This window comes from Sycon ciliatum, chromosome 4 (assembly GCF_964019385.1).
Source record: "Sycon ciliatum chromosome 4, ocSycCili1.1, whole genome shotgun sequence".
NCBI lineage: Eukaryota > Metazoa > Porifera > Calcarea > Leucosolenida > Sycettidae > Sycon > Sycon ciliatum.
The window spans coordinates 34,699,865-34,802,452 of NC_088646.1; the positions used below are offsets into that span (position 1 = coordinate 34,699,865).

The 102,588-nt window shown below is 47.3% G+C and overlaps 2 protein-coding genes, 1 long non-coding RNA gene and 4 other non-coding genes across 10 annotated transcripts; 5 read left to right on the plus strand and 2 right to left on the minus strand.

Annotated features, from left to right (window-relative positions):
* Positions 1-17,968: 17,968 nt before the first annotated feature.
* Positions 17,969-64,182, plus strand: LOC135815854 (protein still life, isoform SIF type 1-like). 2 transcript variants are annotated; one of them, XM_065329198.1, is made up of 48 exons: positions 17,969-18,103; positions 24,462-24,579; positions 24,973-25,054; positions 25,482-25,538; positions 25,683-25,747; positions 26,260-26,346; positions 26,645-27,548; positions 27,999-28,141; positions 28,443-28,565; positions 28,815-28,891; positions 29,350-29,391; positions 29,521-29,603; positions 29,914-30,003; positions 35,097-35,194; positions 35,757-35,805; positions 36,289-36,347; positions 36,703-36,738; positions 37,073-37,150; positions 37,751-37,800; positions 38,042-38,093; positions 38,303-38,389; positions 38,981-39,043; positions 41,262-41,351; positions 42,179-42,231; positions 42,785-42,812; positions 44,287-44,487; positions 44,933-44,995; positions 45,551-45,617; positions 45,832-45,872; positions 46,180-46,276; positions 47,004-47,096; positions 47,531-47,617; positions 47,959-48,055; positions 48,449-48,504; positions 48,881-48,969; positions 49,888-50,040; positions 50,964-51,032; positions 51,319-51,387; positions 51,816-51,872; positions 52,261-52,369; positions 52,925-53,028; positions 53,465-53,546; positions 53,972-54,084; positions 55,698-55,824; positions 58,868-58,929; positions 59,575-59,689; positions 62,077-62,146; positions 63,469-64,182. In XM_065329198.1, coding segments are annotated over exons 1-48 (5,031 nt in total). In that variant the 5' UTR covers positions 17,969-18,101; the 3' UTR covers positions 63,863-64,182. The 2 variants fall into 2 exon arrangements, with proteins under 2 accessions (XP_065185270.1, XP_065185271.1); XM_065329199.1 differs by lacking the exon at positions 17,969-18,103 and adding an exon at positions 22,274-23,162.
* Positions 30,315-30,386, plus strand: Trnap-cgg (transfer RNA proline (anticodon CGG)). The gene has a single exon. It is a non-coding gene; the product is annotated as a tRNA-Pro (tRNA).
* Trnap-cgg (transfer RNA proline (anticodon CGG)) lies at positions 34,926-34,997 on the minus strand. Its single transcript has one exon. It is a non-coding gene; the product is annotated as a tRNA-Pro (tRNA).
* On the plus strand, positions 37,306-37,377 carry Trnad-guc (transfer RNA aspartic acid (anticodon GUC)). The gene has a single exon. It is a non-coding gene; the product is annotated as a tRNA-Asp (tRNA).
* Positions 56,138-56,210, minus strand: Trnaf-gaa (transfer RNA phenylalanine (anticodon GAA)). The gene has a single exon. It is a non-coding gene; the product is annotated as a tRNA-Phe (tRNA).
* Positions 64,183-66,488: 2,306 nt separating the features above from the next.
* On the plus strand, positions 66,489-70,043 carry LOC135815856 (uncharacterized). Its single transcript, XR_010553329.1, has 3 exons — positions 66,489-66,746; positions 67,390-67,564; positions 69,943-70,043. It is a non-coding gene; the product is annotated as an uncharacterized LOC135815856 (long non-coding RNA).
* A 4,384-nt stretch (positions 70,044-74,427) lies between these two features.
* Positions 74,428-99,508, plus strand: LOC135815855 (receptor-type tyrosine-protein phosphatase S-like). Of its 3 annotated transcripts, none has more exons than XM_065329200.1 (36): positions 74,435-74,901; positions 76,174-76,272; positions 76,791-77,009; positions 77,679-77,975; positions 78,220-78,513; positions 79,002-79,286; positions 79,937-80,236; positions 80,601-80,770; positions 81,279-81,393; positions 81,898-82,083; positions 82,540-82,629; positions 83,880-84,209; positions 84,367-84,666; positions 85,317-85,429; positions 86,044-86,251; positions 86,554-86,662; positions 87,074-87,311; positions 88,011-88,053; positions 88,358-88,475; positions 88,991-89,109; positions 89,409-89,497; positions 89,817-89,907; positions 90,314-90,390; positions 90,912-90,948; positions 91,682-91,779; positions 92,168-92,287; positions 92,599-92,756; positions 93,111-93,246; positions 93,603-93,755; positions 94,130-94,229; positions 94,641-94,777; positions 95,434-95,568; positions 96,172-96,315; positions 96,689-96,876; positions 97,293-97,428; positions 98,021-99,508. In XM_065329200.1, exons 1-36 carry the CDS (start codon positions 74,838-74,840, stop codon positions 98,147-98,149), a joined length of 5,625 nt encoding a protein of 1,874 aa, XP_065185272.1. In that variant the 5' UTR covers positions 74,435-74,837; the 3' UTR covers positions 98,150-99,508. The 3 variants fall into 3 exon arrangements, 2 of the variants coding, with proteins under 2 accessions (XP_065185272.1, XP_065185273.1); XM_065329201.1 differs by having other exon boundaries at positions 74,437-74,901; positions 94,641-94,723; XR_010553328.1 differs by lacking the exons at positions 96,689-96,876; positions 97,293-97,428; positions 98,021-99,508 and having other exon boundaries at positions 74,428-74,901; positions 94,641-94,723; positions 95,391-95,568; positions 96,172-96,226.
* The last annotated feature ends 3,080 nt before the right edge of the window (positions 99,509-102,588 follow it).

Here is a 102,588-nt window from a genome sequence, read left to right on the forward strand (position 1 = left end):
AACGTTTGACCCATTTATGGCCAAAAGCTAGAAGTTCATTTTTTTCTGAATGGACTGTAGTTCTGCTCAAGAAGACTGAAACTACAATACAGTACTCGAAAGTCATTATCTTTGATCTTGCGAAAATGTTGCAGAACCAAAAAAAGAAGAGGAACACACAAAAACGAGCCTTTCGAAGACAATGATGTCACTGCTTGGCCTAGGCCTTGATCAGAAGTTGATGCACGTGATCACTGATACCAAGCTGCGTTTTCTGTTCAAAATCAAATCAAAGGGAAATGAAATAAATGGGAACTATTACTTTATGGGAAGGGTGATAGCGGACTGGATAGAATGAGAGAAAGATCAAAGTAATTTGTTACGGTAGTTATTGAAGATTACCGTCGTGGATTTTGCTCTTGGTGAGATTTCTTGTGCCGAATAGAATTGAGCGTTGCTGTCATCGGAGAAAGATTCACCATGTCTAGCTCCTCGTCATTTCAATTGGAAATTCAAAACACTCTGTAGGTATTGTCCTGCGAAGCAGACTGTGCATTTTACTGATCTTGGCCTACATGTAGTTCGTTAATATTTATTATAGCAATCAGCAGAATCAGCGAAGCGGACATTGGACGTAGTAATCAACAAGAATAAAATATGGATAATAAAAAAATTCCTAACAAGTTTTCTAGAGACACTCATCAGGGAAATACGTCTCAATAATGAAATCTAGCAATAAACAACAATGCATACGTGGAAGAGTACGAAATGCACTATGTAAAAGAAAAATAGGAGAAAAGAAAGTGAAGTACGGAAGACTAGAGAAGTGTGAAGGGGTGTAAGTTATTGTCTGCGCGCCGCTAATATTTACCGGTACAGTATATCCGATAATTCTACTTTTCAGTAGCACATGCATTGCTAGTACATGTAGTTGAGAACGGATAAGCACTGCGAGTCACACTCGAAATCTGATTCTGTGCTAGCTGACGTGACGGGAGGAAATGAGCTGAGTTTCTGGATCCCATAAGGATATGTATTATCAGAGCGTCAGCGGGGCATTCATTTCGCAACGGGTCTTTGTAGTGGTTGATCCGACGGTGCGCTTTCACAAATTTGAAGAACCCAAGAGTTTAGCTACACGCTTTCTTTAACGACATTGTGCGATGAGCAGAAAGACGGCATTCGACCGTAGCGCCTGAAACGATGTGTATTCGAACCCTCGGATTTGGAAGGTTTATGCAGTATATGGTCTATGCAGCACGCATTCGAGGCTACAACCTGTTGACAGTGGACCCCAAGCGCAGTCCAGACCAGCAATGTCATACACAGACATGCATTAATTTAATAGTCCTGCCCGAAGAAGAGCGACTTGAGCAGGCAGCCTGGGAGCGAAACTGGCATCGTTTCACGTTCCGCCCTCCCGTCTCATCTTCCTCACCATGACTCCCGACGATGGATAATGGAGGCTTCAGAATTTGAAGTTCAGATGCAACTTGCGTGCCATTTGCAATGTTGATCTTTTTTTGTGGATTTGATGTATACATGTACTGGCAATTAAACCCTTAAAAAAATTCACGGTTCGCATCAGACTCGGCTAGAGGCCTTTATGGACCAATTAAATTAATGTGGAAATGCGGCATTCGATTGACTGCTGTAACTCAAGAACGGTTATGATTTGTTATATACAAATTGTATGCAACTCGATTAAGATGGACACAGCTTTCACATAAAAGAGACCAGACCAAATTCGGATCAATAAAAGTTGCCCAAGTGAAGTGTTGAAAACCGTTTGAGTTCCATTGAGAGCGAATGCACTATTAGGGAGGTTTCGCTCTACGTAATTACGTATGAAAATCCGTATGTCGTACGCGCCGGGGAGCGAGGGCAACTTTCATACGTAAATCTCTCTACGGATTTCCGTAGGAAAGCTGTTTCCTACGTTGGGTCCTCCGTAGGACTTTTTGAAATATTTTTCGCATTTTCCGGATTTGTCCATGGCAACGTTCAAGCCACGTGAAACACAAGGTACACACACCGTACACCACGTGCAAAATAAAATGGAAAACGTGGTTTCTGTTCGTGGTGCATGCGGTGGGTACATGCAGCCAACGCGTCTCCAAAGCAACAACGCATGTTTAGCAGTCGTGGAGAAATCACGTAGAGCAAAACCCAACAGCTCTGATTTTCTCGTATGAAAATTCCGTGCAGTTCCTACGTTATTTTCATACGTAATTCCGTAGAGCGAAACCTCCCTATTGAGTGTGCAATGTTCTGTGTGATTTTTCGCGAACTTTTTTTACTTGTGACGTACGTAGATTTTATGCTCATTCGATCCGCATGCATCCCAGCTGTGGATTTATCGAAAATATCGAAAAACGATGAAGATCGCCCGTTGGAATCCCTGCTTGAAGTTTCGATCATATATGATTGAAAGTCGTGCAATTGTCCATAAAGGGTTAAGTTAACTGGTTTGAGGGAAAGAGACAAACGGGAAAGTCTGAAGAAAAAATTGACTATCACCACCAGGACTCGAACCAGGGGCCTTCACTTGTAGCTTGTAGCCAGCGATGCTCTAACCACTGAGCTATGGTGTAGTCGTCATCCCAGCAGAGGCCGTTCAACATTTTCTTCAGACTTCGTAACTCACACTTCCTGTGAATCCACGCAGGCGGGTGGGACGCAGCCCTCACTGTAACCCACACACTTCACGTACAAACTAGCACGCGGGGAGCCCCAAATCATAAAATGTTAACTGGTTTGAGGGAAAGAGACAAACGGGAAAAGTCTGAAGAAAAATTGAAAGGGTTAAAAATAAGAAGTCTCATAAAACCCTTGCATAGAAAATGTGTGGGATTCCATCTAATCTGAAGTCAGCAAGGTATAATTCGAAGTTCACTGTACACCATACAAGTCAGTTCAGTGTGTGGAAGCAGACTGTACTGGTCATTTCAGAGTGCGTAGAATATGTGTCTATGTTTGGCTTAGTCCTAGTTTGGATTCTTATAATTAAAATGTCTCGTTAACTAGAACAAATTCCCTGGTAGTTTTGGGTTCGAATTATCAGGATTCAACCTGTGTCGCCAAGCAATGCAGTGTCAAATGCATGCACTTGCTCCTCTAGATTCACGAATCCATGCTTTATTACTCGTATTTCCCTTTTTTCTGGTGTTGCTACGTTCTCTTCAGTGTTGCTATGACAGGAAACCCGACTCCGACACCGGACGTTGCACGACTGTTGGAGGAGATCATGCGGAAAGAAGCGGCGGACCTGGTCTGTTGTTTGGGCATGTACATGCATGATGATGTACATTGTATTCTCTTCTCAAAATTCCACTCACGAACAACAGACTACAGTAGTGTAGAAGCAGGCATGCATGTGACATTGGCAGGAGAGTAATTGTACAAGGTCCGTCGTGTTTATCAGAAAGGAATTCTTGTTTTGCTTTGTGCATTGCGATCGTGTGCCAAGCCTGGAAGTAGGCTTTCTTCAGGTTGACAGCGCCGGTGACGTTTTGTGTTTGTGAGCAGCTGCTGCTCATGGCAGTTTGGCTCAGCACAACCAACCAGATTGAGTATATATATATACTATGTAAATCAGCACACGAAGCACAGAAGCCATATAATTTTTTCGACTAGGCCTTTCATTCCATTACTCTTTAGGTCGAATACAATTGTGATTAGCAAGGTAGTAAGCAAGTCCTTATAACCGGCACTTTTGGCGGGCAGAGCATCGACAAAAATAGCACTTGAAAAATAGCGCTAGTGACGCCAACAGCATATTTGGCGGTCAGAGCATAGACCAAATAGCACTTTAAAAGATAGCATTAGTGGCGCCAAGTACACAGTGAGACAATGAATATTACCAGTATCAGACAACAGTGGGGACCACGGTACTAAAATGTCAAAACAGTGACAACTTTCGCACATACTTCTTTTGCACATATGCTCTGACCGCCAAATATGCTGTTGGTGCCACTAGCGCTATTTTTCAAGTGCTATTTTTGTCAATGCTCTGCCCGCCGAAAGTGCCGGTTATAACTTATAAGGACTTGCTTACTACCTTGCTAATCACCATTGTATTCGACCTGAAGAGTAATGGAATGAAAGGCCTAGTCGAAAAAATTATATGGCTTCTGTGCTTCGTGTGCTGATTTGCTTTCCTCCAACCAAAAATCTATATATTATGTATTATACCATCTACTCTTTGCTCGAGCCAAGTCGGTATGAGACAGCCCAAGCATGTGTGCTGCAAAAGTGCAACGAAATGGCGCCCATGCATTAATCATGGCTGCAGCCTGTTTGCGGGGCAACTTGTCCCAGATATGGAGGGTATAGCCAGTTAAAGTACGCTTGTGAGTGTGAATACACACAGTTCATGACCTTTTCCGCAGGGCGCGCCTGGTATCCTAATGTCATTGTGTACGGCTGAAGTGGACTAGCCCCGCGAAACCAAATGGCGGAAAGATTACCGGTATACACAGCTCCCATTCACCCAGTTCACTGTTGTCGTCTACAGTCAACTTCGCGTATAACGACACTCGGCGGGGCATCAGAAGAGTGTCCTGATTCGCGAAGTGTCGTTATACCCGAAGTCTCATCATATGTACTACAGTTGGGTGGGACTTTGTTCTGGGCATGGAAATTCTGTCGTTATTCGCGAATTGTCGTTATATCCGCAGTCGTTATTAGCGAAGTTGAGTGTATGTGTATTTGCCTGTTTGCTGGCATGTCCCTGTGCAACAGGTTTGCCAAATAGCCCACGTGACTACGATGCGCGGGGCACGCGCTGCTCTTGTTGATGACATCCTATTCGCTCTGCGCGGCAATAAGGTGAGTTTGACTCCTCCTGTCTGCATGCCGTCGATTACTGTACTGCCACGAACTCATACGAGTCGCACATGTGTGTAAGGGTGGGTTCACGTACCGCCGGAACACCCTGGGGCCGGTGCTGCGAGCGCCTCTTACACTCTCTCCCGGCGGATTGCCGTTTTGTGAAGCAGTACATTGTGTGCCAATATCATTATACAGTAAAACCTGTCAAGGCAGCGAGCACTCGGATAATGCGACCACCTGTACTAGAAGACCACTGCAACCAGTACCAAGGGATGCTATTTCCAGTCAAATGACCCTGGATAAGGAGACCACCTGGTAGCAGAGACCACGTTTTGAAGGTCCCTTGGGCGGTCGTCTTAGACAGGTTTCACTGTTTTATGGTAGATCACCGGCAAACATCAACATACTAGTAATAGCAAGAGTACATAACCCCCCAGAGTGTGCAACTCCACTATGGGTGCTGTCCCGACAGAATTTCAAGTTGACGTCATTTTGATGATGCAATGCGCACTGTACACGGATTATCAGACGAATCCGGAACCTGTGGTTGACCGAAGCCGATCGATCCTGTACAAATTATTGCAAAGAAAAACGTGTGTTGCGTTGACACCCGTACACATGTTGTAAATCACTGCTGCAAGGAGCATTGCGTCATAAATAATGACGTCAACTTGAAATTCTGTCGGGACAACAGGGTATGTGGGAGTTGCACACTCTGGGGGGTTATGTACTCTTGGTAATAGTGTCATTGGTATTTGGTAGTGGCCAGGTATCAGCAAGTGGTACTTGTAGTTCCATTGTATGTGGAAAAAGGAATTTGCCTCCCGAGCAACTTTCCGCTTTGAACGCGCGAACATATCGTTTTGTGTTTTGCTCAGGGACGCATTGCCCGCCTGGCACTCTTCCTGGGCACCAAGATGAAATACCGACCGAGTGAGTGCTGCGTAGGTGAACTGCGTTACTCTAATTATTGATAGTTCCTGTTCAGTGTTGTCATGCTGTCTTGCTGCAGTCATGACCTATCTTCTTGATTCCTTGGTTGTTTGGTGGTCTGTCCAGCCAAAACCTACTATTCCTTTGACGCACGCCTTGATAATCCTTTACATACATGTACACTGTATCAGTAGTAGCCTACTAGGTTTGTCGAGACCAGACAACGCTTACAGACACTAGCACAAACAGTTGACCAGCAACATTCCACTACAGCAAGTAGTTACTTCTGACAAAAGCTTGTTTTCGTTCCGTAAGAAGATCACGGGAACTCATCAGGCGAGATTCAGTTGTTGAATGATGGAGGTTGAGCTAAAAAATGCTATTATTTTATACCCGAATAGTACTTACGCAAGTTATATATACTCATACTGAAGTAGAACTCATACATGTGAAAACCTAACACAAACGGAGGAGTGTGGACTGGAGGTGTTATGAAACAGGACCGGCGGAAGCAGTTTTGGATTGGTCCGGTCATATCCTGGCCTTTCATGCTGCGTATGATATGGAGGGTATACACACTATGCACATAGCCCCCTCAGCATTAACACACGTTGCTGGGCAACAAGTTGGTCCGGCCATGGCCTGACCAACCGGACCGGTTCCGCCGGGCCTGCTGACCCCTACCAGACACAACTAACAGAAGTGCTAAGTCAATCACAAGGAGAAATTGAGGTACCCGAATGGGTTGCGCTATAAACTACACGTCACAAAGAGTACTGGAGTGGTTATGAAGACGGGTGCACAGGTGTGTGTCCTTTACACACACACACACACACACACACACACACACACACACACACACACACACACACACACACACACACACACACACACACACACACACACACACACACACACACACACACACACACACACACACACACACACACACACACACACACACACACTACTACTACTACTACTACTATTGACAGCTGCCAGAAATGGCCACGCCGCTCCCCAAAGGGAGGTACTGTCAGAGAGGTTAGGGGGGAGGAAGGCAATGCTCCAAGTGGCGTTCCAGATCTTGCCGCCTCCGGAACCGTCGGTTGTGGCAAACTTGGCAGTGAAACTTGAATTGTTGGCGTTCAGCCACAGTAGGGCGCTTTGGACAGGTTCCACAACGGTGACGCTTGAGACCCGCAGCCGATTTAAATGAACGCTGACAGTTGGTGCAAGTTACACCAGGAACAACAAGAGGAGCAGGGGCAGGGGCCGGCGCTGGTCGACATCGCCTAGCCGACACTTATGCACCGCAAAGCCTCCTCTGCTACGTAGCCATACACACACACACACACACACACACACACACACACACACACACACACACACACACACACACACACACACACACACACACACACACACATACACACACACACACACACACACACACACACACACACACACACCCGGAGCGGCGGTAGGCCCAGCTCTTGGTGGTTAGATCCCTCATGTAGTAGACACTCCCAGACAAATATCAAATATCTCATGATGGTGTCTTTCTTTCACTGTGCTCTGCAGGTACGGATGAAGGCGCCATGGTGAATGGCCAGCCATCGCCAAAGCGCAAGTTACTCTGTGCCGACTTTCTCTCATCCGTCGACAACCTGTCAGGAAATGTTGATGAGTGGCTCTCTGTGAACAACCCTACACTGGGTTTCTCCGCGGTAAGTGCATCCCGTGAGCGGAACTGGGTGACACGTACCTGCTGGTATTGTGTGAAAATATTAATTGGGCCCTGTACGATCCTAGATAAGAAGGGAGCCAAAACGTTCGGATAATTTATGACAGGCGCCTTATTTGACTGGATGTATGTGTTTGCGTGGATACTTGCGAGCTAATATTTACCATCGTTTGGGTGATACAAATCATTATTGAAATTAATAGCTCTGAGTTGGCTACTGTATAAAGACCAGAATGTTAAAACATTTGAAGTCGTTATGTGCAAAACGATATGTACATGTACAGTCATTTGCCGTTTTTGAGACAGAATTCGTTAAAATTTCACCTCGCGAACCAACAAAAATCCGGAGATCGTTAACTTTAATTGACGTTAAAATATCTGATCTTACAGTATTGGTTGAGTGTACACCACCGATAAGGAACCTGCAACATGTGAGGTCTGTTCAATTCTCACTGACGCTGTGGAAACATAATGTGCCTGTTACGTCGTAGGTCCTTTTTTTGTCACTTATTTTCCAATGTTGTCCTGGGCCCTGTTTAGTATTCCTCCAGGGTTCCTGTGTGTACTGTTTAAGGTTAGCCCGATTTTGCTAGCAATTCTGCTGGCAAAATATCGAGGAATTCAGAAAAAGAAATTGCTAGCAAAAATTGAGCAAAATATTGAGATTTTTACGGTAAACGGCAATGACTGCATAAATCTCGTTTTATTGACTTTTTGTACATGTGTTCTGCAATGCAATGCTGGACAAGAGAGTGTCACTGAGACTGCACACTTTGGGGGTATACATTGGGCGTAGTATACATGTACATCCAGTTTACATGGAGCAGTCGCTAGTTTTACAACCTTTCTTGTGGAAACTGAACAGCTGGCAATAAAAGACCATTAAATATAGAAAATTGCCATGAGGACAGATTGGTGGAGTTGGCAAGAAAACAAAAGTCCCACCGTCTGTCCCTGATGAACAAAACGTGCCAAGGAAATCAAACTTCAAAATAGAGTGTATAAAACTAAATTCTCAAGAATAAGAATTATAACGACACAGTCATCGACATGGTAACACGTGCTACCACACAAACGAAGCACCGGAAAGCACTGAATAAAATAGCACTTCATGACAACAAAGTTGACGCACTTGAAATTAAAGTTTATACTGTTAGAATGTAAACACAAGCACACGTATAGCATAACCCAATCACGGCTATGGAGCCTGAGAAAAAAAGATTCACATATCGGGAGAAAAGAGAGACTCAGTAGAGTATGACATGTGCCGGAATTAAGTTACAGTGTAGGCAAGTCCTCAGTGACAAACTTGTCTGCATTGATCCTGGCCATCAGTGTCGCCGCAATGCTTTCTTCTAGTGAGCGGTCTTGTCTGCTGCTGATGAGGGCGTTGAGAAGTGAGAACACGCGCTCACGGGCAGCACTTGATGGCTGAACCAGGAGAATTGGGCCATTTCGATGGTTGTCTGCACAACTTTGATGACTTGATATGCTACAAGTGCCAATGGGCCATCGCCTTCAAGGTTGTACATTGATCGTACAAAGATGTCTCCAGCATCAACTACCGCAGCCATCTCGATTTGGATGCTAGACCTGTGCTGGGTGTTCTCCAACAAAGCAAGGAGCTTTTGCACTGTGGCAGGTGCAAGCTCCTTCTGTGAAGCAACACATCCGTGGACATCAGGAAACATCTGAGTTATCTGCTGTATTACCTCCCAGCGAGACCACCAGCGGGTTTTTGATAGTCCTCTCACATTCATACCACTCTGTTCCTTTGAAGGCAAGCCTGGCCTTGAAAGAATGGGAAAACAGGGACATCCAGTGGTTAGCAAATTCTATTGAGCGGGGAATCTTGAAATTCTCGCCGACACGATCTAGTGTATGGCTGAAGCAGGTCACATCGAGCAGTGCTGAGAATAGCGGCTCCATGTTTTTAATGGCCATTGTATTGACGGAAGCACCACCCGCATTGCCGCAACAAGATTCCGCCTGGAGATGTGCAATTCCTCCAACAGGATATGTACCAGGGCGCCAGAAACATCTGCAGCATTCATAGACTTCGATACACATTTCAGTCTCATCAATCGCTGGCCAATGTGGAAATCATTGCTAGTGAAGCGGATCACAACAGCGAAAGCTTCACCCAGTCTGGGGGAGCCATCGAATATACATGAAACGTGTCGTCCCTCCAGTTCCTCAATGAGTTTCTTCTGTAAAAACATCGTGTGGATGACTGGCATGCACTCTCGTAAATGGCTGGGAGTTGTCTGGCAATGTCCACCTTCCTCCAAGATCTCCCTAAAAGTACCCTCCACCTTTTCCAGCGGAGTACCAGCTTCCAGCAAGGCACGTGTCACCCGTAACCTGAACAAACGCTGTGATTCCGGTCAGCTCTCTCCGGATGGGTGGAATTCCTGGCACATAGTTCTTCAGAACCGATGGAATTGTCTGGATGTCACTCGTCTTTTTACCCCTCTCTCTCCTCCTTGCTCTTCTGGTGCTTGGCAAATTTCACATGCGCTTTAATCGAGCTCTTTTTCGTGCACAGCTCCTCACGACACGTAGAGCAGAACATCACACCCGCCTCAACTGTTAAGTTCTCGTCCGGAAATTCCGCTTCTCTTTGCTCTGCTCCCACGCTGGGGACAAAGCTTGCGCACTTGTTATTAGCCTGACTCCATCTACCAAGGTAGGACCTTTTCGAAGAATTGCCCTTCGAAATGTTGGATGAAACGGATCGTTTCCTAGCAATGCCAGCGCCTTTCGGTGGCTGGAAGCGAGCGCGAAACTCGGCTAACTTCTCATCCTGACTATAACGATCTGCCTGGCTATCCTCTCCATTATCAGAGTCCTCAGACACGTCGCACACCGCAGATTTTTCACTTGACGCCATGGCCAATCAAACTGGAATGGGCTCCAATTTTCGGAACCACGTTACTTTGAGATATATTTCATAATCCACGTCCCATTGTGGGGTCGTGGACGTGGAATAGAAAGAGTGTCAGGGAATCGGAAAAGGAAGCCATCGGCTCACTTTCCAAGTTCTCACGGCACGAGAGGTGCAGAACAAGGCGCACCAGGGAGTCTTACAAGGAGCAGGTTCGTACACTCAGACTCTTGGTGCGCAACACTGACACAGTGATTGCACTGTGCAGTGTGCACACTGCAAGCAAGAGTACATAATCCCCAGAGTGTGCAACGCCTGATTCAGCTCTGCATAGGGCCTTGGTCGAGCGTAATCGGATCTTCTGATGTCATGCGTACACTCAACACCAGCGCAAGGCCGGTCTCGAGGCAGGGCATCGTTGTTTTTGATCCGAGAGCCACCGCGACTCCCCGGGTTCACCTCAGATGTGTACGGTATTGTGACGCAAAGATCCGATTACGCTCGACCAAGACCCTATGCAGAGCTGGATCAGGCGTTGCACGCTCTGGGGGGGGGGGGGGGGGGGGGGTTATGTACTCTTGCTGCAAGGATATGGCGATATGCCGTACATATGCCATACATATGACGTAAATGAACAAAAAATCGGAAAAATCATGATATTTACGGGGAAATCAGTGTGCATGACGAGCAAAATCGGAGCAAAATATTGACAGGGCTGGCAAAATGAAAGCAACATATTGAGTGAGGGTGAGCAACATTTTGCGACAAAATATCGAAGATTCGCTGGCAAAATCGGGCTTTGCCTAGTACTGTTAACGTTTTTACATGGATGTCTGTATAAATTGGTTGTGCCTTCAAGCATTTCATGTGCGTGTGTGCGTGTTCATTCCCGCATTAACCAGGACAAGGTACCCACTGAGTTCTGCCAGTATCAAGAGGTGTTGGAGCTGTTGCTGGTTCCTTATTGTGAGTTGCTCTTTAGCTGGACTGTCGTTTACTTGTTGTAGGAGGTTTTGAGTTTAGACCTATTTTTGCATGGACTGCACACGGGTGCATGGGTGTGTGTACGTAAGTATATCGGTGTTACTATTTCTTTGTGTGGATGTTGTTGTTGCTGTTTATTTTACTTCGCAGATTCTAACGGGCAGGTTGCCCAATAACAAGAAAGCGAAGGACAAGAAAATAATAATAAACGAAATAAAGGGGGAAATAAATAGCTTAAAAAAACTGTAACATAGAAATTGTGGGCACAAGTTACCGTAGAATCCCGCGGATAAGCCCATGGGCTTATCTGTTTCACAAGGACATTTCGGTGGGCTTATACGAGAACATGGGCTTATACGCGGGTATGGGCTTATACGCCGACACCAAGTTGTGCCATTGAAAAGTATCAAGGAAGTGAGAAGTACATTGCTGAAAACCACTGTGCAAACAAAAACAACCGATGATTTTGCTGAAATGGACGAAAAAAACCCTAATGTGCATGTCCTACGTACATGGTATGGCCAAGAGTCCATAATCTATGGACTCTCAGTATGAGCTAGGCCCATGGGCTTATACGATGAAGCTTTGTGATGTTCGAACAAACCCTGGGCTTATGCGCGGGCATGGGCTTATATGCGGGTGGGCTTATCCGCGGGATTCTACGGTATGCGATCGAGTCCACCGACTAAACCAGATTTTGAACAGTCAGACGTGCACAATCTAGCACAAAACTGACAAGGAGTACTGAGACACTGATACAATTTTTTTCCTTGGCTCACCATCTGAGTTCTTAATAAATAGCTTAATAATATATTTTAAATAACAATGCAATGAATATAACTAAATGCGCACTCATATCACAACCATGGGGACGAATAATGTGTTCCAGTACGTTTTCTTGTCACAATTATCAATGGAATTCGTGACTAAAGAGAATGATGAAACTACAATAGGATTTATACACTTGGAGTGAAACAGCGAGGATACAAGCATAGTAAGAAAAATAGCACAAACCTAGGAACAATTTGCACAGGTAATAAACTATAGGTGAGGTGAGAAATGATAGGAAATTCAGCAAGTGCAGTGTGACAAAAAGACAATGTCAATGTAAACAAAAAGAAAATGTCACCGCACTTACGCTATTCCAGTAAATTCGCACTCACACACACTTGCACATGCATGTCCATTGTCACACTGCACTTGCTGAATTTCCTATCATTTCTCACCTCACCTATAGTTTATTACCTGTGCAAATTGTTCCTAGGTTTATGCTATTTTTCTTACTATGCTTGTATCCTCGCTGTTTCACTCCAAGTGTATAAATCCTATTGTAGTTTCATCATTCTCTTTAGTCACGAATTCCATTGATAATTGTGACAAGAAAACGTTCTGGAATACATTATTCGTCCCCATGGTTGTGATATGAGTGCGCATTTAGTTATATTCATTGCATTATTAAGATTATTGTCTCCACGTCGCCTTTTTAAATAACAGCTTTATAATAATAGCTGTAAAAGAGAAAAAAAAGAGCGGGTGGTACAGCCGTCTTCCTATTCTGAATTCCCTGAACGGAGCAGAGACATTAGCTGGATACATGTAACTATTACACAGCAGCACAGTAGCAAGAGATCTACCTCGGTCGACATCAGTGAACGTGGATTAACTAGACTACGAGTGGATGCGACAGCAAACATGACTGTGTATAGTAGGCGTGGTCGTGCGGGTGTGCCAATGATGACAACAAATTGAATAATGGCTGGTACGTTTCATGGAGCGAGTGTATGGGGATAACTGACGTCTTGAACACGCTGCATTGGGGGATGGTGCGGATATCGCTGGGTAGTGCGTTCCACAGCTTGGGAGCGGGAAAAGAGAACCTAGCCTGACCAGCGCGGCTTGTGGCGGGTGGTACGTCCTCTCCGATGTCCTTCTGCAAGCGGGTACGCCGATCCGGTGACCTTGAAATCAGTGCACAGAGCAGGTTCCCCGCAATGCCGTGGATGCACCGCCAGGTGAGCAATAGCGCCTTTTGTTTGTGCAGCTCTGCGATTCGGTAGAGTTCCACCCGTTGGAGCAGAGGCTGAGCAGAGTCATAAGGCCGAGCGCCAAAAACTGCGCGAACCGCTTTGTTCTCCAGCGTCTGGAGATCCGTTGCTTGCTGGGCAGTTAGACAGAACACGAAACAACTTGATGCGTATGTCGGATCCGGCATCACCATAGACTTCAAGTAGTGGACTCGGGCCGCCAGGCTCAAACATCTCTGAGTCCGCCAGAGGGCACTTACTTTGCGGGACACCTTTGCTGTAATGGCTTTCAGGTGTTGCTGAAAGTTCAGCCCCTCGTCAATGATGACGCCGAGGTATTTCGCGCTGGGGACTGTCGGCAGAGCTTGGCTGCGACAGAGGACTGTGACCCGGCATCCCGCGCCTCTACCAGGGAAGACTGTGAGAACTTGGCTTTTCTTCTCATTCAGAATCAGTCCTCGCTCTTCCAGCCATACAGCCAGGGAGGAGACCGCGGTTGAGAGTGCGCTTGCAACAGCCTGAGTCGTGTCAGCGCTACAATATACTGCGACGTCATCGGCGAACTGGATTGTGGCTGCGGACTGGGCTACTTGAGAAACATCTCTTGTGTACACACTATGGAGCAACGGGCCGAGCACCGATCCCTGAGGCACACCGCAGCTGCAAGAGGTGATTGTGCTTTTGCTGGCCCCGGAACAAACTCGCTGTGTCCGCTCGCTGAGGTAGCTGATGAGCCAGCGAAGGGGTCTACCTGTGACTCCCCCTAACGCAACCAGGTCCTGGCTGAGATGCTCATGACAGACTTTATCAAATGCCTTGAAGAGATTGAGAAAGCACACTCCCGATACTTGGCGTCGATCGCGGGCCTCCAGGAGCGTGTCTGTCAGGACAACCAATGCATCTTCGGTTGAGTAGCCATGCCGGTATGCAAACTGCGTGTCAGGCAGCGCATGAACACGGGAAAGATGACCTTGTAACTGGTTTTGTACAATCCGCTCAATGATTTTCGAAATAATAGGTAGTAGAGATACTGGTCTATAATTCACAGGTGAAGCAGGATCTCCCGATTTGAAGATGGGGGGAGGGGGCAAACCTCTGCTAGCTTGAAAGCCCGAGGAACTACACCCGATTGCAGGGACATGTTGAAAGGATAGGTGATGTGTGTGTGCGTGTGTGGGCATGCGGTTTTTGTTGATGTATTTCAAATCACTGCGCCTTGATCCCTGAGGGTGGCGGTGTTCCTATGGATGCGGAAAACTCAGGGCGCGTTCGAATTGTCTTCATCAACTGTTCAAACAAATTTTATAAAGAGATTAGTTGAAGTGTCCCATTAGAACGGTTTCTATCATTTTAGAGTTTTTCAGTGGAATTGTCATGGCGATGATGACGTCCGATCAGATCGACCATCTCCACGTACTACGTGACGTAGCTATTCCAAACTCTTCGAAACTAATCCACCTTCCCATCGGATGAGTTTCGAGGAGCTTTGTTTTTCTGAAGAGGCCAATAAGGCCACCTCTTCAGAAAAACGAAGCTCCTCGAAAAGTCAAAGAGTGACAATTCGAACGCGCCCTCAGTCTAACTCAGTCTCACGCAAATCTTGAATTTTTCATTTTTATTTGATGCACACTAGTGATGTAACTAATAATGGAGTATTTGAATTTCCTCCATCTCTTGCACCTCATCGAATAGTCGATGGGATAAAATCTAGGTCGAAGGTTCGAAAATTCGAATATTCGCGGGTGAGCGAAGTCCGTGCGCTGCATACCTCTAGATGTCTCGACTTGAATGCATAAACGTTGTACTGTGTTGCAGATAACGACAGGACTACGAGCGGTAGACCATGGTAGACTCTACTCTGACTCTACTCAGACTCTACTCAGACTCTACTCAGACTCTACTCTGACTCGAGTCTGAGCGCTTGTGTTGCGTGTGGAATAGTAGAATACGAGTTTAGAGTAACTCTCCATCACTGTAACTGGATACTAAATACAGTCAGAAAGTGCAATAACTAGGCACAAAACTGACCGAGTACTGAGACATTCGACGTCCTGACACCTAGCTTCAACACATCTCCGTAGCGCTACTCTGTCAGTTTTGTGCCTAGTTATTGCACTTTCTGACTGTAAATAGTAGAATAATTATTCGTTCCCTGGAGTGGTATTCGCTAGATTATTCGTTCGTAAAATTCATAGTTCGTTACATCACTATTGCACACACGATGACCTACCCCATTTTGGAAGGGTGTGGTATGGACGATCCTACAGTACTGTCGGTCGCCGAAGAACTGGGGTGTCAGCCTCCTGGCCTAGACCGTTCTTATGTATTGCAGTCTATGCACGGTTGAGTCATTGGTATGTTGTGCTTGGTGAAATTCTAATCTGGTCGTTCTTCGACGCTCCGTTCTTCGGCACCCGACAGTGCTGTAGCCAGCCATGTGTGCATACTGTGCTGTGCATGATTTCGAATACACACCAGGGTTCTAGCCAAAGGGGGGGGGGCACATCCCCTGTGAAAAAGTGCCGCCCCCTACTCATTTTCCGATTTTTTGTGTTTTTTTCATGCCATTCAATGAGAATGCAGTCGATAATCAGTTCTAGAGGGTTCATAAAGGCACGTTTGTCTGGGGTGAAGTCAGGTGTTCGCCCCGTACGTTGCATTTTGCGTTCCAAGACAGTTATTTTGAAAATGGAAAAATGGGTTACGGGGTGACTGTTTTCCCTGCCCCCCCCCCCCCCCCCCCCTTCTACTATTTTGACCCGGCTAGAACCCGGCACACCGTGTAATGTGCTCCACTCAGCACGGGTTGTGACGACTATTTCCATTGAATTATCCTCTCGAGTATTCCTTGGACTTCTTCGTTGTGTTTTTACAGATCGTAAGTCAGTGAAGTTCCGTGACTGGTTGGAGACTTGTGTGGAAGTAGAAGTCAAGTTTCATGGCCTGCTGTATGACGTACTGTCTATCATCATGTCGGAAGTAATTGCAGAGGTGAGCTTATTTGCCTCTCTATCCCTCTATTGTCTCTTATTAATCTGGTTGTGAAAAGTGTTTTAAATAATCTGGCCCGGGCATTTCATAATGAAATTGTTTGAGAAAAGTGTGTGTGCGTGGGGTGTGCTTCTGTGCTTCACTACTCATGTGCATTTATCATGGTGTATGTGGAGTCCAGTCTTCAGTCTTTCATAAGCACTGTGTCACTGTAGTACATGAAGTTGGGTTGTCCACGTTGCATTGGCATTGCTTGCTTGTGCTGGACAGTGCTTGGCTTGTGCGTTTTTTCCACCACAGTACATTCACATGGCCTCTGCCGTTCGTTTGGAGCGACACGTCGCCACATACCGCGCTGACAGCCAGGTCTTTGTCGATCCCAGCACGTCCATCTGGTCTGGCGTTCGATTCGTATCACCATCAGCAGTGACATCGAACGGTCTAACGTCTTCATCTAATGACAAGCCAGCCAGCGGAAAAGCTGGCAGAACGTCCTCGTCGGATTCAACAAGCAGTTCTGTTTTGACAGAGCCTAGCAGTACACCGAGAAAACTTCCCAAAGCTAAGGTAGTTTAGATAGTCACGTTTGCTAGTGCTGCTTGTGAACTTGCACGAAAAGTCTTTGGGGCTGAAGCAATAACGGCTGGTACTCCACTTTTCTACGTGCCTGCATATGGCGTGATCTTCCCAGGGGCTGTGGGTTTTTCTATCCATGCTGGTGGTGGTGATGATAATGTTGGTGGCCATTCCCCGATCACCACCACCACCACCACCATCACTACCACCACTGTTGTCTTTGTTTATTGTCTCTGCATCTTTTTTTAGACTTGGACAGTCTGTTCAGGAAAAGATGATAATCTTGCTTTTGACCATCAAGAAGAGGTCACGGATTGACCTTTTTCAGAATTGTTTTTGCCGTGCAATACAGAATGCTCTTCGAATTGCGTTTTTGACGCTCAGAGGCGATTTACACGACGGCAGTGCATCCCGCCGGGAAGTGAAGCATGTGATCCCGAGAGCTTGCTGTGCGCAGGGCGTGACTGCCAGACGCTATAGCCTCAGCAACATCCACATGTTTCACCTTCTTCTTGCAATGGAAGTGAGCTGCAGGCCTCTCCATTGAACAGCTCACAACATGCAACTGCACTCAACTTCAACTTTTTTCATTGAGTGGACTGTAGTTTTGGTTATTTCTGTCATTACTTTTAAATTCATGTCCTGGGTCCTCAGTGACTTGTGTTGTTTACTTAGTCTTTTGTTTCACGTGTCTGCCTGGTTGTGTGTGTGTGTGTGTGTGTGTGTGTGTGTGTGTGTGTGCGTGTGTGTGTGTGCGTGTGTGTGTGTGTGTGTGTGTCTGTGTGTGTGTGTGTGTGTGTGTCTGTGTGTGTCTGTGTGTGTGTGTGTGTGTGTGTGTGTGTGTGTGTGTGTCTGTGTGTGTGTGTGTGTGTGTGTGTGTGTCACTGTGTGTATATGTGTGCTTCAGGTCACGCTTTTGCACCAGCAGGTACTTGGTTTGTCACGACTCCATGCCCTGGTCAAGGAGGTCACCGTCGATGACGTGCGTGAGGCCATGCGCAGGCGGCAACTGGCCAAAATGACCGCGGCAGCACCAGTTCACCGGCGGTCCTGACATGCTCTGGCCGCTGCTGCCGATAATGATGGGCATGGTGCTGGTGGACAGTATCGTCGTTCTCGCCACGGTCATATTGTATCACGCTCGTGCATGTAAGTACATGTACTTAGTAAAGGTGTGATGTACAATCAACTTTGCGTACAACGACACTCGGCGGGGCATCAGAAAAGCGTCCTTATTCGCAAAGTGTCCTTATACCCGAAGTCTTATTATGTGTAGGACTCAGTATAGAGTCCATGCACTATCCAGCACCCTATATAGAGTCCATTGGTCCAAAATCCACTATACAGAGTTCAGGAGTCCACTCAGTTTTGATCAGCTTCATCCTGCCGCGCAATCCCCTATAAGGAGTACACTTTTTCTACAAGTCCCCTATTCACGGTCCAGGAGTCCAGGTTATCCAGTCACGCCGTCCTGTGTCTTGTGCCCGAAAGAGAACAAACAACTTTTCAGTTTTGCGTGCCTCGTGGCAGCGCATTCCTTTCTTCACTTCAGCCATGGCTGCCAGTTCTGCTGTGCAGTTGCTGACAGTAATCTGTCTCGAGGTAACCAAGGAGGATAAGGAGACGTTCAAAATCAAATCTGGAAAGCGTCTTGTGGTTCTCTGAAGACGTTTCATCAGTGCGCGGGATGAAATCAGAAATTGCAGAACGAGAAAAGTTCAGCACAGTTCAAATCTGACGAATCAGGTACACTGACACTCTCTTTCGTTCGACGCCACAAGGATCCCCCGTTTGGCTGGCCATTGCTGCCAGTAAGGCGTTTGAACGGTTTCATCAGAGCGAGGGATGAAAGCAGAAAGCGGAGAACGAGAAAAGTTCAGCACAGTTCCAATCTGACGAGTCCAACATATGTATCACAGTTAGATGGGACTTTGCTCTGGGCATGGACATACTGTCGTATTCGCGAATTGTCGTTTTATCCGCAGTCGTGATAAGCGAGGCAGACTGTAGTGGTGACTAATGTGTACGGGGCGGTGGATTGCTGAACGCTGGTAGTCTAATTTACCTTGTTCGCATGGGCAGAGAGTGTGAAGCGTCTTGCTTAGCCAGCTTACTGCCTTGCTTGCGTTTCCCCCGGCTAAACCACTGAACTTGTAGGAGATCCTACAAATGAGATTGGTGGCATTTGATCCCTTTCCTTACCGGTTACTAGTAGCCGGAAGTCTTACTGTATGGCCTCTTGTCCCAACTGGCATGTTTAGAGGAGCCAGTGGAATCTGTATGACAAACCGTTGTGTTTGACTTTCACCTCCTCGTGGTTCATGCGTGGGGGGGGGGGGGGTATTCATTTTTCAGGTTCATCAACGTCCACCAGAATGATGGCTATGGGCACTACTACTTACTGTATTTTGCAGCAGTCTTTTTAGAGTGATATTAGAGAGGTTCCGCACTACGTAAAGTTGAGCAACTTTACGTTAGTGGGCGGGAAAAACCCGTGAATTCGCGAGTTTGCACTCCACTTACGGAAAGTTGTCTACGGAGAGTACGTTGATAGGGCTCTGATAACGTAGCTGGTCCGTAAGTGGATTGGGGTACAAATTTATGACACTCTCCCCATGTCGATCTGGTCGTACACTGCCGCGTTTGGAGTTGCCAAGGGCAGCTACGTGATTTGAAAACTCCGTATGGCGGAACCCAGATGCGCATGCAGTTTACGTAAGACTTTCCGTAGATCGACTACGTTTTTTACTAACGTAATTATGTTATGCGGAACCTCTCTACTGTCGAAATCTGCTGTTGGTGGGAATCACGCAAGTACTGTCGTGGACATGGAAATCCGATCGGAGGTCAAGCGGCCCAGGGCGGTGGACATTCAGCCGTGAGTATGCATACTTCAAGTACAATCAACACGTGCACTGCATGTAATGTTCTGTACGCGTTGAGGGAGCCAGCCCCGCGTCATTCGACCGGATCCCCGTGACAGTACTTGTTCAGATATGGTTGCAGGTCTGGCTGGGCTCTAGAAAGAGAGAAAAAACAAGTGTGTTAAAGTGATGACGGAGTGTTTTACGGAAGAGATTGTAACAGGCCATGTTCAGCACAGGTAAGGTATGATGTGCAGCGCATTAGTAGCTGTGCACCAATTGTGCTTGGCCAGTTATTTTCTAGCATTGTCTACCACTAGTGAATGTATTATGCGCTGCTACTGTCCTGCCTGGCCTCACACCGAAGGCTGTGTACGCACATTGAGCATGTTGAGTGTGATCGGCTTGCTGCACACTCTGATTGCTACTGCTACTAGTACAGTGTATATTTTTCATCATTTACGTTGATCCTTATCCTACGATCGTGTTACTTCATAGTTCCGGGCATCTCCAAAACTAGCGATTTAAGGTACCAGTCACAGTGTCACTGTGCTGTGGAATCCAGACTGAGACTGCTGCAGACTTCCAGCCCTTGGCGTAGCACATCCCTTGGTTTGCGGCCATAGCAAGCGGCTGTAGCACCGGGATTTCAGGTGATCCGGCCAAATGAGATTCTTGAACGGAAAGTGAACTTTATTTCAATCAGAGACCGCCTGGTTTCAACCTTGGATCTGCATGTACCGGTGTGCACAAATTGGGTGGGTCAGCCCTTTTTGAAATAAAACGGCCGAGCATACCAGTGCATGCACGGCGCCAGCAGAAACCTTGTTCTACGCTGGCAATGCACCTTTCAATTGAGCACGACTGGGTCTATAGCTCAGTTGTGATGGTGACTGGATGTATGTTCGGGCGGTCTGATTATGTGTTGTAACCAAAGGCATAGAATTTAAAAATTTCACGGTTCGCGTGAGACTCGGCTGGAAACCCAGTTTTCCGCATCCGTCTTGGGAACGCCACCACGCTCTAGGATCAAAGGCGCAGATGCAGCGCCTAAACGGTGGGAGGTGAGTAGATCAGACCCACCACCAAGTGGTCAAAGACCGAAATCCCATTAGCTGCATCCATACATAGTATGAAATCCTGGTCCACACTCTCAAGTCTGCACTGATCTGTCATGCGGTGTTATTATCAAGAGGTGTTACCTTGGTTACTGCGTATGCACTGGACTCTGGACTCTTGATTATAATAATTATGCATGTACATGTACTGCTTTTTTTGTAGCTGTCGGGTTGAACGTTCTTCTTTCCATCATGATCCGTAGATCTGACAGTACCATTGCTACATGATTGTACTACTAGTACTTACTGTAGATCATGCCGGAATGACGAAATGCAGTAACTGTTGTTGGACTTGGAGTGTTGGCCAGTACAGTCTGCGTGAATGCTACAGCTGACTTTGCTACTCTGCGGATGACTAGGAGCAAGAGTACTCTTGCTAGGAGTGTACAACATGATTGTAATGTAGATACATGATGTGTATCACTCAGTCAGTGCACTATAGTCGTGTTCCGATAGTTTGACAGGTACTGTTTACAAGTAACGTTAGTTACCAGGTTACGTGTGGCTACTTGCTGCTGCCTACTGCTATGCTGTGTTGGGAAGGTTCCTCTTGATCTTATCGTCGTGAACTCAGCGTCGTTCAAATGGCTATCCAGGCACTCCTTGACTATCGTAGTGTAGCGGGTATGTCATCTCTGGTAGGCATACAACCAAGAGAACTCGTAACCCCGGGGTTTTGTATTTTTGCTACAACTTAGATCACTGCGACGTTGCTTTCATTTGCGGCCTGTGGTTGAGACGAAAGCTACTGCGGCCTGTGTTGAGTGTACATAATTGCTGTGGATGTGGCAAACCGCGGTGTTGCAAAACTACACAGAACGGTACATACAGCCACCGGTAACACACACACACACACACACACACACACGCACACACGCACACACGCACACACACACACGCACACACACATACGCACACACACATACGCACACACACACACACACACACACACATAGACACGCACATGGACACACTCACACCACACACACACACACACACACACACACACACACACACACACACACACACACACACACGCACACGCACACACGCCATCACGCTTTTTCAACCGTGACATTCGTCGGTGCCGGGTGATCTTCTTCCACCAGAGTGACATAGTCAGAAGTCGTCATGCTGTCACTGCTGAGTTTAGTGGTAGGTCTACACTACAATACAGCCTACACAGGCTACATACAGGCTGGTTACATCCCAGGCCAGGCCCAGAGTTGCCGAACCCAATGACTATCTACTATCTGTAGCGAAGCCCCACATGGGCGGTGACTGACAGACGCAATCGTTGATGTGAGAAAGTGTCAGGTTCGTCATGAAGTGCTAGCTATCATGTGCCAAGTCTGCTGCAGGGGCTCGTAGTGTGTGCGGTTTAGCGCTGACTCGACTCGACTGTCGAATGTCCTACACTTCCCACATGCTCTTCCACTCCCAGTACTCCCAGTAGTGGGATTGTATTCGTTCGAATTTTCGTTCTTCTTTGTCGTGAGATCATGAGATCGCCGGCCTGCAAAATAATTTGATGGCCAATGTCACTTCATGTATTTTGAAAGAAACAATACTTGCTTCGCTTGATAATTATAGCTATTAGTGCAGTGCTCCTGGGCTGTTGAGGACCCTGGCTTAGGATGCTCTCAATGATCGAATAATGCACGCCAGTGCGCGATCTTCAGCAACAACTGGCGAGAGAGACTGGCAAGCGCTAACCAATTGCAAATGCCTAACCCGTAACTCTGCTGATTGCGGATTCTGTCCAGTGACCATCGTCTTCCCTTCTTCTTCTTCTTTGGTTCACTGCACGAAGTCCGTTGCAGTCGACAAGAGTCAACATCGGTATCTCTCGAGTGTTTATCCGCTACATTGATGAATGAATAGTTGAAGAGGAGGAAGAAGAAGGCGGGCTCGACCGCGGAGAATAGTGGTATTCTCAACAAATGCTTTATCATTGTGACGTTGTCCAGCCCTGGCCTCGCGCTATCGTCTTGGTGGGCAGAACAAGTGTTAGTGATCGACAGTCCGAGAGTGCGAGTTTCGTTTGAGTAGCGCCTCGTCTGGCGAGGACCTCCCCCTGGTTCCATTCTTTGGAGTATAACTGGTCCAGGAACACCCTGCCACCATTGGTAACAGTTGCTGTGCGTGCTGCTCTGCGGAGCAGGACGACAATGGCGGCGGTGTGGTTCAGAGCAAGCACTTCATACTCCGGCGAGAAGTACTGCGGTAAGTCTATTGTAGTCAGTCAGCCGGTCAGTCAAGTCTGCCTGGAAGCAGTTGCGTGTGTAGATAGATCCGTGTACACACAGACAGCTGTGCACTGCATAGGACATGCAGTGCACAGCAATACAGCAGTGGGTACAGTATCAGTAATTCTAACATGATCCAGTGACGGTTAGCGTGTCCCAAGCTAGCTGCCTCTGAGCCCCTCTCTCGTCTGCGTCATCAGAGTAACAATGACACTGGAGGGGATTCACACTGTGACAGTGTGGTTTAGTCGGGGACCTGCGTTAAAATTAAAATTACAAAACCTGTGTGCAGAGTCTAGTGGTCTTGGGGAGGGGGCTAAGGTCCATCACCCATTAGATATTCCCAATCAAACAATCAAATCCGTTACCATATCCCGATGATGGCGCAGAAGTGGGGCTATCAGGAAGCACCCGATACGTTTTCATTGGGAAAGTGACCAGATTCTGTAGCATGCTCGATCGGGGAACGCTGCATTACAGATTCTTCAGACCGAAAGCATTTAGTTCAGTGCCCAGCAGACTACATGTTCTGAAACGTTCGTCCGTACAACACATCCCATTTCACTTTGCTGTTGAAAGCTATTTCCACGCCATCTTTCAGAGTCCCCGCAGTGACATCACAGGCTCAAACTCCAAATAAGGAGTGCACACAATTGTGAATATCTCGCAAACACGGGCCCAGCCTCCGCAAACCATGACGATTCGATTCAGCGGCCCCACGAGAACTGGTTTTTGAAAAGTCCTCTGTAGCGCCTGCACAAGGGTTTGCCACAGCAGGGCTGGTTCACACCGAGGACATGGTTTTCGTGTAGTGGCTTGAATACCACCAACAAAAGCTGCTTGCTACTGGAAGTCAGATGGACCTAATGCCGAATACCCAGCAAACTCTCAACTCGGCTTATGACTAGACGTTTCCACTTGCTAGCCTTCGCATACAAACAAACCAGTGCCTGTATGTTGCAATGGTGGACTAGGCTTGCGATCTGCACTGCAGAGACCAGACCAAGGCAGGCCTGTCGGAACCGGTCCCGTTGGTAACTTTTTGGCAACCAACACAACACGTCTTTACTGCTGAGGAGGTCATGTGTACCTGCGCTGGCAGAGACAAACTGTATGAAAGACCGTGGTATGGTCGGACCAAACAAAAACTTCTTTTCCGCCGGTCCTGCAAGGTGGCACCATGCAGGTACCGTATACTTCATCATGTGTCCAATGTGCATCAATTACTGTTGTGCTTGTGTCTCAAATTGTGGTGGATGTTGTGTGATGGCTGCAGGCTGGAAGCTGAAATCCTTCAGCTGACACTGGCTCACGATGGCTCTGTCACCTGGACATTGTTCTTTCCTGAACGGGTGCCAATCGTTCTGTATGAGGACGAGGACAACCACCGACGGGTAAGGGATTCATGTCCTGCTGTGTGTTCCGTTCGACTTTTTCCATGTGCAGACTGTTAGGTGTATTTTGGTTGCACTCTAGACATTCCTATGCTAAAAGGTTTTCGGTAGTTTGATTGTGCGTATCCAGCGGGTACTTTTTAGTTAAGACGGTCGTGACAGGGATATGCATTATGGTGACGAATGAAGGCCCTTCATATCAATGGAGTAGCGCTTGAATATTCCACTGTGATGCAGCATTCTCATTTCCTTTCCTGCTAGCCAATGGCACAGTGTGGATCACGTTAATGTTTTGCCTGTCCTTGAAGATGTGGCCTTACCATGCAACCTTGCTTTGATTCAGAACTGAGTGGCGATGTATGCTGTTTGAATTTGTCTTGGTTTCCACTACAGTTTGCTGAGAGAAGTGTCTTTCATGTCCGTGCTGATGTTGAAAATTCCAGCAAGACCTTTGACGAGTTTCTGGCATTTCCTGGTATGGTGCAAGTTTAGGCGTTATCTTGCCAATACTTGTAGTTTTTTTAGCCCTTTTAGGAGTACTCTTTCTGTCTCTCCCTCTCCCTCTCCCTCTCCCTCTCCCTCTCCCTCTCCCTCTCCTCTCTCTCTCTCTCTCTATCTATCTATCTATCTCTATCTCTCTATGTCTATCTCTCTTCTCCTCTGTTTCATTCCTGTTTTCACGTGATTCTGACCTGTCACTGCCTGCCTGCAGCAGGTTAGCATGTTTATGAGGATGCTAGTCCTGACTGAACATGTTTGGGTATAGTAGGGAGATACGTTTCAGTGTCTAAAGAACTTGCTGGTATTCTGGGTGTGTGATTGGCTGACCAGTATGTACAGCATGGGTGAGGATACCGGACATGTCTTGTGTGTGATTTGGCTTGTCATGCTAACTCTGCCAGGTACCCCGATGAGCAAGACATCTGATTGCTTCTTGCAATGGAAGGAAACAGAGAAAGGTGTGTGGAGGTGCTATTTCAGGAATGACCATGCATTTGGAATGTCACTTTGGGTGGTGCCCATTGCACTGTTTCAAGTATGTGGAAATAGCAATCAAGGATTTTGAAATAACATTGACTGTGTTGACTCTGAAATCAATGCAGGCACTGTATGGGGTCTGAAATTCATGCTGTCAACGGATATGGAGAGCTTCCTCAAAGTTTGCCTGGTGAGTTTAACGTGATCACATACTACAAGTAGTTTTGTTGTTGCTATTTTCATTTACTTGGGGTCCCAATCGGCTATAGTTGTCTAACAGGGTGCCCGCATGATGGGCCTCACTGACAGCTCTGTAGTTAGGATAATTGTACATATAATGGCTCTGTACAATGCAGTGTGAGGTTGATCAGGTTTTTGTGGTGTATTCACTGACCAATAGTGTACACTTTGCACGCGCACACACACACACACACACACACACACACACACACACACACACACACACACACACACACACACATGCACACACACACACACGCACACACTTCTCGTTTCACTGTGAGACATCCCGGATCCTCCTTCCACTGTGCAAGTGTTGCTGTTATGTAGAATCTGACTTTCCCTCTAATGTTGTTCTTTTTTGGTGTTGATTGCAATGAGGATGTCAGTGTAAGCTAGTATGTGAGTACAGCTGTGTTGATTAGCTGCTACCTGTGCACTGTCCATTGTATCTGTGTATAGAGTGGACTGACTACCGGGCAGATTGCACACACAACCTCTACACGGGCACTTGCTGATGCACTTGGCGGGCCAGCAATGTCAGAGAAGGTGAGGCACATCAAGATTACCTGCATCCACTTTCATGTCGAACTGTATCCACTTATGACTGCTTCGGCCTTTGTTGCTGGCTGGTGGCTCAAGATTCTCAGCAGACCAAATATCGGCTTGTAGCCGCTGGTGTGCATTACATGTCTTGACAAGGCGTAGCCGTGTGAGTTTGTTACTGTAGCAGTGGGCTCGGATGTAAGTGCAGTCGGCAGTGTTTGAAGCACACGCTGCAGTGCTGGCAATGTGATCATGTTTGCTGTCTGTGTGTCTGTGTCTGTTTCTGTTGTGCCGCAAGCAGGAACGGCGCTCCCGTGGCAATGTTGGCAGACCGGCTAGTGTTGTTGAGAGTAGTATTGATGAGGAGACGTTTCACGGCATTGCCAGCGAGACTGCTCAGAATGCTGCACCGGAAGTGACACGTTTGCCGTCGCATGTAGAGAGCCCCCAGGAGGATGGTGGTACTCGCATCGAGGCTGCTGTGGATGATGGCGATGGTTCATCTGATCAGCATGCTGGTGAGAGCGATGAAGGTGAGGAACCGGAGTGCACGTACATCGATGATGTGGAGCCCAACGTCGGTGAGCACGGATCTGCCCAGCCTGCTGACACTGCTGCAGAGCAGATTCCCACAGCAGGCCAGCATGGTGGTGATTTGGCTGCAGTCACTGTGCGTGGTGCAGCAGCAGGCGATGCAATGCGTTCGCCCACCGACAGTGCGCTGCTCAATAGAGATAGTGATCTTGAACACTTGTCGTTGAATCTGACCGATGACATTCTCTCGCAATTCCCAATCACTATTGTCAATAAGACCCCTGGAAGGGAGATCGACTTATCGTCACCTACGCCAGCAGATACAACGAGCAGTACTTATGATGGCGAAGGCCCAACATCACTGCTGACACCGCCTGTTGGGTTTTTGCACTCTACGGAGAATCTCAGTGAACCCGCCGAGTATAGGCGAGGCGAGGACGACCTGGTGAGTCCTACTCCCATCTCGCCACCGGACTGGGTGGACAGTGGGCTGGGTTCACACGCTCTCTCACCATTACATCATGCTACCGTCGCCAATCAAGATGGTGACAGCGCGGCGGCGACAGAAAGCAGCATTACAGTGCAGATATCCACGCCAATGTCGAGCGACGCACACGAGGATTTACGTGCCAGCATGTACAGCCCTGGCATTGTACCTGTGCGCTCCAGAGGTTAGTCCTGGTTTGTGTCGGCGATACGGGGTGTACGCTGTGTCGCAGTCTGATCAAGGCACGGCAGTGCATGCACTCGAGAACTTGTACATGTACTTGTACTTACGTATGCTGGTAGGCGTCGCTTTGTTTGTGTTTGTGCATACATGCGTGTGTGTGTGTGTGTGTGTGTGTGTGTGTGTGTGTGTGTTTGTGCATACATGTGTGTGTACCTTCAAACATGATATACATGTACCTGTAACGTGCTGGCATCATTAGCCCTCTTTCTTAGAGTTGCCTGTATGGTCAAGATTGTACGTGTACATGTGTGAACAGAGCTAATACAAGTTGGTAGGTCATTGTTTTTGTCTCATGTGACTAAAACTAGCAGACTGGATGGTGTATGAACTCGGGAGTGGTGACCAGCTATCTGAAAACGACTGTATTGTTCTGTTGTGCGACACTCCACAGAGAATTTAGACCGCATCATTCCAGCACCAGCTATGCAAGATGCAGCTGCATCGCCGTCTCAAGATGCTAGTAGCAGCAATACAGCGGAGGCCACAGGCAGTGAGCTGCCACCGTCGGGTCTTGTCAGCTCACTAAAAGCAAGAGTAAGTTCTGCCAATGCAGGATTTCCACGTGGGTTGAAAATTAGGGATGTAGCGGATATTCGATTGCACGAAATTTATTTGACCTAGCAGTTCTTCAAGATTATTTGAATAGGAATTTTAAACTCAAAGGTTCGTAATAATGCTAGACCTGGTGGGTTTCAGATGGTTAAAATTCTTTGTTTTAGCGCTGCTGTGAGGGTATTCTCGCGTGTGGTTTTACCAAACAGCATTCTAAGAACAGTTTGAGTGGACAATTTATCAGGATGTCCTTCTGTTTGGTACTTTGTTTGGTTTTGTTCAGTTTGACGTCAGCTCTCGTGGTGTTGTCCAAACAAAGGAGCAGATAGAAAGAGCTAGGTTGGCTGCAAGTGCCATGCCCGCCGCGGAGGAGGCACCTGTTGAGAGTGGTAACGACACCATTGAAGTAAGGAACTACTTTTTGTGAAGTTTCTTTTGTTGTCATCTATTCACTGTGTGTATATGGCTGTACTAATAAGACAAGTCGAATCCTTGTTGGTACGAACGAATTCCATCGGTCCCTTATTGTTTGTCCTGAAAAGGTTTGACTGTACGGTAAATCTGCCTGCTGTGCAACGAGAATGCACCTTAAATTAACAATGTTGTGTGATATCTACGTGTTACTGGTGCTGTCAACTTGTGTATGTACTTTCAGAGTGATGACACAGCTACTACGACCTATCCTGTTTCGGCAGTTAAACCCGAGCAACCCGTTGTGACTGATGGCAACCAGTAAGGCTCTTTTCCTGCTCCTGTTCCTCCTCCTGTTCCTCCTCCACATCCATCCCTCCTACCCTCCTTTGCATTCAGGCTGTTGTAATGGATGTTTTTTTGTTCTTGTTGTGAGTCAATCCGAGTAAGGCTCATTTCCTCTGGTAGACACACTTAGTCTTATCATGTCGATGCATTGTTAAAAAGGTAGCACCCGTGTTGTTGAGTATTAACGTTGGCATTGTTTGCAGGTTGACACCTGGTGGTTGTAATTGTTTGAGCTGATTGACGTTGTGTGTGTGTGGGGGGGGGGGGGGGTAGGCTATTATACACACAGACATGCAGTCATGTGCTGCTCTCGTACTGGCATAAGTCGCTATGTTATGCTGAACATTACGACACTGAGGGTGTGTGCCTGGGTTTTCTTTCTTTCTTTTTTAACGCTTTGCTGTGTGGTGTGGACTGTTTTGTGCGCGCAGGGTGTCATCAGAAATGCTTCCTGGTTCTGTTCGCTATTCAGGGTGAGGCTTCTTTGTGTGCTGTTCTCACAGCAAATTGTATTGTGCCATTTGCTGTTCGTTGGGAAGCAACCTGCATGTGACTGCATGGTCAAGGCTGTCAACTTATTCTGTTGCTGTTGCTATGTGCAGGTACCTAGTGCTGAAGAATGTCATTTTCCACAAGCACGGACGGCTGACTTCTGGGTCGCGTCGTAAATGGAAGAGCTGCTGGGGTGAGCGATGTGCATGCATTGCTGTCACTTAGCGTTGCGTCATGATTGTGCAGTGCTGCCACTCGTGTTCACTTTACTGGCTTACGCTGGAGTGTGTGATGACATTGCTTTCAGACTTAGATTCACTGCATGCCAAGCGTGTGGCATAGTGATGCATGCAGCCAGGACTGGCAGTACTCACATTATTTGATTATGGCTTGTACATGTGTGTGTGTGTGTGTGTGTGCGTGTTGCCCGTTGCATAAGGTACCTTGTGTTGGTGTGTATGTACAGTTGTGTTTGTGTTGTGTCTGCTACTGCTACTGCTCAGGTGTGTTGCATGGCACAACTCTCACACTGTATCAGAGCAGTGGTGAGGATGCCGAGGCTGACGAGAGCGCTCCCGTTGTCCTGACAACTGGTAGGGGATTGTAGTAATGTGCCATGTGAGGGTTTTTTCTTTTGGGAGTGTTTTACGTAATTCTACATTTAAATATGCATCATGTCACTGCTGGTTTATCACTAATCTTCATGTTTCTTCCCAGAGGTCCTTCTGTACTTGCACTAGATAGACCTCATCTCATTCATCAGTCGGCGCTAACTGTTGGTATGTCAGAATTTCCCGAATATGGGCTTCCACACAACTGGCAGTTGAACACGCAGGGCCTATTCAGGTTTCCGTTTTCCGTGCACATACAGTGAACCAAGCCATTCTCATGTGTTTGACATGTTGGCTTGTTGGTCTAGGGGTATGATTCTCGCTTCGGATGCGAGAGGTCCCGGGTTCAAATCCCGGACAAGCCCAATTTTTTTTCCTAAATCCTTCTGTTGTCTGTAGAGGAATTTGCACTGAGTTCGAAAATTATGATCTTGGTAACGCTGGCACTGAAATCGTGGCGGAGAACTGCTTTTGTACTTGGGTTCAGGTCTTTTATAAATGTACATGTAGGTCAAGATCTGTGTGGCACAGTACCTAAAACTACTATTATTATTATTAGAGAGGTTCCGCACTACGTAAAGTTGAGCAACTTTACGTTAGTGGGCGGGAAAAACCCGTGAATTCGCGAGTTTGCACTCCACTTACGGAAAGTTGTCTACGGAGAGTACGTAGATAGGGCTCTGATAACGTAGCTGGTCCGTAAGTGGATTGGGGTACAAATTTATGACTCTCTCCCCATGTCGATCTGGTCGTACACTACCGCGTTCGGAGTTGCCAAGGGCAGCTACGTGATTTGAAAACTCCGTATGGCGGAACCCAGATGCGCATGCAGTTTACGTAACACTTTCCGTAGATCGACTACGTTTTTTACTCACGTAATTACGTTATGCGGAACCTCTCTATTATCGCCGCAAGACAAATAAATGTCTTGACTTGTTTTATTCAAAGCCCCACATTTAAGTGAATAATAGCAAGAAGGTGCAAGAGAAGAGCTAGAGAGAAAAGGGAAACCAAGGAGGAGTCCAGGTAGAAAAGGAAAAGTCACTTGAAAGATTAGAACATTGAAAGGATCAGTCACGCAATACGGTTAATTCCCCTCGTGGATAGGATAATTATTCATCCCTACGCAAGAAGTAGGTCGTTATTATTAACAAGGAAAAAATAATATTTTACCAAGCATACCTGCAAACGACGCAGAACACACTATTATTGATGCAGCCAGCCTACAAATCATGCAAGCGGCATTGATCGAGAAATGATGAACGTGCTCGGCGATGCAAATAGGAAGCCCTGCATCCTCAAAAAACACGTTACAAACCATTTTAATAGCAAATGTAGGCTGTTGTTTGGGCACAAGTTACATAATGATGGTACATACACAATACACGTGGTACAGCGCAGTACAATGTATTTACATGAGGCGAGTGATAGTATTTATGGCAATAGCGGCAAGTGGTGATGATTGCAACTTACTTTCTTGGTTTGTTCGTATAGTTTTTTTTAAACTTAATACCACAGAGCCATCAGATGCTGCACAGCGGGGGTGGTGGCATATTGGATGGAAGCGGGGGCGGGGCAGAAGTAACTCCTCCGACCAAGGGTCTCGGATTCATCGTTACTCATGTGCGCCGTTGAGAAGGAGAAATGAACATGTGCGTCCAATAGGAAAGCACCTTTGAAAACGATAATGGAGAGAATTGGAGATTGAGATAGGACATAACAATAGCAAAGTAGAGCACCGTGGAAATAGGAAGATGGAGAGAACTGATAATTGCATACGGTACGATGACTGGGAGAGACAAGGTCTAAGGCTGAGTGAAGGGGATCAGAGAGGGGTAGAAGGGGGCTGGAGTGCGGTCAGCATATTATGCTGGTGTGTTGGCTGGGATGGAAAGATCATAACCTGTCTGTGGCCCACGCCCACTGTGGTCGTTGACATTCTTCTTGAAGGTGTGCTTACCTCTGCGAGAAGGGGTAGACTGCAGAAGGGTAGGTGGGAGCTGATTCCACGTTGCGATGAGAGAATGGGGAAATGAGCGCAGTGTGTTGTTTCGTGACTGAGGAGGAAGGACACTGGCAAGTTGTGACAGATGATGTGCTACAGATCTGGTTGTTTCATGAGTAGACATGCAGCATTGCAGTGCGGCTGCTGATGGTGGCAGAATGGCTTTCAGCATTTCCGGACCATCCACACAGTGTAGCTTGTACAGGAAACAGAGTCCTGCTACGGTGCGTCGAATGTCGAGGCTCGGGAGATAGTGAGTTGTTAGTGACATGATCTGCTGAAGGGATCCCCGACACTCGGAAAACGTAGTTTGTGCCAATGCCAGACATCAAGAGAGTTGCCTAAGTGGCTTGAGGTCACACAGGCAATGGTGATCCGTGAGGCGGTATGCATTTTCTTTCAGAAGAGGTAAGAAGTGCTGCACTTTGGTCAGTGGTACCCCTGCTGCAAGGAAGGATCTGACGACCTTCATGTAATGAACTTGCTGTGCCTGCGACAGGGTTTCACCACTCAAATGCTTCTCAGCATTATAGGACTTCAGGTTCTTAGCAATAAATTATCTCAAGGTGAATCTGTGCTACTTAGCCAGCGTTGTGTGTAGTCAACACACTGTACTAGACATGGCAACTTCTTGGCTATGTCCATCTCCCTCGCCTTTTTCTTGAGCAAGTCTGCTTTTACCATTGCATCCTTCGCAGTTTTAATGTGGCTTGCTACAATGCGTCTCTTCAGGCCAACTTCCTTGTCGTGACTCGCGACATGATTGCGAGTCCCGAACCAACTGACATGAAAGACAATAATTACCAACGTTTCTTCATCTGGAAAGTTTTTGTTTCTTCTCAACAGGATCCAAATCACGACAGCAGTTACAGAACAAGGCACCATGGGCGACCGAAGAGTGCTCAGACGAAAACTCTTTCACTCTTCAGGGACTAATTTAACCGGTATCGCATCGCAATTTGCGACGCAAAACACAGTGTCTGCGATTCGAAGTTCGTAGTGAGTCGCGGTAAACTGCGACACAACATACAGCTAAGTATGGCCCTGGACATAGACTTGTAGTGCACGCGTAGCGCATGCACATGTGTAGCTTTACAGTGTGTGTGGCTGGTTTGACGCCACGAGATGGCGCGCCATGCACTGTGACTAGATTAGACTGTGTGTGTGTGGTTGTCCAGCCTGCACCCTGCACTGCAGGTAGATTTTACACCATACGCACGCGCGGGCCGCGGGACCATGGCCATATGTCGCACTATCTCCGCACGCGCACCGCAGCACGTGCACTTGGAAACTAACTAACTAATACTTACTTGAAGTGCAGCCCAGGAAGCACGAGGCGAGTGTCGACAAGTACTTCACCTGCTTTTGAGATTTAGACCGCGTTGCTTCCCTAGCAGTAGGCGTCTCGACCGTTCAGAACTTATCTTTGTAAAATTCTGCTAGCCTTATTGATGAAGCCTCTTCACTGCCGGCATGTCTGTGAAGCAAGGTACTGTGGACAAGTGGATTGCTGAATTTGATCCCAAAAAAGAATGGATTCGCGCAGAGTCGAGTGGTGGAGCTGTGACCAAGATATTTTGCAAGATGTGCAGGGAGAAGGCGTCCTCGCTTCGTGGTTTGAGGCAGCATGGCGTTTGTTGACGGTATAAGTGGAAGTGCACTGAAGACTGCATTGTCGACGGAAAAAAACTGCTATGCAAAATTGTTGCGTTGCTATGCAAACATCGAGGTGTGTAGCAATTATTGCTATGCAATTTTTTTGAAGTAAATTAGTCCCTGCTCTTTGTGATGGTGACACGTTCTTGGGGCCGGAAGAATTGGCACCTCTGCGCTTCTGCAACGAATGTATGTGCGCTGGTGCATCCTGTCAGGCATGCTAAGCATGTGTGATATCATCAGGCCCTCGCTCGGCGTAATACAAAAGTCATCCTCCCGCTCGACTCAATCGCTTCTGGACACTCGTTCTTGTTGGAGGGGTCTTTTAAGTTTTAACTCCATGAGTGGACCATGGCCAACAAAATTAGAAATAAAAAGTGAAGAGACTCGAGTCAAAAGAGTCACAAGACTCACAACCACCACGAGGTCAGGAGGGGGGGGGGGGGGGGGGGGTGGCATTGCTCAAGTTTTCCCGATTACCGTATATTCTCTATTATAAGCGCTGTGCTTATATTTACACCCCTCTATCCCGTGCTTACATTGGAGACCGTGCTTATATTTTTTCAACCAATACATCCGTACAGAGCAAGAAGAAATACATGCTAGATATCGTGCGTGCAGCATTGATTCCACTAAGACCCTGCTAATAATAGAGACTGTGCTTATAATGTTTTGAAAGGTGCTCACAGTGTGCTAGTATTAGAGACTGTGCTAGTAATGGAGACCTGTGCTTATAATAGAGAATATACGGTATTACACCAAAATTGCCAATTAAATTTAAGTATTCCCTTTTGAAAAATGACGCCGATAATTCCCAAATTATGCCGGCACATTCCGCGGAAGCCTAATTGATATCGCCAAGAGTCCAAAAACAAGAGTATGCAACTGTGATCTCTTTTCTGTAGGCCAAATGTGTGGCGCGCTGCCTTCATTACATCATTTCGCTGCAGCCTGCGCACTGCGGAAAATCAAACACCGCACTTTCCCTCTGGTTTGAAATGAACTTTCGTACGGAACTGGGGTCATGCGCCAACATTTTTAGAGATCGCGTAGGTACTGGAGCGAATCGAGCAAAAACGGATGTGCTTGTACGAGAAATTATGGGTTTGAGTGCATGCTTTCAGAGCGTGATGGAGGCAAGTTACGAACCCCTAACCACAGTAACATACTCTTGTGTATGCACTCTTGATATCGCTTTGTTCTCTTTGTTTTCAATGTTGGAAAAAGGAGAAAGAAAAATATTGGGCTTATCCGGGATTTGAACCCGGGACCTCTCGCATCCGAAGCGAGAATCATACCCCTAGACCAACAAGCCATGGGTGAATCCAGGGGAAGAACAGGGTTGAAGATCATTGCGAGCGTGGAGGAATGGTGAATTTCTTTTGTGTGTCATTCATTCCCTGTGTCTGTTCAGATGTGTGCAATGGTATTGCACAGCTGGTTCATGAGTATGTATACCGTGACTATGTGACCAGTTTGAGCAGCAGCGAAGGCCACACTCACTACATGCAGGTATGACGCATAGTATCTCGTTAGATTTAGCCCTTTGTTATAAGGTTTGTTCATGGATGCAGTGAATGGGATTTTCGGTCTTTGACCACTTGCTGGTGAGCTCATCTACTCACCTCCCACCGCTTTAGGAGCTGTATCTGCGCCTTGATCCTTGAAGGGTGGTGGCGTTCCTACGGATGCGGAAAGCCCGGCTTCCAGCCGAGTCTCACGCGAACCGTGAAATTAATTATAAGGCTTTTACAGCACACGTAGTAGCAAGGGTTGTGAGCGGCGGAGTGCTTCAGTCGCTGTCATCGCCTTCATCTCCCGACCGCAGACTAGCTTGGCTTTCAGCTACCCGCCTGTGCCTTTCTGTATCTTTCTGTAAGCATCGTCCACCACTGTGTGTGTGTGTGTGTGTGTGTGTGTGTGTATGTGTGTGTGTGTGTGTGTGTGTGTGTGTGTGTGTGTGTGTGTGTGTGTGTGTGTGTTGTGCATGTGTTGGGCATGTGTTTGTTTGATGTTTGTTTGATATTTGTTTGATGTTTGTTTGATGTTTGTTTGATGTTTGTTTGCATACTAGGCCAGTAGTCAGACTGATGCCAGTGCATGGGTCGGTTCCATACACCTAGGTAAGAAAGTGGTGTGTGTGTGTGTGCGTGTGCGTGTGTGTGACTGTGTGTGTGTGTGTGTGTGTGTGTGTGTGTGTGTGTGTGTGTGTGTGCGTGTGTGTGTGACTGCGCGCGTGTGTGTGTGTGTGTGTGTGTGTGTGTGTGTGTGTGTGTGTGTGTGTGTGTTTGTGTTTTAATCGCATCTAGGCTGTTATTAATTCGCTCTAGTGCTTGCATGTAGTTCTGCAAAGCGAGGTTGTGGCTGACTAGTTAGCAGCAGAATGATAGTAACTTCCTTACTGTTCATGTTGACAACTCCTTCTGGTAATAGCCAGAAATACTTTCAAGTACAACGAAATTCAAGCTTTTTACAACAAGGATTTGCATTTTGGATTTCACGAACCGGTAGTGTGCCCATTGGCTAAGCTGTGATATTCAACCATATTTGAAATAATCCTTTGCCTTTTCTGTGACATGTGTTTCTTGACTATGCTGCCTGATCAGCTGCTGCACTTGCAGCAACATCTGCCTCGACAAAAGCTGATGCTATTCAGGATTTCCAGGTACTGTGAAGAACACACACAGTCCTGATGTACAATATGTTAGTTTGTTTGTTGCACGGATTGCCGGAACAATGCAATCGCACTGCATTCTCAGACTAGTGAATGGCTAGCGTTCTGCTAATTCTGCATCCCTGCAATGCACGTGTACTTGAGTTACACGATTCCTGATGTTTATGACCATGCAGAGAGTGTACATGCTGCACCAATCGGATTCTGTCTGCATAGTATATACCCATTGTATTGCAGTCCGACAATACTGTCTTTGTTCATGTTTAGTGGTATGGATAGGTGAACAACCCAATCCACTTGTTCATGTCGTTTGGTTTTCTTTTGTGCGCGTGCCACTTGCTTGCAGAGTCGCTGCACTCAGATCCAGGAGGAAATTGACACGGTGAGTTGAGCCCCTGAGTGTATCCTGTGTAGCTGCCACAGCCAGTGTCCCAACATACAAGTCCGCCAGTATCTCAGCATTGGTATCGACGAGTGCCCCAGCATTCATATCAGCCAGTGTCCCAGCATACGTATCAGCCAGTGTCCAAGCGTACATATCAGATGTAGCAGTGCTGCGTAGTGCACGCCCTGTTCTCGCATACACACACAGTAAGGTAGACAGGAACTTCAACCATCGGATGTGTTCATTGTCCTAGACCAGTAATGTAGCAGCAGCAGCAGGTGCCTGATTGTCCTAAGCGCGGTATTGTTCTTCCTGTTCTCTCACACTGCAGCAAAGTCAAATGAAGCAGATGGCTGTGCTGCAGCAGAAAACCGCCACCGGCAAAGTCAAGTCGAAGATTTCTGAACAGGTACATGTCTGTGTTCTGTGCATCCTCCGTGGCGTGCATGCGGATTTGTAAATCAGCATGTTTCCGCGGTGGGTTGAATTCCGCTGATTTCCATGTGCATTGCATTGCATGCAGGCAGGGTGAAATGTGGTAGTAGGACAAAGATTACCAGTCAATCCTCGGTAGTATAGTGGTAAGTATCTCCGCCTGTCACGCGGAAGACCCGGGTTCGATTCCCGGCCGGGGAGGACATTTCTTTTTTTTAATTCCTCAAATCATCTCAAGGTGACCTGGGTCGATTCCCGGGAAGGAAGGACATTCGTTTTCGTTCCTCAAATCATAACTGGCTAAAGGTGTGTTCAGATTAACCAATGGCAAGGGTCCATAGCCCCCCTCCTCCAACAAGAGCGTGCAACTAGCATTCACTCAGCACTCGGCGAAATTCCTACATTACTTCTACGTTCCTACGACGCAGGACTTTGCCGATCGGGCTTCTAGACTGGGACTGACCAGGAATTGCACACTCAGCCAGCAGCTAACACAACCACTCACTCAACATGACCAACTTGTATTTGGCTAGAAGCTGTAGAGTGGTTTGGTTGGTTGTGTTTGTGTGCATAGATCAGTTCCTGGAGTGAAGAACTGGAGGCGTTCAACATGGATCTTTTCAAGTATGTAGTCGTAGCTGATGTTTGTTTGACAAGCTTTGTGTTTGCAAGAAGTTCTCATTTTGGTCAAATGTGGGTGCTGTGCATTCCACCATCTATGAAACCGCTGGATATGTACAGCCGTGTTTTCTAGGTAAATTGGGTGGGTTCACTTGGCCTGAGTCTGGTGAATAGTTGTATGTTGTGTGTGTGCGTTTGTGTGTGTGTGTGTGTGTGTGTGTGTGTGTGTGTGTGTTTGCTGTAGGTGGAAGTGCTATATTGCAGCACTGAAAGGCTCGGAGTTGCCCAACCCGCAGGTACGTGGCTATCCATGGATTGTGTGTGCGTGTACATGTGCATATGAGGGTGGTGGGTCCCTCTGGTATGGCGGAGTCTGTAATAACATGATGTGTGAGCAATCAGGTTTATTGAAACTTGCAACTTCTCCATACGTTGCACTTCGCCATGCAACAGCTGACTTGTGTAGTTGACTTTGTTTGCTCTCCTTTCGCTATTGGTACTGTAGAACCTGCTAGCATGTGCAACGAAGGCCACCAAGTCATCCTTGCGTGGACAAGTTGCAACCTTCTCTGTGTCGGCCCTACATTGCCTGGTGAGAGCTTTTAAAACACGGGGATGTGATCTGCCTCTCAGATCGGCATGCAAGCAATGCCCCCGGTGTCCTACTCCGTTATGCCCTTCACTTGGAGTATCCGTAATGTTTGGAATTTCTATTGCGTTTATATGGTGTGCTTACTTGTTCTAGAACACGGAGGCTCCACTGCAGCCAATTCATATTACTATCAGTCATCACCACTACACAAAGGTCGTTGACGCTGCAAATTGTATTCAAAACTCTGCACTCTGTAGTGGTGGTGACTGATCAGAATTGCTTACTTGTTCTTTACAGCAAGTAGAAGAGAATGGGTTTGTTCCCACACTGGAGCTCGCACTATTCAGGTAGAAGATGATGAATAATTTGTTGTGACTCGGAGCGCTGCCCGCAGGCATTGAGCTCTCTTTTGGACAGCCTGGAACCTTTCCGGTTTACTTATTCTTCGTGTTCTCTGTTGTTGTGAAAGCCGTCCCGTCCGCCTAGCAATACCAGGTCAGGACTTTGCAAGAGGCTGTGCTCCCAAGCGTAGGCTTCCTAGTACGTTGTTGAGTGCTTATGCCGGTTTTCTTGGCTTTTTGTCTGTTTCAGGTGATTGCACGGCGAGCTGCCAAGACAAGCAATCAACGTCCAGCGTCACTCAAGCATGCAAAAGTACGTAGACATGTGGTGCATTGCTGTCACAGAGTGGTTGTGGGACCTATGGGCAGGTCTGTTGAGCTGTGGCGCGACATCAAGAGATGATTTTGACCCACATTGTGACCATATTCATCTAAACACCATGCAGCCGTAGCATATGCTGTAAAGTGATACATTTTTGCGGCGTTTATTGTTTGTGAATTGAGAGTTTAGACCGTTTTGCAAAGATTAATTTTTGCGATTCACCCAGAAAACTACTGGTTGTAAAATTTTGCGCTAGAGACACTGTAGCGGCAATACTATACTATCATACTTCGAAGTAGGTAGGGGTAAGTTGGATGAATAACAACAGCGAAAACAGTGCACCAAATGTTTTGAATCGAATTTGAAGAAGGGAATGAAAAGAGCAAATTGGACACTAGTACAGAAAAAAAGAAGGCAATGAAGGTAACGGAGCATCAGCAGGCGTCTTGTGTGATTTTAAAAAAGATTCGAAGAAAAGTAAGTTCGCTACAGGCGAAATAGCTACGACAGCACCAGAGCGAAAGCAGCAGATGGCTGTTTCTGAAGGCATGATGCATGCCAGAATTCCAGCCGTGCGGTAGCCATCTTTCAGACACGCCATGGAGCTCAATGACGGCACCATTGAGATCAGCCAGTTAGCATGGCGTGGCTTGACGGTGGAGGCTTTCAAGTCAATTCACATCATCACGGGACTCACTACAGTCCAATGCGGCCTTCACACAATCTGCATACCAGTTAGAGAACTGCTCCTTCATCTTTGACTTGAACAGGTCATTGCCTGACAAGTCAAGGGGTTGCAGCTTGCCATTGCATCCAGCTGGGATGGAAACCTGGTGGATGTGGTTGCGCGTCAGTTTCTTCAGAACGGACTCCCAGCGATGGGCGGCATATACATCACAAATAGCCAGAGCTGGCTGGTCAGGAACGAGCTTCGGGTCCTCACGAACTGACGTCGCGTAGAGAATAATGATTCTGTCGATGAACTCTAGCATTGTCTGCTCGGTGCTCCAGTGACTTGGGCTATGCATTGGTTTGGTTTGGATTGGTTTATTTAATGTCAAAGAACGAACAGGCAGTGTTGCCTTATTACATGAGATCAACTACAGGCACACAAATATAAGGAAAAGGAAAAGAAAAAAGAAAGAAAAAATAGAGTAGGGTTTAAGACTGCAGAGGAAAGATTACATAATTATTTGATCAGTGAGCAACGTTAGTCAGTGAATTTTCAGGTGGGATAAAAGAGCGGTCCGGAATTGACCTGGTTTCTCCAGTGATCGTATAGATGCATTGCATTCCAGTAGTCACTGGGGAACTAGACCTTGGCATGGCGTCCAGCAGTCTTGCCTTAGTATTCTTTTATTTATAGTGGAGAAACCAAAACAGGCAGATGCGTAATAACAATGGACCCACTGTGTAGGGTGGAGGAGAGGGGGGGGGGGGGGGGGGGGGGAGACATGGCTAATGGTAAATAGTGGCGGCGAAATAGAGCAGTTCCAGCACAGCTACAGAAACATGGGCGTGAAGCTAAAAGCAGGCAAGAATGTGTTGCAAAGCGCTTGACTTGAAGGCGGCCAGTTTGGTGACGCCTCGGATATCCGCACGGAGGGAATTCCACGGCTTTGTTCGCAGCAGCTGCGGCAGCAGTCGCTGGCGCTGGCAGAAACGACGGCTGAGAAACGGTGTCAGCGTTTTTGTCCTTGTTCTTCTGGACCCACTGAAGCAGCGACATTTTGGCAACAGAGACAATAAATAGCTTCTAACTAAAGAAAGCAACAGGCAATCTAAAGATGTCTTCGGGGTTCTTTAAAAATAACTTCAAGTTCAACGAACTTGCCGAATCCACAACAGTTTCACAGTGCGTAGCCTTGTGGTGCTTGGATTTTGCTACATTCTGTGTTGATCTACAATGACTACACGTACATGCACGTCTCTTTGATCTACCGTAGCTCCATACATGTACTGTACACAATTCAAGACTACGAAAGGCGTGCACCGCGCTTGCTGCACTTCCGGCCAAATCACAAATTTTGGTTTCGTGCCTGCATTTTTTCCCGATTTTATGTGTAACGCGAAAATTAAAACTATCACAAAGAATTATTGTAGCTCTTTGGTCCTCTTTTCTTCTTATACAGAATTATTGCTTTACATGTGGGTGTGCTGTACTGTGTGGTGCTGTGCTGTGTGTGTATGCGTGTGTTCCTTGGTGTAGAAGACTGGCCCCGAGCCTGACATAGTGCCAATGAAAAAGAATGAGAATTCCAACAAGGGCTCTGCATCTGGATCAGTTGAGAATGCTCAGGTAAGGGATGAAGCACTGTGATGTGTTGCTGGTGTTTTTGATTGAATTGTTTTGGTCCTGTTTAATTGCGCCGGCCCTGGCAAGTACCAGACTTATCTGCTTAGCTGAGTTTTATGAAATGGAGATGTCACAGTTGGCATCTTTTTGTCTATTGGTCAATCCGTATCTCAGTTATCTGGCCACCAAAATGACGAGCACTTTGGTCTACCGGGCACGCTTTGGATGGGTTTTAGTGGATATATTACCACTCTTTGCCACACTGATGACACTGTATGCCTTGTGACTTAAGACATTGGACGTGCCCCTCCATTGTCCTCCTTTTGCACCAGTTTTTAGCAGTTTTGAGCATCGCCATACGTAGCAGGCCAGCGCATGCATTCACAAGCTAGCACCAATCCACATCCCCCAGTTCTCACCTGCCTGTTCATTCTCAGGCCTTGTGCCGTACAGGAGCACTTTACTGTATAAAATATAAATAGAATACTGTACTGTACTGTCGGGTTCCGAAGAACTGGGGTCAGCTTCCTAGCCTAGGCCGTTCTTATTTTCATGCACAACAGTCTATGCACAGTTGAGTCACCGTGTATACATTGGTATGCTGTGCTTGGTGAAATCCTAGACTGTTGTTCTTGGGCACCCGACAGTCTGGTGGTCGAGGTATTTTTCTGTATTATTTGTAGTCACCTGGTGAGTACTGACCTGGCACAAAACTCTGGAGTTGTGATGTCGTCTCAACCTTCATCGCAATGAACTATGAGCCTAAATCTGGAAAAATTATTGACTACAATGCCACTCTGTCATTGCGTGCTGTGCTGTGCCGTGTGCAGGAAACATCAGCAATGCATGCTACTCGCAAAGCTCTGGCTCCTCTTGACTTAGGGTAAGCAGCTTCACTGGGTGTTGGCAGTGCACATCCTCTGTATTAAAACCTGGTGTTGTATCATTCGCATGGAGGTGATGGATCCCCTTAGTTCTTTGTGTGTATTCCGTGCACATCTTTCCCTCTTGCATTGTGACATTTAATGTTATGATGGGGACACGTGTCCCCCAAGATTAATTAGAATGCCTGAGTTACGGTGGTATCGTCCTTGATAAGAGTACAGCCAGCACTAGCTTTGGGATAGCAGGACTTGTCGTACTTTCCACTAGAACACAGCTCCATTGAAATCAGAGTGATCTCTATCCCTGGCGTTCAGAAATGCTTGTGTTGAATTTTGAAAACCAACCAATATCAGTTCAACCCTACCCAGAGATAGATATTCATTCGGGTCAGTGCTGGCTTCTGCTCTGACCATGTTATACGATAGGGGCCGTGCGCATACATTTCTATACATGATGTTCTTTTTTGCCTACTCATGCATGTGTGCGTGTACGTGTGTGTACACATGTTTGCGGTGTGCGTGTGTGCGCGCGTACGCGTGTGTACACTACAGACCATCCGAGTCGTCTTCCACAGCAACGGTGAGAGAACCGAGCTATCTGATTTGTCCGTACATGTATGAGGGTGTTGGAGTTTTCTGTCAGTGCTGCTAGAGTAGAGGCAGTGGTGTCACGTGTACTGTAGCCTGTGTGCTTACGGTACTTGAGCTGCTCTGGCATGTGACATGTGTACGTAAGTTCACCCATATTGATCAGTGAAGAGTTCTGTGATCCTGTCACGGGATTGCCTTGCTGATCTTCCATGGCAAGCATTAATGATGAGTTCATGAAAGTAGTGCTAACCCAGCTCATCCGTCTGCATGACTACGTTTGGGAGAAGCTCTGAGTAACAAAGCCAACCGATGCACACTTCTCTGACAAAACCACACGAAAGGAACAGTATTGTCGGATAATATATACAGGTAGACTCCCTTTAATTAGAACCTCAAATTGCCAGGCCCTAACTTCGAATTATCGGGAACTTCTAATTATCCAAATGCGGCCCCATGCACTGATATGTATGTCAAAATGCTTGAAATCGCATGCTGAATATTTTTTGCACATTTTTATTTGCATCAACGAAACATACATGTAGGTGGTCGTACCGGTACGCGGTCATGTACAACGGATCATCAAAACACTGGATCGACACAAAATCATTGTGACATTATCTTCATCTTCTAGCGAAGAAGTTGTCAGTCACTGCAGCTTTCCTGAAACAATTTCAACGGAAAAGAACTGCGCTGCCTAATCCGCGTCATGAAAGGCCGTTGGACAGCAGCACGTCGTTCTGAAGAACGGAAGTGGAGCAAAGGCATAGACAATATTTACGACAATAGTGTTGTTGTGCGCCAACATCTCCGCGCACGAGCTGGCGCGGTAAGAAAGGCCATCGAGATCTGCGAAGAGAGTCAGCCACCTGGAAGAAGTCGTCTTCAATCAAACCTTTGCAATTTGCCTCGCACGGGCTTGAATCAAATTTCGAGAGAAGGTGGGTTTCTTGAACGCTATAGTCGATCCTGCAGCGGACCATCGATCGATTTTTGAGCTACTCTTGGCTAGAGAAGGAGAAAAGAATGAACTTCGAATTACAAGGATAGCAACTCAATCTCACTTCGAAATAAGCGTTCAAAGGACATAGCCAATGTACTGTAAACAGCTCTTCTGTACGAAGACTGGGTTCGAATTATCCAACCGGCGCACTTTTCGTACTTCGAATTATGCATTCGATTTTGACTTGAAGTGACTTGCAGAAGATCGGTACGACGAAAAAGTTCGAATTACACGGAATGTTCGAATTATACCGTATTCGAATTAGAGGGAGTCTACCTGTATTGTCGGATAATAAATAATAGAAATCATCTCGACAGCTGTTTCGACCGTTGCACGTCTCGTCAATGAAGTTCGATAGCAAAGAGGACCATCACAATAATGTAAGTAGTCTGTCTTTGTACTGATCAGCTGGTATTGGCTGGTATTCTGCCTGTGCTCTTGTTTTCAAACTGAACCCAAGCAGGAAGGAGAGTGTGGCACGGAAGCAGGCAACAGCGTTGACAGTTCACCGACCGCCGAAGTTGCGCCTGGTCAGCCGGTTTGGAAAGATGTTGCCCAGCCGCCAAAGCAAGCGGCAACTGCAACCAATAATGTCGAGCAGACGAGTGCTGCTCCAGCTGCTGCCAAGCCGCAGTATTTGAGAATTGAGCTGCCGGACAAGCAGGTTTGTTCACCAATGCTTTGGCGAAAACAGATTGCCTCTGGGTTATGCATGCATGCTGGGCTTGTTGCATCGCGACTCCGTGATCATTGCCATATGTCCTGCAATGTGGTGTGCTGTGCTCACTATGCTGCAGCATCTAAATGCTGGATGACTGCTGCACTCAGGATGAGAAATGCTCGCATGCTACTCAATTGTTTCAATTTTGGGTGGAAAGGGGGGGGGGGGGGTTATACTCTGCCAAATGGAGTGCATTGTGTGTTATGGTTCTATGCGAGAACCTTCCTGTAAGCATGCCACCACCCCCCCCCCCCCCCCCCCCCCTCTCTCTGTGAGTTGACTTGTGTGTGCTTGTTTCCAATGTGTTTCCAATCACTCTGTGCCTGTTTTCCCTGTGTGGTTGTTGAGTTGTAAGCTATCTGCGTGGCCTGCTCTTCTCTGCCCACAGAGTACTGTTATCCTATTACAGGACGGCATGACAGCTGGTGATGTACTGGATGTGGCATGTGAGGTAAGACTTGTACTGGTTGAGAGTCAGGAGGCAGGAGAACTGATTGACCTGTTTTCAACTTTGTTTGTTTGACGTGAGTGAACAGAAAATTGCAAACAAAGCACTGACAGAGCTTAGTGGAAGAGCATTGCTGGCCTATAGCGAAGGTCCCTTGGAAGGGGGGGGGGGACATTGACGGACTGCTGCATATGGTTCTGTACGTACCTGTCCGTCCCGGGGGTGCTCAATACGGCTCAGCATCGCTTGCTGGGTTGTTTGCAGAACGACGCAGCCCACTTGGCCTGGGTGTAGATATGGGTTGTGCAAGGTCCGTGCTACCAAGCACAAAGCCGTGAGTAGCGCTAGGAGTGCTGATGTAGGTATGTTCAAATTTCACGTTCACGCTGGGCAATGTGACTGAGGTGCAGATCGGGATTGACATTTTCTGTCCAACCGTCACCGTCTTCCCTCCATTTCGTAGTCGGTGATGTCAAAATCGATTACAATACCTATGTGATATGCCATCAAGCTTTGGACTAACGTACACGGATCTGGGCTTGTTTTTGTTCCTTGCAGAAGAGGAATCTTGACCCAGACGGTACATTCCTGGTGCTCGGTCTGAATCGTGCTGACACAGGAATGGGTAAGGGTCAATGCAGCTGTTCGCTGGCGTGTGTTGTGCTGCAAACAGGCTGCTTGTTGTGCGCCCTGCTGCTGCTGTGCATCTTATCTGAGTAGGATGCTTTCTCTGTGATTTTCGACGGCAGTACATGTACTTTCAGTGTAGTCTGGGAGTGATTCAGTTGTGACTTTGCTGAAACCACTGCTGGGATTGCTGCTGTGCTTTCTTGCTTCAGAGTTTCGACTTGCTAACCTTGATCAAGAGATGAAAGATATGGTCAGTTGTGATTCTGGACAATTTGGTTCATGCTTTCAGTAAACAGCCTTGATGGCAGGTTGTACAAACCAAACTAGAGCGAAGGCAGAATGTTGCGGTGTTGTTGCAGCTCGTAACGTGTCATTTTAGTTAGGTAGATGTCTCTCCTCTTTATACATGCAGCTATGGACTGAAAGTACTGGGTACAATTTGCTACATACATGTCTTGTTTTTCACTGCAGCTAGCTGCTCTGAGTTCTATATGTAAGCTCATGTGTTTACCGCACAAACTGCAGCTGTATATTTGTATGCTGTGCTCTCTGGGTAGATGTACGACATTGTGGAGGTCCGTGAGAAAGTGGTGAGCACCGTACATCTGGCGTTACCGGATACTCGCACTCTCGGCAATCTCTCTGTTGTTTTCGGTAGGTGTGTTTCCATCTACTATACAGCTGTCTAATGAGTGTTTTTTTTACACGAAACTCTGAGTAACGGCAGAAAAGGACTTGGTTGTGTGATCGCTGTGTAAGTAGTGTACTACTGGCTCTGTCCACTGGACATAGAGCACTATACGCAGCCTGAGGACCTTAAACAACTGTACACGTACATGTATGTGCTTGCATTCTTGAATGTGTCTGTGTGAGGAAGGGGGGGGGGGGGGGGGGGTGTCAGGAGGGGGTCAGTAATGCTTGCACACCATTCAATGTTTCTTGATCTCAGCGCATTGTCTGACATGCCTGTAGAGACTTAGTTGTGCCGCTCGCTGTCTGTATTTTCGACAGTATGCTGTTTGAGCTAGGCATGTTTGTAGTGTGTAAGGCAGTACTTGTGGTACTAGTCTAGCCACCACACTTGCTTTTTGGCGTAATCGCTTTGGAAAGGTTTGTTGAAATCCTGTAGTCATTGACCTGTATGTGTGTGCATGTGTTCTAAGACACAAACAGAAGAACGAGCAGTTGCTGTTTCGTAACTCTGAGATTCGCGAACTGAATCGATCATCAGACAAAAATTGAATTTCTATCTGTGTATTCCGCTCTTTGCCTTCGGCAAATTGAGCCCTCTACGAACGGTGGGTGAACTTCACATGGTGTGTGTCAAGACTGTGTATGTTTGCTTGTTCTTTGTACCTACTGCTATGTGTCTGGAGTGCAGGCTTTGAAGTGGACATCTGTGAAGGTGCAGCCCTGGATCAGCCCAGTGTCTACGTGACGGAAGTGTTGGCAAACAGTGTGGCTCACAGTGCTGGTGAGCTGCTGATAGAACTGCTCCTTTAGCTAGAGGCAGTGGAACAGTGGAACTACATGTACATGTACTGCATGGAGGGCTGGTACTGGTTGCTGGACGGAGTTGAACTGCATGTAATGCACTGCATGAAGGACTGGTAGCTAGAGGCATTGGAACAAGTATACTGTGTAGTGTGTTTGTACTAGCTCATGACTTTGATTACTGGCTTTAAGATATACATGTAGGACACTGTCAGACTGAAAATGACAGCAGCAGCAGCAGCAGCGGGAGCAGTAATGGCAAGGCTAAATATTTCACCATTGCACACACTTGCACCAAAGATCTCTTTCTCCTCCTCCTTCTCCTCCTCCTCTGTTTTCTCCTCCTCCGTTTCCTCGTCCTCCGTTTCCTTCTCCTCCATTTTCCCTGTTGGATTATGTGTTTTCTTTGTACAGATTTGCATATTGGTGATGAGATTCTGTCTATCAATATGGAGGCTGTGGAAGAGCAAACTCGCAGCAGGATCATTGAGCTGCTACAGGGTGAGTAGTAGACTGCATAGGCCGATGCTGTTGCTTTCCTCTGTCAGCTTACCACTACATACACAGGCCATCGCTGCTATTCTCTGTCAGCTGACCACTACATGCACAAGGCAATGCTGCTGCTTTCCTTTGTCTTTCTGCTGCTTTCCTTTGTCTTTCTGCTGCTTTCCTTTGTCTTTCTGCTGCTTGCATACACAGAAGAACTGTTATGCTGCGATTTGTTGCTATACTTGATGTGTATCAATCCATGACTGCATCCATGTCTTCCCCTTTCTGGAAAAGCCGTCCCTGACTTGCCGAGATCATGTACTTTATATCTGTTCTTGTTTGTTTGTCCTTAGCACCTGTCTTGTCGATGGTAGTTCGTTCGTGCGGAGCATTCAGTGTCGTGCCCGATACCAATCTCATCGATGAGCTTGTTTGCCCTGCACCGCCCAGGTACAGTATAGGGTGGTGTGTGTGTGTGTGTGTGTCCACGTGCGCAGGTGTGCTGGATAAAGTTGAAACCGTTAGTTATCTGTTAGCTTATGTCTTACACTTTCAACAGGAGAAAGATGCAATGGCACTGCTGTCACATAATACATTTTGAGGATGTCTTCAGTCTCCATGATTGTGCTGAACTGGTCTGGTGTCAGTCGCTGACATGCCCTCTGCGCAGAATGCTTGATCAAGCCGACAATGCATCTATACACACCACCTTGCCACTGGACAAGTGCTGTAATACATTTATTTTCCATTCCCGCTGGTGGGACGACAGGCACGAGTTGATTTCTTGCTGTCCTGCGGCAATTGCTTTGTTTTCTGTGCGCTCTGTGTTCTGCTTCCTTTCAGCTTTGTGGATCTGACCGATGTCTCTCTGGAAGATCTTATGGTTCCCAAACCACCTGGTAAGAGCGGTGTTCTCCCATTAGAATATACTAGTGTTTAAGGGGTCGTCGCAAACGTTTTGTGTCGTCCCTGAAACAAACATCGTTCATGGGGGGGGGGGGGGGGGGGGGGGACATGTACATGCATGCAATTTTCGTCGTCCACCATAGCGAGCTGCATTCATTTCAGAGGGAGGGGTCCGAGTACAAAATGAACGATGTTCGTTTCAAGGACAACAAACAACTTTTGCGACGACCCCTATCGGCTAATGCGGTTGGTTAGTGAACACGAGTCAACCTGAAAGACCATCCATAACCTACTTATTTTTATGTTTCCGTGTGTGTGTGTGTGTGTGTGTGTGTGTGTGTGTGTGTGTGTGTGTGTGTGTTTCATCAGGGGAAGACCAGCCTGATGGTGTTGACGAAGATGGCCAGGATGACAACTTTGCTGCGGTGGAAACCGAGCAGATCGACAAGTTCCTGCAGGTGTGTGTGTGTGCGTGCGTGCGTGCGTGTTTGTGTGAGTGTGCGTGTTTGTGTGTGCGTGTGTGTATGTGTGTGTGTGTGTGTGTGTGTGTGTGTGAGAGTAGTGCGTGCGTGCGTGCGTGTGTGTGTGTGAGTAGTGCGTGCGTGCGTGCATGTGTGCGTGCGTGCGTGTGTGCGTGCGTGTGTGTGTCTGTGTGTGTCTGTGTGTGTGCGTGTGTGCGCGTGTGTGTGTGTGTCTGTGTGTGTGCACATGTGTGTTTGTCCGTGCTTGGGCACAATGTGCATGACAATAGATTATTCCGAAGTCTGCATGGCCTCACGCACCGTGTATGCTGCAAGTCTGCTGCTATGCACACATCTGCTGTCTTTGTTCATATTCACGGTCTGTTGCTGCCCAGTCCTGTCAATAATTGTTGAAGCTTTTACCAATGTGTCAATGTGTCTCGTTATGTAGCTCGAGTACGCCACTGCAGGCCATGGAGCCAGCTCCCGAGGGGTTGTATGGCCCCAGGGCGGCTACAGGGCCAAATAATTTCCCCAAGCCCCATTTCAGTATCATAGGAGGACGCATTGCTATCTCTGTGCATCACAGTTGTCTGCTTGAGTTAGCTGCACAATCCGCTGGCAACATATATACAGCTAGCACAGTAGTCCTCACTGAGCAAGAAGAGTAGTAAAAGCGATAGACTCTAGTGAGGAATGTACGAGGATAACATTGGTAAAAAAAACTGGTACAGCCATGGCCCTATCCGCCATACCAGTGATGCCGGCCCTGCTCTGTTTGAGAATGGGCTATTGTCAAGTACCATACCGTGTATAGTTGTCACGTCCAGTAGATGATAGCAGTACTTCCTCTAACGTGTATAGCTGTTCTTAGCAGTGCATGTGCATGTATGTGTGTGTGTGTGTAAAATGCAGAATATTGAAGAGCTGAATGCGTACCTGCTGACGTTACAAATGGAAGCACCTCCAGTGGCAGTCACCGCATCCATCAACCACACTGTATCCAAGGAGAAGCGCATTTCCATGTGTGCTCAGGAGCTAGTGGATACTGAGCGTCACTACATCAAGGTATGTCTGGCAAGATGGGTAGAATACATGTGGGTACAATGCAGGTACTACAGTGTATTATGGTTACACAGGGGCAACGTCGGAAGGTATTTTAGTGTGCCGGTACGGTCAGCCATCTGAAGTACAATTTACTTATGGGGGAGGAGTGGCTGAGCCGAAAATTTTGGAAATTTAGATTCCAGATCAGTGTATTTTATTGATTCACGGGGTACCTGGGGCAAAAAGTGGTACGGTCAATACCGTAGTGACCGTACCGTGTCCGACACCCCTGCTATGTAGGTATTCAGGGGCAACGTCGGAAGGTATTTTAGTGTGCCGGTACGGTCAGCCATCTGAACTGTACAGTTTACACGTGGAGGAGGGGTGGCTGAGCTGAAAATTTTGGTAATTTAGAGTCCAGATCAGCGTATTTATTTTAATGATTCACGGAGTGCCTTGGGCAAAAAGTGGTACGGTCAATACCGTAGTGACCGTACCGTGTCCGACACCCCTGCTGTGTAGGTATAATAGACTATTATAGGTACTCGTATATAGGAACTGTATGGGCACTGTATACAGTCAACTTTCCTAATAATGACTGCAGGTATTACGACAATTCGCGAATCATAGTGACGACGGAATTTCCATGCCCAGAGTAAAGTCCCATCTAACTGCATACATTTAACTTTGGATACAATGACTATCTGAATAGCGACAATTCGCGAACAGCGACATGCTTTTAGTAATCCCAGCACAGGTTGCTATGTCTAACATGGACTGTTTGCATTTGTTGCACCGGGCATGTCTGTATGTGTGTGTGTGTGTGTGTGTGTGTGTGTGTGTGTGTGTGTGTGTGTGTGTGTTTGTGTGTGTGTGTGTGCGTGCGTGCGTGCCTGCCTGCCTGCGTGCCTGCCTGCTTGTGTGGGTGTATGTTGGGTTTGTAGAAACTGACCATCCTGCTTGACCGCTACCTGGAGCCGTTACGTTTCGAGACTTTCATTCCCAAGGAAACGGTAAGTTGCATGGCCTTTTCTGACCCAGTCCACATCCAAAGGGCCATCCGTCTACAGTCCCATGACCCACATACTAATCTACAATCCCATGATATCTAACATACTAATCCTTGTTCTGTTGTGCTATTGGTAATGCCGGTGATGAATGGATGTGCACGAGCGAGAGTCGGATATGAGAATGTATTGTCGTTTGCTGTGTCCGAAACAAAGGTCAATGGGAGTTGTGTTCTATTATTGTTATTCCTGCTAGCCTTTGTTGTTTTGTTGTTGCTGTTGCCATCTGCAGCTTGAGCTAGTTTTTGGCAATATTCGTGATGTGGTGATTTTTCAGCGCCAATTCCTGCAAGATTTAGAAGTAAGTACAGTGGTCCCTCTATAATCCGGCACCATTTGTGCCACGGAAATCTGCTGGATTAGGGAGGGTGCTGGATTAACAAATCTGATCTACTGCTGCAATGTGCATGAAGAGGACATTTGGCTACTGAAAATTGTGCTGGTTTATCGAGGGTGCTGGATTATAAAGTGCCGGATTAGAGAGGGACGACTGTATTACTACTGTTGCTGGCACTAGGGTATCTGGTATCTGTTCTTTTGGACTTTGAATTCTGGTTAGGAAAGGTGCTGTACTCATTGTGTTCATGGTGGCTTTGCTGCTTGTAGACCACTGGGAACTGACTATGCCATGGTACACCTGCTTTCAATGTGTGTGTGTGTGTGTGTGTGTGTGTGTGTGTGTGTGTGTGTGTGTGTGTGTGTGTGTACATGTGTACGTGTGCATTTCAGGATTCACTTCGGCACATTCAGTCCGCCGATGACAAGGCTTCAGCACAATCTATCCGTGTAAGCAGTCGGTGGTAGCGGTGGTGTATCCATGCATACGGGCATGTGTCATTTCCACTTGCATGTGTGAATGTTTGCTCGTGTGCAGTGTAACTGAGTGTTGCATATGCCAGGTAGTAGTGGAGCACTATCCTTGGTTCCATCACACTGTGCCTCTCTGCACATGGTGAGAAGCACACCAGCTTGACCTACAAGGCCAGCAATGTACTGTATGCAGCAGAAAAGAGAGAAAAACTATGCTGGATAGCTGCTTTTGCTGCTCCTCTGCCCAGTCGGCATGTACGCCTGAAGCAAGTCGTTGAAGTTCTTCTCCATGATACCATGTAGTTTTCTGCGCGCCCATACATTGTTGTCCCATGTTTTTCTTCTTTCCCCCTCCTTTCCCTAGCTGATGATCTTCTCGCTGAGTGGCTCTGTTTTGTTCTACATGCGCCGGTTCAAGATGTACAGTTCCTTCTGTGTCAGTCATATGGAGGCAAACCTATTCCTCAACAAACGTGAGTGAATGTGGAATACACGTACAGTACTGGTAGAGTTGTTATACAGGCTTTATTTGAGAAGAACAGATGGACATGAGTCCAGGGCCGGTGGAACCGGTCAGGCTGGTCCTCAGTCTGACTATTGGGTGAAAGCAACGTGATACTACGTTGTATGAATAGGGGTATAAAAGCATACACATTCCTCTTGAGATGAATGCAGTTGTGCAAGAATCCTTGGGCTATTCTGTGGCTGTGTGTGTATTCTGATGGCTGTACTGTGGCTGTGTGTGTTCTCTGTTTCTGATGGTTGTCCTGTGGCTGTGTGTGTGTTGATGTCAGTCTCCTGATGCATTCATTCTGAGATTTCCAATATATTAGTTGTGTTGAATGCTAGCTAAGGTCTGTCTGTGTGTCCCAGTGTTGTATGCTAGCTATGGTCTGTCTGTCTGTCCCAGTTTGGTGACCATGGTTACAACACTTTCGGCTGATGGTTCTTCTACTTTTCAACTATTTTCAAATGGTCTGATTGGACCTTGCGTTGCCATGTCTCTTGTACTTCTTGTACTGCTACAGCCGAATCCCTTGCCAATGAACAGCTTCAGGAGTTCTTGCGCGTGCGCAATCCGAAGAAGGACAGCGCAATGTCTTTACCGGCCCTCCTCATCATGCCAATATTGGTAAGGTATTCTGAAAGTCGTTTATAATTATGCTTCATTAATAATGCGCTCTTTCCAAGCCATGTTAATCTGTCAACTGGAGGTTCTTCCTGATGTGAATTTGAGCATACAATTGGATCTACTGGTAGTCATGCCCCCAAGTGTTGATCAACTTGACAGTCTACGGCTTAGCACGTACTTCAAGTATTGCTTTCAGGAATAATTTGGGCTCTGTTGGTCACGAGTCCTTCCAGCGTAGTCGTGTATTTTGCTTTGTAAACCCATGGCTATTCATTCGCATACACTTCTCCTGTATCCTGTCTGCTGTATCCTGTCTGCATGGAATGCTCTAGACTGCTCTGTGCAGGTAATTTGAAGTAACTTGGTTTCTTGTGCCTCCTCTGTGTCCGGTGTGTTGCATTGTTGACTTGTGGCGTGCAATTCTGGCTTCCTGCAGCGTCTTATGCGCTACCCATTGTTCTTGGAGACTATGCGCTCACTGACTGTTCCAGATAGCACCGAGCACCAGCGGCTAACAGGTACAAGTGTAGCATGTGTGTGTGTGTGTGTGTGTGTGTGTGTGTGTGTGTGTGGGCGCGCGCGCGCGTGCGTGCGTGCGTGCGTACGTGTGGTGTGTGTGGGTGTGTGTGTGGGTGTGTGTGTGGGTGTGTGCACGTGTGTGTGTGTGTGCACGTGTGTGCGCACATGCGTGCACGTGCGCATGTGTGCTTTTGTGCATGAATGCACTCCAGTTGCAGTGTGAAGAAAGGGGTCTGTTCAAGATGGAAGTAAGCTCCTTACTCCACCACCTGTACTACATGTGTCTCCAGATAGTGCCAACTAAAATGCCTTGAACCTCAGCGTAGAATTGTACGTTCTGTTCTTTTATGGTTTAGTCTAGCAGTTATTGGTTCTTTCGATGTGGATATTCATTTTTATGTCTATTTTGTGTTGGCGTTGGCAGAGGCAAAGTCTGGCATGGAGCACATGGCAGACTACATCAACGAGATGCAGCGTATCAATGACCAGTTTGGTGTTCTGTTCCACCAGCTACTCACGGAGTCCGCTTTTACCGAGGTATGCTCACTTTTCTGGCCAGTGTAGATACAGTCAACTTCACTTATAACGACACTCGGCGGGGCATCAAAAAGGTGTCCTTATTCGCAAAGTGGCGTTATGCCCGAAGTCTCATTATATGTATTACAGTGGGATGGGACTTTGCTCTGGGCATGGAAATTCTGTCGTTATTCGCGAATTGTCGTTATATCCGCAGTCGTTATTAGCGAAGTTGACTGTAGGTGCAGGCGGGTTGTACTTCCTCCGCGCCATTAAAATTGTCGCTTCCCAGAGCGAGTTTTCGAATTTGTTTTGTCCACTCGAAGGGCAAAGAAATCAGCTAGAAATTGAGGCAGAGCATTGTCGACGGACCAAGCTTTAGTTTGTGCCCCCCCCCCCCCCCCGGCTTCGCTGCACTTGCAGCTAAGGTCGACGTATTCATCAGAGTTTGAGGCAGACCCTTCAGCACTCAACAATACGCTGAACAAGACGCGCGGTCGAATTCAGGTTAAGAAACTTCGTTTTCAAGGGATCCATTCCTCTAGGTGGTAGGCGATGAAGGCAAGCTAGCATTTTTCAAGTACACTGTAACGACCTTCCAGCGGGATAGGGTAAGCAGTTTCGCACCTTCTTTCCTCGGCAAGCGCTTTGCTGATTTTGTTGGTGTTTTCTGACCTGCTACCTTCGCAGCAACATGCGCCACAAGTAGCGCATTTTAGGAATTTGAGACCGCTTTGTTCTTGCTATCGTCAACTTCAGCATTTCGTATTCAGGAGAGATACCAGGATTCTTATACCCGAACTTGCAGTCTTGATAAATGCCCACGCGAACGAGGTGGGACGGCACGAACTCAGAAAACGAAATGCGCTCTGGGGCGGAATAGTGCGGAGCGCGATGAATTTGCTTGGTGCGGAAGAGAGCTCCGACAAAGTCCGAGACCATCACGGCTTCAGTGACAAGTAGACGTTGCGCAGGAAGGGTCGCACCAGTGTTCGAACACAGAAAACAGCAATTCCGACAGTCTGACTAAGACGAGCCAAGTGTCAAATATTGCGATGTACGAAGCGACAATTTTAATGCCGCGGAGGAAGTACAAGTAAGCGTATGAAACACGATTGGTGCATATGGATATCAGTGATTCAGGCTGCCTATTGGCCTTTGCACAAAATTGCAACATGCACTGTTACTGTAGTATCCCTGCCTTGCTTGATTGTAGCGTATCCCCGTGTTAGCGTATCCCCGTGTTAGCGTATCCTCGTACGTTAGCGTATCCCCGTGTTAGCGTATCCTCGTGTTAGCGTATCCCCGTGTTAGCGTATCCTCGTACGTTAGCGTATCCTCGTGTTAGCGTATCCTCGTACGTTAGCGTATCCCCTGACTGTGTGGAGGTACATAACAGTTATACCAGTATGTATGTGGATTGATAAACTGGTGTGTGTGTATCTGTATACATGTGTATGTATGTGTGCGCGTGCATGTGTGTGTGTGTGTGTGTGTGTGTGCGTGTGTGTGTGTGTGTGCGTGTGTGTGTGTGTGTGTGTGTGCACGCGCGCATGTGTGGGCGCATGTGTGCGTGCGCGCGCTTGCGTGTGTGCATGCGTGCTTGTGTGCACATCTGTACATATGGCGCATAGCCATGGCTAAGTGCATCGATCAACGACCTGTGTCAACATCTGGAGGTTATGTGGCTCAACGCCAATCAGTCTCTCATGCATGGCCATAGCTGGAAGAAAGGTGTCGGGCCGAGGGCTCATTGTTTTGGTGAGTACCGCTATCCTTTTGATATCCATGAGGTCATCTACTTGTACTGCAACCCCACATCTCTTTTAGTCAGGCAGTCAGGTCTGCTTGATGCAGCACTCATAACTCGCATGTTCTGGCCACCTTTTGTATGGGCTGTTGGGGTGATTCACCTAGCAGTCACTGATCCTGATCCATCTGACCTCGAAAAAGAGAATTTCAAGATTGAAAACAATCTGAAACCTTGACAAACAAAGCTACCATCACTATCCAGCACTTTTCTTACAGTTGCCTCTTGTAGAAAGAAGAAAAAAGGGAAAAAGAAAAAAAGAAGTGCCGAAACCCGGGATTGAACCAGGGACCTTCAGATCTTCAGTCTGACGCTCTCCCAACTGAGCTATTTCGGCTGTTAGGGATTATGGTCAGAGATGAGGAGTTTGACTCGTGACTAGCTACCCCCTCATGTTCACGGGACTGTACTGTGCATGCACAGTCAGGGCTCACCACGACCATACAAAGCGTCAATAACGGCAAGAGTACATAACCCCCAAGAGTGTGCAACTGCCTGCACAACCTCTATGCTGTGCTGCGACGGCAGAACTTCACATCACGTGACATGGTTCAAAAGGTTATGCTGGCAAACAGTGCAAAGTGACCACAAGAGAGTTGTACCCAAAGCTGGGCTGCGTACAACCCAGTATCTATCATGCACTAGAGTGCACGGGTTCATCACGTGATGTGAAGTTCTGCAGTCGCAGACCCCATAGCTGGAGTTGCACACTCTTGGGGGTTATGTACTCTTGATAACGGTCATTTGGATTTGACCAATCAGCGCACGGCAAAACGGGCCGTTTCTTGCAATTGTGGGGTGTTTTCTGAGCTGAACTTGGCTGTACTCGTTGGTTTTAGACATTAGGGAGGTTCCGGAGTACGATTTTTCGTGCCAAAATCCGTAGAGGCGCTACGTATTTTTTATACGTAGTTTTCGAACAGGGAAAAGTTCCGGGGTACGGAACTTATGTGTTTGCCGTCATTGCCTAGGTTACGATCGCAAACACGTCACATTCCCGCGCTATGCCTTTTTATTTTGAAAATTTGTACCGAAATCAAAACTTCCCGCAAAAATCGATGTTTCTCGTACCAAATTTGTACACGAAAAATCTTTCTGCACCCGATGACGCAAAATCTCCATACGAAACATGGTTCGTATGAAAGCCAGTCCACACGAATTCTCCGTGCCGAAAAATCGTATGGAGCACGCCTGGAAAAAATCCGTAGCGCCCATACGGATTTCGGCACGGAAATTAGTACCCCGGAACCTCTCTAATAGGCCATTGTGGATTTGTGTTCAGAAGGTGTATCTTTGGAGGGTTACCGTCTCAAATTTTTCGATTCGGCTTTCGTTTGGCTGAGATCGGATGATGAAATCACTCAAACTCGAAGACATGCGAACAAGTGAATGAAGACAAAAAATATAAAAATCGGAGACGGTAAACCGATAGAGAATTCCAATACCTTGAAAATGAGCTATCGCCGTGAGAATCGGCCAAGTAGAACCGGTTAAGTACTTTTTTGAAGACATCAAGGTCGGCCGCGCGTTCCCGCGCGCACCAACAAAACCTGGCAGCCGTGCGCATATCTGCAAGTGCAGCAAGAAGGACCGAGGAGGCAGCAAGCGTTCCAAGTGAAGAGTTTACCTTCGTGTTGACTCAAGCTAAGGACTCAGGCCAGTCAGGGATCATACCAGTCACTTGTCATCATGGTCATGACTAAGGAATTCATTTGTGGCCAGGAAACTCCACACTCGCAGGGTGAAAGCTGCGAGGTCAAACAGCCGAGCCGTGATCTGGAAATGCTGAGTTCTACTGACAACATTGGTTAGCTAGGAGCGGCCAAATCGTGTAGATGCCAGGACTCCAGTTTACCAGTATCTCACGGACACATCTTGGTCGGCATGCACCAGCAGATTGAGAAAAATGACCAGGATGGCTTGGAGAAAGGACGTCTTCTCCTCGTGTCTTTCCCGGCATCAAACAACAAGATTCTCTTCAGCACTTGCCCTTCGCTGTACAGACTAGACCAGGGAGTCGTAAAATACTGGTATATCACAACTCTACTGTACATCGCTGTACATTGACCAGCACGAACTCGGGTGCGTAGCCGCTATGACTGCACGAACGCTGGCCTGCGCGGCAATCAAAATGGTGGTCGACGCTTTTTTGAATTTTGTATGGTCGTGGTGAGCCCTGACAGTGATCACCGAAGCGAGAGAGCTAGCAGCTGAGAGCCCTTGCGTAATCTTTACACAGGTCATCACACGAAGTATTCAAACCGATTGAAACGTGTGAAGATCTAGGTCAGGAACAAGCATCGTGTGGGCCCTGAGCACGCAGCTCTCTCGCCTCGTAACTGTTATGCGTGGTGAGGTGCGGCTCTGTTCGCATGTCACGTGACCGTGTCTGCCGGCCCGACTGGACACACACAAACGCACACATGCACGCACACACACACACACACACACACACACACACACACACACACGCACGCACGCACGCACGCACGCACCCACCCACCCACGCACGCACACACACACACACACGCACCACGCACGCACACACGCACGCACGCAGATACAATTTGAAGGCTTGTGGACCCTGGCTGAGCCAGACGCCCTACGCCACTTTGTGACGTCGCATGTCTTTTGAATAGCTTCGGGAATTAAAATGTATTCACGGAGCCACCAGACAATTTCTTAGTTGCTTGTGACATAATCCTGAGCGTTCGGTGTTGTGCAATAAGTGTTGTTGACAGTATAGCTAGTATGTTTATGAGGTATTGACTACCGTGTGTTACCAGGATCCGACATTTTGGGTGTACGAGTCGTACAGCTACGTAGTCATAGACGTTGCAATGGCCTGTCCTTCGTATGTCCTGGTTTTTGCTATGTTCCATCTTGTCTTAGCAATATTTTACATGTTCCCAAGTCAAAATTAGACAGGATTTTTTACACATGCGCGCCAATGTTCCTAATTATGTAAAAAAATATTTGTTCTTGTCCCTCCAGTCTTCAAGACAATCATAGTCATCTTGTGTGAACCGCACAAGGGCAAGCGCAAATCAACAAAGGTGCGTGTCTGTGTGTCACATGTGTGTACTTGTATACGCGTGATCTGGGAGAAGTGACATACTCCGGCCTCTCACGGTAACAGAAGCGTGAAACATTGGGCAGTAATGATTTGTAACGATATACGTGCACATGAGTGTGTTCACATGTATGTTGGGCGACCTTTATTTCAGACTGATGTGACTTTGACCTTGCGTATTATGTATTTTAACTTTTACAAGTAAGAACGAATTGACACACGAACGATGCGCACAACTGCTGGTTGAAATAAGCTCTTTAGCTTTTTCAACCACTCCTCGTGCTGTAGCTATAGATCATCAAGCTTGGTAACATCAAGCGTACATACACGCAGTGTTTGCAACTTGGCGAAACTCGCATCACGTGATATTCAAATGCTGGTGCAAATCTGTTTTACACTGGATCTGCCAGAAAAGATGCCATTCTAGTAGTACTATTCAACTTTCTTGCTTGTGAAGCGGCGGCCCGGACACATACAATGAGAGAACACTGCATAACGTGATGAGCTTTCACCGGCACCTTGTCCCATATCAATTCCATGTGGAGTTGCACACTCTTGGGAAGCTATGCAGCAACGTGCACGCTTGTAACAAAGTTGTACTTGTACTTGTGTTCTGACTGTAATTCAGAACCTTGCGGATGCCCCAGCCATGCAGCAGTCAGCGGTCACAATGGACGACTTGCTGTTTTGGACTGTTGTCCGCACCTCACGTGCCAAAGCGGTTGACTTGCCTGATTCTGATGGTATGTACAAGTACATGTAATTAGAAATATTCTTTCCTCTCTCTTTCTCTCCTCTCCTCTCTCCTCTCTCTCTCTCTCTCTCTCTCTCTCTCTCTCTCTCTCTCTCTCTCTCTCTCTCTCTCTCTCTCTCTCTCTCTCTCTCTCTCTCTCTCTTTCTCTCTCTCCCTCTCACTCTCGCTCTCTCTTACTCTCTCTCTCTGTCTCTCTCTCTCTCTGTCTCTCTCTCTCTTTCTTTCTCTCTCTCCTCTCTCTCTCTCTCTCTCTCTCTCTCTCTCTCTCTCTCTCTCTCTCTCTTTCTTTCTTTCTTTCTTTCTTTCTGCCAATAGAGAAGGCTGTCAATCTTACTGAGCATGTCATGCGGAAACTCCTTTCAGTCGCACAGTGGCTGCGTGTGTTTGATAGTCTTGTCAAAGTCCTCCACAAAGCCTTCTAGCATGCAACTGGGGCTGATAAAATTCTTTGCATGGCCCGCCGCCTTCAAGTACAATACCTGAGTGGTGGGCATAAAGGCTCTCCATTCCCCCTTGCGGCTCATCAGCCATGTCAGTGAAACGTCTCTGTTGATGTCCTACTCAGTGAAGAGATCAGCGGTCTTTTTTTGCGTGAGTGGAATGTGTGATCTTCTGACCCCCCCCCCCCCCCCCCACACACACACACACACGCACCTGTAGACAGGGTGAGATCAACAGCTTATGAGGTACAGTAGGTATCGGTTATAGCGTGGGTGTTTGAAAAACGACTTTCTATTCTTATTTCCGATATTTCTTACACACGATAAATCAAGTGTGACATATCATGGGCATGTGCGCAGAGGCAGGAAGATCATCGTACATACAAGGTAGTGCTACTGTGCATGCGGCTGGTCACAGTCACATAGGCATACCATGTGGCTATGCAACATGAGTTACATGACCACAATAGGCCTTATGCACATTGTACAGATGCACGAAATCCCGTATAATCTTGTAGAATCCCGTAGACCCGGTTGGGTGTTGAATGTGCAGGACCCTATTGTGTTTACTGCTATTTCCACTATGAAATGGGCCATGAAGGCATTTCATACGAAATCTTTTTCCGGCAGAGATCTAGCTAGTCGTTAGTTCAATCCCAAAGTGAAGAAGGCTTGAAAAGTGATCGTTTGCCATGAATTGTGAGGCTAAATGGGTCAAACGCGCATGTATAGCACACAATGAACACCCAACCGGGTATGTACACACCTACGGCCATAGTACAGAACTTCGTACATCTGTACAATGTGCATAAGGACTATAGTTGAACCTGCAGCACTACGACCCAAAGCGAGTCAGATCAGAACTGCTTTGGACGGATGTTATTACTACAGGCGATATACTTTGTACTGATCTGGCATGTTTCGCTACACAGATTCCATTCTTAGGACCGATATATTCTACTGTACGATAAAATTGCTTGTAAGAATAAATGTGCACATGAAATCCAAGTTATGATTATGAAAACATGAGAGTTCATTCTTGTAGGCAGTATATTCTGTTACACGACCACGCTATAACCGATACGCACTGTACATTGCTTTGTGATACAGCCGACGGCTTTGCATCTTGGCCTGAGACCATCCACATAGGGAAGAAAGAAACTTCGTTTTCATCTTGAGTCGAGCCTTCTGCAGGCCCTGCATACCTATTCATAGCTTTTTGCGTTCAGTTTCCCCGGTAGCCAGTCATTACTATCGTGACGTCACCGTGAGCATTTGAGATCCCAAAGCATTTCTATTACAAGCACTGTGTTATAATAGAGACTGTGCTAGTAATATTTCAAGGTGTCATGGAATCTGTGCCAGTACGATGGAAACCTACGCTTACAATGGAGAAAGTACCGTATTCGATCCTTTACTTAACCCGACCTAAAGGACTTGTTTCGAGACTTAGGCAGCAGAAATTAGTCACAAAACTCAATCTGCCGCATGGGTGTGTGTGCGTGCGCGCGCGAGCGCGCGTGTGTGTGTGTGTGTGTGTGCGTGCGGTGTGTGTGTGTGTGTATGTGTGTGCGTGCGGTGTGTGTGTGTGTGTGTGTGTGTGTGTGTGTGTGTGTGTGTGTGTGTGTGTGTGTGTGTGTGTGTGTGTGTGTGTGTGTGTGTGTGTGTGTGTGTGTGTGTGTGTGTAGGTGTGTGTGTGTGTGTGTATGTGTGTGGCCTGAGGGATATGTTTGTGGCATGTGTGTGCATGTGTTTGTGTGTGTGTGTGTGTGTGTGTGTGTGTGTGTGTGTGTGTGTGTGTGCGCGCGTGTGTGTGCACGTGCACGTGTGTGTGTGGGCACGCGCTACAGTCGTGTTGCCTTGGTACCTGTATAATCATGATGTTGTTGGTGTTGTGGTGTGATGTTGGTGTTGTTCGCTGTACATGTACATGCAGGTGTGACTGATATGTGGCAGCTGGTCAACAAGACAACCCAGCCGGTGACCACTTATCTCTTCAGAGCCATGTGAGTACTGGCACGTGTGTGTGTGTGTGTGCTGTATGAACTTGTACTTGCATTCCAATAGCGGTTTCCCGGACACCGATCTATACTACAACCAGGTCCGAGCTGTCTCATCCATACTGCCCTCTCTGTCTCTGATCTTGACTGTTGTCACGTTAATCTGTGTGGGTGAACACTGAACACGCGATGTCGCTAAACCCTTGCACAAAGTGCTCAATGTTAAAGGGGAAGTTCACCCTAAAATGAAAACTTCACAACCTGTAGCAAAAAATGCACTGATTCCAATGGTGAAGGTCCCAGGTTGATCGGAGCAGCCGTTCTGGACTTATACCTGCTTGAAGTTTGCACTGAATTTGGTGACATCGTGATGAAGTCATTAACTGGCCCGGGCCAGGCCGGATTTATGACGTCAGAGAGATTGACTTTGTATGGGAGTAGATGGGGAAATCCAATTTCTTTCTTGTTTCTCTGCAACAAAGAATTTCATACTAGATTTTTTCCAGTTGGGATACCGGTAGAGTGCCATGCGTCCCATACTGAAGTTTGAAAAAAGATCCGACTTCTTTGGGGCAATGGACAGCCAACATACTGAAATTTCCCCATCTACTCCCATACAAAGTCTATCTCTCTGACGTCATAAATCCGGCCTGGTCTGGGCAAGTTAATGACGTCATCATGATGTCACCAAATTTAGCGCAAACTTCAAACATGTATAACTCGGGAACGGCTGCTCCGATCAACCTGGGACTTTCACCATTGGAATCATTGCATTTTTCACTACAGGTTGTGAAGTTTTCATTTTAGGGTGAACTTCCCCTTTAATTGCGGATAGCCATGAAACGAGTAGTAAATTAATGCTAATTGTGTGAGTGAACACTGATAAACCATGAAATCCGGATAAGAAACTTAAGCTTGGCAGGAGTATAAATATTCCGTGTGTAACTCTACCTAGTGATTGACTGTACAGTTGGAGCGGTGTAATCAAGCCAGGGTAGACGAAGAGGATCGCTGTGCATGTTGTTTCCGTTCCAAGGCTGTACGCATGGTTCGGGCATGTAACATGGAACAGCGCCTTGCGGTGCTGAATGTGCTGGCTGAGTCTTGTTTGTAGTTGACCGGTGGATGGGGCTTCAATGAAACGACTGCATGCCCAGAATGAAGTCCTGAATGGGTTGGTACCGCTGTTGCTGAAGACTCGTATGACCGCTGTACAGCTCAGTCTGTGATATGATGTGCAACACTGAACTGCTGAACAGCTTTATGGGCATACGTACAGCAGCATCCAACACCTTTGCTGTGTCCTGTCGGTGCTGTGTGTTGCACAGAGCTGACGGCGAAAAGCCAGCCGCGGTGACTACGATACGGCAGGTAATACGCGACCGGAACGCAGCGCTGACTGCTCTAACGCCTGGCACCGCGCGGAGAAAACTGGCCAGCGCCCAGCAGCAAGGAGTGGAGAGTGGTGGCAGTGGTGGTGCTGGTAGTGGTGCAGCACAGCAGATCAGCGTCACGTCCTACTCACGCCATCACGAGGCAAGCACGACCACACGAGTGGTATCGCCCGACAGCGAGGCCGGACTGTTCACGCGCTCGGCGCAGCTCCGCACCAGCAATCGCAAGCGGCGAGCGTCGGAATGCGGACGTAGCATAGAGACCGCAGCGGCCGCAGCTCTTGGGGCCAGCGAGGACTATTTTGCAACTGAAGAAGTTAACTGTTGATTTCTAACCTTGATTGTAACCGGTTTCCATCCTAGATCTGGCTGTATACCTCCTATCTGTACATATCCGACCACTGCTTAGCTAAGTAGGCATGTTGCTGGTAACAATGATCTTGAGATTACAGCTGTACATTGAACAGAGTGGCGATGTTTATCTCAAGTTTAGTTTGACGTCTTACTCGGAACTGGGTACTTGGTTTTTTTTTCATTTGAATTTCTAGTGAAGCATTCCAACCACATGATGTGGTTGCGATACAATGCTCGGTGTACGGGCAAGATGAGATTGATGAGAGCGAGGAATAAATTTGCTATTTATCGGAATGTTTCGTCCTCTGTGGCTGTTGTGTCCAGTCGTGGATATTACCTTGATTGTGGCATTGACGGACTGGCGGACTGGCGCTGATTGTAGTGGCGATGTGACAGCTATTCTGACACTGACATGGCTACGTAGAATGATTGCCTCTGTGGCTTGGAGGCTGTTTGAAGGAAGGGACAAACCGATGCACTGCGGACCAATCAATGCCTGTAGTTGATCTCATGTAATAAGGCAACAGGGCCTGTTTTTTCTTCGACATTAAATAAACTAATCCAATCCAATCAATGCAAGGCCAGGTCTTCTCACAAATGATAATTATTGTGGTAAACCTTCACCTGGCCATTCTATTTACTGGTAGCTGAACTAGGCCTGGTCTACGCATGTACTCTGTATTAGTGGATGGGCATAACGGAGGTAGTGGTGGGGTCTTGATGTTTGAGACCTTGTACACGTAGGTTTGCCTTTATCAGTCCCTATTAACGGTGCGACGATATTCACACCTTCTTGTCCCACTCAGTACGTAGATAAAGCAGAGATACAGCTACCTAAGTTTAGTTCAACAAACAAAAGTCAGACATATTCTAAGAACCGTCGCCAAGTGCATGCTGTTGCCGTGATGACACCTGCCTTGGTGATGGTTGCTGAAGTGCCTTGATGCAATATGGGCTGGGTGCACTCACCTGCCCAGAAAGCATACGCATGCATAAGCATGCTGAGAGGATGGGCAAGTGTCTCTGCGACATTATTGAAACGTATACAAGTAATAAACAAATACACCTTAGCGACCACTGGGAATCTAATTAATTTGGCAGGGCGTCCTTTATAGTATGGTCAACAACAGTGCATGGCCAGTCATGTGTGTGTGTGTGTGTGTGTGTGTGTGTGTGTGTGTGTGTGTGTGTGTGTTTGTGGGGGGTTGTCTCTGTGATGACGGAATAGATATACGGTCTCTTTGAATCCTGCACGACTCCACCGCACTGTACATTGGATAGTGGACAGCCATACAGTAATATGTCTGTTGCTCTTATCAGCATTTTAGATACCATGACTGTCACATGCTTCGGGCAGGTCGCTGAGGTGCCCTGTCATCTGTCATGGATTTTTGCTGTCGCAGGGGATTTATAGTCCCTTGCCAGGCGCAGAGTCAGCATTACATGTTTTTGGACAGCAACTGTGGCAGCCGTAGTCCCACCTTGCGTGGGCGATCTGGATAATTCTAAGCCTCTCGGACTCCGTTAATTTTACTAGCAAAGTGTCATTTTTGGGTCAGTCATGTTTCAACCTATGCACCGTGCACCGTACTGCGCACTAGCTGTCAGTTTGATTGCCAAGTCATTTGTCAGCATGGCTATGCCGTCACTGTACAAAAATAATAATATGTGCTAGCGGATGTCATTGTGACTGGTCTTGCATCGCTTTATGTACTCATTCATGCCTTCTCTCGCTGGCACACAATGTGTGAAAGATGTCACATGGTACATGTATACTCACAAAGGCAGCATTCTTTCTTCTATTAAACTGTTATACTTGCAAATCCGTGTTACCTGCCTGCCTCCCATGTACGCACACCATATTTGGAATTGCCCAGCGTCGATATTTATAATTTTGTTTATCATCATCCGCGTGGTTGCGCTCCATGTGGCCATGGTGTTTTAATCATAAAGAAACGTGGGGGTGCGATCATTCGCCCATGGGCATGGTGCTATCAGCCTGTGTGGGTGCCGTATGGGTCTTTACCGTTGGCCTGGGATCTTTTTAGAACTTACTTTGAAGTACAACAGAGAATTACGACACTTCACTAATAAACACTAGTGATTGAGCAAAAATGTGGTATGTTGCATCATGTGTCTCCCAGTGATGGACCCGTGTTCTAACTTATTTTGGAATCAATCCACCCACTAAACTACATACGATTATATCCACTTCAGTGGCAATACTACCAGTGCTTTAGTAGAGCAGTAGCAACATGCAGTGTACTAGTAGCAACATGCAGTGTACTACTACTAGTAGCAACATGCAGTGTACTAGTAGCTGATCAAGGTCTGATGTAAGTTTGTGAAATCAGCAGATCACAATACTAATACATTGTGCATGTTGCCCACAAGGTCACAATGTAACTATCAGGTTATCTGAATTGGGAAGGGGGGGGGGGGGGAAGGGCATGGCTGTGTACTCATGCCCTAATGACTACAATACTATTTGCACAAAATATTATGCACATATCTCCAGACACTGGGGTGAATAATGAAGATATGTGGATTTTGTAGAAGAAGAAAAAACAAAACAAAAAAAACCACATTGAGTACAGCATTGTAATGCGGTTGGTCTATTTGCCATTTAATACTTGCTGACAGTACTAACCTGTGTCACAGTTTGTCTACAGCTCTGGCCCCTGGCCCTGATGCAAGTTTATACTTTCACTGGTGTGCCGGTTCACGGTGTGCATTCAGTGTTGGTTCATGCAGGTCCATCTCGTGCTGTGATACAAGTCGGAGCTCATGGCGATGTTCCAAGCCACAACATACACGCCTTCCATATTCAAGTTCCTGTGAAAAGCCCTTTTTCGCCGGTGAGTAAATTTCATTACATTGTGTTGGCACACCATTGTACATGTTACGATGTAGCAAGGCTGCACATCTTTTGACTTTCTCAGACTAAAGTAAGATTTTAGGAGTTGGCCCTGATGTAATAATCCTGGGAGTTTCAGCCCACTTGTTATGACTCCTATGAGTCACATCGTTTGATTTGCTTCATCTATAGCTGCAAGTTACTTACTTTCCAAGCAACTGCTTGCCAGTCTGGTAGACCAGCCAGGCACTTGTACTGTATAGGGGGGGGGGGGGGGGGTGGCGGGGGCAGGTCTGTGCAGTGCACTCTGGTACATGTACACTGACTGTATTGGTGCTGGGGCACTGTATGGCTGCAGCCTTGTTCTGCCTTGATCCACTTCTAAATAATTCTGTCAGTTCTGATCCAGTATACTGTAGTGCCCCCTATAAAGTATAATCCAATGCATTAGGGCTTTGCTGGTGATGTCATGTCGCATGTACATGTATATACTTCACCCTGATCCCTGCATGCATGCAGTATACAAGCAATGACTGCAACTTGCACTGTACCATGGTCCATGGATACCACAAGTAGTCCTAGTACCACTTACTATTGCATTGTTACATTGTGCTGCCTTGCCATCTATAAAATACTGCATTCAGGCTGCAGCATGCAGTACCAGTACAGCTGCACATCTTGCTGAATGCGGCCGGCGGCCAGGCTATCCTGTATCCAGGTCACCCACGCACTCGGACCGGAGTCTGGTCATCTCTGAGTCTGAAGGGTCACACATTGACCCACTGCAAGGGTGAATAGCTAAGCGCCTAAGCCACAGTGGTAAGTCACTAAGTTACTACTACATTGTAAGTGCCCCAGAGTGACTGTGTTCTGTGTTCTGTAATGCTCAGTGTAGAGGGTAGTGACTAGTGTCATCAAGGCATCAATGCAGGGCGGACACAGACTCCGCAATGCCAGCCAATTAGATGGCATGCATGCTTTGAATTATTTAGAAACAGGAAAGAATCCAGCTGAGCAACCATGCCCCCCCCCCCCCAAAGAGTGTGGCAAATGACGTATTTGGCAAATGACGTATTGTGCATGTGCACCAGATTCTATTTACATGTACCAGTAATATTGTTGATGTTGCAGTCCAGTTGGGCATACTTTCAGCAACCTTGGCTTAGGTAACTATGGTAACTGTGGCTCAGTACTGACAGTAGTGTGCAACAGAGTCACATTCTACGATCATACCGTAGCTATGCTGCGAAGCATACCAGTATGTGTGGAAGACTGCCAATGAGTGTGGAAGACTGCCATTGAATAGTGGAGTCCGTATTAGCACGCACCACTCGTCAAGCGTTATTGATAAGGATTTGTGAGGCACAGATCTACATGATTGCACATTGTACATGTATGATTGGTTGAGAGACTCACCAACTCTCCCCTGACTCACTTGTGAGGTCTGCATTCGCCACTAAGGTGTGCAAGGCATAGGCATAGTGGTGGCCTGCGGAAGCGAAGGCTAGTTTGTGTGTTTCTGAACATTCAGGCGATGCCAACGCGAATCCCGCGAATTATTATTATTATTTACATGTACTTGCGTGATGCACAATGTACAGTGTACAGGCATTGTACTTGCGTGATGCAAGCTGGATACAGTAGACAGGAAGTAGAGGCTAGCATTGTGGGACATCTGCACTGCTTGAATGGCATCATGCTGTACTGAAGGGAAGTGATCCAGGTTGAGACGTCCAAATGCGTAGCATGCACAGTGCAGTCCCGGGACATGGGACCTGGGACATGGGAAGGAAGTGTAGCCAAGCATGCAGGTGACAATGCACACAGGAACCGGGCCTGCACTGAGGAAGATGATTCTCTACTGCTTGCTGATGACTGGCATGCACAAATACAAAGCAGTGTACAATGTCTTGCACATGTATGTCTTGTACAGGTAAGGCCCATACTCAATACAGTCATTTATCATTCCCTTAGTATTGACTCCCATAGATTTTTGCTATACCTAAGCAGTCAAATACTGCTGCATATTTCACTCCTTAGGGCTATGATTTTAGTTTGCCTTCCCATGAGAGAGTAGATCTACATGTACATGTACATTGTACGTTTACAGGCAGTTTTGCAGCACTATTTTGGCTGTGTAAGTCGCTCGCTGGGAAGGGGGGGGGGGGGGGGGTGTTGTTCAAATCTGTATTCTCACTTTAGCCGCCACTGGCCAATAAGAGATAAAAGTGTGCAAGAGGAGAAATAGAGGGGGGGGGGGGGGGGGAAACGTTGGTTGGTTGGTTGGTGGTGGTGGCGGTGGACGTGGTGGACGTGGTTTGTTGACATTTGCCTGTACAAGAGCCGAGGCTTTATTACTGTAATGCCGCGGTACAGTCAGTAAAATCTGTCCAGGCAACCACTCTGATTGACGACCATCTGTGAGGACCAAGGGAAGGCAGGGGGCGTCGGACATGGTACGGTCACTACGGTATTGACCGTACCACTTTTTGCCCCAGGTTCCCGTGAATCAATAAAATACACTGATCTGGGATCTAAAATTCCAAAATTTTCGGCTCAGCCACCACTCCCCCAGGAGTAAATAATTAATTGCACTTCAGATGGCTGACCGTACCGCACTAAAATGCCTTCCGACGCCCCTGGAACTTTGGAAGGGATGTTATTTCCAGTGTGACAACCTCTGCGTGGGGACCAGTATCAATCTGTAACGACTCGAGTGTTAAAGGTCCTTTGGGCTCGTCGAGCAGACGGACAGCCGAGACAGGCTCACAGTGTCAGTAGTCCAAGCGCATACCTATACCTAACGACGTTAGGTATAGGTATGCGCTTGGACTACTCAGAGTAGAGAGAGAGTCTACGGTACTCGTTTTTTTGTTTTGTTTTTACTTACAAAATAGCCTCAAACCATCATGGTGCAAATACCGGCAAAAACGCACAGGGATACACATAGGGATGGCAGCCGAAGCAGTGGAGGCGGGGCAAGAGCAGCTCAACCGACCAAGGCCCGGGTCTCGGTTTCAGCACTGCTCATGCGCGCCAAACAGAAAAAATACCTCGTGTGACTGCGAGCGTGAGGAATAATAGTAGTAGTAGTCATACTCATAGATCTGCCAGTTCAGACTTCAGACGGTGTTTTTCTTTTACTTTTCGGGCAGCACATGTAGATCTACATGTATGGCTGGACTTCTTCTTGGCAGGGTGATCGTGAGACATCACGTTTCCAGACAGGGGTGTGAGCCCGCCTCTCGGCACCGGAAGTACAGCTCGCTCGACTCGACTCTAGCTCTACTCTCAGTCAGTCACGGCTGTCCCATGCATGCGACGGGCGTTCATTAAATATGGCGGCCAAATTTTAATATTTTTCATTTTTTACGCGACCTGGCCTAGTTGTATGTTTGCAATTTCGCTCGACTTCCATCTCAAACGGGCAAGGTCAACCGAAACCACGGGTGTTTGCCAGGTCATTCGATAGAGTTTAGAGCTTGGACTGGCCTTGCCTTCGACTGTGCCGCCGCTCGAGCGATCTTTTTGGGTTACCCACGCGCTACGCATGGTTTCTTTCTCGACGTGGGTGCAATTATTTTTGGATCGTCGCTCGATTTCAAGGGCTCACCAACCTCGTCAGCGAATTTTCTCCGCCTCGCTGACAATTTTCTAGTATACCTCGATGTCCTAGCCTTTCGATTTCGTGTATTCCTAAGCTTGACGTGCATAACTGTAGCTTTTCGTGGCCATGTTAGAGACGTTATTTTGTTCAGAAATGGAGGCTCATGTTAGCTTCCTGTCGTCGTGTTGTCGTATTGGAGGGGAGAAATTCGCGTCAAGGAGTGGACGGACGAAGTATCGTGTGGCAGATCATACTCAATCCATTTTGGCAGTGTTTCATCTCAACTTGATGTGGATGAAACCAAATACACCCTGAACTTTTTTGCCACACTTGCAAATTGGCCATGGAATGCACTGCTACTGCCAGGGGCCCAACATTCTCTGGAGCTCCAGAGGTGGATGTACACCGTTCAAAGACTGGGAGCCACACAGTGGGACAAACTGTTTGAAATGCAAGTCTTCCAAGCCTGGCAGGAAGTCCAAATGCAAAACACAAACGCAAGACAAACTTGCGGCATGGGAGAAAACGCGGGCCATCGCCCGCAAGCACGAGCACATGCACGCCGCCACCACTGACAGCAGCATCACCAACAAAACCTTGCCCCACCACACCAGTACCTGATCACTGGATAGTTTAGTCTGTTTGGTTTACGAATTCAAAAAAGGAAGACAAAATAACAAAACTAAAAACACGAGCGTCGCATGGACCGAATCTGATGAGCAGCAGCACGTCACACCCGCATACCAAGTTTAGTAATAGTAGTATAGTATTTATTCATATTTCTCTAGGGCTTAGTGGGTAAATCTCTGCATCCAGAACAGTTCATATAGGAATGCAATAACACACGCACAATGTCCACTATGTCACAGGTAGAGAGAGAAGTGTTTGCAGCTTGCTGGTAGACGTTCAGCCGTGCATGCATTGGCAAATGGCTAGAGCAGACGGCCCGCTGCCCTTAATGTAAGGCACACACGCAAGCGTCAGAGCTACAGCAGCCGAACAGCATAGTTTATGGATTCATGAAAGACTGCACCATACACTGCGCCAGCTCTGGTAGGGTGCCCTATTTGAGCATCGTCACTGGTCGGTGACGTTTTGCAGGCCTCACCATCAAAGATGCGAGGTGATGCTGCTGATCGACTTGCTGGCATGATAGTCACAAGCATAACTAACGGAGGATGGCTGGAAGTCGAAACCAGCTGTAGATGTAGATTCCAGGTATACAAGAGAATTACTGACGCCAGCACTTTATCCGATGCCCCATCAGTGTCAACTGTACGCCGATGGTCACAGGACCGTGACAGCCTTTCGATCGGTCTACGGTCGGGAGACGGGGCTGCAAGCCCAAAGCAGCGGGTATATAGTGTTCGTCACCAGCTGAGCAAGAGAGCTTGCTGAGAGATTTAGGTGTGCACTGTTCAGCAACCAGTCCCAACATAGGTTTGTCCATGAAGGCTGGTGATCCTCAGCTATCATACAACAAATTCCTACTCACTGCGCATATGCGCATATGGCTTGTGAAACAGCAGCAGAAACTGCACTGCCTTGACAAACGCACCAGTTACCATGATGGAGCAGATATGCCAACACCAAATCTCCAATCGCTAGTACAAGTAGCTCTTCACTAAATCATGCCTAGTGCCTGCTGGCAGTGATATTTTCAGCAAGAGCCGCTGCAGTTACTGCTGAGGAGATATAATATTGCGTCCTTGAAGTCGAAGGCGCTCATCAAAGATTTCTTGCCATCAATTCTTGGCCTTATGCAGGCACGAGGTGGTCTACCGTGGCATTGGCCATATTACCCCGAGCTGCACTTGCTCGAGGAGCACGTTGTTTCGCTCATGGAAGTCCTTCGTGTTGGACTGAGTAGGCTTGCTGAGAGAACAGAGCGCTGAATCCATCCACGTCCACAACTACGAATAATTTACAAAAACATTCCTACTGCAGATCAGCGCTTGAAAACGGCGATGCAGATCAGCGACGTTGGGCTTCTCCATTCAAAAGGAGAGCCTTCCTAACGAAGCAATTCTCATGTGACACTACATAGTCTCTCAAGCACTCTAGTTCAGGTCTTCTTCTCTCCACTCCATTATCATTTCGATCTTCACTCGGTCGACGTGATGGTAGTAGCTATGTTAATAATTATGATGGATTTCTCCCGATCCTCGTCGCGGCTAAAATTTGTTCGGTGTTTGTCTAAATTCTCAAACTGACAGGGTTTACAAGAGAAATGTACCTAATTTTGTGCGATTGATGCAAATAAATCGGAATGTGTCCGACTTCATAAATCCGTGCGGTAAACCGCATGAAAGGACGCCATGTCGTTAGTTGGTGCACATGAAGTCACCGTGCAGTGACGATGAGTCGATGACCCATACCTGGTGGTTCGGAAGGCGGTTGACCATGTCACCATATCTACTACTACCAGTGTCGGTCTCTTTGCAAGGCACCCTGCCGGTACGCGGTGGTAAGTATTTTTTTAGTTGGTAACACAACCGACACGCTCCTGTCACCAAGTGTCGGCGAATCACAAGAACTCAGTGGCCGTTTACCATGGCTTACGCATCCTGACCCGTAGATCTACCCGAGTGTCGCACGATCGCTAAAGCCTTCGCGCAGATCAACACAGACTGTCAGTCAAGTCCTACTCTTCGTCTACCATGGTACGGACTTGTCGACTACAGACCACGTCGTGGTTATGACTTTATTACAAGTAATTAGTTATGTTATTTATACATGTACACAGTTACATTATTATTTTCTTTTGACTTGTCATACATAGGTCTACGTAGACTACGTGTAGTGTTACTGCGCTGATCGCGGAGCAGTGACCGTGTTTGTATGTCGCACACCGCCAGAGTCGGAAAAGCGAGTCGAGAACTGGGCACGCACACGTCCGTCCGTGTACTAGTATTCGAAACATTGCACCATGATTGTAGACCTACCAGTTCCTTGTTACACTGTATTGCTATTCACTAACTGAGTTTCAGCTTTCTCTGCACGTGTGGTCTTGTGGAGTTTTGACCGCCGGTACCCCTACTGGCCCTAGTCGAGTGTGCAGCAGCCGTGTGACTCGCCCGGTTCACCGCGATTGTTTCCAACGTCACAGGTAGTCCTTGTACACTGTCTGCACTGAGGACAGTGAGGTCGTGAGGAGTGAGGTACATAACTAAAGAGTAAAGTCATTACTACTACACAGTACTAGGTACATGATGTAGTGGTAGAACTAGAAAATGAACGTAGAAGCCTTCCTTTCTGTTCATTCATCCATAATTATGCGTGAGTGGCCAAATCGACCGCGAGCGCACTGACACAGACGTCTTGATGAATTGACCGGTTTACGTGGACTAGAGTTGTTGATGAAGGCTCGAGCCGTTGAGGCTTGAGCCTGAGGAGTAGATCATGGTAGATCGGACCGAACTAGCACGATACTGGAGTGGATGGCTACTATGCACATGTGCTCTGATAAGGCTGTGAGTGTGACCGTGGTGCAGGCTACTGACATGACAGCAAAATAAAAGTAAAACAAAGAATGAAAAATGAACGCGTCCCTGAGGACGAACCATTATCTCTCTACGATCGTTACCTCGACTCGATCGAGAGCAGTGCCAGGGCGGCAGTGGCAGTGTGCTTGTGTATTTTGTTGTTGTGTTGTGAACCGTCGCCTTGTAAGTTTTGTATGGGTGGGAAGATCTACAATGTCATACTAGTATTACTACAGTACTAGTAGTAGTACTGTATAATCATACATCATACATCATGGCATTATACATACTACATCGTACATGTAAAAAGTGCCGGCAATCACAAAAATCGGAATTATTTTTTGCTCTGCCGCCCACGCATCCGAGTCTTGTGAACAGTGCAGTGCACTGTGCAGTGAAGCCCACACTAGTAACTACAGTACCAGCCCTACTAGTACTGTACAGACTCACTGAGTCTGTCATGAAAGCGAGCAAGTCAAAGCCAGGCTACAGACAGCGTTTGCACTAGCAATGACTATGTAGACTACTCAGCCTCTGACTAGGGCAGTGCAGTGTGCATGCGGCACATCGAAAATGAATCGAGCCTGGTCTGGCTTGTGCTTTCACGAACTCTTGGCAATCTTGCATCTGGCAACCGGATCAGTTGGTGAGTTGTTGAGTTCTGCTCGAGTTGGTGTGTTCGAGTCCTTGGCATTCAGGCGTTCCAGCCAGCTCACGAGTCGCTGTAGCAACATTTAGGTCATCTCTAGCGAGTGTAGGGCTGCTCGCCTAAACCGGCAGTGATCGGCTGGTCCTTGCACATGCGGCAGCCGCTTCGTCTTCCTACCTACAGATTTTCTACTTGGGATCGATTTTTCCGTTGATACGGTAGTGAGGGATTTCTGTTTCGGTGCACGCAGCAGTGTTTTAGCTATTGAGTCAAGGCCATCAGCCCCTGGTTTAGACTAACCAGAAGGCTTCCCTAACCTTGGCTGCGTCGGCTGCCTTTCGATTTGGAGGAATGCCTCCGTCCAGGGCTGGTCGCGGCATTGCTTTGCTGGTATCTATTTTTCTCTGCGTTCTTGGTAAGTTTTCTTTGTACCTGGGAGGGCATGAAGCCTTGTTGGAGGCTGGTGGGGTCAATCAGTTAGTTTCCTGCGCTCTGGTTCGTGCCTGTGAGGGTGTGCATGGGTTCGCATCATTGTTTGTTGGCCTGTTTCTCTTGTGGCAGAACTGGATCAGTTACCCAACTGATTAGTAGCTTCCGGAGTTGACTTCTCTCCCGAAGATTATTTTCAGTTTGCTGTGCAATAATGGCACTGTCGAGAATTAAATCCCAATATGTGTTTTGCCTGAAGCCTGTTGGTGTTGCGCTCTGCGTGTGAAGAGATGCTTCGCCGCTATCAGGGACTGCTGGTACTAATATCGTACCGGTTTGGTTGCATCATGAATGCACCACAACAGCACTAGTATGTCTGTATGATGTCTTTGACCCACGTTCTTTCTTTGGACAGCTGAGCAGCAGCTTTCTTCTTTAGAAATCATGCACATAGTCATTCGACCTCCTTGTCAGACATACCTGCTGCTGCTGTTCGCACATAACGTTTTCTTTCCATCAGGGAGTAAAGTAAAGTATAATATTATTATTACACACACTAGATAGTACATGTACTCTCTCTCGTCATTACTACCCTACTGCCATTGCACCAGTTTAATGCAGTACATTGATTCCATGATTTGTTCAAAGCCCCACATCAGTGAATAGTGGCAAGAAGGCACAAGAGAATAGCTAGAGGGCGACGAGGAGTCCAGATGGAAAAGGAAAGATACTGAGGACATTGAAAGGACCGGTCACACAACACGGTTGATTCCAATTGTGATAGGATTATGCATCCCTGCGTAAGAAGTGGGTCATTCTTTAAAAGAATGCAAATAAATTTACCAAGCATGCCTGCAAAAGACGCAGAACACACTTATATTAATGCAGTCAGCATACAAATCATTCAAGGGGCACTGGTCGAGAAATGATGAGCTTGCTCCCAGCTCTGCGGCGCAATTAGGGTGCCCTGCACCCACGTAAACACGTTACAAATCATGTCAAAAGCAAGAAATAAATGCAGCCTCTCAACCTTGCCATAACACGGATGCAGTATAGTACATGTTGCAGTACATCACTATTATACTAAAAGGAAATGATATTTTGAGCCCAATTTAGCCGAAATCTGGTTTGAAAACGATGAGAGTGCATATTGTCATGACCCTCTTTCTGATTCTCGATCCTTCTGTGTGTGCGTGTATGTGTGTGTGTGTGTGTATGTGTGTGTGTGTGTGTGTGTGCATGATTGCTTGTATTGTAGGTTGCTGCCATGGGCAATCGCCAGTGTCCATATCACCTGTTGCAATGCAGACGGTGATACTGGATCACCTTGGTGGGGACCAGTTTAGTCCACAATGGCGTAAGTTGTTGCTGTCGCCCAATGTGCCTAGTTTAACCCATTGCTATCTAATCAGCACATATGGAAATCACATGTGCTATCGTTCCTCCTATTTGGTGACTTTGCCGAGCGTGTTCGATAGAAATATGACTATACTAATGATGTATTTAGCTGGTATATTATGAACGTGCGTGAGCTTAACAGAGCTTCACGTATGTACCGAGCGATGATGAAGCTTGATGTTAGTTAAGCAGATATGTTTCAGGTTTTGCTGTGCTTCTTTGCACTGTTGATCATTGGATAGCTTTTCCAAACCACCGCTGCACACGCAAATTCAATGGGTGTTGTATCAACTTGTGCTACACGCGATGTTGAATAAACCTACAATAGAAGTAACAACCACAACAGCAACAACAACTCACACTATTATCTCTTATTGGCCACTGGCTATCGTGAGAATAAAGATTTGAAACAACAACAACAACAACTTGTGCCTGTGGACTTTGTGCATGGTGTCCTTTTTGTGTTCATGTCCTCAGTGAATGTAACGTGCACGGAGTCCGGCTTCACAAGAGGAATGTTCAACTGGACGCGGAATGCAATTGCCATTGACGAGACTGCCGGGCACATAATCGAGGACAACGTTCTTTACTTCCGCGTACATCACATACATGCCACTCTCCAGACACTCGAGTGTGTCACTGAAGATGTGGACACGGGATCAGTAGAGATGGCTAGTGTAGATTTCATTTCTGCTGGTGAGTAGTTTTGTCATTGGAAATGTTAACAGCAGTAAGTTACATGTATTCATTAGTTGAAAGGGAATGGAAAAGGGTAAAGTCTGAAGAGAGAATTGACTGTCACCACCAGGACTGGAACCAGTATATGTAATAGTGCCTTCCAGTTGCTTTGCTAGTATCCTGTGTGTGCTGCGGCTGGCCCTCGAGAAATCCAGGCCCATGAACACTGCGGAGCCATGTTCACTGCATCCCGATGCATTCCCAGTGCTAGCGCCATGCAACCCCTGTGTTTATGTAGGTGTGTGTGTGTGTGTGTGTGTGTGTGTGTGTGTTTTACATTCGTGAGGTCAGGTTTTAGCTGCTGCGACTGTAGTTATACGTGGCTAGTATAATTCTGTTGTAGCGAAGCTTTTCCGATGGCGAAAGTTTCTGATACTAGTACGAGATCTGCAGTGGTTCATTTGGAGGATGCTCTGATGCTGATACTGGTCAGTGGTGTGGCTCCAGACTCACCAACACGGCTATTCTGTAGCACCCACCTTCCCATTGTTCTCTATTGTTTTTTTCATGTTCTCCCATTTCCCCTTTCCCGGTGAGCAGTGTCATTGAAGTAGAAAGTCGAAAAAATCTAGCACAGTATAGTGGTCTGACTTGTGGACTGCTGCACCGTTTTGTGTGTATATACAGAGCGGCCACCTGTCCCTGCATCAGTCACAGAAGTGTCCATCACGCCCAATGCTGCAAGCTTCAATGTGGCCACCACGCCGCTAAGAACAGCTGATAAACTCCTTGTTCGCTATGGTCCGGATGGAGCTGGTCAGGCGCAACAGCAAACGGTGAACTATACCCTGAGTGGCTCTACACAGCTAGTGTCTCTCCCTGGACTGACTCCTGGCACAGCCTACACCATGCATGTATCCTATCGCAACTCTGCATCTGGTGCTCAGAGTGCACAGCGCACTGAGTCCTTCACGACGAGACAAGGTATGTTATGACCGCCACCACCACCACCGCCCTTACCACCCTCACACCACCAGGAAGTGACAACCGGACATGAATACCCTGGCTTTAGCCCTTCTCTAAAACACAGTGCTGGTACATCCAAAGTACTTACTTTACATGTGTGCCTACACCAACAGTTTTGTTGGTTTGGCTGTGTCATTGGTTTGTTGCTTTCTTCACAGTTGAATATTGATCACACATGTTGTGTTCTTTTTGGTGTTTACAGTGCCGGCGCGTCCGTCTAATCTTGTGCTGGGTAGTATTGTGCATGACTCGGCTGTTGCATCATGGGATGCACTAATGGATGCTATGTGGCAAGACAACGGTGTCTCTTCACCTTCGCGCCAGTACCGTGTTGTTCTCGTGAACGCAGCGAAGCCCCACAGTAGCATAACAGCAGCTACGTCAATGACCTTGACGGGACTCGATCCTTCTACCACCTACACTGTTCAGCTGACGGCTACAAACAATTTTGGAGAGGGGTTGGCATTGGAAGAGGACTTCACAACTCTTTCTGCGCGTAAGTATCAGGGTAATGAAACATTGTCAGTGTACTGTATGTGTAACCTTCTGCCATCGTCCAATCATTTCCAGAATTACTCGGATGGTGAGCCAAGGACTCCTTGTCAGTCTGGTGCTACCTTGTGCACGTCTGACTGTTCAAAATCTGGTTTATTTGGTGGACTTAACGCATAACTTGTGCCCCGCCGTTTTCCTTGTTTAAAAAAAAAAAATTTCCAGAATTGTTCATAGTTGCTGTGTGTTCTGGCCATTTTGTCTGGGCTTTTTGGTTGTTTCTCCTGCATTTCGACTGCCTCCAAAGTTCTGTTGGAGGACCTAGTACTAATCGTATTGTTTATTGCTTGTAGTGAAGTCTTTTGCCCAGTGCTGTACATGGAAACGAGACCTCTTTGGAAAGTGATCAAGTAACCTCAATTTTCAATACATTCAAGAACATTTGAAGTATGGATTCTTATGCAATCCTCATCTACTGCTGTTGTGCTGCAGCTCGCCTTAGTGTGACGGAAACACCGCTGTCTACTCTGAGCCCTTTAGTGTTCAAAACCAATGTCTCCTTCAGTCCTCCTGCCGATTGGCTAAACAATGGCGCTCTGGCCGTATCATATAAATACTCTCTCGACGGGAACCGCACTTTCGACCAGACGACACAGCCATCCTTCAACATCCAGTATGGCGGCGGAGTAGAGATCTTCATCAGCGCTACCCCAGTCGTGAATGGACAGGCGTATCCAGAGTATAGTGGTGTTCTTGTGAAGACATCTGGCATCAGACGTTAGTACCTTGCCATGTTTTTGTTTTGTTTAATTTGTGCTTGTATACTGGATTGGCGAGGAGCAGCCTATTTGAAGCAAATGAGCCCAATTTGAAATGAGAGCTTTTTGGCATGTGCCTCCACCAGTTAATTAACCTTGGAAAAAGTGGTGGTTTTGGTGAAAGGCAAGCTGGAAAGCTCTTTCTCATTCTCCTATAGCCAGTGCATGGTAGTGGTGTGTGTGTCTGAAAAGGAGTGAAAGAGGAAAAATCGAAAATGAACATAAGGATTCACAGATCAGAAAAAGTCACTTCAACCAACTACCGGTATGTAAGGGGCTATCCGTAAATATAGATATTTATTTAGAAACGAATCACAACTAATGAGTTTTAAGTGAGAGCCCTAGGACATTTTCAAAGTTCTGCAGTTTTTTCGTGTCCCTTGGATCACAACCTCAGTTCTACTCACTCAATATTCATAATCTAGGGCTTCCTGGAAATGTATCCAGGAGAGGAAGAGAATGGGGTCAACCATAATAGCCAGGACACTGTACATGTATATCCAGCGCTATCATCACTTCGTCAACAGCCATGCGTGTGTGTAGCTGTGTATCTGTGCCAATATGTGTGCCAGTGTGATTCACAGTGTGTTGTTTGTTCGTTGTGTGCAGAACCTCCTCAACCGGTTGTATCGGATATAACAACAACTGCTACAACTATTATGGTGACGTGGGAGCCAATAGATTTTAATGATGGTGGTCCAGGTCCTGCATTTGTCAGGACATTCACTATTGAACTGAGGTTTGCTGATAGTGGAGCCGAAGTTCTCCCCACTCCTGCTGTTGACCATACCGCACTGGCCTACACTTTCAGAAACCTCTCGCCGAATCGCAAGTACGTTGTGCGGCTCAATGTTGCAAATAACCAGTTTGACACCGAGGTCAACAAGGACGCCACGACGAACAAGAAGGGTAAGTGCATGTGTGTGCACATGTGCGTTCGTATGTGCGTGTGTGCGTTCGTATGTGCGTGTGTGCGTTCGTATGTGCGTGTGTGCGTTCGTATGTGCGTGTGTGCTTTCGTATGTGTGTGTGTGCTTTCGCATGTGCGTGTGTGCGTTGGTATGTGTGTTCGTGTGGGTTTGTGGGTGAGGGGTATTCTTACTACCTGAGGCGTTTCAGTGGGAAGCGAGAAGCGGTGTTGAATGTGTGTGGTAGTGATGCTGTTTATGCATTGGGGGGGGGGCATGTGTTGAATGTTGTCATTGGTTTGTATTGGTAAGCTACGAATGATTCTCTTTTGCAATGTGTTGTTTGTTGTTTGTGCTGCTGACAGAGCCTTCTGACAGTGTGTCCATCACTAGCCTCGTCCCAGGCACCCACAGTCTGGCATTGTCTTGGACTGCGATTTCCAACTGGAATAGCGACGATGGACGGAATTATCGGTTGAATTGGTATTGTGGCAATTTGTCTACGCAGCCGATAATGATTCCTCCGCATAATACTGTAAGTAGGCTTTTTGCACTGTGAAAATGATCTTGTCAGCAGGAGATAGCCGCTCCAGAAGTGCAAGTTCATCCAGGATGTGTGCAATACTGTACAGCATGTCGATCAGTGCATTGTGCAGTATATGTATTCTGACGCTAAGCTTAGATCATGGGATGGGTCAGTTATCGACTGGCACCAGGCTAAGCTAATTGTTGATAGCAATGAATAATATTCGTTCCGCGGTCATTGTCTCCACGTCGCTTATTTGTAAGCTATTTGTGGCCGTTTTTGTCAGCCTTGCACACGTGTGGAGTGTGCATTTCTCGAAGCAGCTGGTGTGCATAGCACGCCTATTGGCTAACTGATATGGATGTGTGTGTGTACGTGTGTATGTATATGTATATGTGTGTGAGTGTGTGTGTGTGTGTGTGTGTGTGTGTGTGTGTGTATGCATGTGTGCGTGCGTGCGTGTGTGTGTGTGTCTTTGTGTGGGTTATACGTTGTAACTGTGGGGTTTATTCTCCAGACCTTTGTCATCGAGAACCTAAAGCCGCACACCCAGTGCAACGTGTCCATTGCTGCAGTCAACGATATTGGAAGCGGTCCAATCTCCTACACTATCACTTCAACGAAAGAAGCTGGTAAGACTTTTCTGAGGATGGCGATAGTGTCTAATTTTGATACGACCAGTATAAGTCAAGGCTAGGCCAGTTTCTGTACATAGTGTGCTTTCCGCTTGTGTCTTTGTTTGGAGTCTGTGGCAATCACTGATTTCTTGCGTACGCTGCTTGTGCAGCTCTTTACTGCTACAGTATTCCTTTTCTCCAGTGCTATGTTCAGTCGGTTTGTTTTACTGACTACTACTACAATACAATCCTGCTCATGATGATGCTGCTGCCGCTGCTGATGTGTGTGTGTGTGTGTGTGCGTGCGTGCGTGCGTGCACGTGTGTGTGTGTGGTGTGTGTATGTGTGTGTGTGTGTGTGTGTGTGTGTGTGTGTGTGTGTGTGTGTGTGTGTGTGTGTGTGTGTGTGTGTGTGTGTGTGTGTGCATGTGTGCATGTGTGCATGTGTGTGTGTGTGTGGATGGTTTCTTGGTGCCTTTGTGTTGCTGAATCCACTGTAATGATGTGTTGTGTGTTCCAGCACCAAGTAAGGTACGTGACTTGAACAAGAGCCAGTCCGATCATACTGCTGTCACTGTAACTTGGAGAGAGCCAGAATACCCGAACGGTATCGTTCAACACTACAATGTCACCCTGGAGGATGATGTAACTGGGTCGGTTCGCTCACTGGTTACACAAGACTTGATGGCTACATTCAATGGCCTTAGTAAGTTAGCACTGGCGATTGCTGTGCCATCTAGCTAAACACTGCGACGTTGAGTGCTGTGACCCAATTGTCTTTTTGGCAGAATTCCTTGTGTGCAGAGTTCGGAGACGTGTCACCGGGATATAGCCAGCACAGGCTCCAACCGATGTGATATCGGTTGGGTTGGATTGCCAATTGTTGGTTTTGAACTCTTGCATCTGATCAAGATACTGGCTACTGTCCTTTTTATTTTCTTAGAAAACCCTCTCCAATACGAAATGCTGACGCTAGTGCGGATGTTGTGGCTCTTTTTTCTTTTTCTTTTTTTTGCGTTTGAGGATTGATTAAAAAAAAACGTGTCAATAATTCACTTGATGGCTATGGTAACAGTGGAATCGATGAATTTGCCCGATGAGATGTTGTCTGTTTTGTTGGTGTACTGTGTCTGCGTACTTGTGCTTGTTGCTCCTCGCGCAGTTGGTGGAATGCAATACCACGTGTCGGTCCGGGCCTTTACCGTGGAATATAGCAATCCCAGTACAATCACTTTCCAATCCATCGATGGCAGTAAGTTCTAGTGTATGGTGTGTGATTGAGCGTGTTGTTGTCATTTGTTCATTTTAAAATTGCCAAGTGATGTAAAAATGCAATATTCCGTGCCTCATTGTCCTAATCAACTGATTTCGCCAATCTTGGGCTTCCTGGAAAGCTCTTCAAGAAAGCTCTTCGAAACGAGCTCAAATTCAATGCCACGGAGGCAGTTTGATTTTTGTAGTGGCTGACATGTTGAGTGAAACCATCTCTTGCATGCAACGTCACAGCTCTTTGGTGATTGTTGCACTGGGAAACAGAGCTCTTTCGCTTCCTCCTAGGCATGTTGATTGTGAAGGCTGTCAGGAGGACAGTGGGTGGTCGATGCAAGTGCATACACACATTGTAGCTAAATGGTGATTTGGGGGTAACGTAACTGAAAATATACTAGCACTCGCTCTTGTCAGAACGTTACATATGTTTCGAATGTTTATTAGCCTGTTCAGTGTCCTCGTGCATTCGTGGTCTGCCTGGTGATGTTCTCTACATATGGTGTGCTTTGTAGCGGAAACACAAGTGACACCTGAAATTAGACATGACACATGTAGGCATGCCTTTTCAGGAGCTTTGAAAATAGCCGTAGAAGTTGGCACCGGTCCGAATGCAGCAAATGAGCTGTCCTGCCACCGCCGAGCTGTGCTTATAGTCGATTCCTGCTCTTTGTGTAGTGTTTGTATTTGTATTTATTGAACATTTCCTGGCTCGTCAAACGACTGCCAATGACAAATGAATGTGAAATGAAGGGTGATAGCCAACCACGGCAAATATCCAAAACAGGGAAAAAAGAAAAAGTAGAAGACAAGGAGGAATCAAGAGTCGAAATTAACGCGGGGTTTACTTAGGAGAGTACAGATGACGATAGTAGAGGCAGGGGCAGTTAGCCAGAGATAACGCGTATAAATTCCTTGATATCAGTGCATGATTTAAGGCTTAGAGGCAGAGCAGACCATAGGGAGTATGCGGAGAAGAAAGGAGACTTCAAGTACAGGGAGGATCGGACACGTGGTAGGGTTAGCGCATTATGAGTATAGCCATTGCTAGAAAACCAGTTATATGCATTTTAATATGCCGTTGAACCTGCGCGAGACGTATTCTATGGACAAGGCTGCAACGATGTTGCCGGTGCCGGTCAACAAGGGGGGGATGAAGAAGCAAGAGTATAGAGAGATTCAGTTTACTCACTCTGCCACCTTTCCTTGCCTGTGCACTTGTTTGTCTGGTCACAGCTCCCTCTGATCCGCCTCGAATCCAGACGGTGAAAGTCGATGTCGGCCTTCGAAATGCCTTGAAAGTGACATGGCGAAATCCTGCTGAAACTCATGGAGATATCGTGAGCTACATGTTTTTCCTGACACCAACCGGTGGTGCAGAAGAGACCAGGACTATCCCGCAACGGGGTGTGGAACAGTGCCAGACATGCCCATTCGGAGCGTTGAGAGTTGCTCTCACTGGCCTCGAGTACGACACAGAGTACACAATCCGCATGGCAGTATTGACGTCTGTAGGAGCATCGCCAACCAGTCTACCATCCAACCCAACCAGCACAATTCAAGGTGGTAAGTATGTGTACGCTCCATGTATGTGCACTCCATGTGCTTGTAATACAAATGATAGCATTTACATTACCTCCTGAGCGACGGCTGTGGCGCAGTGTGTATGGAGAATGAAACATTCATTCAGACTCACTGTGTGCGTCGCTCTTCCCTTGCACAGAGCCGACGGCGCCGCGGAATCTCACCTTCTCGCAAGTCAATGCCACCAGCGTCTTCCTGCAGTGGCAGCCGCCAACAAATGCCTTCGCGCAGACCTGGCAATACACTGTTGAGTACGTGGAGGCACAGGGCACGAAGAAGTCCCTCACCGTGGATCACGTGCATGATGAGCAGCAGCTGCAGCAGCACAGTCTGTCTGCCTTGATACCGTACACGCAGTACAGTGTGCACGTAGTCACATACAACGGGCTGTTCCGGAGCAACGACTCTGTCAGCACCTCGTTCATGACATCACAAGCTGGTGAGTGATAGATGGGTTTGCTTCTACTGGTTAGGGCCCGTTCAGACTACCGATAAAAGTGACCGATTGGGAAAGTTTCCAAGGTGATTTGATCACGTGACGTTACTGGCACGTTGCCGGCGGAAAAGTTTTGCTGCCGCGGCTGCTGCGGCGGTAACTGCATTCCGGCAGTAAAAAAGGTGCTCAGGCTGGGAGTAAGGGAAATCCCTTCTCAGCTTGTCGACTTCACTAGTTACAGTACCCGATCGGGTAATGTTTCCGTGGTAACCACAATGCACCCCTTCCCTTACACACTGGGTAGACATGCAGAGATGACAAGAATTTGTACACGTGCACTGTACATGTCATAATTATGATGTCATCTAGCGACTTCGGATTATCGGGTACTATTCTGTACCCGACTACCCGAGGTCCTCACGGGTAGCACGGGCACCCGACTACCCGTGCACACCCCTACTTGTAAGCCCATAGCACATACTAGTACTTACAACAAGAATACTTTTTCATCCTCTTATTGTTGTTTGAACTAGCTCTGCCTTTCGGCATTGAGCACTTTATTGGATTGGACAGTCTGGAACCTCTCTGTTATACTAGTAGTCTTATGAATCTTGAATAATCCACCTACATGTACTTTGCTGGGTTTCGTGCAGCCCCGGAGACTCCGTCAAATGTACAGAGTACATGTCCAGCTCTGCGCACATCGCCTGCTAGCTTCTCGTGGACCGAGCCAACAAAGCTGAATGGCCCAGCCGTAGTGTACAGCGTAAGTTGGCTTTTAGAATGGGCTAGTCTATGCTATTGACATGTATCTTTAAAACTACCTTGTTATTACTTCTAATAAGCTGATCACTCGCCTTCATGCTTGTGTGGAAGGGGAGAGGAGGGGTGTGTGTGTGTGTGCTTGTGCGTGTGTGTGTGCGTGTGTGTGTGCGTGTGCGTGCACACGTTCATGTGTTTGCCCGTACATGTATATGTAGATAAAATATCTGTAGAGCTCCTAGTGGTATACCAAGGATAGCGTGTAAAACTGGCAGTATGCTCTGAATTGGTAATGCAATCTTGGAGCTATAACTGAACTGTGCATAGTGTGTGTGTGCGTGCGTGCGTGCGTGTGTGTGTCCACTGCTAGCTGGGATTCTGATGTGGCATGCGCAATGGTGATGTCCACATTCAGTTCATGTACTTCAGAAGTATATCTTTCACATTGTGTTATGTGAATGGTTAAGGTGAAGGTGACATTTTATTAGAAAAAAACACATACGAACGAGTTATGAAGCAACTAGCAACATGAACGAGTTTTTCTTCTATTTTTCATTTCTTATTGGCTCAGTATCCAAGTGAAGTTGTATTTTTTGTTTTTTTTGTTTTTGTTTTTAGGTGTATATAACTACTACAGACAGTGATGATGAGGAATATGTGGACAGTGAAGGTGCTGACAACCTGCTAACAACATCATGGCAGCCATCGCGTCCCTTGCAACCGTTTACCAAGTATGCCCTGACTGTCACGGCAAAGCAGAGAGACGACCCGCTCCTGGCCAGCAGAATGCTTATTGAGAACGTCGAGTGCAAGTCAAGTACCATAGGTATGCAACACTGGATATTTGTTCGTGGTCCATCTTGGGTGTCTTGCTGGTATTTTTGTGTGTGCGTCTGTGCAAATGCGTGTGAGTGTGTGCGTATGCGCGTGTGTGTGTGTGCGTGTGTGTGTGTGTGTGTGTGTGTGCGTGCGTGCGTGCATGCATGCATGTGCGTGGGTGGATGTGCGCGCGGGTGTGTGTGTACCAAGTAGATAGTTTATAAGTTATGACTAGTTATCATTCCTGCTGGTGTCAATAGCGAGTGCCATGTTGCATTCTTTATCTTTATGTGCCTTTGTCCACTGCAGTGCCTCGACCACCTACGAAACCTCCAGCATTCCGCGGTTCAGGCAACATTGCCAGCAATGGTTCAATCCCGCTTGAACTGACCAGGTCTCCTGATCATGCCTTTGCAGCGTAAGTCATGTGCGCGTGAAGTAGTTCCTTAAGTGTGCCTGGGGAACTCTCGCACAATGTGAGCTTAGTTTTCCAAACTCTTTTTGGCAAGAGGAACACTTGGCAATAATGTCCGGATACAAGAATGATCAGCTAGGATCAGCATTGTTTCCGATCCCGCTCCCCCCCCCATATTGGATGAGCTGGTGAGGGTCAAATGGGATAGCTTGTGTAGATGCATAATTTATGGGACCAATACTGTTATGTTTCGCTTTGTATACTTCATTATTTGGGCTACAGCCTATTGCAGATATGCATTGAGTGAGATAAGCGAGGTCACACTGTTATCTATAGCGAGACATAACAATGCAAGGTATGCAATGTAGTTAACATGCCTTCTGATGCTCACACTTGCTCTGTTCTGTGCTGCAGTCAATATGCTGTGTACGTCAGAAAGAGCACGCCAGGGTCGAGGCAGCAGCGCAGTGTGCTGGGCAGGTTCCGGCGGCAGGCGGATAGCACAGAGTACGTCACAGCTCGCCTGGCTCCCGACAGCGTTGCTGATGGAACCGTGTTTGTCATCGGCGATGGCAAAACCCATGGTGTGGCGAATGCCCCTCTTGTTCGTGGCTTCTCGTATGAATTTGCCCTTATTACAGTGACCGCTAGCGTAAGTTAACTGGCCATCGCAGTCCTTAATCCTAGTCTAATGTCAACATGACATTTGAAGCATTTTCTCTGCATGAACTAGCTACCGGCAGTAGCGTCATTCTTCCAGCATGTTATTTCCCGGACTGGACAACAGGTGGATTACAACGGTAGATAGGCAATGGACCATAGAACAGGAGCAAGACTTTGATAAAGACGGATGCTGGCATTTGCATGTATGTCTTCTTGGGAATGATGGCAGCGATACATGTAGAGTAAAACCTGTCAAGGCAACCACCTGCCTCAGAAGACCACCTGTCTCAGAAGACCACCTGCCTCAGAAGACCACCTGCCTCAGAAGACCACCTGCCTCAGAAGACCACCTGCCTCAGAAGACCACCTGCCTCAGAAGACCACCTGCCTCAGAAGACCACCTGCCTCAGAAGACCACCTGCCTCAGAAGACCACCTGCCTCAGAAGACCACCTGCCTCAGAAGACCACTGTAACCAGGACCAAGGGATGCTATTTGCAGCCAAACGACCCTGGATAAGGAGACCACCTGGCAGCAGAGACCACATTTTTGCAGGTCCCTTGAGCGGTCGTCTTAGACAAGTTTTACTGTACAAACTTCTAACGTGTACAGTAGCGGCAGTGTGAGCTGTGTTACGCGTTTACTGTGTGTTTATTCGTTGTGTGTCATGTGTCTGGGTGTGTTTCTAGGGTACTGAGTCGGAAAAGGTCTGGACTCCCAAGGTGGATTTCTGTAAGTCTGTCCATGGTTCATGGACCATAGCTTCATGTAGTTAGTGTAGGCGGATAAATGTTACAGCTGAGCATAACTGTATTGACACAAACTGGGCTGGTCAAGGCAGCTCGAAAGAGTGCTCAATGCACGAATGTGCAGAGCAATGTACACACACACACACACACACACACACACACACACACACACACGCACGCACACACACACGCACACACCGCATCTACTGATAGCCCGGTACTTTGGACTTTAGTTCAGAAGTGTTGATGTGACTGTATTGAGCTGTGTACATGTTCTACATGTGCAGCTGCTCCTGACGACACGTCATCAGGATTGGTTCTGATCGTTGCTGCCGCCATTGGCGCAGTGGTGGTCTTGCTTCTCGTCGTTCTCCTCATTGTGGTGATACTCCGCTATCGCGGCAGGTGGGTTTGTTGGCGCTGCTGCTGCTGCTGCTGCTGCAGCTGCTTTTGCACATAGACACACATTGATGTGCTAGCGGTGCAGATCTTTCATGCTGCCCAACCCAAGAATTACCTATGTGTCAGTGCACGTGAAGACGGCCATTGGATCTAGCGGAGCACAACGTCGAGTTTGAACGTTTCACCTTGACTGGAGCACATGTAGTGCATGACTGTGCACACTCTACACATGTACACGTATTGTGTAACTAAACCTGTACTTGTTATCACTTTAGCGCCCTGTGCAGCAAGAGGTCCTGTGCCCATGACGATCAGCCAACTCTATCCCCCCTCAGCCCCAGGCCATGCTTCAGCGTACATTTAGACTCGTCACGTGTAGAAAACCACTGGCTATGAAGCTACCCCTGTAGTATGAGCACAGCATGGAAGTGAAAGGTTGTTTGGGCAGTAGTGTGTGTTGGCTTCGTACCTGGTCTCGGTGTATTGATGGACATTTTATTCAATTTGATGACACACAGGAGGAGAACCGAGAGCACAGGCGCTGCCTCTACTAACAACAGCACCGGCAAGAAGCCGTTTACGCTGCCAAAGACCGGCGATGAAACTGTGGAGAAGATCCGTCTTGGGGAGGACAAAGGTAGGGAGAGGGTTTGTGATGCTGCTGCTCCAGATGTCCTGGAGAGTACATGTACTGTCAAGCTATTAACAGTGCTGTTTTGAACAGCTCATTCTGTCCATGTCCTAGTTGCCATAGGAACGCTGGTGGTTGTACTGCAAATCAAGAATATGTTGTACGTGGAAAATTCCGTGCATTGAATAATCTAGCCGAGCTGACTGCTGCACTCGTCGTCCGTTTGGTGTGGTTTGTGTGTGTGTGTGTGTGTGTGTGTGTGTGTGTGTGTGTGTGTGTGTGTGTGTCTTATGTTGGCTTTGCAGCTCACCCGGCCATTCATCTGGCCGAGTTCTCCGAACACGTGGTCAACATGAGAGCCGAAGGAAACCTTCCTTTCTCTCAGGAGTATGATGTATGTCGTCTTTGATAATGAATACAATATACCTCATTGCCTCAGTCTTGGATAGCTTTTCCACATGTTGTGCTAATTGACTATACTCGGGGGCACATTCCAAATTACAATTGAATTGTGATTGGAACATGTTCCCGGTTCTCGTTCATTTGTGGAGAGTATGCATAGGGTGTATGTTGAATGCAACTGTGTGCGTGTGCGTGTGCGTGTGCGTGTGTGTGTGTGTGTGTGTGTGTGTGTGTGTGTGTGTGTGTGTGTGTGTGTGTGCGTGCGTGCATGTGCCAATGTGTCGCTGTTGTGTCGTGTTCTCGCCGTTTAGTCTCTGCCTCTTCACTTTGAGGGTTTCACCACCAACAACAGTGATCTGACAGTCAACCACCAGAAGAACCGCTACACCAACATCAAAGCCTGTGAGTGACTTGCATGCTGCTATTGTGGGGGGGGGGGGGGGGGGGGAGCTTGTTGCACAGAATTCATGTTCACTGCTGTCAGCGCTACTATCAATGGACATAGAATTTGAGAACGAATGAGATGAGGAGTATTGAAAGCAGGCGAATGGCATTATGCCATGCGTATGTATACAGGTTGGCTACAAGTCGAAAACGGCTCATTAGGCGAGACCAAAATAAAATCGAGATTCCCGGGCAGGACCCATGTGAAATTGATGCGGGCGGGCGAATTTTTTATTTTTCGCCCGGGAATCTGTATTTTTTGTTGGTCTCGCCTTACCCACATCACGATCCTTTTGTAGCATAAATGGCTGTTCCGCTAACTCTCGGTTACTGTCTCTGTTTCCGCCCTTCCTGCTGTGTTCAGATGACCATAGTCGAGTGCGGCTTAATGCCATCAAGGGTGTGTCCGGTTCCGACTATATCAATGCCAACTTTGTTGATGTAAGTACATGCACCAGCTGGATTCAGTCAGCAGGAATTGTGCAAACATTGAGTAGAATTTATAGAAACGAAAAAGGACCAAAGAACTACAAGTTATGCTATAATATAGTCCATTGAGTAGAATCGGAACTATATTGATCAGTTTATGTGTTTTATGATTCTCTCAAAATGTATTTGCTGTCAACTGAGGTGTACTTTTGTACTGGTCTGGTTTGGTCTCTTTGATTATTGTCATTCACTTTCTATCCTTCTCTGTTCATTTGTTATTTTGGTCCAATTTATTTGTTGTTTTGTCGGCTTAATGAAGGTCGCTTGTCCCTTTTTTGATAGCCTAGTACTTGGAGCGTTGCTGCTGTGTAGGGTTGCTTTTACGTATGTCATGCTCAGGGGTATAGTTCTACCTGAGTATTTTGTTACACCTCAACTAATGACTATTTTGTGTTTGTGTGTGTGCACGTGTGCTTGTGCACGTGTGCTTGTGCGTGTGTGTACATGTGCCATTGTGACTGCGCTGAATTCAGGGCCATGACGAAAAGAACGCGTACATTGCCACTCAAGGTTGGTGCCCTTGTCATTGCCCTTTGTAACAATGCTAATCTGTGGCTGTGGCGGGTCTCATCCTTGCAAGTTGCATCTGTTGTACACTGTTTTCTATCCCAAAGCATAGTACAGTCGACCTACCCTTATAACGATATTTCCGTCAGACCAAGAAATATTGTTAGAAGGGTAATATTGTTATAGGGGTAACTGGTTCATTTCATACACATACGTCATAATGCATGGATTTCGTTCATTTTTTACACGCTTCATAGCATATAAACTGACGTACATGCACATTATGTACACAGCAAGGTGCCCACTGGTGCCCCCATTGCATTTCGTCATGTCCCAGCGACTTATCAAGTGAAGTTTGCAAAGCGTGCCCTACCTGGATAGTGGTCTCCCTGCTAGATATTGTTATAAAATGGAAAAAAATGTCGATTGGTCAGCCCATTTTATATCGTTATAGGGGTAATATCGTTATAGCAATATTGTTATAGAGGTAAGACAATGTATACACGAGTCAATCGATTGATTTGGTTTGGCAAAAAAATATCGTTATAAGGGTAATATCGTTATAGAGGTTATCGTTATAAGGGTAGATCGACTGTACTTCAGGTATACACTGCACTATACTTGTACTTGTATACTTGAAGTATGTTTGCAGTTGTGTGGTCTAATAACGTTGGCACGGTTTGTTATTTCTGCACGCTCTTAACGGGATACTGTATTGTTCATGTTCCTTGGTTAGGTCCTGTCGATGAGACCAAGGCAGACTTCTGGAGAATGGTCTGGGAGCAGCAGAGTGCCACTATTGTCATGTTGACCAACCTGGAAGAGAAGGGAAAGGTGAGTGAGACAGCCTGTTACAGCTCCTGTTGCAATAACGTTACCAACTGTATCACTTTAAAAACTTGAACAGCAAGTAACCAAATCCCCATGGCATATTCTGTGTGAGTAAGTAACTTAAATCTTTTCAATGGAAAAGCAGTATGATCTGGTCTTCAGTTTGATACATGTTCAGTCTTGTTGACTCGTTTCAGTCCTCTAGCCTTGGCCACAGCAGCGTCGGATTGTGTGTTTATTGATTTTAAGTATTGTGTTTTGTTCCATTGGTCTGTTCCTGCTTGTTATTGTGGTTGTGTGAAAAGTTACCGTAGTCACCATTGGCCTGAGATGCCGTGTTGTTATTTTTGCTGTCGTTGTTGTTTGTGTTTACTTGACTGTGTGTGTGCAGCCCAAATGTGCACAATACTGGCCCGATTCTGGCACCATTGCGTATGGCAACATTGAGGTGACGCTCACAGACACCATACCGCTGGCTGACTACGTTGTGCGTGTCTTCAACCTCGTCAAGGTACGGCACAATGATGTCTGTAGATAAACAGATTTATGCTTCCGGTCTCTTTTGTTGAGTGCTGTGTCCGGGGAGAGATGCACACGTTGTGACGTGTATCGTGTTGACAGGCTCGGGACTTTGGCCTGCGAATAGCGCAAAACAACGTACTACTAACGTCACTCTTGGACAAGGAGCTAGTGTGCTTGTGGTTGGATACTGCTGATATGCACATGCTGAAATGATCCTGTGTGTAGAAGCTTGCAGAACAGGGCACATGATGCTGATGGCGTGGTGTTCATCTCTACTGGCGTTTTTGTGCATACATGTAGGTGGGTCGTGATGAACCATCACGTGAAGTGAAGCAATTCCAGTTCACTGCGTGGCCTGATCAGAGTGCACCTCGCCACGCCACACCCATGCTGCTCTTCCGCCGCAAAGTGCGACAGCTGAACCCGGAGCGATCTGGTCCCATGATCGTGCACTGCAGGTATGGGGTTGGACAGCGATGCTGCTCATACGTCACTTGCCGTGCGAGCACTCTTGCTTGGTGGTGTTGCCATTGGCGGTGATGGTGGTGGCATTGCTGATACTCTATTGGCGTGAATTTTGTTGATATGATGGGGACTGATGGCCATTGTTCAGTTACAACTAAGATAATGTGTACTCTATATTTGCATGTACTGCTCTCTATTGGTAAGCTGCTACATTTGGGTGTCATCAGTGCCTGCTGGATTAAATGATTGCCAGTCCTGGAAGTTGTATGTAGTAGATATGCCGTGCTGTGCTGGAATCTGTGTGCGTCTGCTGTATGTGTGCGCGCGCGCGTTTCTTTGCACTGTAGTGCTGGCATTGGGCGCACGGGCACGTTCATCGCAATCGACGCCATGCTGAAGAGAGCGGAGGAGCTGGACACCCTCGACGTGTACGGCTACTGCACCATCATGCGTGCACAGCGCAACTTCATGGTGCAGGTTGAGGTAGGGAAATGCTAAAGATCGCACTTGACTATTTTATGTATTTATTTATTAAACTCAATCTCGTAGCATGTACACGCATTGCTCATGTGGGGAGCAACCCCAGAGATGAGGGCGATACCCAGCCATGGTGCTACTGGGGGACTAGCAGTAAATAGCAGAGGGTCGGAATGACATTCTTATTGCACATGTACTCAAAGGTTTTAAGAGTGCTATCAAACAGTAGTGTGTTGTTTTGCTGCAGTGTGTATGAGGACCACTCTTGGCTCCTTGACTCGCACCTTGCGCATGGCAAAGCTGGACTCGCAACTGAGTACGCTGAAAAAAATGTGTTTTGGCTTGTTGTGTGTGCATTTCAGGAACAATACTTTTTCATTCACGAGGCAATAAAGGAATCGCTGGACTGTGGCAACACAGAGATCTATGCTAAGGACCTGCCTCAAGCTCTTCAGCGTTTGCGGCAGCCTTCCATCCTTGACGACAGCATTACTGGCATGCAGGCTGAGTTCCAGGTATATACACGCTGTCCGCATACCGTAATGTCTTGATGAAAGCCAAAATTGCATGTCACCCTTCCAGGTATATTCACGCTTTCCGCAAGCCATAATGTCACGTATGAAAGCTGAACTTACCTGTGACCCCAATTCGAATCTTGGTGGAATTCAAGTGAGATATTGTCTATGGACGTTGGCACAAAATCCAAGTGAATGTGCCAAAGAGCTTAGCCCTTTGAGAGCCGCCACATACTTCAATGCATTGTAAATGACAGTGTCATTTGAATGCGTAGTGTGCAGAAATGCACGCATGTAGTGTGCAGAAATGCACCATGCATGTATCTGACTACTACATGTGCTGTGTGTTTCTCAACTGCTATTGCCCGGTACAGCGCCTCTCGACCGAGAAGGTAGACAACCTTTCGTTTTTGGCTGCCCTGCGTGATTGCAACGTCAAGAAGAATCGATTTGCGGACGAGCTCTATCTGCCATGTAAGCTTGAGATACTGCTGCTGCTGCTGCTGCAGGCTTTACATTGTAATGTGCTGTTGTTGTGCTGACAGTTATTCGTGTTGTGTTGTGTGGATTGAAAGCAATGTAGTCTAGTAAAACCTGTCACTGCGACCACCTGCAGGTAGTTTGTTTGCAGTGTGTGGACCTCGTACAGGTGTACAGGTCTACAGGTCTGCAGGTGCACAGGTGTACAGGTGGGGCAGGGTTTGAAGATGGCTTATCTGGAAAGCTGAGGTAGAAAATTGATGGAGCTCCGGCAGTACGGTCGCCGTATTGTCGGGGTCGCGTGCCTGTCCTCACTGCGATCCGGCGCACTGAAGTACTGTGTGTGCTGAAGTCCTTGTGTTGGTGCGTTCTCTTGCATTGTCCTGTGTTGTTGGTGTTGTTCAGTTGATGAATACCGCGTACGCCTGCCGCTTAGCAGCATGAAGGGAGAGGAAGGTGGTGACTACGTGAATGCCAGCTATGTTGATGTAAGTCCTATAGCCCGCTATGTTGATGAAAGTCCTATAGCCCGCTATGTTGATGTAAGTCTTGCTGCACTGTCATTGGCTAGCACACTGGCAGCCATACGTTTTTCTTACTTTTACGACGGGGTGCAGCGCCAGTAAAGGTTTTTCAGAACCGTTCCCAGAGCGGTTTTTATATGATTATTTATTTAGCCTGCAGAAAACACTGGTTTATAAGAAGGCAGAGCGGACGTTTACGTCCAGTTATGCTACAGTGGTCCCTCTATAATCCGGCACCATTTGTGCCACGAAAATCTGCTGGATTAGGGAGGGTGCTGGATTAACAAATCTGATTTACTGCTGCAATGTGCATGAAGAGGACATTTTGGCTACTGAAAATTGTGCTGGTTTATCGAGGGTGCTGGATTATAAAGTGCCGGATTAGAGAGGGACGACTGTACTTGTCTAGGATACTGTGTAGATGCGTCTTGATGCATGTTGCTGTCTGCTTGCTACGTTTCTCCCAATAGATTGCTGTAGGCAGAGGAGTATGTGTGTGTGTGTGGGGGGGGGGGGGGCTCTCTTTTTGTCTTCACTTTACTTGATATTTTATCATCCAACTGTTTGGTGTATTTCCAGGGGTACGAATCACACTGTGCGTTTGTGTGTCAACTGTTTGGTGTATTTCCAGGGGTACAAATCACACTGTGCGTTTGTGTTTGCTGTATTTCCAGGGGTACAAATCGCACTGTGCGTTTGTGGCCGCTCAAAGCCCCATGGCACGTACAGTTGATGCTTTCTGGCAGATGGTTTGGCAGTCTGGCTCCAAGGTTATCGTCATGCTGACGGATGTCATCGAAGACGGACAGGTACTGAGAGAGAACGAATAGTATTTTGCTTTGGCTCTAACAAGTTAAGTGTAATAGATTGCATTAGTAGCTTGGAAATAACACACCCTCTCAGCTGAGAAGAGCCTTGTTTTATAGCACAAGGTGATAGAGAGAACACCAATGAGAATGTGAGAAGAACCGAAGTGCCAAGTTTGAAGGAAGTGTGAATACCGTCAACATAAGAGAGGGGTGTGAAATGCATGCAATAAATTGGTGGGTGAAGGTGAGAACTATCACATTCCTATTGACTTTGACTGTAACTGGCTAGTGTATTGACGGCTGAAGGTTCACTGTACTCGTAGAGACGTGAGCAAACTCTTTTGTCTCGTGCGTGCGGGACGGCGTTGGGTGTGATGTCGTGCTGAACGGTTGTAACTGTGACGGCGTTGGGTGTGATGTCGTGCTGAACGGTTGTAACTGTCATGTTGAGTTGTTGTTGTGAAATCTTGCTCAAACGTGAATATCTGGGTGGATATGCCGTGCACGGCCAGCTAAGCATGACTGCATCAACATGATTGTATTGGCTTGTGTGCTGCTGCTGCTGTTGTTGTTGCCTGTTGTTGTTGCTCTACTTATGCACAGGAAACTTGCCATCAGTACTGGCCCGTGGACATGGCTTCGCAGTATGGCACATGCCTAGTCGATCCAATCTCGGAGCAGACGAAGACGGACGCGTCGCAGCAGGTTGTCTACACACTGCGTCAGTTCAAGATGACCAACACGATGGTAAGCTTGCTGCTGCTGATGCTCATCAGTGTTAGTCAACTCAGACCAATGATAATGGTGTTGCTGCTGCTGCTGCTGCTGCTAGTGCTGCTGCTGCTGCTGCTGCTGCTGCTGCTGCTGCTGCTGCTGCTGCTGCTGCTGCTGCTGCTGCTGCTGCTGCTGCTGCTGCTGCTAGTGCATGTATGCATATGTGTTTGATGTATGTGTGCATATGATGTATGTGTGCATATGATGGCCATGTAGCTGTTCTGTGAAGTTTCTACCAAGTATTATTTTATGGAATGCAATGCAATGTAGTCTGTGTGTGACTATATACGTTGGTTTTCACTTTGCATGTGGTTCTTGTGTATGTGTTTGTCTGTATGTGTTGTAGGGCGATGCAACGCGTACAGTGTGTCTATTCCAATACTCCGGCTCTGGCTGCTGGCCTAGGGAGAACAGCATGGACAGTGACCAGACCTGTCTGGCTACGGGACGCCGCTCTCTCATAGACCTGATTGGTGAGGTGCAGAAGCTGCAGGAGCGTACCGATGACCATAGCCCAGTGGTGATCCATTGCGAGTAAGTACAGTGTATGTATGTGATCCATTGCGAGTAAGTACAGTGTATCTACACTGCACAAGATATCCTTTCTAGGTACTATGGATGATCCTAGTGATGCTGTTGTTGCTACTGCTACTACTGCTATGCTGCTGCTGCTATGCTACTACTGCTATGCTGCTGCTGCTGCTGCTGCTGCTGCGGCTGCTGCTGCTAGTAGCGGCGGTGGTGGAAACTGCAGTAGTTTTGGTGGTGGTTCTGGGAGTCATTCTTTCTTAGGTTATGTGTGTACCGGTATGTGCATGCCAGCATTTTCTGTCCATGCATGCAATATAGTGGCTGTCCATACGACTAACTTGGATGTTCACCTTTGCGCTGCATGCTGCAACTAGTCCCTGATCTTCTCTTCTGCGTGCGATGTATTGTTATCTGTGTAGCACTGGCGTTGGCCGAACTGGCTGCTTCATTGCGCTGAGCACGATAATTGAGCGCATGCGATGTGAGGGTTTGCTCGATGTCTTCATGACAATCAAGTCTCTTCGCGCTCACCGTCCATTCTTAGTTCGGACACTGGTAAGTTGGGTACATGCTCCAGTCAGAGCATTGTTGTATGGTTGTGGGTGTTCCAATCTGATCTTCACCAGCAAGGGTCGTAGTAGTGTACGTACAGCCCAGGTGGCTTGTTTGCTGCAGGAAACCTTACATACGAATGTGTTTGACACCTACTCCAGTAAGAGAGCGTAAGAGAGAGAGAGACAGACAGACAGACAGACAGACAGAGGGGAGGGAGGGAGGGAGAGACAGAGGGGGGAGGGAGGGAGGGAGGGAGGGAGGGAGAGACAGAGACAGAGGGAGACAGACAGACAGACAGACAGACAGACGGGGAGGGGAGGGAGGGAGGGAGGGGGAGGGGAGGGAGGGAGAGACAGAGACAGAGGGAGAGAGAGAGAGAGACAGACAGACAGACAGAGACAGACAGAGAGAGAGAGGGGGGGGGGGAAGGAGGGAGAGACAGAGACAGAGGGGGAGAGACAGACAGACACAGAGAGAGACACAGAAACACAGACACACAGACACAGAAACACAGAGACAGAGAGAGATGTGTAATATCCAGTGCTACTAGGCTTTTCTTGACTGTATCATTGTGTTTGTATTTGCTGTTTAGGCGGAGTACTCGTTTGTGTATGACACGGTGCTGGAATACCTAGCGCCGTTTGATCATTTCACCGATGTGATGGACACTGACGGTGATGCAGTTGCACACTCCCGGTACTCAGTGGATGTGGCAGTCTAGGTGCCGTGCGTTCCAGATACACTGCCAATGACATCTACTACTGCTGGTCAGTGATTCGCTGCTGCTGTCCTTGCTCCTTGCACCGGATCCTGTCTATCAGACTTGTTGTTCAGCTGGTAGGCATGCTCCACACTGCTGCTATTCGCAGTCATCGCTGCCGGCTTCTGCACTGCTCAACATGCCGTGGACAAGCCGCTCCGCCATCCAGCTATGCTCACAAGTACACGCGCACGCACCCCTCGCATCCCTTGATAGCTACTCGGTCCACCCTGGATGGACACACAACTATGAACACACATGCACGCGCGCACACAGATAATCCGCTTTATTAAAAGGTTTTCCTGCACAGACACACGCGCACACACACATGCCCAGCCCGCATCCAGAGCTAGCACATGATCGCAAATATGACCTGTACAAAAACCAGAGACCCCATATTGTATTTCTCTCACAAATAATACCTCCTTTGCGTGATTACTAAAATGTGTTCTCTTTTTTACAAGTATGTAAGTCAGATTATGGTTGAATTTGCAGACATGGTATTTCAGTTACATGTATTGCTTCTCTGTGTTGACTTTTGCTTCTGGCTGCCATCGCCGCCCAATGCATGGTCCTGTGTGTTCCGCTTTTTTCTGCCTTATTCTCTTTACCAATTATTTGGCGATCTGGTATGTGTCCACCTGTCATCACTATAGCTGTTGTGAGCTGTGTTGTAAATGTTGCCCACTGTACTGCTGCACTTGACAGCCTAGTGCTGGCTCACCTGCACACGGCCGCTGAATTGGCGCCCCCGCAGTCCACAGCGGCCACGCTCTGCGTAAGCTGGTCGATCAATGTTTTTCTAGGCTCTCTCTCTCTCTCTCTCTCTCTCTCTCTCTCTCTCTCTCTCTCTCTCTCTCTCTCTTCTGTCGGATACTGCTTTGTGCATCACACCAGCTTACTGGCGGACTCACTTAGCCGTTCTCTAGCTCATTCTACTCGGGCAAATACACCAGTTAATAGTGCAGCTATTGCCCTCAGTCAGTGAGTGTCTGATGTACTGCTACTGCTGTATAGTATTTCGGTTCGACTGGGCACAAGATTCCTCAGCTGTCACATTTCCACTTGTACATGTCAAAGCATGCTACATGCAGACGCCATATTCTATACCGATTCCAATATTTGTAGCCTCATTTTTTTGTGACGGTCTGTTGTGTTGCTCATACACGTCTTGTTTTGTTTGCATTACTTTTTATACCAAGAGGACTGTGCTCTTGATTTTACCTATGCAGCAGCAGCAGCAAAACCAAAACTGTGTTCTGTTCTGTTCATATGACCTGACCTGCAGCAATATTGTTCAATGGGACCCATTGTCTAACAGTGCAGTCGTGTCCTGGTGTATGTACATGTGCGTGTGGGTGTGTGTGTATATATATAATGTGTGTGTGTGTGTGTGTGTGTGTGTGTGTGTGCGTGCGTGTGTGTGCGTGCGTGTGTGTGTGTGTGTGTGTGTGTGTGTGCCATATGGTGCAGTGGTATGTGCAGCGATTTCCAATCGATAGGTTGTGGGTTCGATTCCCGACGATTATGGTCACACACGTCTTTCTTCTCTTTCTCAGACTCCTCCTGACTTTTCATTCATTCTCCTGGTTACTAACAGCCAGCGCATGCCGGAGTATGTGGTGTGATGTGTGTGCGTGAAAAAAATGAAAAAGACCAAAAAGTAGGGATTCACTGGCCAGAAAAAGCCACTTCATAGCTGTGTGGTGTAGACCAGGCTGAATAGTGGTGGTCAATTCTTCAGCCTTGCAAGCTGTTGAATGGTGCAATCCCAGCACAAGCTGCTATGGTTTCTGCTGTAGCATCGCTATCATTTCCTCCGGCGATGGGCGTCAAATGGTCAAAATGGTGTGTGTGTGTGCCTTCAAGTTCAAGGTACCAGTGCATCTAGTGTCTGCTTCTATCCAAGCAGCATGCTGTATACTGGTTATCCCAGCAAGTGTAGGGTGTGCGTAGGTAACTGTCTTGGCCATTCTATTCCGATATACATCAGCCTTTGGGTAATCCTGAAATCAAGATTATAATTATTATTACATGTACTCCGTGTGATGTGGATCAGGTGTACATTTGGGGGCGGGGGTCGCCAGTTGTGTGGATTAGACAGTTTAAAGGTCTCGGCGTCTATGCAGGCAAAGCGCGCCATAATGCAATCAAACCATGAGGGGAGGAGGAAGGGGAGAGAAGCAGAATGAGAGATAACATCACATTGTGGTGAGGAGAGAGGGAGGATGCTAGTGAGGCGCTGTTCTAAACTGTTTCACAGGGCGTCGGTGGCTATTTGCCAGTTCAGGCACAGCAGATACTTGTTGCACTTTTCCTTGAAGGACTGGAGCTGTCTGGGTTGCGGCTCTGCTGGTAGGATGGTCACTGGTAGGCTGTTCCACAAGGAAATAATGCAGTCTGGGTAAGAACCCCGGAGGCTGCCACGGGTGCGCGCGGGCAACGTTGACTTGAGCTGGATCGGGTGGCAGTGGGCAGTCTCCGTTGCTAGCCTGGTGGATCGACCACCCACTGGGCGGGGGTTGGCGGGGGGTGGGAGGATGGGCTTCAAGGGGGCTTGTTGCTGGGAGGTAGGACAGCTTGAAGGTGAACGAAAGCGCAGCAACCATGCAGTTGGTGGTGTTTCAGGCTGGGGAGCCAGGCACCTGGGCCAATAACCTTCAGTACCCTGTACTGTATTCTGTCCAGCCTGGATGTGCATGAACCTATCCACACCAGCCAGCAGTATTCCATCGTTGGCCGCACGAGGCCTTTGTAGACTGCCGTGCGGCCGCTTAAGTCCAACAGGGGCGCAACCTTTTTCAGGAAGTAAAGGCGTTGGGCTGCCTTTGAGGCCACGACCCGAAGGTGTGCTGAGCAGGACGTCGAATGCTAAGCCCAGAAGTTTGATTGCCTTCTCTTCAGGAACAGTTACGCCATTGAAGAGCACTGGGGGGAGCACTGGGGGGAGGCTTGCGGTGATCAATGATGAGGGCTTGAGATTTGGATGGCTCGAAGGTGACCTTCCACTTCCGGGAACCCTAGTGTGAGACGGCGTCCACTGCTTCCTGGAGTTGTGTTGCAGAGTTGGATATACTGGCGGTGGCAGAGATGCACTGGTACAGTGTCGTCACGGACTCGTGTCATCTGCATAAGTGGCAAGCTCAGCGCCAGCGGGCAAGGTATCTTCGCAGTCATTTACAAATGTACATGTACCGGAGGAATAACGTATATGTACATGTACATGCGCATGTAGGTCCAAGGAGGCTACCTTGTGGTACACGTATACACCTGCTTGGATGTGGTGCAGGGAGGACTCTTGGCTGCCCACAACAGCCTGTAGCCTTGTAGGCGCCGGTTGTGCAGGTAGCTTTCCAGCCATCCGAGGTGTACTTACATGTAGTTGAGAAGAGCGACCGCTAACCGTGACTCAACAGTTACTGTGGTTACATTGAAGACTATTAGCCCTTGCAGCTTGGCGGGTTATGCTGGCATCATTTCTGGCATAATCTTCGGATGTTGTCTAAAAGGTATGCCCTGGCATAAAAGGAGTTCTGAGACCAGACGGTCGGCATAACCCGATGCTGGCGGAAGATTAATGCTCCCGAGGCATATTTAGGCATGTTACAGGAGTGAATGTTATAAGCCGTGCTGTCATGGTGCCAGAGTTGGTGTAACGTTGCAAAGGGCAACAAGAGTGCAAGGGTAGAGTCTACATGTGCATGTAGTTCCAGCATAATGCAGCATACAATGTAGTCACTGGCATAATTTGTGCATATTGGAAGGCATAATTCAGCAATTTACCCAGCATAATCCGCCAAGGGCTAGAGACTGATCTTGTACTTGTAGTTTGTGTGTTGCTAGCAGGGATCGGGACTCGTAATAAAAAGGGTTTTCACGACCCCCTGCTTTGTAGTTTACGAGTGTATTCCTCCTCCCCCCCCCCCCCCCCTCCACTCCCCTAGCCTTCTAGAATTCTGCCCCGGTAACCACTGGTAACCACTGGTAACTACTGGTAACTAGACACGCAGTAGTGCTGCGTGGTTATAAAATAATTTTTACTTGACATCTTTATTCAAGCTCAACTAGTACTGTACTAGTAGTATGAAGTACTACAATTTGCGCAAGGAGGGGGCTAATCTTCTCGCAGAAAAGGGGGAAAAGGGGAGAAAAAGGGGGAAAGGAAGAGCCGGAAAAGGAAAAAAAGAGGGGGAAAAGGATGGCGGGAAGCATTCACCGCGCACACACGTGCATGTACATGTACATGTACATGCACCTACCATGCGCCATGGGCCATGGCCTTATCGGGCTTATGGACATGTCGATATTATGTCACCATATCGTACCATTATGTGAATTTATGTGCATGCAACAAGAAAGTGACTGGTGCATCGTCCTTGCACCCAGTATCCGTATCCTGG

Bases quoted from the DNA above. Each gene is read 5' to 3' on its own strand.
- LOC135815854 (XM_065329198.1), top strand. The intron at 29,392-29,520 runs GTGAGGCTTCTT...TGCTATGTGCAG, and splicing joins GGTTCTGTTCGCTATTCAGG to GTACCTAGTGCTGAAGAATG. The intron at 51,388-51,815 runs GTAAGTACAGTG...TGTGCATTTCAG, and splicing joins AATTCCTGCAAGATTTAGAA to GATTCACTTCGGCACATTCA.
- LOC135815855 (XM_065329200.1), top strand. From the start codon at position 74,838: ATGCCTCCGTCCAGGGCTGGTCGCGGCATTGCTTTGCTGGTATCTATT. The intron at 90,391-90,911 runs GTAAGTACATGC...CGCTGAATTCAG, and splicing joins TCAATGCCAACTTTGTTGAT to GGCCATGACGAAAAGAACGC. The intron at 96,877-97,292 runs GTAAGTACAGTG...TTATCTGTGTAG, and splicing joins CCAGTGGTGATCCATTGCGA to CACTGGCGTTGGCCGAACTG.